The sequence below is a fragment of the Oncorhynchus mykiss genome, chromosome 1 (assembly GCF_013265735.2).
Source record: "Oncorhynchus mykiss isolate Arlee chromosome 1, USDA_OmykA_1.1, whole genome shotgun sequence".
In the NCBI taxonomy this organism is placed as follows: domain Eukaryota; kingdom Metazoa; phylum Chordata; class Actinopteri; order Salmoniformes; family Salmonidae; genus Oncorhynchus; species Oncorhynchus mykiss.
Window position 1 is genome coordinate 18,706,070 of NC_048565.1, and position 138,064 is coordinate 18,844,133.

The 138,064-nt window shown below is 43.4% G+C and overlaps 3 protein-coding genes and 1 pseudogene across 8 annotated transcripts in view; 2 read left to right on the forward strand and 2 right to left on the reverse strand.

Moving 5' to 3' along the window:
- Positions 1 to 31,585: 31,585 nt before the first annotated feature.
- Positions 31,586 to 59,888, forward strand: LOC110499138 (nicalin-1). 4 transcript variants are annotated; one of them, XM_021576190.2, is made up of 15 exons: positions 31,586 to 31,886; positions 32,530 to 32,720; positions 33,050 to 33,194; positions 34,507 to 34,601; positions 39,812 to 39,892; positions 45,503 to 45,606; positions 50,840 to 50,928; positions 51,157 to 51,296; positions 51,466 to 51,692; positions 52,333 to 52,420; positions 52,563 to 52,601; positions 52,858 to 53,018; positions 58,647 to 58,700; positions 58,830 to 58,908; positions 59,095 to 59,888. In XM_021576190.2, the coding sequence occupies exons 1-15, from the start codon at positions 31,712 to 31,714 to the stop codon at positions 59,155 to 59,157; spliced, it is 1,731 nt and encodes a 576-aa protein (XP_021431865.1). In that variant the 5' UTR covers positions 31,586 to 31,711; the 3' UTR covers positions 59,158 to 59,888. The 4 variants fall into 4 exon arrangements, with proteins under 4 accessions (XP_021431865.1, XP_021431951.1, XP_021432038.1 ...); XM_021576276.2 differs by having other exon boundaries at positions 51,466 to 51,644; positions 52,855 to 53,018; XM_021576363.2 differs by having other exon boundaries at positions 51,466 to 51,644.
- A 2,326-nt stretch (positions 59,889 to 62,214) lies between these two features.
- Positions 62,215 to 119,647, reverse strand: LOC110499356 (ceramide synthase 1). Of its 3 annotated transcripts, XR_005039242.1 has the most exons (8): positions 118,372 to 119,647; positions 88,774 to 88,933; positions 81,236 to 81,416; positions 80,424 to 80,585; positions 73,889 to 74,036; positions 73,379 to 73,563; positions 62,418 to 65,594; positions 62,215 to 62,367 (listed from the first exon to the last, which is right to left on the reverse strand). XR_005039242.1 is itself a non-coding variant. In XM_021576482.2 (7 exons), the coding sequence occupies exons 1-7, from the start codon at positions 118,621 to 118,623 to the stop codon at positions 65,552 to 65,554; spliced, it is 1,131 nt and encodes a 376-aa protein (XP_021432157.2). In that variant the 5' UTR covers positions 118,624 to 119,647; the 3' UTR covers positions 62,215 to 65,551. The 3 variants fall into 3 exon arrangements, 2 of the variants coding, with proteins under 2 accessions (XP_021432157.2, XP_036816678.1); XM_021576482.2 differs by having other exon boundaries at positions 62,215 to 65,594; XM_036960783.1 differs by lacking the exon at positions 118,372 to 119,647 and adding an exon at positions 108,445 to 108,952 and having other exon boundaries at positions 62,215 to 65,594.
- An 8,445-nt stretch (positions 119,648 to 128,092) lies between these two features.
- LOC110531991 lies at positions 128,093 to 135,420 on the reverse strand (annotated as a pseudogene).
- tnfaip8l1 (tumor necrosis factor, alpha-induced protein 8-like 1) overlaps positions 135,129 to 138,064 on the forward strand; it is an 11,757-nt gene continuing 8,821 nt past the window's right edge. The window contains exon 1 of the mRNA XM_021576627.2: positions 135,129 to 135,441. The gene's annotated coding sequence lies outside the window, so the exon portion shown is untranslated. The remainder of the gene's footprint in view (positions 135,442 to 138,064) is intronic.

A 138,064-nucleotide genomic window follows, 5' to 3' on the forward strand; every position in this document is an offset into this window, starting at 1 on the left:
GGTGTGCAAGCTCACTCTACTAGGGGTGTGGCAGATTCTTGGGCAGTGTTCAGGTGTATGATGATTGGTGATGTCTGGGGTGTAGCGAGTTGGGGTCCCACACACACCTTTGTGAGGTTTTATTGCTTGGATGTAACTCCTCCCTGTGTCTCATGTTGTTCTTATGGCTGATGTAGTGTTTGTGAAATGGCTAGCTAGTTAGCGGGGTGCACGCTAATAGCTTTTCAATCAGTGACGTCACTCGCTCTGTGACCTTGAAGTAGTTGTTTCCCTTGCTCCGCAAGGGCAGAGGCTTTGTGGAACGATAGGTAACAATGGTTCATGGGAGGCAGTTGTTGAGTTGTTCAGAGGGTTCCTGGTTTGAGCCCAGGTTGGGGCAAGGAGAGAGACGGAAGCAACACTGTTACACTGGGTCTGGGAGTGCGCGTTAGTCAGCGTGCAGATTTAACATTTATCCGTGTTACCACAGTTCCCCTGTGGGTTTGAGCCTTGGGCTGCCGTGGCAGCGTACGAGTACACCGTTTCCAGGTTACTGCAGGTTTCCTGTGGGTTTGCGCCTCGAGCTGCCGTGGTTCATCGACTCTGGTTGATGCTATGCAGAACGTGTGTATGCTTTACAAAGTCCCGACAGGTGTTCTGTTGTTTTGTAGTTCTGACATTTCAGGCTGGTATGGTAAGTATTGTTCTTGGACTAGTTGGGTCTATGGACTTCTGTGCTTATAGCCAAGTTGCAGCAGGTTCTGGTTCCCTATATGGGGATCTGACAGTTCAGGCCTAATGAGGCTTTAACAGTTCATGCTTCACAGTTAAGTAGTAGGGAAAAAGGTGTCCTCTGTAACCTCTTTTTGGAGCCGGTGGAACCTGTATGTGCTTGGGCTACGTTGAGTCTCCTAGTTTGGTACCCTCTGAGCTGGCTTTTGGCGTGATTGTATGTAACCCATAGTATGTTATACAGAGTGACCAACTGAAAGGGAATATACAGTTATGAATATATCTATTGTTCCCCTAAAGGAGGGAATGAGGAAATGATTGCGAGCCCCGGTATTATAGCCAGGAAGGCGGGGCTTCTGAGGGCAGGCTCGGCATCCATTGGTCCGTTGGGTGTGATTTCAGTTCAGTTCTTCAGGTGAATAGGATTGGTCGTTGACTCTTCATAGTGTGTTATAGCTAATTCCCTCCTTCAGGGAACAGTAGTTATAGTCATAACTGTGCGCATCTCCGTTTGCTCTCTGATGGCTCAGAGAAATAAAGAGTGCATGTGTGCGTGTCTGCGGCCTTGTCAAGGGAGGAATGCGATATTGAAATAAACATGAAGTCTGTGGAGAATGACTGCATTAGTATGCAGCAAATTCAATGTACCCTCTCCACACTGCCTGCCACCAAGACTAGCCAAAGTGATAAATCTGGTTGTGAAACATTCATACTTGAAGCAGATATATTCAATTCTTACAGGCTGCAATGCCTCTGTCTAATATTTTAGGGTTCAATGGGGTACTGGGCATCTTGCTGCATGCTGATTGGAAGACGATGATGATGTAATGGCACACAATGGGCTTCACTCCTGTTCCTGCTGAACTGAGCCAGTACTCAGAGTTAACACTGATACCAGTTCAGTAGGCACAGGAGGGCACAGCCCCAACCATAGGGTACTTAACCCTCCACGTCCATCCCTTTAGAAACACTCCAACACTCTGCATTGAGACCGAATGGAGAAGAAAAAAGATACTGCAGCCAATTTGATGGGTAGCCCTAAGCAGGACTTCAACACGCAACTGTCCTTACTAAGAAATTACCACAAGAGGTCTAAACATCTTGATGAGACGACATACAGTGCATTCGGAAAGAATTCAGAACCCTTTTGTTAGGTTACAGCGTTATTCTAAAATGTATTAAATTGGGTTTTTCCTTCATCAATACAGAACACCTCATAATGACAAAGCATGTTTGCAAATTTATTTGAAAACCCCCCAGAAATATTAGATTTACATAAGTATTCAGACCCTTTACTAAATACTTTATACAATATCGTCCTCTGTAACTTTCTCACTCATCATTATTCACAATTCATTCAGGATTATCATTAATCATGGTAGCGTCCACATCAATGTAGAAGTGTTTAGAAACATATCATATTCTTAATTATAATCAAATGTATAATATTGGGCAGAAAATAATCAGAAAAACAACCATAACTAACAGAAATTGACGTAGTCATTGTGTGCTAGGAACATGGGACCAAATACTACACTTTTCACTACTTTATTTATAAGAATCTTTAGGGGTGTCAATAATTTTGACCCCTAACTTTTTGAGAGGAAAAAATGTTACTTGTTAAGCAAAATCTCTTTCTCTGAGCAATTGTACTAGTATAGAATAATATAATTCCCCCGAAAAAGTTGAGCATACAATATAGCTCAGTATTTGAATTATTTATTTTATACAGTCATTACTGCTCATCTTTATCAAGGGTGTCAATAATTTTGGACCCCACTGTATGTTAACTCATAAAGTTAATTTCACACACTCGTAAAGTGGCCTCAGAGTTACTTGGCATGGTACTGTACCAAGTACCAAACACCCACAGTCCTCCACAGCTCAGAGTGTGAATGTTGGGCAGGCAGCCTAGACTACACATACAGCTCTGGGAAGGAGGTGAAGTGAGGCATGCCTCATAAACTAGTGCCTGTGCTGAGTGACAAAGGTGGGGTGCTGTGCTCTGATTGACTGACTGAGGTGGAGTGGAACTAGGCATGCCTAGGCTGGCCAGACATTCTCTCAGTAGCATTTCTTCCTTCCTCCGCTCTTTACGGGGATCGTGCTGCGTTCCACTGCTGCACTCCTCTGTCCCTCTCTTTCCACCCTCTTCCTTCATCTTCACATCTCAGATCTCAGCCAGTGCTCTTTGCATTCATCGCCATCGTTTGGAACACATCCCGCCACATCAACTATTTCACCTCAGACACTGAACTTAGCCACTGTGAACAACATAGAAGAGGGATCAATGCTCACCAATTAGCTAAGCTCTGTGCCTTTAGCAATTGGCTGCTCATGACAGGATGCAAATGAGGAAAATAATAGAGACTTTCACTGGCAGACAATTGGGAGAAACTTTAATTGATTTGTCTATAGCAGGGGTTCTATTTGAGAAGGTCCGATCACACACATTTCCTAGGTTGCAAAGGTCTTGATGGATATTGTGAGTTATCGGTGTCATAAGAAATCGCCACCTCGCAACCCATGCGACCCCAAACTGTTCAAATTGTACATGCTCCTCTTGTTGGCGTGAGTTTTAAACAAATGTTCTGCAATTCTACACATTTTGCCATGTATTATGTGTGTTCATATTAGCCATGGGCCTTCCGAGTCTTTTCCGTGAGCCGCATCTTTTGGCACCATTCACGTAAAAGAGCAGCATTATTTGGCTCCCTAAAGGCTCGTTGTTCAGAATGCTTGAAAATAGACCTAGAACCATGAAAAATAGCAAATCCCAAATGTTACCAAGGGTCAGCGTTCAATTTTAATATTCTCTAGATAATTTCCATATGTCCATAGTAGACAACCACTCTAGCGCCCCTTTTATAAAAAGCTCATTGTTGGGACCCGCGGTCAGTATTGACCCCGTTCTGGGTCCAAATCTGGACCGCGGTCCGCCTGTTGAGTATGGCTGCTCTAAAGCTATTGGTACTTTGTAGACTTCTATAGATGGTAAAACACTCTTTGTTCTTTAAATCTAACCACTCCTTAAGTCTATAAGCAAAGGCTGCCTAAGTAGGATCAGTTTCCTACAGTTCAAATAGAGAGTCTGCAGACAATCTCCTTAGTTCTAAAGCTATGTGTCATTGTGCATTCCTAACGGTGATGATCTTTACCCAAAATATGATACATTGTGTAAACCTGGCCTGCTTTCAAATGCATTGGATTTACTTCCTGGCCATTTGTAAAGAACAGTTTGGATTTCAGGTTGTACTCTCATCTGCAGCTTTAGAGGAATAAAAACACTTTCCACAGGGGAAAGTTGTTTTTTGTTTGGGATGTTGTTTGTAAGGAGCTAATACCAGGAGGTAATCTGTAAATCACTGTGAGAGCTAAGAACAGCTTATATCTGGAGTTGAACTTCCTGACATTCAACCTTCCTATCCACTCGCTCTAATATTTTACATTATATTGTTTCCATAGACCACATAGGGCCAAGACAGAAGACAGACATGAAAGTCCTCCTGACGGGCAAAACATACAGACCCCACCTGGAGAACTACATGTGAAAGGGTGGAAATCCCTGGCAATGTGATTTTCGTTTATGTTTGTGCACCAAATCACGGTGCCAGGAACCCTCCCCACCACAGCCAGACTGGTAGCAAGCTGTGCCGGTTGCCCGTCCCTGGCCCGTGGCTGTGCGGCCTCCAGATGTCTCCCCAACTGTGGTCCACCTGTGTCCTCAGGCTGCTCCCAGTCAGACCCTCCCTGCAGGGAGAGATGAGAGGAGAGAGAAGCCGTCACCACCTCATCACTTACCGGGGGAGAGATGACCCACTGTCTACCACGCAATACAGATTGCACTGGAATGCAAGACAATAGTCTGATCTCCGTAACGAGAGGCGGTTTTGATAAAGTAGGTGGACATGAGGAATGGCTGTGCAGACTTTGGTTGCATGCTGTTTGTGTCAGAGGGAAGCAGGCAAGCAGCAGGTGTGGAGGTTGGTTGAAATATGCAGACACAGCTGCTCAGTCAAAGCTCATTGTTTGGAGTGACTCAGGGAAAACATTGTTCTTGTTTGGAATGGCTGGAGCAGAGAGCACAGTTTATTGCTACTGGACATCAATGCTCCCAATAACACCAGAACTAGAGGAAAAATGGACAAACATACAGTATAGACCACTTTTATATTTTATTTATTTAATCTTTATTTAACTAGGCTAGTTAGTTAAGAACAAATTCTTATTTAGAATGACGGCCTACCCTGGCCAACCCTAACCCGGACGACGCTGGGCCAATTTTGCACCACCCTATGGGACTCCCAATCACGGCCGGTTGTGATACAGCCTGAAATCGAACCAGGGTCTGTAGTGACGCCTCTAGCACTGAGATGCATTGTCTTAGAGCACTGAGGCACTCGGGAGCCCCACTTCAAATAAGCATAGCCGAATTTGACACAGAGAGACCACCCCAATTAAAAGTTTTCACCCTTAGTCATGGAACAGAGCAGAGCAGAACGTTCAATAAGCTTCAAGTTCTAAAATGTTCTAGAACAGGGATCATCAACTAGTTTCAGTCGCGGGACGATTATTTCTGGAGTGGATGGTCGGGGGGCCGGAACATAATTACAAATAATTTGTAGACTGCAAATTGACCGCAGAAAGCCCAAACAGATATAATGTTTGACTAAAATATAATGTAATAATTTCAAACCTTGTTTACGTTTGTACACAATCATGTGTCTCTCTATTATGTGTGAGAATACTTGGGAACAGATTTCTTCAATTAAAATCACTTGGAGCTGATTTCCTGGTGTTTATGTTCAACAATGAAAATAATGATTTTCATTATACAGTATATATATATATAATATTTGTTTTTTTGCTAAGAAAACTTGTGGGACCAAATAAAACCACCAGCGTGCCAAATTTGTCCCGTGGGCCGCTAGTTGGGGAACCCTGTTCTAGAACGTTCAAGTTTGTGGGCGGAACTTGGCGGGAAAAGAAAACCACAAACAAACTCCTCTCTTTTAACAACTTCATTTTCATGCTGTATGAGGAATGTAATGTGTTATAACTATTATTATTGTTTTCCTCCAGAGGAAAATTCTTGGGCCAATTCCTGAGTCCCCTTGTGGGGACTACATAATGACAGGATTGTTGCGTTGTGAGGAGGTCAAGTGTGCAGTAGCGTGGGGTGGAGGCCTGGTTTGCACTACACAGGGCTCAAATATAGAGTGGCATTAAAGAATGATCATAGAGAGCTAGATTTAAATGGCTGATTTCAGCTCAAATGAGTCCCTATGCTTGTTATATTGTGTAGTGTACAGTAACTAGTGTAGTGCACTACATAAGGACCATCAGTGATCTCACTTTTCAGAGTTAGCAATAATTGATCAGATACCTCATATTATATTAATCAAATAAATTACAGTTGATTCAATGCACAACTCATATAATTATTCATATCACTGACCTTTCCCAGATTAAGTTTATTATCCCTGAGCTTTAAGCTTTGTCGACAACACCATTTCCTGTTTCTGCTCCTACATCCATACATTCTTTCCTGCATCCATACATTGTCATTCTGTAGCAGCCAAGGTATTGTGAATCCTACTTGGCATTCAGCAGGAAATTGCTACAATCCTGCACAGTGTATATAGCAGTGTACCTTTAACAACACCGTGGTGCAGGCGAGGGAAATATGTATGTCCTATCTGTCTAGCCCGGTGTTAACACTTGGCCACTCCCTCCCTTCTCTGGTATCATGAATAAATATGTTTGTCTAGTTTATAGATGTGAAAGGCAAGTTGTGCTTCATTGCATGTAGATAGAGAGAGAGCGAGAGAGGGAGGGAGAGAGAGAGAGATGGAGAGAAAGGGAGTTGTCTTTCTCTCTTTGTGACCTGTGAGTCAGTGTGTTTGTTTGATAGGTGTGCTATAGGAAATGTTTCTTTGCTGATAACATTTTCCACAAATCAATGTATCTGTGACTGTTGAAAGTGACAGAGGCACAATGACAAAACCCTGTGTCATATCAGTTCAGCTCTAGTAAGCAAACAAAGGATTAGCCAAGACCATGCAGCATAGGAAATGCATTGATGTATTTGTATTCTATTTGGAATGACAACTTGCAATGGAATAGAATACAATAGAATGTAATATAATATCATTTGGAGACATTCTACACATGTAATATGCTAATCAGCTTTTAATTGGAATATCCTTTACATAGTGTCCATTTCGCTTTAAAACTCCGGATTCCGACATTGCTCGTCTTAATTCATATTTCAATATTTCTTAATTCCGCTCTTTTACTTTTAGATTTGTGTGTATTGTTGTGTATTGTTAGATATTACTGCACTGTTGAAGCTAGGAACACAAGCGTTTTGCTACACCCGCAATAACATCTGCTAAACGTGTATGCAACCAATAAAATTTGATTTGATTTGATCTGATATGTCCCGAATAGACAACCACAAATGAGCTCGTTCAAAATGTGATGGATTGCTTTTTCTGCTTATTTTGCACAAGGTTACGATGTTTCCCAGACATAATGGAAGTAAACAACATCTCCTTATGTCCAACCACAGCGCATGTGTTTACATAGGAGACATGGCGTGTATCTGATGGTTGTGACTGCAGGTGGAAGTTTAGCATCTGACCACAGTGACGCACTGTTTAAGTCACCCAGCATCTCACACACTGGCGCTACAATGGTTTGTCTCCACGAATCTCTGCTCTCGCAAAACATAACCTGCACAGGACAGAATGAGACAGCTAGAGAGAGGACTTAGAGCTTCCTGCTTATAAACCACTTATAAATGTCTCATTAGTCTACTTCATTCTATTTTATTCTATTGTATTCTATTATTTTCCATTAAGCTAGTTCTATTCTGTTCTATTCTATTCCATGGGTGATTAGTGTGAAGATGAAATAGATATGTGCAGGCCTAAAAGTCTGATTTGTAAGACATGCATTGTTCTAAGTGCAGTATTTACATCACTTTGACCTTCACTGCTGGTTGTCTTAGTCTTAAAGTATTTTGCTTTAGTGGTGACTGGTGCGGTAATCCTGATTGAGAAGCTGAGGTTTGGGACATGAGAGTATATCACACCTTTGTTCCTGCAGGTAGTGAGACGCTTCACGGCATTAAAAAGTGTGAATTGTGTTATAGCTGTTCATTAAGTCTGGATTCCATTATTCACCCCATTGAGTCCCTCAATCAGAATTTACAACCTGGAGGGACTGGGAGTGAAGCTTCTGGTGTTCCATTAGCTATAATTCACTTTGCATTGTGTTAATGCAATCTGTTACAATGTAGGCTTATCAAGTATAGTAAGTGTGTTTGAACTATTCTAAAAAACAGATATTCTTCAAAGTTGATGAGAGAGGGAGAGAGAGAGATAATTAGTTTGTGAGTGAAGTCACAGTGGAGTGGCAACATTCCTGGGCCTGGCACATAGATACAATATCAGACTGACTACATCAATGGCGTATATGTCAGTCAGAAGGTCAAACTATACTGATCCAGAGAAAACCATATCAGCTGGTTTATCTGAAGCCATGCCAACGATAACGCAACATCAATCATAAAAAACAATACATGTGAGAAGACAGGAGTTGACGTGCACAGGGAGGCTCCCTCCCTCCCCATTCCAAGCATGCAATCTCTTCTCTCCACACTGAGGCCTGTTTTTCCATGACGGATGTCTCCAATTGTAGGCTGTTGTTGCTGCTGTTAGCCTACTGCGCCATGAAGCACAGCATCGTTTTCATAACCTGATTATTCAATGACTGGTGAACAACATATTGACCTGGCCAACGTTACTGCAGCAATTTCACACACTTGGTGTTGAAGGGATGGTGTGAGTGTTTGTGTTTACTCAGAGGCATCATGTCCATTGAATTTGATAAATGTAAGACCCCCCCCCCCAAAAAAAACATACACAGGATTAATGCAAAAGATATTGAATTTGTTCATCAAACAGTGTCTTATTAAAATTATTGGGTGCATGACGCCACCGGGTACTTTGTACTGCACAGTAGGTGTTTATGAGTGCGTGTGCAGTCTGTCTGTGTGTGCCTGTGTGTGCAGGCATGTGTTTAAACTCCAACAAGGGAAGCTGTTTACTACTTGGAGGGTCGTAAAAGTAAATTCTATGCGTCAGTCTGGCCTATCAAAGGCTCCTTCATTGAGGGAATGGCTTGGATGTGTTTGGTAATTGCCAGGGTTCAGACCACCATTCCTGTTTCACTGTGTGGTGGCAACATACACACACACACACACACACACACACACACACACACACACACACACACACACACACACACACACACATAAACAGAATGTCCCTATCATTGACACATCTGTTCATTATTCCCCATCTTCCAGGCAACGCCCAAATGCATCTCCAGCAGGAAATAGACATGTATCTGAAAATGCACCTAAAGAAATACAAATATCAGACCTTGTAAAACCTTTGTCCTGGTCTGTCTGGAACTACTAGATGAGTAAATCCAGAAATCTTGGAACATAATCAAATATTTGTACTATTTGTCTCGAAATAGAGGAATTTGAGTTTACGGAATCAAAGTATTCCATGTCCAAATAAAGAGTAGGCATTTGAAGAACCTTAGTACAAAGTAGTGCTCACAAGCTCACAAGAGGCACAAAGACATGTAAATATTCAGCACCAGGTGTGTGAAATTCTAGCTGGTAGTATATTTTTCTTTTCACTCAATTTAACAGGATAGAGGGTTGATCCTTTGTGCACAGCTGGTATGTCTCAACACTGTCTCAAATGGAAATCTGACATGGATTGTGTTTCTTCTTGAACAGTATGACAATTTAAGTTCTAAATAAAATATGTGAACAGGCCAACACTAACCTATCAACATGTGAATATCCTCAATCATTTTATGACATTAGCAGACAAATACCAAAAATCTATAAACAGATGAAAAAACGGTACAGTAAATCGTTTTTGCTTCATTCTTCCTGATAGCACCGCGGTCAATAGAACAGAGCCTGGCTGATGAGATGTCGACAATGTGAAGTTACTCTGATGCTCAGTGTACTAGGGTAACTTTAGACAGGTCTGATGCTGTTTCTGGTTGTCTGATCTATGGTTGTCTGATCTAAGTGACTGACAAGGGAGTTGCCTTAGCCTAATAAGAGAGTGAGAGAGAGTGAGCGAGTGAGAGAGTGAGAGAGAGAATCTGAAAAAGTTAACAGAACCGCCACTCACCATGCTCCCAGATCCAGCAGTGCCGCGTGGAGCCGATTGAGTTCAGCTGAGGAGTGAAGCAGTCAGTGGAGGAGTTCCTTCTGGGAAGACTGCTCTAAGGAATGTGCCATTTCAGATCCAGCAGCAGAAGCTCAGTCTGTCCTGTGCCGAGGTCTCTTTTAGGGGCGTAGAGAGGGGGCTATACCGGTCTTGTTCCCAGTTCCCACAGCCAGTGGTGGAGAGGAGAGGAGATGAGAGAGAGAGAAGGGTTGTCCTATCCTGTGTTCGGTTGCCACAGAGAAGAGAAGAGGAGAGCAGAGGAGAGGTCAGACTTGGAGCTAGTTAACACACCCCTCTGGCTGGTGACTGGCAGCTAGCTAGTTTTGTCTCCTTTCTTCAACCGAATGAATCACTCTGGAGATGCTTAGCCCCAGCTCGTCCACTTACAGCAGAATAACAGGAGAGAGAGAGAGAGAGAAAGAGAGAGAGAGAGAGAGAAAAGGAGAGTGAGAGAAAGACTTTCAACTGTTCGTCCCAAGCGATCCACTGTCTATCTGAGGGTCTGGAAGCAGTGCTGTCAGTTCTCCTCCCTCCTTTCTTCCCTCCCTCCTCTTCTTTCATCCCCCTCAGTGTTTTTCCAGGCTCCGTTGAGACTCTCTTATTGTGGCAATTGCATTAGCCTTTCGCCAGAGAGGAATAGCTCTTAGTGCCTAATGAATTCTCTCTCTCTCTCTCTCTCTCTCTCTCTCTCTCACTCTCACTCTCACTCTCTCTCTCGCAGTCTCTGTCTCTCTCTTTCTGTCTCTCCCTTTCTCACAAGTGTATGTGTCTATCAGTCTGACTTATACACGTACACACAGACATACACACATATCTCTCACTCCTGTTTTTCTGACTTTTCTTCCCTTAAAGGGGCAAGGACTCTGTTTTTCTGAGGTGCTATTAAAGAGTCCAGGTGCAGTATCGTATTACTACCAGAGAAACTCATTGACTGTGTGTGTGTGCACTGTGTCATTGACTCACTTCTAACACACTAGTGCACCAGAGGTGTGCCATGGAAACGTATGTATGATCAATGCTACATCAAAATAGCCCGACCCCTTAATGTTAATGGTGTGAAACCATTGGGTTTATAATAGGTCTATCTTCCGGCTATACCCCAAATCAATAATTCAACTCTGACTTCAAACACTTCCTGATCCATGGTTTGATTGACAGTCTGGCAATTCTGGTAAATGCCAGAAGGGCTGGTCGATATTGTGCCTTTTTTTAAATGACTTTTGCTCTATTTCTCTGTTGTCATAATCATCTACATTAAGCATGTGGGGAACAGCCAGCCCCCCTACTAAGATGGGAGAGTCTGGTTTTCTGATTGGCTGAGCTGAGGTTGGGGAAAATTCACATTCAAAGTCAAATGCGCATCATCAAAGAGAGTGAGACCCACTCTGACTCTGTCAGTCACTCAGTCAAAACAGAAACATGGAAGGGTGGAGCCCAAAAAAGTTAGAGAGACCAAAAAAAGAGTTACTGAGGCCGATACTGCTAAATGTTTGAAATTATCTGACTTATTTGCTAAAGGTTCTGGTTCTGCTGGTCCGAGTGCTGTGTCTGTGTCTGTGAGAAATGGCAGATCATCTGCTGTGGCGCAGTCGATGTAGGAACACCACTAGAGGGATATCTTCAACCACCAACTTACCATCCTGAGACAAGGCCGAGTATAGCCCACAAAGATCTCCGCCACGGCACAACCCAAGGGGGGCGCCAACCCAGACAGGAAGATCACATCAGTGACTCAACCCACTCAAGTGACGCACCGCTCCTAGGGACATCATGAAAGAGCACCAGTAAGCCAGTGACTCAGCCCCTGTAATAGGGTTAGAGGCAGAGAATCCCAGTGGAAAGTGGGGAACCGGCCAGGCAGAGACAGCAAGGGCGGTTCGTTGCTCCAGAGCCTTTCCGTTCACCTTCACACTCCCGAGCCAGACTACACTCAATCATATGACCCACTGAAGAGATGAATCTTGTGACCGTAGCGTACGTGTAGGTATGTACGGCAGGACCAAATCAGAGAGATAGGTAGGAGCAAGCCCATGTAATGCTTTGTAGGTTAGCAGTAAAACCTTGAAATCAGCCCTTGCCTTGACAGGAAGCCAGTGTAGGGAGGCTAGCACTGGAGTAAAATTATACATTTTTGGGGTTCTAGTCAGGATTCTAAGCAGCCGTATTTAGCACAAACTGAAGTTTATGTAGTGCTTTATCCGGGTAGTATATTCACTTCTGAATCTCGGTCTCAGCCCAGCAAGTGAGTTTATGAGTTGAGGTAACAAGTGACTCTGGTGTCAAATTACATGACATAGCCACCGCACTGAAAGCTGGAAAGATCCTCATATCCCCTAACTATTTAATTCGCTGAAAGGCCTGTCACTTCTTGGTAGAAAGATACACATATGCAGTGTCTAGTTTGATTCTGGCCTTCTGCCTAGAAGGCCAGCATCCTGTAATCGCCTCTTCACTGTTGACGTTGAGACTGGTGTTTTGCGAGTACTATTTAATGAAGCTGCCAGTTGAGGACTTGTGAGGCGTCTGTTTCTCAAACTAGACAGTCTAATGTACTTGTCCTCTTTCTCAGTTGTGCACCAGGGCCTCGCACTCCTCTTTCTATTCTGGTTAAGGCCAGTTTGCGCTGTTCTTTGAAGGGAGTAGTACACAGCGCTGAACGAGATCTTCAGTTAGTTGGCAATTTCTCGCATGGAATAGCCTTCAATTCTCAGAACAAGAATAGACTGATGAGTTTCAGAAGAAAGGTTTTTGTTTCTGGCCATTTTGAGCCTGTAATCAAACCCACAAATGCTGATGCGCCAGATAATCAACTAGTCTAAAGAAGACCAGTTGTATTGCTTTTTTAATCAGAACACCAGTTTTCAACATTACAAAAGGGTTTTCTAATGATCAGTTAGCCTTTTAAAATGATGAACTTGGATTAGCTAACACAATGTGCCATTGGAACACAGGAGTGACAGTTGCAGATATTTCTTTTATTTTTTTAATTTCACCTTTATTTAACCAGGTAGGCTAGTTGAGAACAAGTTCTCATTTACAACTGCGACCTGGCCAAGATAAAGCATAGCAGTGTGAACAGACAACACAGAGTTACACATGGAGTAAACAATTAACAAGTCAATAACACAGTAGAAAAAAAAGAGAGTCTATATTCATTGTGTGCAAAAGGCATGAGGAGGTAGGCGAATAGTTAACATTTTGCAGATTAACACTGGAGTGATAAATGATCAGATGGTCATGTACAGGTAAATGTAAACATGTAAAGTAGATCCCATGTAGATCATTTCACATTGAAAATCACAGTAGCAGGGGGTTCAGAAACCATCACACCTACTCCATAACAGTAATATTGGTGTGCAAAAGAGCAGAAAAAAAAATAAATAAAAACAGTATGGGGATGAGGTAGGTAAAAATTGGGTGGGCTATTTACCGATAGACTATGTACAGCTGCAGCGATCGGTTAGCTGCTCAGATAGCAGATGTTTGAAGTTGGTGAGGGAGATAAAAGTCTCCAACTTCAGAGATTTTTGCAATTCGTTCCAGTCACAGGCAGCAGAGAACTGGAACGAAAGGCGGCCAAATGAGGTGTTGGCTTTAGGGATGATCAGTGAGATACACCTGCTGGAGCGCGTGCTACGGGTGGGTGTTGCCATCGTGACCAGTGAACTGAGATAAGGTGGAGCTTTACCTAGCATGGACTTGTAGATGACCTGGAGCCAGTGGGTCTGGCGACGAATATGTAGCGAGGGCCAGCCGACTAGAGCATACAGGTCGCAGTGGTGGGTGGTATAAGGTGCTTTAGTAACAAAACGGATGGCACTGTGATAAACTGCATCCAGTTTGCTGAGTAGAGTGTTGGAAGCTATTTTGTAGATGACATCGCCGAAGTCGAGGATCGGTAGGATAGTCAGTTTTACTAGGGTAAGTTTGGCGGCGTGAGTGAAGGAGGCTTTGTTGCGGAATAGAAAGCCGACTCTAGATTTGATTTTAGATTGGAGATGTTTGATATGAGTCTGGAAGGAGAGTTTACAGTCTAGCCAGACACCTAGGTACTTATAGAAGTCCACATATTCTAGGTCGGAACCATCCAGGGTGGTGATGCTAGTAGGGCGTGCGGGTGCAGGCAGCGAAAGGTTGAAAAGCATGCATTTGGTTTTACTAGCGTTTAAGAGCAGTTGGAGGCCAGGGAAGGAGTGTTGTATGGCATTGAAGCTCGTTTGGAGGTTAGATAGCACAGTGTCCAAGGACGGGCCGGAAGTATACAGAATGGTGTCGTCTGCATAGAGGTGGATCAGGGAATCGCCCGCAGCAAGAGCAACATCATTGATATATACTGAGAAAAGAGTCGGCCCGAGAATTGAACCCTGTGGCACCCCCATAGAGACTGCCAGAGGACCGGACAGCATGCCCTCCGATTTGACACACTGATAATGAGCCTCTGTACGCCTATATAGATATTCCATAAAAAATCAGCCGTTTCTGTTTTCTCCTGCAATGACCCCACACTTATCAAAAGAAACAACTACGCAAATTGTCAAGACACAGGTTCTGCTCATGAAAGACTAGACTCCTTTAAGTTACATAATGCTTCACAAACGTGGTGGGTGGGAGAAAAGCCGTGTCAGAATAATTATACTGAGAAATTACTTCTCAGTGTCATAATGAATCAAACTACACAAATTAGACGATGTGTTCGTCCTAAGAACCACTACTTCCTAAGTTTAGTTTTCTGATACATTATGGGGTGATTTTGTTCTTTAAACAGAAGACACTGAGGCATTGATCCGTTTGAGTTAATTTCAAACAAAAGAGCATCTCACACAGAGCTGTATTGTTCCTCTTTATCCCTAAATCATTGTGTTGTTTTCCTCTCAGATAGACAGTCCACACAATACAGCTTTCAAAAGGTGGTAGTCTATTAATGAACAGAAAACCCTGGTTTTTCTATTTATGGGGTATTTGTTTATTTATCCTGAGTTGGAGCATTTTAACTTTCCAGGGTCCGGTGCCAGGGCAGGGGAGTCTGGGCAGGCAGGGCAAGCCAGGGCTGGCTTTGTCAGGGTGGGCTGTGGGCAGTGCCAACGGGGGATGCCATACACGGTGCTGCCTGTGCTGGGAAGGGATGCCTACGTACCCAGCACCAAAGGACACACAAAGGGCACATAAAGCCACCCCTACACACACATTCTACGCATATGGGCACCACTCTCAACCCGCAGGGAGTGGTTACACGGCATGTGGCATATACCCAGCTCTCTCCTGCCCACGCTCGGTTTCCCGACAAGAGCCTGCCTCTTTGTTGGGCGACCAGGGAGGGCATGGAGGAACGGCAGATCACAATGTCGAAGGATGTCTGTCTGTCCTGATATCTGCATGTGTTCAGATCTTTTATTTACTTTCCTTTTCAATCGCCACAAAAGTGGGTGTTGTTGAAATTACCATAAGTGCCCATATTGTGGTTGACATTAGAAAATAAAACTAAATATGCACAAATTGATTAAAAAAAAAGAATCCCAAATATAATGACCTCTAGAAAACCCTTTTTAGTCATCGGTTCTGAAGTGTTAGTTGGAATTATCCATGGCAGAAATCCTGTCTGATCTATGCCAACACACGCAGAGGGCTGCTCAAATGCTTTTGCCAATAAAAATAGACACATATGTTTCCTAAAGCTTTGAGAATTTTACGGTAAGCCGTTAAAGAGGGGGAGCATGGTGCATATTGCCTTGTGAGCTCGGAGCTCTGTGTGTTCTTTCAAGGGCTTTTTCTTTGAAGGCTTTGCAATAAGGTCATGTTCACCCCAGTCACAACTGACAGAGACATGGAAAAACATAAACACGTCAAGTCAATGTGTTCTTTCTGATTCAATATACCTGCACTTACCTATTCACAGATCTTACATTTAGTGAACATCTATGGAAACACATACAGTTCACCCTAATGAGATAGCCCTGCCAATAGGTGGGTGGATGTTGAGTGGCCAGAGTTATTCCTTCCCACGTAATTAATCGAATAACCAAGACCAGTGGGGATGAAGAGGGGGTAATAGATTCCTCTGAGGATCTGTTGCATCCTGGAATTGAGGAGGGCGGAGAGTGGGAGGGAAGGAGGGAGGCACATGTGGTTCCTAGCTGAATAGCCGTCTGTGCTGTGGAGGGGCTTAGGGGGAAATCCAGAGGGACTACGTAAACTCTCCAGGTCTGAACCACAGCTGCACCTCCACATCTGGCTGCCACCCCGCCGCAGCATATCAAGGCTGGGCAGCAACGTGCAGACAGGTGGCATGGTAATCCCACTTGATTGGAGCACCTCCACCATGGCCTTGGCAAAGACCCTCAGCCTCCAACCCCCAGTACCTCTAGCCCCTCACCACACCTCACACTCCCCAAATCCCCACAGCCCTGGCCACCCACAGTACCTCTTGTTCCTAACACCCACCTTTCCCACCCCAAAGAGACCCCATCCAATAACTCTGACTCCTAACCCCTGGGCCAGACCAAGGCCACCCTGACTGGATGCAACTCTGGGAGAGCGCACCTTGCCCTGAGATGGGAACCCTGGTAGGGTTAAAATTACACACTAACTTTAGGGGTGACAGGCCCCCTAAAAATATGCCTCTCTGGATCAATATTGTTATATTTGAGTATGCACCCACCCACCCACCATCCCTGGGTGTCTTCATAATTCAAACCTTCGACCCTGGCCCTGAGGGAGATGCTTCCTGCTGCTTCAGTGCAAATGAACCAGGATGTTTAGCATAGTGTGGGGCTGGCCTTGTGGTATTCATCCCCAAGGCTGCATCAGATGAGGGCCTGACTCCAGCCACTTCATCATCCCCTCCAGCTCATTCATCACCATCAGCAGGCTGTGGCACTGCGCTGGGCAGAATCACACACCAACACACAAAGTGATAGGAGAGGGTCATGCTCATGCCATGTAGAGTGCAGATGTACTGCTGTAAAATAAGGAGATCATTACAACCGTTGGCAGGTTATCAAGAAAGTAATGGGAAAATGGTGAGTGTATTTCCAGGGAGGAGTTTGCTGAACTGTTGAACAAAGAGGATGGATGATGATCGCCAATGGAAAAGCTTTTAAAAATGCATGGGCCGCAGAGTCCCAGAAATAGGCAAAGCTGCAAATCAGTCTTCAAACCATTTAACTCAAACATCAGACTTATGTTTAGCCTAATGATTCCACAGAAATATTGTGGAGTCTTGTTTTTATGGTGGAGAAATACATTTGCTTATTTATGATGAATATACAACCTAATTTAACATCAACACAATGTGCCTAATCAATTCAATCATTGCTTCTGTACGTACAGTGCATTCGGAAAGTATTCAGACCCCTTGACTTTTTCCACATTTTGTTAGCCTTATTCTAAAATGTATTAAATAAAATAAAAATGCTTTGCAATCTACACACAATATCCCATAATGACAAAGCAGAAAACATTTTTTGAATTGTTTGCAAATTTAATTATTATTTATTTTAAATACCTTATTTACATAAGTACTCAGACCCTTTTGCTACGAGACTGAAAATTGAGCTCAGGTGCATCCTGTTTCCATTGATCATCCTTGAGATGTTTCTACAACTTGATTGGAGTCCACCAGTAGTAAATTAAATTGATTGGATGTGATTTGGAAAGGCACAAAGTAAATCAAATCAAATGTATTTATATAGCCCTTCGTACACCAGCTGATATCTCAAAGTGCTGTACAGAAACCCAGCCTGAAACCCCAAACAACAAGCAATGCAGGTGTAGAAGCACGGTGGCTGACTGTACATGTCAGAGCAAAAACCAGCCATGAGGTTGAAGGAATTGTCCGTAAAGCGCCAATATAGGATTGTGCTGAGGCACAGACCTGGGGAAGGGTACAAAAAAATTCTGCAGCATTGATATCGAGGCACAAGGCGAGACCCAGATGCAGACACGGGAGCCAGATGGTTTGAGTCTTACAATGTTAAATAATCCAAAGGGGTAGGCAAGAGAATGGTCGTGGACAGGCAAAAATGGTCAAAACGAGTCAAGGAGGTACAGAGTAGCAGACAGGCTTGTGGTCAAGGCAGGCAGAATGGTCAGGCAGGCGGGTACAGAGTCCAGAAACAGGCAAGGGTCAAAACCGGGAGGACTAGAAAAAGGAGAACGGGAAAAACACGCTGGTTGACTTGACTAAACATACAAGACGAACTGGCACAGAGAGACAGGAAACACAGGGATAAATACACTGGGGAAAATAAGCGACACTTGGAGGGGGTGGAGACAAGCACAGGAACAGGTGAAACAGATCAGGGTGTGACAATTGAAAATCCCTAAGAACACAGTGGCCTCCATCATTCTTAAATGGAAGAAGTTTGGAACCACCAAGATTCTTCCTAGAGCTGGCCACCCGGCCAAACTGAGCAATCAGGGGAGAAGGGTCTTGGTCAGGGAGGTGACCAAGAACCCAATGGTCACTCTAACAGAGCCCTAGATTTCCTCTGTGAAGATAGGAGAAACTTCCAGAAAGACAACTGTCTCTGCAGCACTCCACCAATCAGGCCGTTATGGTAGAGTGACCAGACAGAAGCCACTCCTCATTAAAAGGCACATGACAGCCTGCTTGGAGTTTGCCAAAAGGGCACCTAAAACATGAGAAACAAGATTCTCTGGTCCGATTGAAACCAAGATTGAACTCTTTGGCCTGAATGCCAAGTGTCACGTCTGGAGGAAACCTGGTACCATCCCTACGGTGAAGCATGGTGGTGGCAGCATCATACTGTGGGGACTGGGAGACTAGTCAGGATTGAAGCGAAGATGAACGGAGCAAGGTACAGAGATCCTTGATGAAAACCTGCTCCAGAGCGCTCAGGACCTCAGACTAGGGCGAAGGTTCACCTTTCAACAGGACAACAACCCTAAGCACACAGCCAAGACAAAGCAGGAGTGGCTTCGGGACAAGTCTCTGAATGTTCTTGAGTGGCCCAGCCTGAGCCCGGACTTGAACCCGATCTAACATCTCTGGAGAGACCTGAAAATAGCTGTGCAGCAATGCTCTCCATCCAACATGACAGAGCTTGAGAGGATCTGCAGAGAAGAATGGGAGAAACTCCCCAAATACAGTTGTGCTAAGCTTGTAGCGTCATACCCAAGAAGACTCCACGGCTGTAATCGCTGCCAAAGGTGCTAAGTACAAAGTACTGAGTAAATGGTCTGAATACTAATGTAAATTCTAAAAACCTGTTTTTGCTTTGTCATCATGGGGTATTGTGTGTAGATTGATGAGGGGGGAAAACGATTTAATCCATTTTAGAATAAGGTTGTAACCTACCAAATGTGGAAAAAGTAAAGTGGTCTGAATACTTTCCGAATGCACTGTATCTAAATGTTGGTCAATGAGATGCAATGTTAGTCTGTCATTACACACACGCATCAGATTTACACAATAGCAAATGCTGTAGTTACGCCCTGTGAAGTTCACACCACTTTCCTCACTCGTGGCAGCTTGATTCCTTCATTTCCTGACTGCACAGCTTGCAGATTTGAGTCTGGGCTTCGGCCTGCATGTCATCAGCACTGTGAGAACACTTCCTGGTAGGCTATTGGAACCTCAAAGCTCTGAGATTTACTGGTTCAACTCAAGAGGTCTCTCAATATATGTATATATATTGAATTTTTATGTTTTCCACCAGGTCCTGGGTGGCAGCGGGCAAAAAAAATGAAAATAAAAAGGGGATCAGAAATAATGCATGTAATGTTTTTTGATCTGTCTGCTAGTTTCATAGCTGATTTATCTGCTACCCCGCCCCCCCCCCCCCCCCCCCAAAAAAAGAAGGCTATATGGATAAGCTGCCGGTCACAATGTAGTATAAAGTGAACTGGGAGGAAACCGTCCCCTCTGCTCCCGATTACTCCCTGGAAGTTTACTAGAATTTAAATTGTCTCCCTCCTGCATCTGGCTCTTGACTGTTATTTATATTCAGAACAAATAATGAATCCCTGAGGAAAATACACACAGGGGGAGAGAATTTCACAGACAATGTGGCCCAGGAGGCTGCCAGAATTGCTTCTCTTTGAATCTGAGAACAGGTATGGGTTATTTGCAGAATGGAACACTCCAAAACCACCACAGTCTCCTCCAGCCATGGTTCATCCCTCCAGTAGCCCAACCAATTACCAAACAGATGTATGGTTAAAGTCCGGCCCTCATTGATTGGAGCAGCTCAGTGTCAAATGTTTGATTTTGCCACCAGTTTGATTTGGATACACTACGAGCAATACTGCAGGTGGTAAACTGCTTGGAATCTATCAATGAATCATATTGTGGGGTTATACACAGAGTGTACAAAACATGAGGAACACCTTCTTGACACATTTAAACCTGTGCGCCTGGCACCTACTACCATACCCCGTTCAAAGGCACTATAATATGTTGTGCTGCAATTCTTGACACATTTAAACCGGCGCGCCTGGCACCTACTACCATTCCCAGATCAAAGGCACTTAAATATTTTTTCTTACTCATTCACCCTCTGAATGGCACACATACACTTAACATGTGATTTAACAGGTGACATCAATAAGGGATAATAGATTTCACCTGGATTCACCTAGTCAGTCTATGTCATGGAAAGAGCAGGTGTTCCTAATGTTTTGAACACTGCATGGTAATACAGATGGCTATGTGGATCTAGCTATATGGACAGCCTACTCGCTAACACTGCTTTAGGTACACATTTAGTAGCCAAGTACAGCCTATCCTAAATAACAATTGGAAAAAGGTCATTGAATGAAATTTAAATAACACTCACCCTCACATAATGAATCTATATTTGCACTAACAACACCATGGAACCACAAGTAGGCCTACATTTGAACTCAGAACAAAAGCCTGTACATCCATCTTCTACCCTCTGACTGACCAGCCATTAGCAATCAGCACAATCAAACAACCAAAACAAACACAGAGTTAGTGATCCGCAGGTCAGGCGAATGAAAACATGACAAGAGGAACAGACGTGGAATGCAAGGCCTCAGTCTGGGATAAATCAGGGCTTTTACAGGGGCAGAGGGGAATGTTGGATGCAATCTTCATTCAAACTAGGTGTAAACACAATATTAGGTGATTAATGAAAGTTTTATGAATGTTTTATGTGTACTATAAATGTGTTAATGTGTTAACTATAAATAAACAGTGTTTTGGGGTGTGACTCTAAAACAAAAAAATAATATAAACGTAACATCTTTGAAGGCCTTGTTAATACCCGACTGAGACAAACTTGAATGTCAAGAATGTGGAGATGAACCTGACTGCACTTGTTTCCCCAATTACAGGTCAGTCAACCACAACAGCCATATTAAACATAGGAGAGCATTAGGCAGTGTAAGAGGCCATATTACAATATGGGTCTGTGATGGATTGGTCATGCCTCTTGAGGCATTTTGATAGAGGGATATCTGGGGGAGTGGAGAAGTGTCAGAGAGTGGAAGTGGTTCCTGTGGGTTGGAGGGAAGCATTAAACAACATCCTTTCCTGTCATTATGCTAAGCAGATTGCCAGCCTGACTGGCCCTGAAGCCACTGTGCTCCATTCATGAACTATGTACCTCTCATTCAATCTATATGAAGACATAGCAGTCCAACGCAACTCTGTTTCACAATCAGAATTCTCAGAACACATTAGGAACATGCCATTTCAAAATATCTGAACTCAAGTAGTATCCTTGAATGTACTCTAACTTGAGGTAGTCAAATCAGCATAGCAGGAAATCAGTGAAACCACAGACAACAACTTACACACCCTTATCTTGTTTTAAAGATGTTTCAACACCTTTCAACAATGACTGTGCACTGTGGGAACTGTCTTCAACATGCGACACATGGACAGATTAATTAGATTGGGTAACAACACATTGTATTGCAAACATGTGAAGCTATAAAATCCCTTGTAATACAGAGAAGACCAACCTGTTCTCACGACAGATAGCGTGACGGTATTAAAACCACTGCCTAAAGCTGAGGTAGAACAACAAAACAAAGATGAACCAAGTCATTGCTCTGATGCTAAGATCTGATCCTGTGGATGGTAGAGAGAGAGGGATATATATATATATATATACAGTGGGGAGAACAAGTATTTGATACACTGCCGATTTTGCAGGTTTTCCTACTTACAAAGCATGTAGAGGTCTGTAATTTTTTTTATCATAGGTACACTTCAACTGTGAGAGACGGAATCTAAAACAAAAATCCAGAAAATCACATTGTATGATTTTTAAGTAATAGAGAGAGAGAGATGAGGAGGGGGGTTCAGCTCGCCCACCACTCTGAGGGCTGAGCAGCTCTGAAAGTGGATATGAACGGATGAGCCATGCGACTGTTGGAGCTACAATAGGAACACAAGTATTTTGCTACACCAGCAATAGCATCTGCTAAATATGTGTGACCAATACATTTGATTTGATTTGAGTCTCCCCTGACCACATTAATGCAACTCAATAGAATGGCTGGCTCCATGAGGCCTCCCCATCCATTAACTCTGCGGCTCAGCAGAGCTAGGGTAAGTGCAATCTTAACTCTAACCCCTACCCTAAACCTAACCGTGTCCATTTTAAATTTGAACTTCAACGGAGTGACATCAGAGTTGGGACGTTTAGACCTTTCCGCAGAGCTAGGGCAGGCACAGACAGGCACACTGTATTGTCTTACTACACTGACCTTTCAGACGGCTGCCTCCCAGTCCCTCTCACTCAGCTCATCCACCACAGAGACGTTTTTTCCTCTTTCCTGTCTGTTTAAATTATATGGTGTTCCATGTTTGACTACCTTAAACAGCAGAGGGAGCCCGCCCCTATCCACATCGATGGGACCGCAGTGGAGAAGGTGGAAAGCTTCAAGTTCCTCGGTGTACACATACCTACAATCGAAATGGCCCACCCACACAGACAGTCTGGTGAAGAAAGAACCAATTTGGCTTGGCCCCTAAAACCTTCACAAACTTTTACAGATGCACAATTGAGAGCATCCTGTCGGGCTGTATCACTGCCTAGTATGGCAACTGCACCGCCCGCAACCGCAGAGCTCTCCAGAGGGTGGTCTGCACAACGCATCACTGGGGGCAAACTGCCTGCCCTCCAGGACACCTACAGCACCCGATGTCACAGGAAGGCCAAAAAGATCATCAAAGACATCAACCAACCGAGCCACTGTCTGTTCACCCCGCTATCATCCAGAAGTTGAGGTCAGTACAGGTGCATCAAAGCTGGGACTGAGAGACTGAAAAACAAGGCCATCAGACTGTTAAACAGCCATCACTAGCTGGCTTCCACCCGGTTACGCAATCCTGCACCTTAGAGGCTGCTGCTCTATATACATAGACTTGGAATCACTGGCCACTTTAATAATGGAACACTAGTCAGTTTAATAATGTCAAAATAATGTTTACATACTGCTTTACTGATCTCATATGTATATACTGTATTTTATTCTACTATATTTTAGTCAATACCACTCTGACATTGCTCGATCTAATATTTGTATATTTCTTAATTCCATTGTTTTACTTTTAGATTAGTGTCTATTGTTGTGAATTGTTATATACTACTACTGCACTGTTGGAGCTAGGAACACAAGCATTTCATTACACCCACAATGACATCTGCTAAATACAGTGCCTTGCGAAAGTATTCGGCCCCCTTGAACTTTGCGACCTTTTGCCACATTTCAGGCTTCAAACATAAAGATATAAAACTGTATTTTTTTGTGAAGAATCAACAACAAGTGGGACACAATCATGAAGTGGAACGACATTTATTGGATATTTCAAACTTTTTTAACAAATCAAAAACTGAAAAATTGGGCATGCAAAATTATTCAGCCCCCTTAAGTTAATACTTTGTAGCGCCACCTTTTGCTGGGATTACAGCTGTAAGTCGCTTGGGGTATGTCTCTATCAGTTTTGCACATCGAGAGACTGACATTTTTTCCCATTCCTCCTTGCAAAACAGCTCGAGCTCAGTGAGGTTGGATGGAGAGCATTTGTGAACAGCAGTTTTCAGTTCTTTCCACAGATTCTCGATTGGATTCAGGTCTGGACTTTGACTTGGCCATTCTAACACCTGGATATGTTTATTTTTGAACCATTCCATTGTAGATTTTGCTTTATGTTTTGGATCATTGTCTTGTTGGAAGACAAATCTCCGTCCCAGTCTCAGGTCTTTTGCAGACTCCATCAGGTTGTCTTGCAGAATGGTCCTGGCTCCATCCATCTTCCCATCAATTTTAACCATCTTCCTTGTCCCTGCTGAAGAAAAGCAGGCCCAAACAATGATGCTGCCACCACCATGTTTGACAGTGGGGATGGTGTGTTCAGCTGTGTTGCTTTCACGCCAAACATAACGTTTTGCATTATTGCCAAAAAGTTCAATTTTGGTTTCATCTGACCAGAGCACCTTCTTCCACATGTTTGGTGTGTCTCCCAGGTGGCTTGTGGCAAACTTTAAACAACACTTTTTATGGATATCTTTAAGAAATGGCTTTCTTCTTGCCACTCTTCCATAAAGGCCAGATTTGTGCAATATACGACTGATTGTTGTCCTATGGACAGAGTCTCCCACCTCAGCTGTAGATCTCTGCAGTTCATCCAGAGTGATCATGGGCCTCTTGGCTGAATCTCTGATCAGTCTTCTCCTTGTATGAGCTGAAAGTTTAGAGGGACGGCCAGGTCTTGGTAGATTTGCAGTGGTCTGATACTCCTTCCATTTCAATATTATCGCTTGCACAGTGCTCCTTGGGATGTTTAAAGCTTGGGAAATCTTTTTGTATCCAAATCCGGCTTTAAACTTCTTCACAACAGTATCTCGGACCTGCCTGGTGTGTTCCTTGTTCTTCATGATGCTCTCTGCGCTTTTGACGGACCTCTGAGACTATCACAGTGCAGGTGCATTTATACGGAGACTTGATTACACACAGGTGGATTGTATTTATCATCATTAGTCATTTAGGTCAACATTGGATCATTCAGAGATCCTCACTGAACTTCTGGAGAGAGTTTGCTGCACTGAAAGTAAAGGGGCTGAATAATTTTGCACGCCCAATTTTTCAGTTTTTGATTTGTTAAAAAAGTTTGAAATATCCAATAAATGTCGTTCCACTTCATGATTGTGTCCCACTTGTTGTTGATTCTTCACAAAAAAATACAGTTGTATATCTTTATGTTTGAAGCCTGAAATGTGGCAAAAGGTCGCAAAGTTCAAGGGGGCCAAATACTTTCGCAAGGCACTGTATGTGCATGTGACCAATACAATTTGTTTTTATTTTGATTTGTTTATTAACAGGTAGTAGAAGTAATTTAATTCCCTCACTAAGAGTATTGAAGAATCAGACAAACAGTCCTGATAAGTCCAAATCAGAATGGAGATACATGGAAATATGGCATCATACTTCTCTTGAGAATCTAGGAAATCTACAAGGTTCCAGTGAGAGAGAAGCTGACAAAATAAACTTGGGAAGAAGAACACTCATATTACTATATCTCTTTGGTATTCTATGATTCAAACAACGCTTTGTTTCCTAAATGCTCCAGTGTGCAGCTCAACTTGCCACTGCTGAGGAGAGAGCATCTCCTGAGAGAACTAGGGGGATGTGGAGACAAAATGCTCAGAAATTGCTTACTTACTGCTGGCTAGCTAATCTCTCACTAATCCATCATGGTACTTACTCACACACTGACTGCATCTTTTGTTTAGTCACAAAAAAAGTGTTTTTCGGCAGGGTGAAAGCTGGAGCAGTTCAGAACATTCCCAGGGACCAGTGGAGGGAGTCGGGGACACAGAACAGCACCCACATTCATGTCCACTGCATGTGTTCAAAGCACATACACTCAAATTCCCATTGAGCAGGCATTGGGTCCACAATGTAACGTTACAGTAGAGTGAGTGCCCTTAATGTCAACTGGAAAATCTATTAACAATTTGACTACATACACTTTTATTGGATAACTGGGTCTGATGATTCCACCACAATGGCATACTTTTGTTTGTGAGCAATCAGATTTAAGAGAATATATACATGTTTTTGCACTACAATAAAATATTAAACTCTGCTAGTTATTTCAAATCTAAATTTCTTGTCTTTAATCTATTGCTTGTTTGCTTGAAAAATCCCTTTTCCAATTATCAGAAACAGGCCCTCTTATTAAGCTGAACTCCAATCAATAATTGCCAGAATAGATGTGAAATCACGACAAAGAATTGATATGCCCACACCTAATTGGTTTTTATGCTTTGTTTGCTTCTTGCCCTCGCAGAAGCCTGGGCAGAATTTCTCACACAACGGAAATAATGACTCCAAGGTCCATTAAGTGGGACGGCAGGACATCATCTCGCCATTAATCTTCCACTTAGCAGAGCAGCTCGCCAGAGAGAGAGAGAGAGAGAGAGACAGAGAGAGTGATACACAGAGAGAGAGAGAGAGAGAGAGAGAAAGACAGAGAGAGAGAGAAAGACAGAGAGAGAGAGTAGTACTGTAGACTACTTTATCACTGACCTCAACTCAGAGTCTCTCAGAGCATTCACAGTCAGCCCACTAACACTCCTATCAGACCACAGTAAAATCAGTCAGTCTACTTGAATCAGTCTACTTGAACAGAGCAATACTCAATCATGAGGCATCAAAGTCAAAGGAACTGAGTAATATTAAGAAATGCTATAGATGGAATGAATGTGTGGAAATCTACCAAAAAACAATTAGGCAACAACAAATTCAATCCCTTCTAGACAACTTCCTGGACAAAACGTTCCACTGTAATAGTGAAGGTGTAAATTTGGCAGTAGAAAATCTTAACAGTATATTTGACCACTCAGTTTCCCTATCAAATCTAAAAATGTCAAACAGAAAACTGGAGAAAATGAACAACAATGACAAATGGTTTGATGAAGAATGCAAAAACCTAAGAAAGAAATTGAAAAACCTGTCCAACCAAAAACATAGAGACCCAGGAAACCTGAGTCTACGCCTTCGCTATGGTGAATCACTAAAACAATACAGAAATACACTACAGAAAAAGAAGGAACGGCACGTCAGAAATCAGCTCAATGTAATTGAAGAATCCATAGACTCTAACCACTTCTGGGATAATTGGAAAACACTAAACAAACAACAACACAAATAATAATCTATCCAAAATGGAGATGTATGGGTAAACCACTTATCTAATATTTTTTTGCTCTATAACAAAGAACAAACAGCAAAAACATATACATGATCAAATACAAATCTTAGAATCAACTACTAAAGCCTACCAGAACCCACTGGATTCTCCAATTACCTTGAATGAACTACAGGACAAAATAAAAACCCTCCAACCCAAAAAGGCCTGTGGTGTTGACGGTATCCTCGATGAAATTATAAAATATACAGACAACAAATTCCAATTGGCTATACTAAAACTCTTTAACCTCATCCTTAGCTCTGGCATCTTCCCCAAGATTTGGAACCAAGGACTGATCACCCCAATCCACAAAATTGGAGACAAATTTGACCCCAATAACTACCGTGGGATATGCGTCAACAGCAATCTTGGGGAAATCCTCTGAATTATCATTAACAGCAGACTTGTAAATTTCCTCAGTGAAAACAATGTACTGAGCAGATGTTAAATTGGCTTTTTACCTAATTATCATATGACAGACCACATATTCACCCTGCACACCCTAATTGACAAACAAACAAATCAAAGCAAAGGCAAAGTCTTCTCATGCTTTGTTGATTTCAAAAAAGCCTTTGACTCGATTTTGCATGAGGGTCTGCTGTACAAATTGATGGAAAGTGGTGTTGGGGGAAAAACACAAGACATTATAAAATCCTTGTACTGTACACAAACAACAAGTGTGCGGTTAAAATAGGCAAAAAACACACATTTCTTCCCATAGGGACGTGGGGTAAGACAGGGATGCAGCTTAAGCCGCACCCTCTTCAACATATATATCAACGAATTGGCGAGGGCACTAGAAAAGTCTGCAGCACCCGGCCTCACCCTAATAAACTCTGAAGTCAAATGTCTACTGTTTGCTGATGATCTGGTGCTTCTAAAACCAACCAAGGAGGGCCTACAGCAGCACCTAGATCTTCTGCACAGATTCTGCCAGACCTGGGCCCTGACAGTAAATCTCAATAAGACCAAAATAATGGTGTTCCAAAAAAGGTCCAGTCACCAGGACCACAAATACAAATTCCATCTAGACACTGTTGCCCTAGAGCACACAAAAAACTATACATACCTTGGCCTAAACATCAGCGCCACAGGTTACCTCCACAAAGCTATGAACGATCTGAGAGACAAGGCAAGAAGGTCATTCTATGCCATCAAAAGGAACATTAAAGTTGACATACCAATTTATAGTTATAGAACCCATTGCCCTTTATGGTTGTGAGGTCTGGGGTCCGCTCACCAACCAAGAATTCACAGAATGGGACAAACACCAAATTGAGACTCTGCATGCAGAATTCTGCAAAAATATCCTCAGTGTACAACGTAAAACACCAAATAATGCATGCAGAGCAGAATTAGGCCAATACCCGCTAATTATCAAAATCCAGAAAAGAGCCATTAAATTCTACAACCACCTAAAAGGAAGCGATTCCCAAACCTTCCATAACAAAGCCATCACCTACAGAGAGATGAACCTGGAGAAGAATCTACTAAGCAAGCTGGACCTGGGGCTCTGTTCACAAACACAAACAGACCCCACACAGCCCCAGGACAGCAACACAATTACATCCAACCAAATCATGAAAAAATAAAAAGATGATTACTTGATACAATGGAAAGAATTCACAAAAAAACAGAACGCTATTTGGCCCTAAACAGAGAGTACACAGTGGCAGAATACCTGACCATAGTGACTGACCCAAACTTAAGGAAAGCTTTTACTATGTACAGACTCAGTGAGCATAGCCTTGCTATTGAGAAAGGCTGCTGTAGGCAGACCTGGCTCTCAAGGGCAGACAGGCTATGTGCCCACTGCCAACAAAATGAGGTGGAAACTGAGCTGCACTTCCTAACATCCTGCCAAATGTATGACCATATTAGAGACACATAAACTCAGCAAAAAAAGAAACGTCCTCTCACTGCCAACTGTGTTTATTATTTATGCAGTGCATCTCCTCCTCGTGCACTTCACAAGATTTGCCAGTTCTTGCTGTGAGATGTTACCCCACTCCTCCACCAAGGCACCTGCAAGTTCCCGGACATTTCTGGGGGGAATGGCCCTAGCCCTCACCCTCCGATCCAACAGGTCCCAGACGTGCTCAATGGGACTGAGATCTGGGCTCTACGCTGGCCATGGCAGGACACTGACATTCCTGTCTTGCAGGAAATCACGCACAGAACGAGCAGTATGGCTGGTGGCATTGTCATGCTGGAGGGTCATGTCAGGATGAGCCTGCAGGAAGGATACCACATGAGGGAGGAGGATGTCTTCCCTGTAACGCACAGCTTTGAGATTGCCTGCAATTACAACAAGCTCAGTCTGATGATGCTGTGACACACCGCCCCAGACCATGACGGATGTTCCACCTCCAAATCGATCCCGCTCCAGAGTACAGGCCTCAGTGTAACACTCATTACTTCGATGATAAACGCGAATCCGACCATCACCCCTGGTGAGCACTTTTTGCTCTTCACTTCACCGGTCCAGCGACGGTGGGTTTGTGCACATAGGCAACGTTGTTTCCGGTGATGTCTGGAGAGGACTTGCCTTACAACAGGCCTACAAGCCCTCAGTCCAGCCTCTCTCAGCTTATTGCGAACAGTCTGAGCACTGATGGAGGGATTGTGCGTTCCTGGTGTAACTCGGGCAGTTGTTGCCATCCTGTACCTGTCCCGCAGGTGTGATGTTTGGATGTACCGATCCTGTGCAGGTGTTATTACACATGGTCTGCTACTGCGAGGATGATCAGTTGTCCATTCTGTCTCCCTGTATCGCTGTCTTGGGCGTCTCACAGTACAGACATTGTAATTTATTGCCCTGGCCACCTCATGCTTCCTTGCAGCATGCCTAAGGCACGTTCACGCAGATGAGCAGGGACCCTGGGCATCTTTCTTTTACTGTTTTTCAGAGTCAGTAGAAAGGCCTCCTTAGTGTCATAAGTTTTGATAACTGTGACCTTAATTGCCTACCGTCTGTAAGCTGTTAGTGTCTTAAAGACCGTTCCACAGGTGCATGTTCATTAATTGTTTATGGTTCATTGAACAAGCATGGGAAACAGTGGTTTAACCCGTTACAATGAAGATCTGTGAAGTTATTAGGATTTCTACAAATTATCTTTGAAAGACAGGGTCCTGTAAAAGGGCCGTTTCTTTTTTTTCTGAGTTTAGTTCCCTCAGATTACACAGATCCACAAATAATTTGAAAACAAGCCCGATTTTGATAAACTCCCATATCTACTGGGTGAAATACCACAGTGTGCCATCACAGCAGCAATATTTGTGACCTGTTGCCACAAGAAATGGGCAACCAGTGAAGAACAAACACAATTGTAAATAGAACCCATAGTTCTGTTAATTTATTTTCCCTTTTGTACTTTTGTACTTTAACCATTTGCACATCGTTACAACACTGTATGTATACATAATATGTTTATTTTTCATTTTTATTGTTTATTTTTCACTTTTGTATGTTATCTACTTCACTTGCTTTGGCAATGTTAACATATGTTTCCCATGCCAATAAAACCCCTGGAATTGAATTGAATTGAGAAAGAGAGATGACATGACATGACATAATTACATCTCCTCCTCCTTCCTTGGCTTTCAGCACTGTCAGACATGAAAACCTCTTTTTGATACCTTGTTAATGGTGATGTTTGTATTAATGTATTAAGGAATGACAAGTGGTTTGTTTGATGATGGATATACACTTTTAAATCAGATTATTTGGTTTATTTTCATGTTATGCTACAAATCAGATACATATGAAGATTAGTGTGGTGGGCCATAAGACAGAAGATAATGCTACAGTGATGTATAGGATATTGAAAGAAACTTGGTATTTTATAGTCTACAGAATATATAATTAATTATTCTATCATGCTCTTGAGTGCCTTTTTTTGCTGACTTGCACATCAATGATATGCCTTCACCCCCCTGTGTAGGCTAATGTCCTCCTAGGGACATGTTGTCTAATATGATGCATGAGTTAGATGTAGGCTACAAATCAAGGGCTAATCATACAACAATAGCATTACTGCCAGTCAAAAAGATCCTAAAAAGTCAAAAATTTCTTAGCACATACTTCACCTGTCAGAAACAATCTCTGTCACTAGTAGAAGCACACGTTGACGATCCTCCCCCGTTACTCTTTCTGGGTTTAACATCGGTCTACACTGACCCCTGTCGTTGAATTCATCAACTGCACAGCCTACCCTGAAATTCATGAAGCTGTCTCTGAGAGTCCCTGTAGGACCCTCAAAGGCAGAGAATATTGTCGTTAAATAAATCAATGAATGACAGAATTATTTTATAATAAATTAAATAAATTATAGTTATGAAACATTTTACAATAATGTGTACATGCCAATCAAAATGTTAGCTCGTGTGTGCTTACTATAGGTGGCCAAGCTTTTTGCCATATTAAAAGTAAGTTGTGTCGGTTGCTGCTGCGCTTTGTGCATAGACTAGAATCGTTCTAGAAACTGCCCAGATTACAATTGTCTCTTGTTTAGACCTCAATACTAAGGACAAGATGTTTGAGGAGGCTAGTGAGGTGTTCGATAACATGTTTAAGTCATCTTTCCCCTTGACTTTCATTGTGTTTATCCCTGCGGTGCTGATTCTCGTCTCACCCCTTCCAACCGAAGCGGCACATGAATTCACCGTGTACCGCATGCAGCAGTATGACCTGCAGGGACAACCGTACGGTAAGCATTTAAAATAGCTAGCTAACTATGTATATTGTGCAAGTATTAAATTGTAATCCTGTTCTGTGGTTAGCGATCCTGATATAAGGCATATATTTCGTCAAGTAAACGCTGTCTGTCACTGCAAAATTCTAGCTAGCCAACGTTAGCGTGCTAGCCTGGGACTGTTAGCTATCTAAAAAGCTAGCTATAACGGCTGTTAGCTAGCTAAGATAGCTGTCAACCCGTGTCCTCCTTCATTCATGCGGCAGAGCTCTCTCTCATTCCTCCTATTCATATGTATATACACTGGGCTAGTTAGTGTTATGGTTGTTATTCACTGGCAATACCACGTTATCTTAGCTAATCTTAACTACCAATCGTTACCATTTCAATGATAAGTTGTCCTAAAAGGTAACGCGAGCAGCTACAAACCCTCAGAGCCCTAGGGAGTGCCACTCACCACAACCATAAACACACGACCCCCATCAGGTTATAACCATGTCTTATTTACTTCAAACCATAGAATTTGAATACGATGTGCTGTGTGATAGCTAACGTTAGTAGACTATAGCATTGCATCAATCATGTCAGCTAGTTAGTCACTGAACGGTGTTTCCATTTATCTCTCCCCGACTGATCTGATCCCACTTGTGATTCCCAGGTACCAGGAATGCCATATTGAACACAGAGGCCCGCACAGTGGAGGCGGAGGTGCTAAGCCGCCGCTGTGTCATCATGCGGCTGGTGGACTTCTCCTATGAGAGATATCAGAAAGCCCTGCGCCAGTCCGCTGGGGCTGTGGTCATAATTCTCCCCAAGAATATGTCCACCATGCCACAGGACATAGTACAGGTAATAAGAATTATAATGCCTTATGAATGGGTTTATAACTGTACAGCAAACAACACTGGAAGTCAAATCAAGAGGCAAGGCCCTGTGTTTCCTTGAAAGCCAGAGCTGTTTGTGTCCATGTAAAGTATGTTTATGTTACACTTAGAGAAAACAGCAGTCACAACACTCCCTCCTTATCAGTTGTGACCCACTCAAAGATAAACTTGAAAAACCAGACTTGCTGGAGTGAAGTAGGCGAAAGATGAAAATGTTATGCTGTTTCACGTTCACATTCTGATGGTGTAATAGTCTTGTGAATGATAGTCATTCAGTATTCCTCCACATTGTAGCAGTTCATGGAGCTGGAGCCAGAGATGCTGGCCACAGAGACCATTGTTCCAGTGTACTTTGCACTGGAGGATGATGAGCTGCTCTCCATCTACACACAGACCCTCACCACCTCCTCCTCCCAGGGGTCCTCCTCTGCAGCCGAAGGTACAGGAGATTTTTTAAAATGTAAATTGTGTAAAGCAGGGTTATTCAATTTGAAGCCCACGGGCCAAATCCGGCCCATTTGTCAACTCAGAATGTCCCTTTGATAAATTCTGAACATAAGAAAAAAAGATTTGTTTAAAAAATCCCTTCAAAAATCTGATATTTAGTGCCAAAAGGAGCCCTTGTTCAATATTCTCCAATGGGAGAATCTGTTTTCCTTTAGTCCCGCGCATTAAGTGCTGTCAATCAATATCATCCAACATACCAGTTACAGCCAATCAGAGCTGCTAAGAGGGGTACAGGGTGTTTCTGCCCACCTATTGGCTCTTTCACCGCAGATGACATCACTACACTGCCTGATACAGCAGAGCGTGCTTTGCGGTGAGTTAAAAAAATACCATGGACTCGCTTCTGGCTATCATAAACTTTATCCGATCGACATACAGCCGCAACATGGCTTGTTTCGTAGGCTGCTGAGCATTATCTACCACAATGATTTTCGTTGGCTAAGCAAGGGAAATAATGCTCTCTCTTGAGAGAGAGCAGCCTATGTGAGCATAGGGAGGAAATAGTTGCTTTTCTCCACGATTGCAACCACAAGAAAGCCAACGCATGTAGAGCGAAAACGCTTGATAAGGAGTTTGTATCAGATGTTTGTTTTTAATCAATTGAATGGACTTAATTTGGGACTACAGGGGATGGATAAAGCAGTTATGATTAATGATTTAAAAATATTTTCAAAATAAATGTATTTTCTCCGATGATTTGAGCCCAAACTAAACGCTCCATCTGCCTACACTGTGCAACTATATTCAATTCATCAGTACAGATCACTCCGACAAGTTTTTAGATAAACTGAAATCTTACAGAGGTAGTGCAGTTTGTTACCCGTTCTCTACTAATGCTGGGGGGAGCGAGAGACTTCTCTGCAAAAACTAGTCAAGTGAGATATACCATGTATAAAAGGACATGTAAAACGGACAGAAAAGTACAAATGTATGTGATGCGGGTCAACTGTTAAGTACAAATATGTTCCATTATAAAATAAATAATTTTGCTAATCTTAAACCACTTAAAATATACTTTTAGCGACATTTCATTTTAATAAAAGGGCTTCATAGGATTATAATTGCATTTGCATTGTTTTTTCTACCTGTTTTAGGAAGAGTAATCCCATGTAGAAAATGTATTTTTCACATCTGGCCCCCATAAGAATATAGTTGAATAGCCCTGGTGTAAACCATGTTAAATATAATTATTTCTAGTGAATTTCTTTTTAGCGCTTTAATGCATTTTCCTCATGTCTTTTCAGTGCTGATACACACAGCCACGGCCAATGGCTTTCAGATGGTGACGAGTGGGGCTCAGAGCAAGGCAGTGAGTGACTGGGCCATCACCAGTCTAGAGGTGAGAATCCTTATGGTTAAACCACTGTTCTGTAGCCGTTTAATGATTATGTAGCATTGTGACATTTAATCCAAGTTTCTGTTAATTGGTGATATTTTAAAATATAGACAGGTTAAATAAAAATAAAATTGTATTTGTCTCATGCTTCGTAAACAACAGGTGTAGACTAACAGTGTAATGCTTACTTACGGGTCAATACAGAATGAATTGTATACATCTCTTAAAATAGTGACACAAGGAATAAATACACAGTGAATAACAATAACGAGTAAAAAATAGCATGGCTTATATACAGGGAGTACCAGTACTGAGTCTGTGCAGGGGTAAGAGGTAATTGAGGTAGCTATGTACTTATAGGTAGGGGTAAAGTGACTAGGCTACAGTATAGATAATAGACCGTAGCAGCAGCATATGTGGTGAGTGTGAAAGTTTGTGTGGAGTCAGTATGTATGTGTGGGCGTGTTATGTGTGTGTGTGGGCGTATGTAGCGTGTGTGGGTAGAGTCCAGTGTGTGCATTTTCAGTCCAGGAGAGTTAGTGCAAAAAAGGCTAAATGCAGGTAGTCCGGGTAGCCATTTGATTAGCTATTTAGCAGTCTTATGGCTTGGGGATAGAACCTGTTCAGGGTCCTGTTGGTTCTAGACTTGGTCCACTGGTACCGCTTGCTGTGCGGTAGCAGAGAGAACAGTCTATAGCTTGGGTGGCTGGAGGCTTTGACATTTTTTGGGGCCTTCCTCTAACACTGCTTGGAATAGAGATCCTGGATGGCAGGACGCTGTACTCATCACCCTCTGTAGCGCCTTGCAGTTGCTGCACCAAGCCGTGATTTTGCTGTAGGAATTTTTGAGGATCTGAGGCCTCATGCCACATCTTTTTAGCCTCCTGAGGGGGAAGAGGCGTTGTCGTGCAATCTTCACAACTGTGTGGGTGTGTGTGAACCATGTTAATTCCTTAGTGATGTGGACACCGTGGAACTCGAAGCTCTCGACCCGCTCAATTACAGCCCCATCGATGTGAATGAGGGCGTGCTCGCCCCCTCCGTTCCCTGTAGTCCACGATCATCTCCTTTGTTTTGCTGACGTTGAGGGAGAGATTGTTGTTTTGGCACCCCACTGCCAGGTCTCTGACCACCTCCCTGTAAGGCTGCCTTGTCGTCGGTGATCAGTCCTACCGCCGTTGTGTCGTCAACAAACTTGATGATGATGTTGGAGTCGTGCGCGGCCACGCAGTCGTGGGTGATCAGGGTGTACAGGAGTGTGGAGTGCAATAGAGATTGCGTCGTCTGTGGATCTTTTGGAGCGGTATGCAAATTGTAGTGGGTCCAGGGTGCCTGGGATAATGGTTTCAGCTCAACTCAGGTTCTTGACACCATGTCTTGTTATGAGGTGTTTTGTTGCCATATTATGCTAATATGGCAACAATGACCAGACTTTCAAAGCATTTCATGGCTATAGATGTGAGTTCTACGGGGCGATAGTCATTTAGGCAGGTTACCTTGGCGTTCTTGGGTGCAATGACTATGTTGGTCTGCTTGAAACAAGTTGATGTTATAGACCGGCTTAGGGATAGGTTGAAAAATGTCAGTGAAGACACTTTCCAGCTTGTCAGCACAAGCTCTGAGTATGTGTCCTGGATAAGTGTCGATGCACTTATGAATGAAGCCGGTGACTGATGTGATGATCTCTTCAGAGTAATTGGATGAATCCCGAAACAAATTCCAGTTTGTGCTAGCGAAACAGTCCTGTAGCTTAGCATCTGCTTCATCAAACCACTTCCTGTTTGAATTTTTGTTTGTAACCAGGGGGATAAAGTTTTGGTCTAATTTGCCTTGTATGCGTTTCTGTGTGGAGTAAAGGAGATCTAGAGTTTTATAGTTTTTTCAGTTTCAGCATTAAAATCACAAACCATGAGAAACGCTGGCTCTGGATGTGCATTTTTGTTGTTAGCTCATGGCCCTATACATTTTGTTCAGTCGGTCTTAGTGCCAGCATCGGTTAGTGGTGGTAAATTGACAGCTACTAAAAATATAGATGAAAAATTGTAGAGCATACTATTTACCAAGAGTTATCATAGGTTAGCTGACAACTTCACCAAAATGTTGCACACGCTTCAAATAGGCAGAAGGCTGTGTGTTGTTGTGATTCTAGATGGCCAGATAGCTAGCAACAATGACAAACTGCCATGTGGTGAATCTTAAGTGGCACGTTTCAGCTTGTTTGATCTTGTTCTTGATACCATGTCTTGTTTTGAGGTGTTTTGACTGTCACGTCTATGCTAATATGGCAAACATTGACCAACTGTAACAATGGATTTGAGAGACAAGTGCTTATTGTGCAACGTTAATTATATTTTCAATAAACATTGGCAAATAAATAGTGTACATGTTATCAACAATCTAAGCCAACCCCATCTGTTTTGCCACATACTTGCTCAAGCATCCAGTTTTGTTGCTAAACAACCAACCTGTCTATTAGGCCACCAGTAGACCAGTACTCTAATTAGCACACTGCCTCACACTTTGGGTGTAAAGGTATTAATAAGCCGATAACTTGTTCGTTTTCTTAACCTTATGTAATTCTCGAGTCTATAGCACATTCGGAAAGTATTCAGACCCCTTGACTTTTTCCTCATGTTGTTACGTTACAGCCTTATTCTAAAATGTATAAAATGTCTTCATCTACACACACATGATGACAAAGCAAAAACAGGTTTTTAGAAACTTTTGCAAATGTATTCAAAATAAAAAACATCACATTTACATACGTATTCAGACCCTTTACTAAGTACTGTTAGGTTCTTATTTTTCAGAGTAAATAACTCACGGACACTTGAGAAGCTTAACCAAGTTTAGTTCTCCCTAAAGGGCCGACACCGCTGTATTCAGACAAAACATGTTCCTGTTCCTGGAAGCACTTTGGACACTCCTCCTTCTCCCCAATCCTTACATCTTATGGTTCCACAGGAAGAGCATAACCGGATACTAAACCCTTATTACTCCCTTCAGGGGATCTGACCTGACCTCCGACCTGATCGCACTCCTGTGACTCCCAGCACATTTCACAGCCACTCTGTCTTTCTACAGAGAACCATTAACTTCTGACATAAAACCCAGTCTCTCTCACTCCTTTATATACTGCTTCGGATCTATCATGTCTTTAGTATCTCAATGTTCAAGGTTTACCCTAAATCCAACAGTACTTTGTTGAAGCACTTTTGGCAGTGATTACAGTCTCAAGTCCTCTCAGCTCTTGGGTTGGATGGGGAGCGTCGCTGCACAGCTTTTTTCAGGTCTCTCCAGAGAGATTTGATTGGGTTCAAGTCCAGACTCTGGCTGAGCCATTCAGAGACTTGTCCCGAAGCCTCTCCTGGGTTGTCTTGGCTGTGTGCTTAGGGTCAGAAGGTGAACCTTCACCCCGGTCTGAGGTCCTGAGCACTCTGGAGCAGATTTTCATCAAAGATCTCTCTGTACTTTGCTCCGTTCATCTTTCCCTCGATCCTGACTAGTCTCCCAGTTCCTGCTACTGAAAAACCTCCCCACAGCATGATATAGCCACCACCATGCTTCACCGTAGGGATGGTGCCAGGTTTCCTCCAGACGTGACACTTGGCATTCAGGCCAAAGAGTTCAATCTTGGTTTCATCAGACCAGAGAATATTGTTTCTCATGGTTTGAGAGTCCTTTAGGTGCAGTTTGGAAAACTCCAAGCAGGCTGTCATGTGCCTTTTACTGAGGAGTGGGTTCCGTCTGGCCACTCTACCATGAAGGCCTGATTGGTGGAGTGCTGGAGAGATGGTTGTCCGTCTGGAAGGTTCTCCCATCTCCAAAGAGGAACTCTGGAGCTCTGTCAGAGTGACCATCGGTTTCTTGGTCACCTCCCTGACCAAGACCCTTCTACCCCCGATTGCTCAGTTTGGCCGGATGGCCATCTCTAGGAAGAATCTTGGTGGTTCCAAACTTCTTCCATTTAGGAATGATGGAGGCCACTGTGTTCTTGGGGACCTTCAATGCTGCAGAAATGTTTTGGTACCTTTCCCCAGATCTGTGCCTTGACACAATCCTGTCTCGGAGCACTACGGACATTTCCTTCGACCTCACGGCTTGGTTTTTGCTCTGACTTGCACTGTCAACTGTGGGATCTTATATAGACAGGTGTGTGCCTTTCCAAATCATATATCATATCAAATCAATTGAATTAACCACAGATGGACTCCAATCAAGTACTAGAAACATCTCAAGGAAGATCAATGGAAACAGGATGCACCTGAGCTCAATTTCGGGTCTCATAGCAAAGAGTCTGAATACTTATGTCAATTAGGTATTTTTGTTTTTAATACATTGCAACATTTCTAAAAAATCTGTATTCACTTTGGCAATATTGGGTATTGTGTGAAATTAGATTTTTTTTTTTACACTTATTTAATACATTTTAGAATAGGGCTGTTACGCAACAACATATGGAAAACGGAAAGGGGTCTGAATACTTTCCGAATGATATTCTAGATAGAAAGTGTTTGTGTGTGCATGTGTGTTTTGAACTAAGCTAGATGTCAAACCCAGGGGAATAATGGGCTTAGCCATGCAGTAGGGGATCAGGAGACTCCTGACTCTGAGATGGATCAAGTGTTCAGCTCTAAATTAAGACAGTCCATTCAGGAAGTAAACTAAAGTTGCAATTCAATAGAAAATTACATTTTATTTTTCATGTCTTCTCAATAAACTGAAAAGTAGAAGAAATGTATTTGAAAAGTTTTATATTTCTGAATGTTAAATTCAAATCCCTTCCTGAATACGTTAAATTCAAATTGAGCCCAGCCTTAATGCATACGGCCACTACCAGTCAATGGCCTTGTTTCACATACAGTACCAGTCAAAAGTTTGGACACCTACTCAAAGGTTTTTCTTTACTACATGATTCTATGTGTTATTTCATAGTTTTGATGTCTTATTCTACAATGTACAAATAAAGGAAAAACCCTTGAATGAGTAGGTTTGTCCAAACTTTTGACTGGCACTGTTTTGACTGGCCTCCCGTGCCTGACTTCATTGATATGTCTTAAGTTTCGACATACCCTTAGGTACATTCTTTACTTTCATACAAGATGACAGTGAATGTACTAGTGTGTTTTGAGATGTTTTAGGACTGATATATAAAATGTAAATCCTAATACAATATACTGTTGTCTAATCATTGTAGCCCCATCCTCTCCTAGGGGCGACTGGCTGGAACTGGAGGAGAGGACCTGCCCACCATCGTCCTGGTGGCTCACTATGACTCTTTTGGTGTGGCTCCGGTACGCCCAGCTCTCCCTTCATGCACCTCAATATACTCGTTATTACAGTGCCTTCATAAAGTATTCATACCCCTGGACTTATTCCAAATTTTGTTAGCCTGAATTCAAAATGGATTTATCTTATTTTCTTCTCACCTATCTATACACAATCCCCTATAATGACAAAGTGAAAATATGGTTTTAGACATTTTTGCAAATGTTTTCAAAATGAAATACAGAAATATCATATTTATATAAGTCTTCACGCCCCTTAGTCAATACTTTGTAGAATCACCTCTGATTCTTTCTGAATAAGTCCAAGGGCTTTCCACACCTTGATTGTGCAACATTTGCCCGTTTATACTTTTCAAAGTTCTTCAAGCTCTGTCAAATTGTTTGTTGATCATTGCTAGACAACCTTTTCAGGTCTTCCCATTATATTTCAAGTAGATTTAACTCAAAACTGTAACTCTGCCACTCAGGAACATTCCCTGTCTTCTTGGTACCAACTTCAGTATGGATTTGGCCTTGTGTTTTGGGTTATTGTCCTGCTGAAAGGTGTATTCATCTCCCAGTGTCTGGTGGAAAGCAGACTGAACCTGGGTTTTCTTTAGGATTTTGGAAGCAACTTTTTTCTTTAACGAGTCCAACGAGAAGGATATACTGCTTTCCCGGGAACAGGCCCAAATCTCAGTCATTTGCGTAAAGAAAAGACAGAGGAAAAGGGGGCGCAGGTCGGGCTGCCTTCTGAAAATCCTTAGACGAGTGAGTAAACTCCCACTGCCATCCGTTCTACTGGCTAACATGCAATCATTGGAAAATAAAATTGATGACCTACGATTATCTCACCAACGGGACATTAAAAACTGTAATATCTTATATTTCACTGAGTCGTGGCTGAAGGACGACACGGATAATATAGAGCTGGCGGGATTTTCCATGCACCGGCAGAACAGAGAAGCTACGTCTGGGTGTCTATTTGTCAATAACAGCTGGTGTGCAATGTCTAATATTAAAGAAGTCTCAAGGTATTGCTCGCCTGAGGTAGAGTACCTTATAATAAGCTGTAGATCATACTATCTACCAAGAGAATTCTCATCTTTATTATTCGAGGCCGTCTATTTACTACCACATACCGATGCTGGCATTAAGACCGCACTCAACCAACTCTACAAGGCCATAAGCAAACAAGATAATGCTCATCCAGAAACGGCGCTCCTAGTGGCCGAGGACTTGAATGCAGGCAAACTTAAATCAGTTTTACCAAATTTTTACCAGCATGTCACATGTGCAACCAGAGGGGAAAAAATTCTAGAGCACCTTTACTCCACACACAGAGATGCATAAAAAGCTCTCCCCCACCCTCCATTTGGCAAATCTGACCATAGTTATATCCTCCTATCTGCCTGATTCCTGCAAAAACTAAAGCAGGAAGTACCAGTGACTCGCTCAATACGGAAGTGGTCAGATGACGCAGATGCTACGCTACAGGACTGTTTTGCTAGCACAGACTGGAATATATTCCGGGATTCATCCAATGGCATTGAGGAGTATACCACCTCAGTCATCGGCTTCATCAATAAATGCATTGCCGACGTCGTCCCCACAGTGACCGTACGTACATATCCCAACCAGAAGCCATGGATTACAGGTAACATCCGCCATCGAGCTAAAGCTGCCGCTTTCAAGGAGCGGGTCACTCATTAAATTTGCTGACGACACATCAGTGGAAGGCCTAATCACCGACAACGGTGAGATGGCGTATAGGGAGGAGGTCAGAGAACTGGCAGTGTGGTGCCAGGACAACAACCTCTCCCTCAATGTGTGCAAGACAAAGGAGCTGATTGTGGACTACAGGAAAAGGCCCCGATTAACATCGGCGGGGCTGTAGTGGAGTGGATCGAGAGTTTCAAGTTCCTTGGTGTCCACATCACCAACGAACTATCATGGTCCAAAGACAGTCATGAAGAGGGCACAACAAAACCTTTTCTCCCTCAGGAGACTGAAAAGATTTGGCATGGGTCGCCAGATCCTCAAAGTTCTACAGCTGCACCATCGAGAGCATCTTGATCGGTTGCATCACCACCTGGTATGGCAATGGCTAAGCATCTGACACTACATTACTGGGGGGGGGGGCAAGCTTCCTGCTATTCAGGACCAATATAATAGGCCGTGTCAGAGGAAAGCCCATAAAATTGGCAGACTCCCCAGTCACCCAAGTCATAGACTGTTTTCTCTGCTACCGCACGGCAAGTGGCACCGTAGCGCCATGTCTAGGACCAAAAGGCTCCTTAACAGCTTCTACCCCAAGCCATAAGACTGCTGAACAATTAATCAAATGGCCACTGGACTATTTACATTGACACCCCCCCCCCCTCCCTCCCCCTCTATTTGTTTTGTACACTGTTGCTACTCGCTGTTTAATATCTGCATAGTCACTTCACCCCTACCTACATGTACAAATTACCTCAACCAACCTTTACCCCCACACACTGACTCGGTACCGGTACCCCCTATATATAGCCTCGTTATTTTGTATTTTTTTTATAATTTTTTACTTCGGTTTATTCGGTAAATTAACTCTTCTTGAACTGCACTGTTGGTTAAGGGCTTGTAAGTAAGTAAGCATTTTACGGTATGGTTGTATTCGGCGCATGTGACAAATCAAGTTTGATTTGAAGGTGAAATCCCTGAGCGGTTCACTTTCTCTTCGGCAACTGAGTTAGGAAGGACACCTGTATCTTTGTTGTGACTGGGTTTATTGATACACCATCCAAATTTTAAGAACTTCACCATGCTCAAAGGGATATTCAATGTCTGCTTTGTTTTTTTTATCCATCAACCAATAGGTTTTGCGAGGCATTGGAAAACTTCCTTGGTCGTGGTGGTTAAATCTGTGTTTGAAATTAGTTTCTGACTGGGGGACTTTAAAATTATCTGTATGTGTGGGGTACAGAGATACAGTTTTAGTCGGAAGTTTACATACACTTAGGTTGGAGTCATTAAAACTCATTTTTCAACCACTCCACAAATTTCTTGTTAACAAACTATAGTTTTGGCAAGTCGGTTAGAACATCTACTTCGCTCATGACACAAGTCATTTTTCCAACATTTGTTTACAGACTAAATTATTTCACGTATAATTCACTGTATCACAATTCCAGTGGGTCAGAAGTTTACAAATACTAAGTTGACTGTGCCTTTAAACAGCTTGGGAAATTCCATAAAATTATAGGCTAATTGACATCATTTGAGTCAATTGGAGGTGTACCTGTGGATGTATTTCAAGGCCTACCTTCAAACTCAGTGCCTCTTTCCTTGACATCAGAAGAAATCAGCCAAGACCTCTGAAAAAAGTTTGACCCCCACAAGTCTGGTTCATCCTTGGGAGCAATTTCCAAACACCTGAAGGTACCACGTTCATCTGTACAAACAATAGTACGCAAGTATTATTATTTGAATCTGTTATTTTACCAGGTAAATTGACTGAGAACACATTCTCATTTGCAGCAACGACCTGGGGAATAGTTACAGGGGAGAGGAGGGGGATGAATGAGCCAATTGTAAACTGGGGATTATTAGGTGACTGTGATGGTTTGAGGGCCAGATTGAGAATTTAGCCAGGACACCGGGGCTAAAACCCCTACTCTTACGATAAGTGCCATGGGATCTTTAATGACCTCAGAGACTCAGGACACCTGTTTAACTTCCCATCTGAAAGACAGCACCCTACACAGGGCAGTGTGTCCCAATCACTGCCCTGGGGCATTGGGATATTTTTTTAGACCAGAGGAAAGAGTGCCTCCTACACCACTTCCAGCAGCATCTAGTCTCCCATCCAGGAACTGACCAGGACCAACCCTGCTTAGCTTCAGAAGGAAGCCAGCAGTGGTATGCAGGGTGGTATGCTGCTGGCTAAGTATAAACACCATGGGACCACGCAGACGTTTGCAACTGGACATGGGGACAATGATTGTACTTTTTGGTGAAATATCCTCTGGTCTGATGAAACAAAAATAGAACTGTTTGGCTATAATGACCATGGTTATGTTTGGAGGAAAAAGAGGGAGGCTTGCAAGCCAAAGAACACCATCCCAACCGTGAAGCCCGGGGGTGGCAGCATCATGTTGTGGAGGTGCTTTACTGCAGGAGGGACTGGTACACTTCACCAAATAGGTGACATCATGAGGAAGGAATATTATGTGCATATATTGACACAACATCTCAAGACATCAGTCAGGAAGTTACAGCTTGATCGCAAATGGGTCTTCCAAATGGACAATGACCCCAAGCATACTTCCAAAGTTGTGGCAAAATGGCTTAAGGACAACAAAGTCCAGGTATTGGAGTGGCCATCACAAAGCCCTGACCTCAGTCCTATAGAACATTTGTGGGCAGAACTGAAAAAGCTTGCAAAGAGGCCTACAACCCTGACTGTTACACAAGCTTTGACAGGAGGAATGGGCCAAAATTCACAACTTATTGTGGAAGGCTACCCGAAACGTTTGACCCAAGTTAAACAATGTAAAGGCAATGATACCAAATACTAATTGAGTGTATGTAAACTTCTGACCCACTGGGAATGTGATGAAAGAAATAAAAGCTGAAATAAATCATTCTCTCTACTATTATTCTGACATTTCACATTCTTAAAATAAAGTGCTGATCCTAACTGACCTAAGACAGGGAATTTTTACTAGGTTTAAATGTCAGGAATTGTGAAAAATCTAGTTTAAATGTATTTGGCTAAGGTGTATGTAAACTTCCGACTTCAACTGTAAGTAATCCAAAAATCATGTTCAACACTGTTATTGCACACACTGAGTCCATGCAACTTATTTGACTTGCTAAGCAAATCTTTCCTCAATTTATTTAGCCTTGCCATAGCAAAGGGGTTGAATACTTATTGACTCAAGACATCTCTGCTTTTCATTTTTAATGAATTGAACATTTCTAAAAACATCATTCCACTTTGATATTATGGGGTATTGTGTGTAGGCCAGTAACAAAACATCTCCATGTAGTCCATTTCAAATTCAGGCTGTAACATAACAAAATATGGAAAATGTCAAGGGGTGCTTCTGAAGGCACTGTATTTTATTTTTTTATTGATCGATTTATATAGCGGCATTGTGGTGTTAGCATATGTTGTCCTCTTCAATAACACAAACCCCAAAGCAAATCAGGGGGAGAAAAATAGTTTCATTCAAAGAGGACAAATCATAGATGTTATGCTGAGACGTAGATGTTCATTCTCCCCTGTCCTCAGTGATTCTTTCCACAGAACAAAGGGACAGGATGTAGTTTTATTACCCAACCCTAGCAGAGTGGTTGACCAACTAGAATTTCTTGCAATAGAACTGGGCCAATAGTCAAATAACAAGTATCCTATTTCAGGCTCAATGTATAGACAAATTCCTCTTATGTCTCTGACCCATTACTCATTAATTCCCTATTACGGAAAATACTCTATTTCCATTGATCGTTAGTACTCTATTGACTTTTAGTCCTCTTGACCTTTTAGTCTTCTGCATTGTGTATTAATCTTAAAACATTCTTATAGTAGTCCACTAGAAGTGAAGATGCTAAGTAAATGTGTTCTCTGTATGATTGTGGTGTTGTCCTGTCCAGTGGCTGTCCTATGGAGCAGACTCTAACGGCAGTGGGGTGTCTATGCTGCTGGAGTTAGCCAGGCTCTTCTCCAGACTCTACACCTACAAGAGGACACACGCTGGGTGAGCAACACACATCCCCAGCCCCCCTGAGAAATCAGGCTTCTTACAAGGTTATAACCATCCACACCTTTCCTTCCGGCATCTAGGCACCCACAGCCGAGGAAAATGTGTAAAACGTACAAATGTAAGAATAAACCTCATACAATATTCAGAAGATGGAGACCTTGTGTTTAAAATGCTTTTCAGTAGTACTTGTAATAATAAAGTAGAAGAGATGTGGTTCTTAGAAGGTATTTGTCGATTTCTAGAAGAAGTGTACTCTAAACACCCAGGAGTGAGAGCAGTTTGTGCTGAGGAACCAGATCTCCAGATGGCGCTGGAAGAGATGGCTTCCGTTTTTACAGGCTCCTAACCAATTGTGCTATTGTCTGTGTGTTTTCGTGTTTTTTGTAACTTATTTTGTACATAATGTTTCTGCCATTGTCTCTTATGACTGAAAAGAGGTTCTGGATATCAGGACAGCGATTACTCACCTCGTACTGGATGAAGATTTTTTCTTTAATGAGTCAGACGTGAAGGATTTACTTCAGACACCAAACAAGGCCAAAATCCCCGTCATTCACATGAAGAAGAGACGGTGATATCGGGGACATAGGTCGGGGTGCCTTGTAAGCATCCACCGGCGAGTGAGTAATCCGCCTCTACCATCAGTCCTATTAGCCAACATGCATACATTGGATAATAAAATGGATGAGCTCCGATCAAGACTATCCTACCAACTGGACATTCAACTGTAAATCTTATGTTTCACTGAGTCGAGGCTGACAGCTCGCTGGGTTTTCGGTGCATTGGCAAGATAAAACTACTGCCTCCGGTAAGACAAGGGGTGGCGGTCTGTTTCTATTTGTAAATAACAGCTGGTGCATGAAATCTAATATTACGGAAGTCTTGATGTTTTGCTCATGATCTCATGATAAACTGTAGATCACATACACTGTATTTACCAAGAGTTTTCATCTGTATTTCTCGTAGCTGTCTATTTACCACCACAAACCCAATGCTGGCACTAAGACCTCACTCAACGAGCTGTATAAGGCAATAAGCAAATAAGAAAATGCTCATCGAGAAGCGGCGCTCCTAGTAGCCGGGGACTTTAATGCAGGGAAACTTAAATCCGTTTTACCTCATTTCTACCAGCATGTTACATGTGCAAACAGAGGGGGGGAAAAACTCTCTACCACCTTTACTCCACACACAGACGCGTACCAAGCTCGCCCTCCACTTGGCAAATCTGGCCATAACTCTATCCTCCTGATTCCGGCTTACAAGCAAAAACAAAAGCAGGAAGTACAAGTGACTCGCACAATATTGAAGTGGTCAGATGACGCAGATGCTAAGCTGCAGGACTGTTTTGCTAGCACAGACTGGAAGATGTTCCGCGATTCTTCCGATGGCATTGAGGAGTACACCACATCAGTCACTGGCTTCATCAATAAGTGCATCAATGACATCATCCCCACAGTGTGATCGTACGTACATACCCCAACCAGGAGCCATGGGTTACAGGCAACATCCACACTGAGCTAAAAAGGTAGAGCTGCCGCTTTCAAGGAGCGGGACTCTAACCCGGACGCTAATAAGAAATCACGCAATGCCCTTCGATGAACCATCAAACAGATGGTTCATCGGATGCTCCTCGGATGTGGCAGGGCTTGCAAACTATTACAGACTACAAAGGGAAGCACAGCTGCAAGCTGGCCAGTAATACGAGCCTACCAGACAGGATAAAATACTTCTATGCTCGCTTCGAGACCACCAACACTGAAGCATGCATGAGAGCATCAGCTGTTCCAGATGACTGTGATCACGCTCTGTAGCCGACGTGAGTAAGATTCACAAGGCCGAAGGGGCAGACGGATTACCGGGACGTGTACTTCGAGCATGCACTGATCAACTGGCAAGTGTCTTCACTGGCATGTTTAACCTGTCCCTGACCGGGTCTGTAATACAAACATGTTTCAAGCAGACCACCATAGTCCCTGTGCCAAAGAACACCAAGGCAACCAGCCTAAATGACTACCGATCCGTAGCACTCACGTGTGTAGCCATGAAGTGCTTTGAAAGGCTGGTAATGGCTCACATCAACACCATTATCCCAGAAACCCTAGACCCACTCCAATTTGCATACCGTCCCAACAGAACCACAGATGATGCGATCTCTATTGCACTCCACACTGCTCTTTCCCAAATGGAAAAAAGGAACACCTACATTTGAAGTCGGAAGTTTACATACACTTAGGTTGGAGTCATTAAAACTAGTTTTTCAACCACTCCACAAATTTGTGAACAAACTATAGTTTTGGCAAGTCGGCTAGGACATCTACTTTGTGCATGGCACAAGTAATTGTTCCAACAATTGTTTACAGACAGATTATTAAACTTATATCACTGTATCACAATTCCAGTGGGTCAGAAGTTTACATACATAAAGTTGACTGTGCCTTTAAATAGCTTGGGAAATTCCAGAAAATTATGTCATGGCTTTAGAAGCTTCTGATAGGCTAATTGACATAATTTGAGTCAATTGGAGGTGTACCTGTGGATGTATTTCAAGGCCTACCTTCAAACTCAGTGCCTCTTTGCTTGACATCATGCTTGACATCAGAAGAAATCGGCCAAGACCTCAGAAAAAAGTTATCCTCCACAAGTCTGGTTCATCCTTGGGAGCAATTTCCAAACGCTTGAAGGTTACCACGTTCATCTGTAAACAATAGTATGCAAGTATAAACACCATGGGACCACGCAGCTGTCATAACGCTCAGGAAGGAGACGCGTTCTGTCTCCTAGAGATGAACGTACTTTGGTGCGAAAAGTGCAAATCAATCCCAGAACAACAGCAAAGGACCATGTGAAGATGCTGGAGGAAACTGGTACAAAGTATCTATATCCACAGTAAAACAAGTCCTATATCGACATAACCTGAAAGGCCGCTCAGCAAGGAAGAAGCCACTGCTCCAAAGCCACCATAAAAAAGCCAGACTACGGTTTGCAACTGCACATGGGGAGAAAGATCGTACTTTTTGGAGAAATGTCCTCTGATCTGATGAAACAAAAATAGAACTGTTTAGACCATAATGACCGTTGTTTTGTTTGGAGAATAAAGGGGGATGCTTGCAAGCCGAAGAACACCCTCTCAACCGGGAAGCACGGGGGTGGCAGCATCATGTTGTGGGGGTGCTTTGCTGCAGGAGGGACTGGTGCACTTCACAAAATAGATGGCATCATGAGGAAGGAAAATTATGTGGATATATTGAAGCAACATCTCAAGACATCAGTCAGGAAGTTAAACCTTGGTTGCAAATGGGTCTTTACAAATGGACAATGACCCCAAGCATACTTCCAAAGTTGTGGCAAAATGGCTTAAGGACAACAAAGTCAAGGTATTGAAGGGGCCATCAGAAAGCCCTGACCTCAATCCTGTAGAAAATGTGTGGGCAGAACTGAAAAAGTGCGTGCGAGCAGAGAGGCCTACAAACCTGACTCAGTTTTACACCAGCTTTGTCAGGAGGAATGGGCCAAAATTCACAACTTATTGTGGGAAGCTTGTGGAAGGCTACCCAAAACATTTGACCCAATAAACTATTTAAAGGCAATGCTACCAAATACTAATTGAATGTATGTAAACTTCTGACCTACTGGGAATGTGATGAAAGAAAGAAATGCTGAAAGAAATCATTCTACTATTATTCTGACATTCCACATTCTTAAAATAAAGTTGTGATCCTAACTGACCTAAGACAGGGCATTTTTACTAGGATTAAATATCAGGAATTTTTAAAAACTGAGTTTAAGGACCCAGGGACTAAACACCTCTCTGCAACTGGATCCTGAGCTTCCGGGCCACCCTCCAGGTGGTAAGGGTAGGCAACAACACGTCTGCCACGCAGATCCTCAACACTGGGGACCCTGAGGGGTGTGTACTTAGTCCCCTCTTGTACTCCCTGTTCACCCACGACTGCATGGCCAAGCACGACTCCAATACCATCATTCAATTTGCCAGAAGACACAACAGTGGTAGGCCTGATGAGACAGCCTATAAGGAGGAGGTCAGAGCCCTTGCAGTGTGGTGCCAGGATAACAACCTCTCCCTCAACTTGATCAAGACAAAGGAGATGATTGTGGACTACAGGAAAAGGAGGACCGAGCACGCCCCCATTTTCATTGACTGGGCTGTAGTAAAGCAGGTTGAGAGCTTCAAGTTCCTCGGTGTGTCCACATCACCAAAAAACTATTTAAAAAATTGTCAGACTCAGTCACCCAAATCATAGACTGTTCTCTCTATCTCGCGGCAAGCGGTACCAAAGCACCAAAGTCTAGGACCAAAAGGCTTTTGGTCCTAGATTTGGCGCTTTGGTACCAGCTTCTACCCCCAAGCCTTCTACCCCCAAGCTGGACAATTAATCAAATGGCCACCTGGACTATTTACATTGTCTCCCCTCTCCCACCCCCATCTTTATGCTGCTGCTACTCTGTTCATTATCTATGCATAGTCACGTCTACCTACATGTACATATTACCTCATTTACCTCTACTAACCTGTGACCTCGCACATTGACTCTGTACCTGTACCCCCTATATATAGCCTCGCTACTGTTATTTTGTTGTTCTTTAATTATTTTCTATTTTCTTTTTTATCTATTTCTTTTTTTACTTTTCTTAATAATTATTTTTCTTAGCTGCATTATTGGTTAAGGGTGTGTAAGTAAACATTTCACTGTAAGGTCTACTACACCTGTTGAATTCGGCACGTGACAAATACATTTTGATTTGAAATTAATGTAAATCTGTGGGCGTTAAGGCACACTGCCAATTTTCCATGGTGTTAGGTGAACTCTGGTATCAACTTATTCTCCATACAGACAGAAACAAAATGCTAACCAGCAACCACTGCTAACTCTGCATAAGGGCTGTTTGCATATCACTAGTAAAAAGGAACAAAAGAGCAAGAAGCCCCACCCTACCATAGAGCGGGTAGGGGAAAAAGGTGCAGTCGTCAGGAAGCAAAAGTACAGGACAGGTAAAGCAAGGTAAAGACAAGTCAGCCACTTGTTGCAGATTTCAGAAACACTATTGCAACTGACTAGCCTTTTCTCCTCTGATATTCTATGTTTGGAATTCCCAACATGTAGCTACCAGACTGTACAAGTCTGTTGATCTAATGGAGGCCAGTGAACATCCACATTAATAAGAATGTACTCTCCTGTCATTTCTAACACACCTGCTGTCTTCTTAGATACAACCTCCTGTTTTTTGTCTCTGGAGGAGGGAAGTTCAACTACCAAGGCACCAAGAGATGGCTGGAGGACAACCTGGATCATACAGGTACACTAAGCTCAGAAGGCTATAGACTCAGTTACTGGACAGGTATTATGACTGCCACAGTGGGACACTGTAGAGTACACACTGCAAATGAATGGAAATTAAACGTGATACCGGCAACAATTCTTGTTAAATTGTGGTCCTGCATGCAAAACAATGGGCGTACATGTTCATATTGCAGTTTAAACAGTTTCTCTTTTCCTCCATCCTTTCCTCCCTCTCTCTCTGCAGACTCCAGTCTGCTTCAGGACAACGTGGCGTTTGTGCTGTGTCTGGACACCCTGGGGAACGGGGACAGTCTGCACCTCCATGTGTCCAAACCACCTAAAGAAGGCACCACCCAGTACGCCCTGCTCAAAGAGCTGGAGACTGTAAGGACCACGACGGAACACTCACCACACACAGTTTTTTTAGTATTGAAATTCATATGATACACACCACTGATACAAACTAACATATATTGACCACATATAACACATCCCTACTGTTCTCATTAGGTCAAGTTCTCCTGACCTCTAACCTCCTCTGTGTTCTTCTCAGGTGGCATCCAGCCAGTACCCAGAGGTCAAGTTCTCCATGGTGCACAAGAAGATCAACCTGGCAGACGACACGCTGGCGTGGGAGCACGAGCGCTTCGGGATCCGCCGGTTGCCTGCCTTCACCCTGTCCCACCTCAACAGCCACCGTGAGGCACAGCGCTCCAGCATCATGGACGTGCGGTCAGTGTCCCCCTCTTCTCGCCACGGAGTGGGAGAGCCCCCTGCTGGGTGGGTTTATTACTGCAGTCCGACCAAGCATCCAACCGCCTGTCACCCGCAACTGTCTTGCTACACCCCCCCCCCCCCCCCCCCCCCCATTCTGCCCTGCCGACCCCAAACCACACCACAAGCTACACCTAACACACCTTTTTCAATATAATAATCAACTGCTCAATAGGATCAATTGAATCAGGTGTGTAAGTGCTGGGCTAGAACAAAAGCCTGCACACTTTAGCCTGCACACATTGCTGCCCTCCAGGACCGTATTGCCCCACCCCTGCCTTTGGGACCGTAGATGTGGGACTTGTAGAAATCTGATTTCACAGGAAGGTGGAGCTATTGGTCTCTGAGATGCTTAACTGACACGAATACTGTGTCTTACTGTTAGCGGTACCTCCAGGAGGATGGAACATAGCTTGTAAGTGGAATAGAAAAGGTTAAGAAACACTGGGCTACTGGGTTGATTTTGGATTGGACACCTTCATCCCGCCGTAGGGCACCGTCTATCCTCCCAACCTCATCACTGCCATCTCCCCTCCTCCCAGCCCAGTGGACTGTCTGCTCCCCTTCCATTCTCCTCCGTTAGTTTTTTTTCTTTGTTGAGGTGCTCCTGATTGCTGGTTAATTTAACTGTGAATTACTGTTACAGACCGTATGTGGATCTGAGAAAGCTCAGCAGGAACACAAAGCTGATTGCAGAGTCACTGGCGAGAGTAATCTACAACCTCACAGAGAAGGTAAAGATATGTACAATATAGGACGTTTCATTATTCAAAGTTATATAATGCTTTAAGTTGAACTGTACAGCAGGTTTGACCTTTCTCTCTCTCTCTCTCGTGTGTGTGTGTGTGTGTGTGTGTGTGTGTGGTGTGTGTCCAGGGTGCTCCAGGAGACCTGCAGATCTTCACTGAACAAATGGTGAGTGGTTGAATGTGACTGTACCTGCTGTCTCCTCCCTTTCAGGCTGTCTCTGATGTGACCTTTACCAAGCGTCTTTGAAGGCTGCTCTACATACCAGGACTCTTAGGCTAGTTTGTGTGGTTAGTTTTGTCATAGCATGGACCGTTAAAGTCAGGGTCACGATGTGTGTGTCTTAACAAGACAAGTGTGCATCAAGGTGTGTACTATAAGACCACTGATGATGAGTGTGCGACTGTGTGTTTGTGTCCAGCAGGTGCAGGAGGAGCAGCTGTCGTCAGTGGTGGACTGGCTGACAGCCCAGCCGCGGGCTGCCCAGCTGGTGGACAAAGACAGCAGCGTGGTCAGCACCCTGGAGTACCACCTGGGACACTACCTGAAGGACGTCCGCAGGCACTACGTCAAGGCTGACAAGAGGTGACCAGTCACTGACCACAGTGCTACGGCTAATACAAGGTGTCGCTGGTCCTCTAGACTGGTCACCGCTAGTGGTTCTGCCGTGTATGCCTTGGGAGGAATCACAAAGCCACTAAGACCGCTCGTAGTGAATGTCATGGATATATTGGAATTGGTGGATATATGGAGACTTAAATACCCTGACCTAGTGAGATATACATGGCGGAGGCTTAATCAAGCTAGTCGCCTTGACTACTTTATTATACCATTCTCTCTGGCACCAAAAGTTTAAAAAGTGTTGATAGGGGACAGAATGCGGTCGGATCATCACATTATTGGCATATATATTACTCTTACAGAATTTCCACGTGGGCGAGGATATTGGAAGTTTAATCAAAGCCTACTAGATGATAAATTGTTTAGAACTAGGACAGAAGAATTTATAACTGACCTTTTCAGACATAACATAGGTACAGCAGATACCCTTACTGTATGGGACACTTTTAAATGTGCCTTTAGAGTCAATGCAATTCAGTACTCTATAAAACAAAAGCAATTTAGATCAAAAGAGTCCATATTAACAAAGGAAATTGAAGGACTAACAGTACAGTTAGATAGCAATAAAAACGGTACTATAGAGGCACAGAATAAGTTAGAGGAAAAACAAAAAGAAATGGAGGAACTTATTCAAGAAAGATCTAGTGTAATACATTATAAAAATAAAGTGAACTGGATGGAATATGGGGGAAAATGCACCAAATTCTTTTTCAATCTTCAATATAGAAATGCTACCAAAAAAAATGTATTAAAACTTGTTACAAATGACAGAGGCACGCATGAATCACCAAATGATATTCTGAAAGAGGAAGTAAAGTACTTTAAGAATATGTTTTCATTTCAGACTCCTCCATCTCCACTAACTGAAACTAATTATATGGATTTTTTTCCTAATAATAATGTAAAATTAACATCTGTACAGAAAGACTCACGTGAAGGCCAAATTACAGAGGAGGAACTGCTTGAGGCAATTGGGGCCTTTAAGGATGGGAAAACTCCAGGGCTGGATGGCATACCAGTGGAAGTATACAAGGACCATTATTGGCTTGTTTTAACCACTCCTATATAAATGGTAGATTATCAGACACGCAACAAGAAGGTCTGATATCATTATTACTGAAACAGGACCCAAGTGGTATATATAAAGATCCAGTCCATTTAAAAAATTGGAGACTTCTTACACTTCAGTGTTGTGATACAAAAATCCTAGCAAAATGCTTGGCACATAGAATTAAAAAAGTATTGTCAGATATTATTCATCCTAATCAGACAGGTTTTTTACATGGACGATACATTGGAGATAATATAAGACAAGTACTGGAAACAATAGAACACTATGAAATATCGGGGACACCAGGTTTGGTTTTCATAGCTGATTTTGAAAAGGCTTTTGATAAAGTACGACTGGAGTTTATATATACAGTGCCTTGCGAAAGTATTCGGCCCCCTTGAACTTTGCGACCTTTTGCCACATTTCAGGCTTCAAACATAAAGATATAAAACTGTATTTTTTTGTGAAGAATCAACAACAAGTGGGACACAATCATGAAGTGGAACAACATTTATTTGATATTTCAAACTTTTTTAACAAATCAAAAACTGAAAAATTGGGCGTGCAAAATTATTCAGCCCCTTTACTTTCAGTGCAGCAAACTCTCTCCAGGAGTTCAGTGAGGATCTCTGAATGATCCAATGTTGACCTAAATGACTAATGATGATAAATACAATCCACCTGTGTGTAATCAAGTCTCCGTATGAATGCACCTGCACTGTGATAGTCTCAGAGGTCCGTTAAAAGCGCAGAGAGCATCATGAAGAACAAGGAACACACCAGGCAGGTCCGAGATACTGTTGTGAAGAAGTTTAAAGCCGGATTTGGATACAAAAAGATTTCCCAAGCTTTAAACATCCCAAGGAGCACTGTGCAAGCGATAATATTGAAATGGAAGGAGTATCAGACCACTGCAAATCTACCAAGACCTGGCCGTCCCTCTAAACTTTCAGCTCATACAAGGACAAGACTGGTCAGAGATGCAGCCAAGAGGCCCATGATCACTCTGGATGAACTGCAGAGATCTACAGCTGAGGTGGGAGACTCTGTCCATAGGACAACAATCAGTCGTATATTGCACAAATCTGGCCTTTATGGAAGAGTGGCAAGAAGAAAGCCATTTCTTAAAGATATCCATAAAAAGTGTCGTTTAAAGTTTGCCACAAGCCACCTGGGAGACACACCAAACATGTGGAAGAAGGTGCTCTGGTCAGATGAAACCAAAATTGAACTTTTTGGCAACAATGCAAAATGTTATGTTTGGCGTAAAAGCAACACAGCTGAACACACCATCCCCACTGTCAAACATGGTGGTGGCAGCATCATGGTTTGGGCCTGCTTTTCTTCAGCAGGGACAGGGAAGATGGTTAAAATTGATGGGAAGATGGATGGAGCCAAATACAGGACCATTCTGGAAGAAAACCTGATGGAGTCTGCAAAAGACCTGAGACTGGGACGGAATTTGTCTTCCAACAAGACAATGATCCAAAACATAAAGCAAAATCTACAATGGAATGGTTCAAAAATAAACATATCCAGGTGTTAGAATGGCCAAGTCAAAGTCCAGACCTGAATCCAATCGAGAATCTGTGGAAATAACTGAAAACTGCTGTTCACAAATGCTCTCCATCCAACCACACTGAGCTCGAGCTGTTTTGCAAGGAGGAATGGGAAAAAATGTCAGTCTCTCGATGTGCAAAACTGATAGAGACATACCCCAAGCGACTTACAGCTGTAATCGCAGCAAAAGGTGGCGCTACAAAGTATTAACTTAAGGGGGCTGAATAATTTTGCACGGCCAATTTTTCCGTTTTTGATTTGTTAAAAAAGTTTGAAATATCCAATAAATGTCGTTCCACTTCATGATTGTGTACCACTTGTTGTTGATTCTTCACAAAAAAATACAGTTTTATATCTTTATGTTTGAAGCCTGAAATGTGGCAAAAGGTCGCAAAGTTCAAGGGGGCCGAATACTTTCGCAAGGCACTGTAAATGCCTAGAATATTTCAATTTTGGGGAATCTCTTATAAAATGGGTTAAGGTTATGTATAGTAACCCTAGGTGTAAAATAGTAAATAATGGCTACATCTCAGAAAGTTTTAAACGTCCACTATCGGCATATCTATTTATTATTGCCATCGAAATGTTAGCTGCAAAGATTAGATCAAACAATAATATTAAGGGATTAGAAATCCATGGCTTAAAAACTAAGGTGTCATTGTACGCTGATAAGTCATGTTTTCTTTTAAAACCACAATTTGAGTCTCTCCACGGCCTCTTAGAGGATCTAGATACTTTTGCTATCCTCTCTGGATTAAAACCAAATTATGATAAATGTACCATATTACGTATTGGATCACAAAAAAAAAATCACATTTTACATTACCATGTAGTTTACCAATTAAAAATGGTCTGACGGAGATGTGGACATACTCGGTATACAAATCCCAAAGGAAAGAAATGATCTCACTCCAATAAATTTTTATAGAAAGTTAGCAAAAATAGATAAGATCTTGCTACCATGGAAAGGAAAATACCTGTCTATTTGTGGAAAAATCACCCTGATTAACTCCTTAGTTATATCACAGTTTACCTATTTGCTTATGGTTTTGCCTACACCTAGTGACCTGCTTTTTAAATTATATGAACAAAAAATATTCAATTTTATTTGGAACGGCAAACCAGATAAAATTAAAAGGGCCTATTTATATAACGAATATGAATTCGGTGGGCAGAAATGATTAAATATTAAAGCATTAGACCTCTCACTAAAGGCATCAGTCATACAAAAGTTATACTTAAATCCAAACTGGTTCTCTAGTCAATTGGTACGAATGTCTCATCCTATATTCAGGAAGGGCCTTTTCCCCTTTATTCAGATTACACCTGCTCACTTTCGGTTGTTTGAAAAGGAACAAATCTCCAAAATATCTTAATTTTTTAAACAAGCCTTAGAAAGTTGGTTGCCATTTCAGTTTAATCCGCCTGAAAGGACGGAACAAATAGTACAACAAATATTGTGGTTAAATTCAAATATACTAATTGACAAAAAGACTGTATTTATCGAATAATTTTTTTAAAAAGGTATCATTTTAGTGAATGATATCATAAATAGGACTGGTGGAGTTATGTTGCACATGCAGCTAACACAGACATATGGAAATGTCTGCTCTACCCAAAATTACAACCAATTAATTGCAGCATTACCACAAAAATGGAAGAGGCAAGTAGAAGGGGAAAAAGGTAAGGAACTTGTATGTCGGCCCTGTATTAAAGAACATAAATGGTTAAAGAAAAGTGTGATAAATAAAAACATATACCAATTTCATTTAAGGACCAAAAAACTGACAGCTGTGCCATATAAATTGCAAAATAGTTGGGAAGAGATTTTCGATGTACCCATTCCATGGCACATGGTTTATGAATTGATACGCAAAACAACGCCGGATTTAAAACTTCAAATTTTTCAATATAAATTACTGTACAAAATTGCAACTAATAGAATGTTATATATTTGGGGGATACAATCTTCCCAGCTCTGCAGATTCCGCTGTGAGGAGGCAGAGTCATTAGATCATTTATTTTGGTATTGTCCATATGTAGCTCATTTTTGGTCACAGGTCCAGGAATGGCTGAAGAATTGCAACATTTACCTAGAACTAACACTACAGATAACAATACTGGGTGATTTGAAAAGCCATAGTCAATCAATCAATAATATAATAATTATTTTAGCAAAAAATGTTTATTTTTCATTTACAATCTGTAGAAGCTATGAGAATAGGAAGGTTCAATTATTTTGTGAAGCATCACAGCACAGTTGAAAAATACAGTATATGGCAAGTAGAAATCCGAAATGGATGATGTTGAGAGACAGATGGGAGGGGTTGAGTGGAGCTGAAGGGTGGGACTAATAACAAGATAAACAATGTAAAACATACGGGATCTGTAAAATGTATATAGGTTCGGAACTTTTGTGAAATAGCATAGTTACAAATAGAAATCATCAAACTGGATGGACATCAGAAATAGAGGAAGGACTACGAACAAACAAGAGACAACTATTGTAAAGTAGACTGTCTGTAGAGTATGTATAAGATGTATGGATTGAAGGTAGAAGCAGAAGTGTTTATTAGTTTACTCCAATTGGGGGATCGGCGGAAGGGTTTGCGGGGAATAATAATAAAGGTATATTCTTTAAAAAAAGTATGTATGTGTGTGTGTGTATATATATATATATATATATATATATATTTACCCCAAAAATATGGGGGATAGGATGCAGACAATTACATTGGAAGCAACATTCTTTCCGCAATATTAAGCTGATCCACCCTCTCATAGTGTTCAAAACTGTGACAGAACCACTCCTTTACTTGTGTTGTAGAAGACGATTTGTATGGAATAAATTGTCTGGGACGGATGGGATTTTAATGAGAGTTGTACACTTTCTATTTACTGTTGTTTATTGATCCGATGACCATATGAAAGTTAATGGTTGAAGTTTCAGTGACAGATGTCATCTGTATTCTCCCTCTCAGAGACCCAGAGTTTGTCTTCTATGATCAGCTCAAACAGACCATGAATGCTTACAGGTAGGTGATAGCTGCCCACTCTATTTCTATTTAGCCCTCACAGTGCTGTTCTTTAGTGCAATAGCTTATTGATTTTTCACTTCAAACCTCTTCAGCTTGCTTTTGTGTCACATTTTGCTTTCCTAACAGGGTGAAACCAGCCATCTTTGACCTGCTTCTGGCGGTCTGCATCGCAGCTTACCTCGGAGTGATATATCTGGCCATTCAGGTATGTATTGATCCAACATCGCCATTCTGATGGTCACTAATGTTATTTTGATGTATGGTCATTTGTTTGACCTAGCCTCCCCCCTGTAACTCCTAACCAGGTCATTGTTGTAAATCAGATGACTGCCGTCTTCTCAGCCGGCTTATTTAGGGGTTAATAATGTTTCTCGCTTTTTTCTCTCTTCAGCACTTTGGAGTTCTCTACAGTGTGGTGCGCAGAATAACAGCACCCAAGACCAAGCAGCATTAAGCCCCTCCCCTTACTATCCTCCAGACTCTTCCTCTCCTCACAGCGACAACGAGTTCTAGCCAATAACAAAACGGGGGCGGACCAAGCAGCTCTTATGATATAAAAACATTTTACCACCCAATATATTGCCTTTTTCCCTCTTTGGAAATGAAACATGTTGAATCATTTCTCTCTGCCAAGTTTAGTCATTTAGTCGGTTCCTTTAGTCTTCCTGTCCTCCTGAAAACAGATGTCAAACGTTACCACCTCGTAAACCCAGTCCCACATTAACCGCTATTTCCCCCATGATCTGAGATAATTCGATAGGTGTCAATATGGTAATAGCATCACCTGGCTCTTTGATTGGCTAAGTGCGATTTTCACCAGCTTATACCCAACCAATCCTCTCCGTTCTACACATGCATAAGTAGGGAGGGACTAGGGGTTGATGTGGGATTGGGCATTTCTAAATCCATGGCTCACTCAGTGCCCTATAGTGTGAATTTTGCCAAACGTCAGTGGGTCATCTTCTTGGGCAGCTATGGAGTAGCAGTAGTGAAACTTGGTGATATTTGTTTGGATGGTCAATGTATTTGGTCATCATGACTAGATTTTTTTTTTTTTTTTCTCTCTCTAACCCAAATTAGTTTTCTTATTGTTTAAATTACAGTGCCTTGCGAAAGTATTCGGCCCCCTTGAACTTTGCGACCTTTTGCCACATTTCAGGCTTCAAACATAAAGATATAAAACTGTATTTTTTTGTGAAGAATTAACAACAAGTGGGACACAATCATGAAGAGGAACGACATTTATTGGATATTTCAAACTTTTTTAACAAATCAAAAACTGACAAATTGGGCGTGGAAAATTATTCAGCCCCCTTAAGTTAATACTTTGTAGCGCCACCTTTTGCTGCGATTACAGCTGTAAGTCGCTTGGGGTATGTCTCTATCAGTTTTGCACATCGAGAGACTGACATTTTTTCCCATTCCTCCTTGCAAAACAGCTCGAGCTCAGTGTGGTTGGATGGAGAGCATTTGTGAACAGCAGTTTTCAGTTCTTTCCACAGATTCTTGATTGGATTCAGGTCTGGACTTTGACTTGGCCATTCTAACACCTGGATATGTTTATTTTTGAACCATTCCATTGTAGATTTTGCTTTATGTTTTGGATCATTGTCTTGTTGGAAGACAAATCTCCGTCCCAGTCTCAGGTCTTTTGCAGACTCCATCAGGTTTTCTTGCAGAATGGTCCTGTATTTGGCTCCATCTATTTTAACCATCTTCAATGTCCCTGCTGAAGAAAAGCAGGCCCAAACCATGATGCTGCCACCACCATGTTTGACAGTGGGGATGGTGTGTTCAGCTGTGTTGCTTTTACGCCAAACATAACATTTTGCATTGTCGCCAAAAAGTTCAATTTTGGTTTCATCTGACCAGATCACCTTCTTCCACATGTTTGGTGTGTCTCCCAGGTGGCTTGTGGCAAACTTTAAACAACACTTTTTATGGATATCTTTAAGAAATGGCTTTCTTCTTGCCACTCTTCCATAAAGGCCAGATTTGTGCAATATACGACTGATTGTTGTCCTATGGACAGAGTCTCCCACCTCAGCTGTAGATCTCTGCAGTTCATCCAGAGTGATCATGGGCCTCTTGGCTGCATCTCTGATCAGTCTTCTCTTTGTATGAGCTGAAAGTTTAGAGGGACGGCCAGGTCTTGGTAAATTTGCAGTGGTCTGATACTCCTTCCATTTCAATATTATCGCTTGCACAGTGCTCCTTGGGATGTTTAAAGCTTGGGAAATCTTTTTGTATCCAAATCCGGCTTTAAACTTCTTCACAACAGTATCTCGGACCTGCCTGGTGTGTTCCTTGTTCTTCATGATGCTCTCTGCGCTTTTGACGGACCTCTGAGACTATCACAGTGCAGGTGCATTTATACGGAGACTTGATTACACACAGGTGGATTGTATTTATCATCATTAGTCATTTAGGTCAACATTGGATCATTCAGAGATCCTCACTGAACTTCTGGAGAGAGTTTGCTGCACTGAAAGTAAAGGGGCTGAATAATTTTGCACGCCCAATTTTTCAGTTTTTGATTTGTTAAAAAAGTTTGAAATATCCAATAACTGTCGTTCCACTTCATGATTGTGTCCCACTTGTTGTTGATTCTTCACAAAAAAATACAGTTTTATATCTTTATGTTTGGAGCCTGAAATGTGGCAAAAGGTCGCAAAGTTCAAGGGGGCCGAATACTTTCGCAAGGCACTGTAAATGTTGAATAGTGTGTCGATAACATGATTCATGGCCTTGACTGAACTAATGAAATAAATGTATGAATAAGAATGATAGTGTCCCCTATACTTCCTATTGCCATAAGAGTAAGTCCGGTTATAGAATGGAAATGTATCATTTTGGGGTTTCACCCCTTTGTGACACATTTGTTTACTAGTGTTACTATGTGACAGTTTAGATTTTAAAATGTGAAAAAAATTAGGCCCACCCCTCACACAAATGTTAATGAGACGTATGCAGTGTTCGTCTACCAACACGATTCTGCCTCCATCTATCTGGACGTGTCTATTGCAAAATGGTTAGCTCCACATCGATGTGCAAATCCCCCCTTGCTCTGCTTATCAACAACTAAAGTGTTAAGAAAGGCAAGACGTGTTGTTAGATCGAATTGGACCTTCGAAGGGAATCTGGTAATGTGTTGATCTGTGTCGTCTATATCCCTGACAGTCTTTGATCTTGAGATGAGGAGACGGTGCTTGAGTGCTGTATTTGGTATATTTACATACTGCATGCCATGTCACTCCTGCAGTCAGTGAAGGCAAATGGACTGGTGAGATTCACCTATCTACACAACGGAAAAAGCTGTGTGGGACATATCTTAGAATTTGTATTTATTGAAGCAGACTATGCTTAACTGTGCACTGAATTGAACTCTCCCATTTCTGAGACTCTTTGTCCAACACCTTTGTTTTATCTTTCTTAACTGTGTTTTACCTGATCGACAAAAACTTGATTCTTGCAACAATGACATCAAAAATAAATACATTTGTTGAAATAAGTCAGTTTCTTTTTCAAATGAACACATTTTATTTTATGGGAAAACATGATACAATAACACTGGTTGAATGGAATTATTAACATTGTTTTATTACAAGTCAGTACCTGTCATACCAAAGTGGTCAAATTGAAACTTGGGGCTGATGGTAGAGACCTTGCAGTGTGTCAGTGGTCAGATTGAAACTTGGGGCTGATGGTAGAGACCTTGCAGTGTGTCAGTGGTCAAATTGAAACTTGGGGCTGATGGTAGAGACCTTGCAGTGTGTCAGTGGTCAAATTGAAACTTGGGGCTGATGGTAGAGACCTTGCAGTGTGTCAGTGGTCAAATTGAAACTTGGGGCTGATGGTAGAGACCTTGCAGTGTGTCAGTGGTCAAATTGAAACTTGGGGCTGATGGTAGAGACCTTGCAGTGTGTCAGTGGTCAAATTGAAACTTGGGGCTGATGGTAGAGACCTTGCAGTGTGTCAGTGGTCAAAGAAATATCTACCTAAAACCAATTAACTATTTCACTTCATACCTCATTTGATTCTTAACGTCCAGAAATTTGTAAAAAATCCCAAATCTACCTGCATTCCTATTTTATGATGATCAAAAAAACAGCAATAAATGACAGTGCAATTTGTAAGAAACACCTGCGAGGCATACCCTCTTCATATCCATTATAACAGCTCTTTCTAGCCACCCAGGTCCAGGCCAGGCCTCTCATCAGAACACTTCTTGTGATAAAGATCAACATTTTTGGCACATTCTTAAAGTATTAATGCAACGCATAGAATCATTATTCTTCCACATTTTCATTCTGAACTGATGGGCTTCTATATATTTAATGCTTATTACAAAAAACTGCCAGATCTGCCTCAAAATAAAACTTACAAAAGTGATTACTACTCTATAACCTTAGTCTTTCTGACACAAATGTATTTTCTTTGGGGGGGAAAGGGGAGTATACTGTTTCTTGAAAAGAGGGAATTTGCTGTGAGTAGTTTCACCTCACAAAGCCAATCTGGTTGTTGGTGGTTGTCTGTGGTGGAGAGGACAGACAGACCAGGAGAGAGCTGGACAGAGATGGAGGGAAAGTGTGCACACCTTTGTGGACAGTACCATGGTAGATGGCTGGGCACAAGCCATTAACCAACGCATACACAGGAAAAGGGACACGACTGGATTACAGTGTTTTCAGAAACAGCAATTAAACAAAAAAAAAATCTATAATGATAATTGCATGTAATATCAAAATCTAGGTAATCCCAGGCACTGGCACTAGTGGTAGCTAGGGCTGGGGACTGGAAGACACATCCACAACTACGGACACTTCTACCTGCCGACATCTGTGGCCTGTTCCAGCACAAGCATACTGTTCATCAAAACAAAAAGAGGTTGAATTTGATCGAAAAGGACAGCACCCCTTATGTCACAGGCACAGCAAAGAGAAAAACTGGAGAGTTGCGGAACACATGCACACACAACCAGTGGCACATTCAAATGTAAGGACAGAACCATTTGGAGTGTGTGACGGTCGGCTCTAATTACTTAACTTTTTTAAGGTCAGTTCAGCACATTGATAAAGGTTAAGATTACATAGTTTGTAGTTTTCTTAATTTGTGGTTTTTGCTTATGACTTCATGGCATATTCCAAAACCATTGCAATGTCATGCATTCCTGAATACCATATCTGCATATGTTTTTCACATTTGATTTGTATCTTCTTTTACACAAGTAAAGGCCATTTGCTTAAATTTTTCTGTGAACCTGACAACCACCACCATATTGATTATTATTCTAATCCATATCTTTACCAAAATCATAAGGATGATATTGAACCCAGTCAACCAAGTTCAGCTACATCAGCTGTCATTAACCAGCTATCAGCTTGTATGCCTTCATTTCAGTGTGACAACAGAAGCTAAAAACAGAAAATGTGACAATGCATTTTCCATACAGGAATGCAAGCAATATTTCTAATGCCTATCAAATGACAGCAAAAAAAATAAAAAATAAAATTGGTTCACAAGTCATTCACATTTAAAAGACATCAATACTACACCGAAGTGGCTCTTCAAATATTGCAGGTCAGGCTGAGGAAATGTATATGTGGTCACTATCGACCTGTGCAATGATAAGAAAATGAATACATGTTTGGAAAACAAAACCAGACCCTTACATGCAACCTCTCACCCACAATGGTGACATGATGCAATAGTTCCCTTTAGTATTTTAGCCTTCACTCCTGAAATAATAGGGGGTATAAACTTTAAAAAGCTTTTAGAGGAAGGATCTTTAAAAACGCAGATGCAGTTCTCTCCATGTCACACACTGATCTGTTTCACCTGTCCTTGTGCTTGTCGCCACCGCCCTACAGGTGTCACCCATCTTTCACACTTATCCCCTGGGTATTTACACTTGTGTTTTCTGTCTGTCTTTGCCAGTTTGTCTTATTTGAGCAAGCCTACCAGTGGTTTGGGGCTCAGCTCCTGCTGTTTCCAGTCTCTCTTTTCTCGCTCACCTGGTTTTGACCCCTGACTGTCCTGTCTCCGAGCCTAACTGCCTGACCACTCTGAATGCCTCCTGTCCTATACCTTTGCCCCTACTCTGGATTACAGACCTTCTGTCTGAGCCTGCCTGCCGTCCTGTACCTTGGCCCCACTACTCTGGATTATCAACCCCTGCCTGCCTTGACCTGTCGTTTGCCTGCCCGTTACACTAAACATTGTTACTTCTACACAGTCTGCACTTGGGTCGTACCTGACACCTGATACTATACTAGAGAGGACCTTTGACATGGTGACTGTGTGAGTGCTTTAGGGCCCTAATCTATCCGTATTGCAGAAGTTCATCATTACATTGTGATTAAATTTAAAGGCAACGTTTCCACGTTAGCAGAGTGCATTCACGGTAAACTCTGCATGTAGGCTCAATTAAAAATGACCTTTACATTTTTATATCGCAATCTGTAATGCTTCAGTGACAGACTGAATAGAGCCCTGTCCTCCAACGTATGCATGTTATTTTTTTTTATAGGTCTAGACGTTTAAAAATCAATAGCTCAACCTTGTCTTATGTTTGTTAGAGCTGACACAACTTCTAAATGCCCCTGTAGAATACACGAGAGGACATTCACATAACTCACACCTTTCTTTTTCTTCAAATTTAATGTTAATAAGACAAAGGTCACCTGAAATAGCATTCACCGTGATATAATAAAACAATGACAAAACAGAATGAAAAATTATCACTTTTCTAATTTGATATTTTTTTACCTTTTTGCGATTCACTTAGACCTAAATGTAGGTTACTTGCATTCAGAGTTAAGTGCCAGGAGATAGAGCTAGAGAGGCCATTATAGATGCTTCTCCTTGGTGATCCCGTTCTGCAAGTGCTTCCTGTGAGAAGGAGGAGAGAAGAAAAATGACCAATTGTCAGCCAGAGAAAAGGTAATCAGCTATGCACACATGGTAATATCAAAAATATATCACTGGTGTTCAAGGGCACCAGATAAGGGCAGGGTCAGGCCGTACCGCGTAAGCACACCTCAATAAGTGCAGCTCGTAGTTCCTCTCTATCTTTGCTACACAAGACAAGGCCAACACACAGGAGATCTGCTGGTCTGAGGTCGTACTGAGTGGACTGACAGCGCACAGGTTACTGGGGTTACAGGAGGGGACAGTGAACAAAGCCGTGTGTGTCACGCTAAAGCAGAGGCACTTCCTCCAGGGGAGAGCTCACTGGAGGTTTAACAGGGTATGTGGATGGCAGTACGACCAGATAGCAATACAACCAGATAGCAATATAATGACATAAGGATGGCACCAGCACCGGCTCAAAGGAAAACTACGCAGAATTCCAAGAAGATTGAGGAGGACAGCTACACCCAAGGATGGACTGGAACAACGCTATTCATCAATGTATGGTGGTCTTTCATTTTAAAAGTGGATGTTTTTCCTGATTGTAGTCCGCCATATTTATCACACCTACTGTATCTGGTTATTTGAGATCTGCAAACACTGAAGTGCGTAGGGGTTGTTTGGAAAGCGCTCGTTATTGGCATGAGGTTTACGGTGTGATGAATGGTTGTCTAAAGGTCGGCCTGGTTCAAAAACAACCCCTACTTCCTTTACCTAGCCTCTAGCCCTTCCTGCCCCTAGCCTAGACTCTAGCCCAGGGCTCTCCAACCCTGTTATTGGAGAGTTACCCTCCTGTAGGTTTTCACTACAACCACAGATGTAACTAACCTTAGAAACAGGTGCCCTAGCCTCAAGCCCGTCCTTGCCCTAGCCTCAAGCCCGTCCTTGCCCTAGCCTCAAGCCCATCCTTGCCCTAGCCTCAAGCCCATTCTTGCCCTAGCCTCAAGCCCATCCTTGCCCTAGCCTCAAGCCTGTCCTTGCCTAGCCTCACGCCCGTCCTTGGCCTAGCCTCAAGCCCGTCCATGCCCTAGCCTCAAGCCCGTCCTTGCCCTAGCCTCAAGCCCGTCCTTGCCCTAGCCTCAAGCCTGTCCTTGCCCTAGCCTCAAGCCTGTCCTTGACCTAGCCTCAAGCCCGTTCTTCCCCTAGCCTCAAGTCCGTCAGTCCATCCCCTAGACTCAAGCCCTTATATCCCCTAGCCTGTAGCCATTACTTCCCTAGCCTGTAGACCTTACATCCCCTAGACACAAGCCTTCCCCGAGCTTCAAGCTCACCCTTCCCCTCCCTAGCCTCAAGGCCGTCCTTCCCCTCCCTAGCCTCAAGGCCTTCCTTCCCCTCCCTAGCCTCAAGCCCGCCCTTCCCCTCCCTAGCCTCAAGCCCGTCCTTCCCCTCCCTAGCCTTAAGCCTGTCCTTCACCTCCCTAGCCTCAAGCCCGTCCTTCCCCTCCCTAGCCACAAGCCCTTCCTTCCCCTCCCTAGCCACAAGTCCGTCCTTCCCCTCCCTAGCATCAAGCACGTCCTTCCCCTCCCTAGCCTCAAGCCTGTCCTTCCCCTAGACTGTAGCCCATCCTTCTCCTAGCTTCAAGCTGTCTGTCCACTTGCCTGTAGCCCATCCTTCCCCTAGTCTCAGGCCTGCCATCTCTTAGCCTGTAGCCCTTCCTTTCCCTAGCCTAGCCTCTAGCCATGTAGTCAACCAAAACCAAACACTTATTCTTACCTTCTAGCCAATTATACTGTATGTAGGTCTCTGTCTCTGTGTGCCTGCCTCTACAGCAGTGGTCACCAACCTTTTCTGAGTCAAGTCAAATTGCAACCCGAGATCTACTGCTCAGATAAAAAACAATATATATATATATATATATATATTTTTTTTTACGTAAACCTATGCAACATTAACCTATTAAAAACAGTATACTGTAACAATGACGTTTGTGCAATAAGCTATAGGCCTAATACATGGTCAACGCATATTGGCTTTGCTTAAATATCCCTGCCAATGCATTGTTGTTAGAGACATATTTTAAAATTATATTTCAAAATTTGAGGTAGGCTATTTTATTAAACATTTTTATTTCACCTTTATTTAACCAGGTAGGCCAGTTGAGAACAAGTTCTCAATTACAACTGCGACCTGGTCAAGATAAAGCAAAGCAGTGCCACACAAACAACAACACAGTTACACATGGAACAAACAAACGTACAGTCAATAACACAATAGAAAAAATCTGTATACAGTGTGTGTAAATGAGGTAAGATTAGGGAGATAAGGCAATAAATAGGCAATAGTGGCGAAGTAATTACAATTTGGGCTATTTACAGATGGGCTATGTACAGGTGCAATGATCTGTGAGCTGCTCTGACAGCTGATGCTTAACGTTAGTGAGGGAGATATGAGTCTCCAGCTTCAGTGATGTTTGCAATTCGTTCCAGTCATTGGCAGCAGAGAACTGAAAGGAAAGGCGGCCAAAGTAGGAATTAGCTTTGGGGGTGACCAGTGAAAGATACCTGCTGGAGCGCGTGCTATGGGCCAGTGACCAGTGACCTGAGATAAGGTGGCGCTTTACCTAGCAAAGACTTATAGATGACCTGGAGCCAGTGGGTTTGGTGACAAATATGAAGCGAGGGTCAGACAATGAGAGCATAGAGGACACAGTGGTGGGTAGTATATGGGGCTTTGGTGACAAAACTGATGGCACTGTGATAGACTGCATCCAATTTGCTGAGGAGAGTGTTAGAGGCTATTTTGTAAATGACATCGCCGAAGCCGAGGATCGATAGGATAGTCAGTTTACGAGGGTATGTTTCGCAGCATGAGTGAAGGATGCTTTGTTGTGAAATAGGAAGCTGATTCTAGATTTAATTTTGGATTGGAGATGCTTAATGTGAGTCTGGAAGGAGAGTTTACAGTCTAACCAGACATCTAGGTATTTGTAGTTGTCTCCATATTCTAAGTCAGAACCGTCCAGAGTAGTGATGCTGGATGGGCGGGCAGGTGCATGCATTTAGTTTTACTTGCATTTAAAAGCAGTTGGAGGCCAAAGAAGGAGAGTTGTATGGCATTGAAATTTGTCTGGAGATTAGTTAACACAGGGTCTAAAGAAGGGCCAGAAGTATACAGAATGGTGCCGTCTGCGTAGAGGTGGATCAGAGAATCACCAGCAGCAAGAGTGACATCATTGATGTATAGAGAGAAGAGAGTCGGCCCGAGAATTTAACCCTGTGGTGCTCCCAAAGAGACTGCCAGAGGTCCGGACAACAGGCCCTCCGATTTGACATACTGAACTCTGTCTGAGGGGTAGTTGGTGAGCCAGGCGAGGCAGTCATTTGAGAAACCAAGGCTGTTGCATCTGCCGATAAGAATGTGGTGATTGACAGAGTTGAAAGCATTGGCCAGGTCAATGAATACGGCTGCACAGTATTGTCTATTATCGATGCCAGTTATGATATTGTTTAGGACCTTGAGCGTGGCTGAGGTGCACCCATGACCAGCTCGGAAACCAGATTGCATAGCGGAGAAGGTACAGTGGGATTCGAAATGGTTGGTGATCTGTTTGTTAACTTGGCTTTCAAAGACCTTAGAAAGGCAGGGTAGGATAGATATAGGTCTGTAACAGTTTGGAGTGTCTCCCCCTTTGAAGAGGGGGATGACCGCGGCAGCTTTCCAGTCTTTGGGTATCTCAGATGATGCGAAAGATAGGTTGAACAGGCTAGTAATAGGGGTTGCAACAATTGCGGCGGATCATTTTAGAAAGAGAGGGTCCAGATTGTCTAGCCCAGCTGATTTGTAGGGGTCCAGATTTTGCAACTCTTTCAGAACATCAGCTGTCTGGATTTGGGTGAAGGAGAAGTGGGGGAGGCTTGGGCAAGATGCTGTGGGGGGTGCAGGGCTGTTGACCGGGGTTGGGGTAGCCAGGTGGAAAGCATGGCCAGCTGTAGAAAAATGCTTATTGAAATTCTCAATTATTGTGGATTTATCGGTAGTGACAGTGTTTCCTAGCCTCAGTGCAGTGGGCAGCTTTACAGTGTCCCAGAACTTTTTGGACTTTGTGCTACAGGATGCAAATTTCTGTTTGAAAAAGCTAGCCTTTGCTTTCCTAACTGCTTGTGTATAGTGGTTCCTAATTTCCCTGAAAAGTTGCATATCGCGGGGGCTATTCGATGCTAATGCGGTACGCCACAGGATCATTTTTGTACTGGTCAAGGGCAGTCAGGTCTGGAGTGAACCAAGGGCTAAACCTAGGCATTGAGTGACGATGAGAGAGGTTTTGTCTCTAGAGATACCATTTAAACCAGGCGAGGTCACCGCATGTGTGGGAAGTGGAACAGAAGGGCTAGCTAAGAAAGAGTCTGTTGTAGCCCCCTCGGACGGTTATGTCGGCAGACCAGTCATGATGGATCGGCAGGGCTCCGTGTAGGCAGTAAAAGGGTCCAGGCCAATTTGCAAAATAGGTATTGTAGCCCAAGAAATTGGCTGATGGATCTCTTCAGCTAACAGTCCGATGTGCTCTAGAAATCTAGCGGGCCGTGACTAGCAGGCTAGCAGATGGGCCTTCAGGGGAAGTCGCAACAGAAGGGCCTATTGAAACCCCTTCAGGCGGATTACGTCAGTAGACCAGTCATGATGGATCAGTGGGGCTCTGTGTCGGCAGTAAAAGGGGTCCAGGCCAATTGGCAAAATAGGTATTGTAGCCCAAGGAGTGGTTGATGGACCTCTTCAGCTAGCTGGGAGATGGGCCTAGCACAAGGCTAGTTACAGGCTAACTGGTGTTTGCTTCGGGACAGAGACATTAGCCAGGAGTAGCCACTCGGATAGCAGCTAGCTAGCTGCTGTGATCCAGGTGTAAAGGTTCAGAGCTTGCGGTAGGAATCCGGAGATATGGAGATTTGGTGGAGAAAAAGCAGTCCGGTATGCTCTGGGTTGAATCGCGTTGTGCAGACTGGCAGGAGTTGGACTGGGCTAAGGTTAGCTGATGCCGCTAGCAGTGGCTAACTGACTACTAGCTAGTAGCTAGTTAGCTGGCTAGCTTCTTTGGGGGTTCCGGTTCAGGTTAATGGACAGTCCAGCAGGAGTCGGCTGTGTAGCCGAGTGATCATAGGGTCCGAAGAGCAGCACTAGATGAAACAGGGAACTGTTCAGTAGTCGATTACTACGTTGTGTGAGCGGGAGACACGGCATTCAGAGAGCTAGCAGGCCGGGGATAGCAGATGGATCATCACCAAACATCCATGACGCAGAGGCCGGTTGAGAGCACATCGGCCGAGTTACGTCAGCAGACCAGTAGACCAGTCGTGATGGATCAGCGGGGCTCCATGTTGACAAAGGGTCCAGTCCAATTGGCAAGGGAAATGTTGTAGTTGGTGTACTTTGTTTGCTAGCCGGGAGATGGGCCTAGCTCGGGGCTAACTGGTGCATGCTTCTGGACAAAGGTGTTAGCCACAATAGCTCCTCGGTAGCAACTAGCTAGCTGCAAAGATCCTGTGTAATGGTCCAGAGCTTGCGGCAGGAATCCAGAGATGTAGTGGAAAAAAGCAGTCCGATATGCTCAGGGCTGGTATCGCGCTGTGCAGACTGGCAGGTATTATCCGGGCTCTCCAGGCTAAAGCGGCAGGAGTCCGAGCTAAAGGTAAAAAACGCTAGCAGAGGCTAACAATGACTAAATAACTAGTAGCTAATTAGCTGGCTAGCATCTGATGGAGGTTCCAGTTATAAGGTCTAAAAAAAATTGCTGATCCGTACCACATTGGGTGAGGCGGGTTGCAGTAATGTATATTTATTTTGAAAATGGAAAAAAAGAGATTGAGATGTATACAACAACAAAAAACTAAAAAAACTAAAAAAACAATATTTACATGGGAAGAAAACAAACGCGTCTTACTGCTGCGCCATTATGGACACACTATATGATCACATCGGTAATAGATCCGTTGTTGTATTACTTGTGAGGCAAAGCTGAGTGAGCATACATTTAAATTATTTATTTTACTAGGCTGATGGTGCTTGCATCTGATGGTCAGTCTCAGCATCTCTCCCCTCTCCCTTTCCTTTCCTTCACTGACACTGACCAAAAAAGGACACCTTCTTCCAGCTGATGGCAGCTGATGGCACCGCATTATTTCTGAGTCACGCAGAAATTCATGTTGCTACTCCTATGAACAGAGAAAGGGAAATATTCCTCAATATTAAAAAAGACCCAAGTCGCTAATAATAACAATGCAAAGCCTATCCTTCCCCTATTCTAGCCTCTAGCTCTTCTTTGTTGTAGAATTCAGATATGAAGGGACAGGGTCGACGGAAGATAATAACTTGGACACAACTTGGGTCGAGTGGACAGGGACATAAGTTCAATGAATTGAGACCCATCCAGCTAAGATACCCCAGGATGAGAATCAGAGTTTACTGAGTCATCTGAGGCCAAGGGGTCATTCTCTCTCTTCAAGTTTTCCTGACAAAAACCTTCTCTCTGGATGTTTTGGAAAGCATTTGTCACCTGGAGATGCAGTGTCTGTATAGTGTATGGTGGTGGCATTACTTCAGTACAGTGAAACATTCAAGGTAATATTCGTGGCATATAGTTTATGAACTGGTACAAAAAACGACACTTGATTTACATTATTATATAATTATTTTGCCACCAACAGAATGCTATATATATATATATATATATATATTGGGCATGCAACAATCTCAGCTCTGTAGATTTTGCTGCGAAGAGACAGAATCAACAGATCAATTATTCTGGTATTGCCCCCATGTAGCTTAATGATGGTTACAGGTTCAGGAATGGTTAAAAAAAATCACAACATGCACTTAAAATGAACCTTACAAATAGCAGTGTTGGGTGATTTGGAAAGCCATAGTCAGACAATAAATAATATAATAATACTCGTAGGAAAGGTTATCATCTTTAGCTCACAATCTGTGGTTAATATATACGATTAGAAAGGTTAACATTTTTTGTCAAACATCACAGCACAATTGGAAAATATATGGCACATGGCACAACCGAACGAGGGTGGTCTATGGTGATAGGTGGGATGGGCTGAGAGTGGCAGAAGGTTGGGATTAAAGAGCTGAGGTCTATGGTGGTAGGTGGGATGGGCTAAGAGCGGCTGAGGGTTGGGATTAAAGAGCTGAGGTCTATGGTGATAGGTGGGATGGGCTGAGAGTGGCTGAGGGGCAGAATTAAAGAGCTGAGGTCTATGGTGATAGGTGGGATGGGCTGAGAGTGGCTGAGGGTTGGGCATAAAGAACTGAGGTCTATGGTGATAGGTGGGATGGGCTGAGAGTGGCTGAGGGGCAGAATTAAAGAGCTGAGGTCTATGGTGATAGGTGGGATGGGCTGAGAGTGGCTGAGGGTTGGGATTAAAGAACTGAGGTCTATGGTGATAGGTGTGATGGGCTGAGAATGGTTTGGGATTAAAGAGCTGATTAAAGAGCTGAGGGTTGGGATTAAAGAGCTGATGTTTGGTAATGTATTATTGTTATAAGACTGCTTTATATAAAAGTACCATGTATGTAAAATGTGTATGTAAAATGTATACATAAAATGTATTTATATTTAGTAAAAAAGCTGAAAAAAACTACATTTTTTTCCCCCTCAGAAGAGTGGGTGTTAATAATAAAAAATATAAAAAATGTTTAAAGTTATATTTGTGAATTTATATTTGAGTAATTTAGCAGACCTAATACATACATATGATTTGGTGATTCATATACACATGTTGAATCAGCATGATAAAGTAGTGTGTTTGTGACTGTTTCCTCACCCTTCAGTAGAGTTGTTGAGTTGAGTTTCAGCAGAATTGTTGAGATGTCCTGCATCTTTACTCTGCTGCTGGGCCTTAAGCAGGGTTGCGGCCCTCTGGGCTCCCTCCTCACCCTCGTACTCCCTCAGGTCTTTTACATCCTTCATCTGCCCCGTCAGGACTTTCGCCACAAATGCCACTATATACTGTAGGGAGAGAGAGGGGGGATCAGGGGTTAGAGGGGAGAGAGGTTTGATGTCACATATTCAGTCCAGTTTATTTGGAATGTATCAACCCCTGACAGAGGCATTAGACATATTAGGCTAATACGAATGGAAAAGACCAGGTAATAGTCATAAAACTGTCAAGACATGTTATTTACTTATTGGGAACACATATCTGTGAGGGGTTGCCCTCTCTGAATTAGATTAGTCTTGTTTAACCTAGAGTCTGACAAATGAGGTAGCTACAGTACGTTTGCACACCACTGTGAGATTTGTGACCTGCTTTAGACGGAGGTCCAACACTCACCAAAAACCAGTAGATATTCATGCAGAGGAGTGTCAAGAGGAGTGAGTTGAAGAAGAAGTAGAAGGGTATGTTTGGGACGGACTGGAGGCTGGACACACAGGTGGCGTACAGAACCTTCAGAGGGAACCAGTAGAGACGAAACCAAAACCTGCATAGAGGAACAGTGTTATTCAGACGCTTTAGGGTAGAAAGTGTGTGTGTGTGTGTGTGTGTGTGTGTGTGTGTGTGTGTGTGTGTGTGTGTGTGTGTGTGTGTGTGTGTGTGTACCCAGGCATGCAGGCGTGTGTGCTTGTTAGTTTTGGGGAAGCTACTCTGAACATATAGTTACCAAGCAAGGACTCTAGAGTGCAACCATTTTACTAGCATATGCGCCTAAATATTTTGCTATGGGACCTGGATTTCTTTATTTAGGAGTAGCGGTGAACCTAGAAACAATTACCCAGATGATAATTATTGCAATGATTACTTCACTGTACAACAGCCCCTGAGTGTCATGGAGAATACACTGAGCGCAGATTCATGATTTCATGCTTGTACCATTACTACAAAGAAAACGTCTTGTTACTGCAAATATTTTTCATTGTGCTCCTCGTCAAAAAACGTCAGCGTAGAGCCCTGCAATCTACCAATTAATTCACACTGGAAGAAGTTACGTTACGCTAAAGTTACCCTTAAGAAAAATATAGTTTATTATTATAAACTATTTTGAAAAAGGAATTCTGTGAAGGACATTTTATTTTGTACATCTTGTCTTTGGTGTCAACAATCCTTGGTTCTTGCCTGTGCCTGGTAAAGATATGAGGGGGGGGGGGGGGGGGGGGGTGTCATGACCTCCTCCTTTAGACTATTTGGCAGAACACCCAGAATATGTTCTTTAAGTTAAGATAGGAGACGGTGCCAGACACATCCCGGAACCAACCCTATGAACTATGATTATGTAACCAGTATTTAAGGGAACTAAATGGGACTGCCCCATTAGAGCTCCTGACAGACATTCGCTATGGTGCATCAAGTTTGTTGGAATATTTCCAGTTAACTGTTAATAAACAACGATTCATTTAAGATTGACTTCGACTGTCCCTGTATAAGAATTTCCACGACAACTTGGCATCACGAAAAAGATGATTGATTCTGCCTGTGGAGCTTTCCAGTGGGGGTCTGCAAGGAAAACCGTGGCGCATTTTATGAAGCATGAGGGAAATTCCCGTCTGACCAAAAGACGACGAGACCCGCCCAGACCAGACCCTTACTGTGAGCTCCCCAGGAGGAGACACATATTCTGTGAACAATTGAGGGACGGCAACTGATTTCAGTAAGTACATTTAAATGAATCTGTATAAAAACTCAAATCAATGAAAAATGAATGCAAGTAACGGATAAAAAGGTTCCCATAGCCTTATAGAGAGAAGGCTATTTAGTAGTCTTATGAGAAGACTAGAGTGAGGCCGTAACGGTACCATGGAAAGCCCCGCTGACCGCTGTCTTTTATTTTATTTGATTTATTTCACCTTTATTTAACCAGGTAGGCCAGTTGAGAACAAGTTCTCATTTACAACTGCAACCTGGCCAAAATAAAGTAAAGCAGTGCGAAACAACACAGAGTTACACATAAACAAATGTACACAATTGAAAAAATAGAAAAATCTATGTACAGTGTGTGCAAATGTAGAAGAGTAGGGAGGTAAGGCAATAAATAGGCCATAGAGGCGAAATAATTACAATTCAGCATTAACACTGGAGTGATAGATAAGCAGATGATGATGTGCAAGTAGAGATACTGGGGTGCAAAAGAGCAAGAGGGTAAGTAATAATATGGGGATGAGGTAGTTGGGTGTGCTATTTACAGATTGGCTGTGTACAGGTACAGGTACAGTGATCGGTAAGCTGCTCTGACAGCTGATGCTTAAAGTTAGAGAGATATAAGACTCCAGCTTCAGTGATTTTTGCAATTCGTTCCAGTCATTGGCAGCAGAGAACTGGAAGGAAAGGCAGCCAAAGGAAGTGATGGCTTTGGGGATGACCAGTGAACTATACCTGCTGGAGTGCATGCTACGGGTGGGTGTTGCTATGGTGACCAGTGAGCTGAGATAAGGCATTGCTTTACCTAGCAAAGACTTATACAGTGCCTTGCGAAAGTATTCGGCTCCCTTGAACTTTGCGACCTTTTGCCACATTTCAGGCTTCAAACATAAAGATATAAAACTGTATTTTTTTGTGAAGAATCAACAACAAGTGGGACACAATCATGAAGTGGAACGACATTTATTGGATATTTCAAACTTTTTTAACAAATCAAAAACAGAAAAATTGGGCGTGCAAAATTATTCAGCCCCCTTAAGTTAATACTTTGTAGCGCCACCTTTTGCTGCGATTACAGCTGTAAGTCGCTTGGGGTATGTCTCTATCAGTTTTGCACATCGAGAGACTGAAATTTTTTCCCATTCCTCCTTGCAAAACAGCTCGAGCTCAGTGAGGTTGGATGGAGAGCATTTGTGAACAGCAGTTTTCAGTTCTTTCCACAGATTCTCGATTGGATTTAGGTCTGGACTTTGACTTGGCCATTCTAACACCTGGATATGTTTATTTTTGAACCATTCCATTGTAGATTTTGCTTTATGTTTTGGATCATTGTCTTGTTGGAAGACAAATCTCCGTCCCAGTCTCAGGTCTTTTGCAGACTCCATCAGGTTTTCTTCCAGAATGGTCCTGTATTTGGCTCCATCCATATTCCCATCAATTTTAACCATCTTCCCTGTCCCTGCTGAAGAAAAGAAGGCCCAAACCATGATGCTGCCACCACCATGTTTGACAGTGGGGATGGTGTGTTCAGTTGTGTTACTTTTACGCCAAACATAACGTTTTGCATTGTTGCCAAAAAGTTCAATTTTGGTTTCATCTGACCAGAGCACCTTCTTCCACATGTTTGGTGTGTCTCCCAGGTGGCTTGTGGCAAACTTTAAACGACACTTTTTATGGATATCTTTAAGAAATGGCTTTCTTCTTGCCACTCTTCCATAAAGGCCAGATTTGTGCAATATACAACTGATTGTTGTCCTATGGACAGAGTCTCCCACCTCAGCTGTAGATCTCTGCAGTTCATCCAGAGTGATCATGGGCCTCTTGGCTGCATCTCTGATTAGTCTTCTCCTTGTATGAGCTGAAAGTTTAGAGGGACGGCCAGGTCTTGGTAGATTTGCAGTGGTCTGATACTCCTTCCATTTCAATATTATCGCTTGCACAGTGCTCCTTGGGATGTTTAAAGCTTGGGAAATCTTTTTGTATCCAAATCCGGCTTTAAACTTCTTCACAACAGTATCTCGGACCTGCCTGGTGTGTTCCTTGTTCTTCATGATGCTCTCTGCGCTTTTAACGGACCTCTGAGACTATCACAGTGCAGGTGCATTCATACGGAGACTTGATTACACACAGGTGGATTGTATTTATCATCATTAGTCATTTAGGTCAACATTGGATCATTCAGAGATCCTCACTGAACTCCTGGAGAGAGTTTGCTGCACTGAAAGTAAAGGGGCTGAATAATTTTGCACGCCCAATTTTTCAGTTTTTGATTTGTTAAAAAAGTTTGAAATATCAAATAAATGTTGTTCCACTTCATGATTGTGTCCCACTTGTTGTTGATTCTTCACAAAAAAATACAGTTTTATATCTTTATGTTTGAAGCCTGAAATGTGGCAAAAGGTCGCAAAGTTCAAGGGGGCCGAATACTTTCGCAAGGCACTGTAGATGACCTGGAGCCAGTCGGTTTCCTTCTGGTGTACTGGTAGGAAAATGGGCAAGACATAATGGACTGTAAAAGACAGTGGCGGCTCAGGAGAGAGACATTATCAAGGACCATCCACTTTGAACGTGCCATTTGGAGGACGAACTGAAACACCATCTGAAGAAGCACATAAAGAAATGCCAGAAGGATGAGTGCCGGGAGGGAGGGGGTGGTCAACCGTGCCCGTAATTGATTTAGGCATATCCAAAATTGTTTATTTGGGGTATCAGGTTGATTGTGGAGGTCTGCACACTGCAAAATGTATATTAATTTAGGCTAAGAATCCATTGAGATACCAATCTGTCATTAGCACAAATGGGGGCCGGAATGAGAAAAGTTCATGCTAGAAATATAAGATGAAGATACTCTATGTCAATGTAAATGTACTGTCTGCCAGTATCGGTGTGTGCTAAATTGAGGGTCTAAAATTAAAGTGATAGAACCAACGTGAAAGCTGTTCATTGACTACAGCTCAGCATTCAACACCATAGAGCCCAAACAGCTCATCACTAAGCTAAGGACCCTGTGACTAAACACCTCCCTCTGCAACTGGATCCTGGACTTCCTGACGGGCCGCCCCCAGGTGGTAAGGGTAGACAACAACACATCTGCCACGCTGATCCTCAACACTGGGGCCCCTCAGGGATGCGTGCTTAGTCCCCTCCTGTACACCCTGTTCACCCACGACTGCATGGCCAAGCACGACTCCAACAGCATCATTAAGTTTGCTGACGACACAACAGCGGTAGGCCTGATCAGCGACAACGATGAGACAGCCTATAGGGAGGAGGTCAGAGACCTGGCAGACCTCTCTCTCTCTCTCTCTCTCTCTCTCTCTCTCTCTCTCTCTGTGAGCAAGACAAAGGAACTGATCGTGGACTATAGGAAAAGGAGGTCCAAACAGGCCCTCATTAACATCGACGGGACTGAAGTGTAGTGTGTAGAGAGTTTCAAGTTCCTTGGTGTCCACATCATCAACAAACTATCATGGTCCAAACACACCAAGACAGTTGTGAAGAGGGCACGAAAACACCTTTACCCCCTCAGTAGACTGAAAAGATTTGGAATGGGTCCCCAGATCCTCAAAAGGTTCTACAGCTGCACCATCGAGAGCATCCTAAACGGTTGCTTTACTGCCTGGTATGGCAACTGCTCGGCATCTGACCGTAAGGCGCTACAGAGGGTAGTGTACATCACTGGGGCCAAGCTTCCTGACATCCAGGACCTATATACTAGGAGCTGTCAGAGGAAGGCCCCAAAAATTGTCAAAGAGTCCAGTCACCCAAGTCATAGACTGTTCTCTCTGCTACCGCACGGCAAGTGGTACCGGTGAAACTGTTGTGAAACTGTTATAACATGTGCTCTCTCTCTTCCTGTGAAAGTCAATATGCATGTGCCCAAGACCAAATTTGGGAGATCTCTGGAGATGTAGAGAAAATTGGAAATGCTAAAAGAATTGTGTAAATTGTCTCTGTGTAACAAAGAAGCTTTTGGCCGTTCAAGGGGGCACCTATGCAATCATTGGTGTTGAATGTTGTACTTTTGTCCCAGATCACTCTTCTAAAATGACTGATCTCGCCAAATACACTACCGCTGTAATTATTAAGAATAATTCCCCACAACCAGAGTGGACGTCTGCAACTTGGTTGGAATCCCTCTTTGGAAGTTGCATATCCCAAATTGCCAAAATGGCTGCAGCATGTGTTTTTTTTCTTAGTTTGTCTAAATTGTGCATGTGTGTGTATTTTTGATTAACCCACTCCGGTTAATAGAAGTATAACCTTTATTATGATGATCTACTAATACCAATTGGATTGTACAACCCAGAATAAAGGGCTTGAAGTTATGAAGTGTCTGATTTTATGTGTTGATTTCCTTTACCTCAATAGAAATATGATATAGAAATTAAACACTGCTTACCTTAAAATGTAATGATTTATTATCACACAAGTGATTAAAGGGTGGAATGTGAAGAACATTTTACTTTGTGCATCTTGTCTTTGATGTCAAATAATCCTTGGTTTCTGCCTGTGCCTGGTAAAGATATGAGGGGGGGGGTGTCATGACCTCCTCCTTTAGACTATTTGGCAGAACACCCAGAATATGTTCTTTAAGTTAAGGTAGGAGACGGTGCCAGACACATCCCGGAACCAACGCCTATGTAACCTGTCTGTAACCAGTATATAGGGGAACTAAACGGGACTGCCCCGTTAGAGCTCCTGCCAGACGTTCACTATGGTGCATCAAGTTTGTTGGAATCTCTCCAGATAAACAATGATTAATTTAAGATTGACTTTGACTGTCCCTGTGTAAGAATTTTCATGACAGTTCACTACATCCAAACTACTTTGTGATAATTTATCATATCTAAATCTGTAATGTCCTAGACTACAAATTGCAAGGTCAGATCACTCTGGAGTAAGATGTTAACAGAATGTGTAGTTTAGCATATTAAACACAAAAACTATGTTTCAAGTTTAAATTAGAAAGGAGTTGTGCTGAAAAAGAAAGGAAATTCTTTCCTACTTCACCCATATTTTATTTTCTATTTGCAAAGAAAGTTATGTGTAGTTCCAGTGGTTAGCTACACCACTAAATGGCAAAACAAGTAATTAACTACTGAAACACTACTTAGATTTGAATTTAGTTCAACTACCACCAAGCTACTGAAACATTAAATCACTAGTTGAACTACATGTTGTACACTACTCCCCAACACTGGTGCTTGTCTGTGTGTGTCTTATCTCTCCTCACCAGGTGATGCTGAAGCTGACAGAGCCCATGTTGGACAGGATGTCGTTGATGAGGTAGTAGCCCCCTCCACGGGTCTTGAAGTATACATTGAGCTTGGTGAACTCCAGCTGGATGTCATTGATGTCGTGGAGGAACAACACCAGCAACCCAATGTTGTGGAATCTGAGAGGAGAGAGCAGTGGGGAGCACAGTGTCAGTACACAAACAATATTAGCCGAGGACATAGCTGTGCTGTTATCTGGATGGTGCAATGTGAAAGCCAAGGGGTTAGTCTTAGTCAATGACACGGATTGACTTTGAAACAAATATTGTTTAAAGCAAGAGAACAGTCATCAAATAACACCGTTTTTTTTCAACATCAAATAACCTAGAGCCTTTTTACACTATGACAAATCAGCATTCTGCATTCTTAGAAAAAAAGGGTTTAAAAACAGTTTTTCACCAGTCCCCATAGGAGAACACTTTTTGGTTCCATTTAAAAACCCTTTTTGGTTCTAGGTAGAACCATTTTCCTCTGTGGAAATGGTTCTACATGGAACCCAAAACTGTTCCTATTGTAACCAAAAGTGTTCTACCTGGAACCAACAAGGGTTCTTCAAAGGGTTCTCCTATGGGACCCAATATTGTTTTCTAAGAGTGTGATTCGACAACTCGACAAAAGCATCTACAACTATCGTTTACAACTATTGCTAAGAGGATATGTTGCCAATATTTCATCAATGTCCCTGAAAGGCAATAGATTACAAAGCATCACATTGCGATAGTGTTTTCCAAACCTGGGGCGACCAGACAGGCAGGGAGTGGTCAGCTACCTGAAAGCGTAGGAGAAGGTGATGAGGGCCAGGGTGATGACGTGGTGCACCACCATGACGGTAGAATCCTTCCTCCAGGCATCCATGTAGACCGTGGCATAGATGGAGTGTCCGTAGAAGCTGCCCTGGATCAGGTAGGCGATGGCGATGTCCGTGGGCACTGTCATGCCACGCTTCCATTCTGGGAGAGGGAGAAGACAGAGAGAGAGGCTAAGGATTAGAGGAGCGGCCTGGGGGATATTCCACAGGAGAAAGGCAAACAGATGCTGGCATGCACACACGCACATGCACGTACACACAAACATGCCTACTGGAACATACACACATGCAAACACATATGCACCCTGGCATAGACACAACAAACATGCTCGCTGACACACATACGCACGCACATACAGTACATACTCATTCAAGGGTTTTTCTTTATTTTTACTATTTTTTACATTGTAGAATATTAGTTAAGACATCAAAACTATTAAATAACACATTTCGAATCATGTAGTAACCAAAAAAGTGTTAAACAAATCAAAATATATTTAAAATTTGAGATTCTTCAAAGTAGCCACCTTTGCCTTGACGACAGCTTTTCACACTCTTGGCATTCTCTCAACCAGCTTCATGAGGTAGTCACCTGGAATGCATTTCAACTAAGGTGTGCCTTGTTAAAAGTTAATTTGTAGAATCTCTTTCCTTCTTAATGCATTTGGGCCAATCAGTTGTGTTGTGACAAGGTAGGGGTGGTATACAGAATATGGCCCTATTTAGCAAGAACAGCTCAAATAAGCAAAGAGAAATGACAGTCCATCATTACTTTAAGACATCAGTCAATCCTTTGAATGTTTCTTCTGGTCCAGTCGCAAAAGCAATCAAGTGCTATGATGAAACTAGCTTACATGAGGACCGCCACAGACCAAGAGTTTAATTGAAGTTCAGTTTATGTACATTGAGAACATAATTCTCGTAACACAGGGCCACGTTGAAAGTCACTGAGCTCTTCAGTAAGATCATTCTACTGTCAAAGTTTCTCTATGGAGATTGCATGGCTGTGTGTTCAATTTTATACACCTGTCAACAACAGGTGTGGCTGAAATAGCCAAATCCACAAATTTTAAGAGGCGTCCACATACTTTTGTATATACAGTATAGTGTCACTTTTCAAAGTGCCATGCTTAGATTCATGAGGATGTCTTATATTTAATTATTTGCAAACAGAAAACGTTTAGTTGCAAACAATACACTGGTTTGCCATTGGAGAAATATGGTAAGAATGCCTATTTCTCTGTCCATTCTTCCCTGAAACTTATATTTTCATTACTTTCTTTTGAAACTTTTTCAGAGCAACATTTTCTCTTTATTGCTAGCTGTTTTTCAAAATCAATGCACAAAGAAATATTAAAAAACTATTTAATAGACATTGGTGATTTTATCAGTAAAATCAGATTAGGATATGTTATTGAAATTGAACTGATTATATAGCCAGGTGTGTAAAATTGTGTTTCACTTGTAGTGTTGGCCTATAAATTAGTATTACAGCGCAAGACCCCTTGACTTTTTCCACATATTGTTACACTACAGCCTTATTCTAAAATGGGTTAAATTATATCAACACACAATACCCCATAATGACAAAGCAAAAACAGGTTTTTAGACATTTAAAAAACTGAAATATCACATTTATATAAGTATTCAGTACTTTGTTGAAGCACCTTTGGCAGCGATTACAGCCTTGAGTCTTCTTGGGTATGACACTACAAGCCTGGCACACCTGTATTTGGGGAGTTTCTCCCATTCTTCTCTGCAGATCCTTCCAAGCTCTATCAGGTTGGATGGGGAGTGTCGCTGCACAGCTATTTTCACATCTCTCCAGAGATGTTCGATCGGGTTCAAGTCCGGGCTCTGGCTGGGCCACTCAAAGACATTCAGAGACTTTTCCAGAAGCCACTTCTGCATTGTCTTGGCTGCGTGCTGAGGGTTGTTGTCCTGTTCAAAGTTTAACCTTTGCCTCAGTCTGAGGTCCTGAGCGCTCTGGAGCAGGTTTTCATCAAAGATCTTTCTGTACTTTGCTCCCTTCATCTTTCCCTCGGTCCTGAGCATGCACAGACCAGCTGGCTGGAGTGCTTACGGACATATTCAATCTCTCTCAATCCCAGCCTGTAGTCCCCACTTGCTTCAAGATGTCCACCATTGTTCCTGTACCCAAGAAAGCCAAAGGTAACTGAACTAAATGATTATCGCCCCATAGCACTCACGTCTGTCATCATGAAGTGCTTTGAGAGGCTAGTTAAGGATCATAGCACCTGCACCTTCCCTGACACCCTAGACCTACTTAAATTTGTATACCACCCCAATAGATCCACAGACGATGCAATCACCATCGCACTAACCTATCCCATCTGGACAAGAGGAACACCTATGTAAGAATGCTGTTCATTGCCTATAGCTCAGCCTTCAACACCATAGTACCCTCCAAGCTCATCATTAAGCTTGGGGCCCTACGTCTGAACCTGCGCCCTCTGTAACTGGGTCCTGGACTTCCTGACAGGCGGTCCCCAGGTGGTGTAGGCAGGAAACAAAACCTCCACTTCACTGATCCTCAACACTAGGGCCCCACAAGGGTGTGTTCTCGGCCCTCTCCTGTACTCCCTGTTCACCCATGACTGCATGGTCATGCACGCCTCCAGCACTATCATCAAGTTTGCAGATGACACTACAGTGGTAGGCTTGATTACAAATAACAACGATACAGCCTACAAGGAGGAGGTGAGGGCCCTCGGGGTATGATGTCAGGAAAATAACCTCTCACTCAATGTTAGCAAAACAAATTAGATGATTGTGGACTTCAGGAAACAACAAAGGGAGCACCCCCTTATCCACATTGATGGGACAGCAGTGGAGAAGGTGGAAAGTTTTAAGTTCCGCGGCGTACACATCACGGACGAAGTAAAATGGACCACCCATACAGACAGCTTGGTGAAGAAAGAGGCTGAAAAAATGTGGCATGTCACCAAAAACTCTCACTGACTTTTACAGGTGCACAATTGAGAGCATCCTGTCGGGCTGTATCACCGCCTGGTACGGCAACTACACCGCCCACAACCGCAGGGCTCTCCAGAGGTAAGAGCTGATATCAAGGTTTTACTGCTAACCTACAAAGCATTACAATGGCTTGCTCCTACCTATCTTTCCGATTTGGTCATGCCGTACATGCCTACACGTATGCTACGGTCACAAGACACAAGCCTCCTAATTGTCCCTAGAAATTCTAAGCAAAACAGCTGGAGGCAGGGCTTTCTCCTATAGAGTTCCATTTATATGGAATGGTCTGCCTACCCATGTGAGAGACGCAGACTCAGTCTCAACCTTTAAAAACTTGTTATGGCTGCAATCCCACTAACGGGATAAGTGTAATCAACAACCGCTGAATAGCATTCAATAAATATTACTACAAATATTTATATTCATGAAATCACAAGTGCAATATAGGAAAACACAGCTTAGCCTTTTGTTAATCCACCTGTCGTGTCAGATTTTGAAATTATGCTTTACAGTAAAAGCAATCCAAGCGTTTGTGTAAATTTATCGATCGCACGACAAAACATTAAGTACACTTAGCATCAGGAAGCTTGGTCACGAAAATCAGAAAAGCAATCAAATTAATCGTTTACCTTTGATGATCTTCGGATGTTTTCACTCACGAGAGTCCCAGTTACACAACAAATGTCCCTTTTGTTCCATAAAGATTATTTTTATATCCAAAATACCTCCGTTTGTTTGTCGAGTTATGTTCAGAAATCCACAGGAAAGAGCGGACACGACAACACAGACGAAAATTCCAAATAGTTTCCATAATGTCCACAGAAACATGTCAAATGTTTTTTATAATCAATCCTCAGGTTGTTTTTAAAATATATAATCGATAATATATCAACCGCAAATGTCTTTCACAGTAGGAGAGGGAAAAGCAATACCTTTCCAAACTCTGTTGCGCGAGCTAAACTCATGTGACCACTTGACGCGGTGTTATCGTTCTGGCTCATTTTTCAAAATAAAAGCCTGAAACTATGTCTGAAGACTGTTGACACCTTGAGGAAGCAATATGAAAAGGAATCTGGTTCATATCCCTTTAAATCCAGCAATGGGAGGCTATGGAACATGAATTTTTCAAAATAGAAGCCACTTCCTGCTTTGATTTTCCTCAGGGTTTTGCCTGCAATATCAGTTCTGTTATACTCACAGACAATATTTTGACAGTTTTTGGAATCTTTAGAGTGTTTTCTATCCAATATTAATAATAATATGCATATATTAGCAACTGAGACTGAGGAGCTGGCCGTTTACAATGGGCACCTTTTCATCCAAGCTACTCAATACTGCCCCTGCAGCCATATGAAGTTAAGTCTTTACTGAAGACTCATCTCCTCAGTGGGTCATATGATTGAGAGTAGTCTGGCCCAGGAGTGTGAAGGTGAACGGAAAGGCTCTGGAGCAACGAACCGCCCTTGCTGTCTCTGCCTGGCCAGTTCCCCTCTCTCCACTGGGATTCTCTGCCTCCCTGCCTCAACTCAGCTCAACTCAATCATCAAGTTTGCAGACGACACAACAGCAGTAGGCCTGATACCAACAATGACGAGACAGCCTACAGGGAGGAGGTGAGGGCCCTGGCGGAGTGGTGCCAGGAAAATAACCTCTCCCTCAACCTCAACAAAACGAAGTAGCTGATAATGGACTTCAGGAGACAGCAGAGGGATCACGCCCTTATCCACATTGACGGGACAGCAGTGGAGAAGGTGAAAAGCTTCAAGTTCTTTGGAGTACACATGAGGAAAAATCTGAAATGGTCCATCTACACAGATAGTGTGGTGACGAAGGCGCATCGCCGCCTCTTGAACCTCAGGAGGCTGAAGAAATTTGTCTTGGCCCCTACGATCCTCACAAACTTTACAAATGCACAACTGAGAGCATCCTGTCAGGTTGTATCACTGCCTGGTACAGCAACTGCACCGCCCGCAACCGCAGGGCTCTCCAGAGAGTGGTGCGGTCTGCCCAACGCATCACCAGGGGCACACTGCCTGCCCTTCAGGACACCTACAACACCCGATGTCACAGGAAGGCCAAAAAGATCATCAAGAACATCAACCACCCCAGCCACAGCCTGTTCACACCGCTGTCATCCAGAAGGCAAGGTCAGTACAGGTGCATCAAAGCTGGGACCGAGAGCCTGAAAAACAGCTTCTATCTCAAGGCCATCAGACTGTTAAATAGCTATCACTGGTCGGCTACTACCTGGTTACCCAATTCTGCACCTTAGAGGCTGCTGCCCAATGTACATATTCATGGTATCACTGGTCACTTTAATAATGGAACACAAGTCACTTTAGTAGTTTTTACATACTGCTTTACTCATTTCATATTCATATCGGGGTGGCAGGTAGCCTAGTGGTTAGAGCATTGGGCCAGTAACCGAAAGGTTGCTAGATTTAATCCCCAAGCTGACAAGGTAAAAATCTGTCGTTCTGCCCCTGAACAATTTACTGACTTTATGGTCCCCATGGGGAAATTTTGTTGCAGTGTCATGTACAAGTTTAAAGTGGCGTTTAAATACAAAACAAAATGGACAATACAACTTTAATAACAGTTACATACCAATAAAACATAATACAAAATAAAAAAGACTAGCCTGCTGGCCTTAATGAGTCGATAGGAACATTAGCCCAAGCTATTTAGGAGCGATATCACAAAGGCACAAATAGGCACAAATGATTGTCTAGTTGTGTTTTTCCTGCTGAGTGGTGCTCTATATCTGCGCCCAGAGGGACTAGTACAAAGTCTGGGTACAGGGGGTGGCTTGGGTCTAAAATGATTTAGTGAGCCTTGTGGAGGGCCCTGACCTTAAAGATCACATCCAGGCCTGTCTGTTTGACTCCAAGTACCTTGCTTACTGTGGTGATAATCCTTCTCAGCATATTTCTCTAGCTGACAGTGGCATTGCCAAACCAACAAACAATACAAAACGTTTAAATACTCTCAATGAAAGATGTGTAAAACAGAGTCAGTATAGTACAGTCTACATTAAAAGATCCCATCTTTTTGAGAAAGTACAGTCTCTGTTGGCTCTTTTTGTAGATCAGGTCTGTACATTTACTCCACTGAGGCTTATTGTCCAAGAGGCCACCCAGGTATTTGTATTCCTCTACAATCTCTATATTTTGACCTATGATAGTTGTTGCAGAGGTAGGTGTTGTACACTTCCTGAAGTCTATGCAAGGCAGTTAACCCACTGTTCCTAGGCCGTCATTGTAAGTAAGAATTTGTTCTTAACTGATTTGCCTAGTTAAATAAATATTCAATTAAAAACTATTTAAAAAATAATATGTATATACTGTATTCTACTGTATTTTAGTCAATGCCACTCCGACATTGCTGGTCCTAATATTTATACATTTCTTAATTTCATTCTTTAATATTATATTTGTGTGTATTGTTGTGAATTGTTAGATACTACTGCACTGTTGGAGCTAGGAACACAAGTATTTCGCTACACCAGCAATAACATCTGCTAAATATGTATGGGTTTCCACGGTGGCATAGCCGCACACAAGCCTAAGATCACCATGCGCAATGCCAAGCTTTGGCTGGAGTGGTGTAAAGCTTGCCTCCATTGGATTCTGGAGCAGTGGAAGCGCGTTCTCTGGAGTGATGAATCATGCTTCGCCATCTGATAATCTGAAGGAAAAATCAGGGTCTGGTAGATGCCAGGAGAACGCTACCTGTCCCAATGCATAGTGCCAACTGTAAAGTTTGGTGGAGGAGGAAAAATGGTCTGGGGCTGTTTTGCATTGGTTTGGGCTAGGCCCCTTGGTTCCAGTGAAGGGAAATCTTAACGCTACAGCATACAATAACATTCTAGACGATTCTGTGCTTCCAACTTTATGGCAACAGTTTGGGGAAGGCCCTTTCCTGTTTCAGCATGACAATACCCCTGTGCACAAATCTAGGTCCATACAGAAATGGTTTGTCGAGATCGGTGGGGAAGAACTTGACTGGCCTGCACAGAGCCCTGACCTCAACCCCATCGAACACCTTTGGGATGAATTGGAACACAGACTGCGAGCCAGGCCTAATTGCCCAACATCAGTGCCCGACCTCACTAACGCTCTTGTAGCTGAATGGAAGAAAGTATCGGCAGCAATTTTCCAACATCTAGTGGGAAGTTTTCCCAGAAGAGTGGAGGCTGTTATAGCAGCAAAGGGGGATAAAATCCATATTAATGCCCATGATTTTGGAATTAAATAATTGACGAGCAGGTGTCCACCTACTTTTGGCCATGTAGTGTAGCACTCTAAGGTCTGTCGTTGAATAACATAACAAGAGAAAAACTGCCCATTTACTACCAAATTTTGAAAATTGCACCTTGTGCATTATTCAATTACAACTCTCAACAGCAGTTGAATGCCCGACTGAGTTCCACTGCTGACTATTTTAGGTCTATGTATCACTTGACAATAATTGTGCAGCTTTTAAAAATTTGTATGGCTTACCATAGAATACGGAGGGCGGGTCGTGGAAGAAGGTGTAGTTGGTGAAGAAGAGCAGGTAGGTGCTGTACGACCAGGACATGGTGTAGAAGACCAGCTTCCACGAGCTCTCTGGCATCTTGGCAGAATCTTTGGGCTGGAGACTACACCATTGTGCAAACGGCTGCAACACAAATCACAGGATACTGTTAATTGTTCAAAACTCAGCTGGGGAAACTCTGCTTTCAGATTGTTTCGAAACTCAATGGAATGTTAAGTATGCAGTGATCAAGATGGCGTAGCTGTCAGACATCTTTATCTTTGTCTTGTCTCGTCCCATGTATATATATTTTTATATATTTTTCTTTGCATTCTTTAATATTTTTCTAAACCTCAACTTCAAAATACTCTCCTGCAACCTGCCTCACCCAATGTGGTGTGGATCTGTTTTTTTCTGAAGTACTATTTCTATTTATCTCAGAACTGGAATACCTCAACTGAAGCTATCTAGCTATCTAGCTACCAGCTATCAGTCAGCTAACCACTGCTAGCGGTCATCAGCTAACCTTTAGAAAGCTCTCGCCAGTTCGTACAATGCGTTTCAAACCAGAGCATACAGGACCTATTTTTCTCTCCATATCCACAGATTCCTACTGCAAACGCTGAACATTTTCATCTGGATCATCACAGCTAGCTAACCACAAACCGGGTTGACTACTCCTGGCTAAAGTTTCCTTCCCGGAGCTAGCACCAACTAGCCTGGAGCTTGCCCATGCTAGACCCATCTCCCGGCTAGGGCTCCTGGGCTACTCCTGAAGCCCACTCCACGGCTACAATATCCGAACCCCTTCTACTGCCGGTACGGGGCACGGAACCACGACGATCTTTCACGACTGGAATACTGACATAATCTGACGGGGATCCCAACAGGCCCCTCTGGCGCAACGTCCCCTGAAGGCCCATTTTGCTAACAGCGGCCTGCTAGCTATCTAGAGCCCCTGAACAGGCAGTTAACCCACTGTTCCTAGGCCGTCATTGAAAATAAGAATTTGTTCTTAACTGACTTGCCTAGTTAAATAAAGGTTAAAAAAAAAAAATTAAGCAATTGTACTGTTAGCTGATCCATCAGCCAGTTTCTTGAGCCACTATACCCATTTTGCCAATTTGACTTGGACACCTCTGCTACTTGGAACCCTACTAATTCCACGACTGGTCTATCGACATCACGGCACGAGGAGGCAAAAACAGACTTTCCCCCATCGCAACGTCCATCTAAGGCTTTATGCTAGCTTGCTAGCCCCGGCCTGCTAACTGTCTGAATCGCAGTGTCCCCAGCCAGCCCAACCACCCACTGGACCCATACGATCACTTGGCTATGCATGCCTCTCCCTAATATCAATATGCCTTGTCCATTACTGTCTTGGTTAGTGATTACTGTCTTATTTCACTGTAGAGTCTCTAGCCCTGCTCAATATGCCTTAACCAACCATGTTGTTCCACCTCCCACATATGCGATGACATCACCTGGTTTAAACGTCTCTAGAGACTATATCTCTCTCATCATTACTCAATGCCTAGGTTTACCTACAATGTACTCTATTCCTACCATACCTTTGTCTGTACATTATGCCTTGAATCTATGCTATCGTGCCCAGAAACCTGCTCCCTTTACTCTCTGTTCCGAACGTGCTAGACGGCCAGTTCTTATAGCCTTTAGCCGTACCCTTATCCTACCTCTCCTCTGTTCCTCTGGTGATGTAGAGGTTAATCCAGGACCTGCAGTGCCTAGCTCCACTCCTACTCCCCAGGTGCTCTCATTTTTTTTACTTCTGTAACCGTAAAAGCCTTGGTTTCATGCATGTTAACATTAGAAGCTTACTCCCTAAGTTTGCTTTATTCACTGCTTTAGCACATTCTGCCAACCCGGATGTCTTAGCCGTGTCTGAATCCTGGCTTAGGAAAACCACCAAAAAAGGGGGCGGTGTTGCAATCTACTGCAGAGATAGCCTGCAGAGTTCTATCTTACGATCCAGTTCTGTACCAAGACAATTCGAGCTTCTACTTCTAAAAATTCACCTTTCCAGAAACAAGTCTCTCACCGTTGCCGCTTGCTATAGACCACCCTCTGCCCACAGCTGTGCCCGGGACACCAAATGTGAATTGATTGCCCCCCATCTATCTGCCTAGAAGGCCAGCATCCCGGAGTCGCCTCTTCACTGTTGACATTGAGACTGGTGTTTTGCGGGTACTATTTAATGAAGCTGCCAGTTGAGGACTTGTGAGGCATCTATTTCTCAAACTAGACACTCTAATGTACTTGTCCTCTTGCTCAGTTGTGCATTCGGGCCTCCCACTCCTCTTTCTATTCTGGTTAGAGCCAGTTTGCTCTGTTCTGTGAAGGGAATAGTACGTGATATCTATGTGATATCTAGAAAAATATGTGATATCTAGAACCCAAAAGGGTTCTTCAGCTGTCCCATAGGAGAACCCTTTGAAGAACCCTTTTTGATTCCAGGTATAACCATTTTGGGTTCCATGTAAAACCCTTTCCACAGAGGGTTCTACCTGCAACCAAAAAAGGGTTCTCCTATGGGTACAGCCGAAGAACCATTTTGGAACCCTTTTTTCTAAGAGTGTATGTAACGGGTAACCTCTTCCACAGGCCCTGGTTGATAAATGGTCTTCTCGGTCCAATAAAGGCCAGGTCAATGAGGACCAAGAAACAAAGCTTCTGCTGTGCCTGGCAAAATAAACTACTAAACCTATATGGCCAACAGATATGTCTTCTGGATTCAACCTACAAGACCTGCTGGCACTCTGTGCCACTGTTTTTCTGTGTCCGAATAAATGTTTGTTATGCAGTTGCCGGGGCCTTTGTCACACAGAAAGAGATGACATCAGTCGCAAGAGAGGCCATCAGTGTGTTCAAGGACTGGAATCCGGACTGGGATCCAAGGTACACAGAGCTGAACGTGAAGTGCTCGTCATCTTAAAGAAAATACAATTAATCTACCAAAACTGCGACACCGACCCCGTGGGATGGCGGAGCATGTCACCAACCAAATAGAGAAGGCCAGCACAATCAGGGCGGAGGACTTCACCAAAGTAGGTGAGGGGTTGTTCAAAGTGAGGAGCCAGACTGACCCCACAGGCTGGTACTCTGTAAACTTCGGGAATGATTGCATAGTGCCCTGTTGCACATGCAGGGACTGGGAGAGGCCCAAGCTTCCTTGTACGCATTTCTGTGCTGTTTTTAGTTTAGTTGAAGGGTGGGGTTGGGATCAGCTGGAGAACATCTACAAGGACAATCCCCTAGTGAATCTCCATTATGCCACTTTTAGCCAACAACTGCACAACTCCACATCTGAGCAGCATGGTGATGCGGATGAAGAAGCTTTCCGTCCATACGGAGGTCCATCTGGAAGAGGACAGAATAGGACCTCTAGGAAGGTGTTGTGGAGGCAATGTGCAGACTATCTTAAAGAGATCACAGACCTCACTTATCATCTCCAAGATGAAGAGTTCATGACTAACCTGTCTTCATCTCTGCAGAAAAAGGCACATGTTCCACAGGATAAAGGCCTCACACTGGCTTTTTCTCCAAGGAAGAGAAAAGCTGAGAAGGCCATGGACACCCTACCAACCAAGAGAGCAGGCAGGGTAACTGAGAGCCAAACTGAGTGTGGAGTGAGATACCTTGTTGGCAGGAAGTCTAGGGTGGAAGGGAGGACATTGTGCGGGACGTTCCACCAATTGAGTACCTTTTCAGCAGTCACTTTTATTTCAGTTAATTTTAACATTCTGTCAAAAAGAGTTCAACTTGTTAACATGTTATCTCATCTCAAAAATAAGTTAAATAAATAAATTACTATTGTAAGTGCCAAATAAAGTAACAGGGTTGAATTTTATCTTAAATCAGACAGAAATTTAGCCAATTTCAGAATGAGACATTTCTGTTGCATTTCTATGAAACTGTGTACATTTTACTCGTGGATTTTCTAAACACAATGCAGCTTTTGGAGTAAACCTATTTTGGCTTAAGACAAGTAACTAAGGGCAAAAATCATTATAACCTTTGAAGCTGAGTTTGAATAAGGCATCCAATTTCCACTTTGCATTTAGAACGTTTGGTTTTATTACAGCTAATAAATAACCAAATAATTGACAGATCACTTGATAAAATAAATGCATGTCTCTCGTCTTCCCCTGCATGCTAGTGGGCATGCGTGTCATTACACTCCCTCTTCTGATTGGTCGTTTCCCACAAACTGCAAGCTGGCATACGTGTCACCACACTCCCTCATCTGGCTGGTCGACAATGTGGGCCTTATGACTTTGTAGCTGTGATAACTAGTGATAAACCAGACCCTCCACAAGGCCAGAGGAGCCTCTGGGCTCACAGACGATCCGTCGGCTGGCATGCAAGATGAGAAACCAAACCCTGACTCCTTATCTTTCCTCATGACAGAGGAGCTGTACCTCTCATTGCGACCGGCCGGCCCACACCAAACACGCCTCAGATAGGATATCCACTGCATGCCTCAGACCTCCTCCATGTCCTTCCCCTCTGACCCCCCTGCCTACAACGTTTATTTATAGAAGCCAGCTGTCAGCGCCATGTCCCCCCCACCATACAATAAAGGGATGTATAGATCTGACAACATATGAGTTGTAATGCCCATGTAATACATAAGTCAAGCTCTGCATGGCAGACATATTTGGCGAGGACAGTATCTCTCCCATAAACAAATACCCATCAATCCTGGTTGTCCTTTCATATCACCCCACACTTCAGTAATTTCCTAACGGGACTCTAAAATAATGGTTTCCTCTGGCCTTTCAGCTGATGCTGCCGAACAAGTGATCTCTCTTCAGGCACTCGTTCCTCTGCCCTGACCTCACGGCTAAACTGGCATTCAGTGGCTCTTTCTTCTGCTCCATTTCTCACAGGTCCACAAAGAAAAGAGAGACTTTTTTAACATATCAAAAACTGAAAAATTGGGCGTGCATAATTATTCAGCCCCTTTACTTTCAGTGCAGCAAACTCTCTCCAGAAGTTCAGCGAGGATCTCTGAATGATCCAATGTTGACCTAAATGACTAATGATGATAAATACAATCCACCTGTGTGTGATCAAGTCTCCGTATAAATGCACCTGCACTGTGATTGTCTCAGAGGTCCGTTAAAAGCGCATAGAGCATCATGAAGAACAAGGAACACACCAGGCAGGTCCGAGATACTGTTGTGAAGAAGTTTAAAGCCGGATTTGTATACAAAAAGATTTCCCAAGCTTTAAACATCCCAAGGAGCACTGTGCAAGCGATAATATTGAAATGGAAGGAGTATCAGACCACTGCAAATCTACCAAGACCTGGCCGTCCCTCTAAACTTTCAGCTCATACAAGGAGAAGACTGATCAGAGATGCAGCCAAGAGGCCCATGATCACTCTGGATGAACTGCAGAGATCTACAGCTGAGGTGGGAGACTCTGTCCATAGGACAACAATCAGTTGTATATTGCACAAATCTGGCCTTTATGGAAGAGTGGCAAGAAGAAGGCCATTTCTTAAAGATATCCATAAAAAGTGTTGTTTAAAGTTTGCCACAAGCCACCTGGGAGATACACCAAACATGTGGAAGAAGGTGCTCTGGTCAGATGAAACCAAAATTGAACTTTTTGGCAACAATGCAAAATGTTATGTTTGGCGTAAAAGCAACACAGCTGAACACACCATCCCCACTGTCAAACATGGTGGTGGCAGCATCATGATTTGGGCCTGCTTTTCTTCAGCAGGGACAGGGAAGATGGTTAAAATTGATGGGAAGATGGATGGAGCCAAATACAGGACCATTCTGGAAGAACCTGATGGAGTCTGCAAAAGACCTGAGACTGGGACGGAGATTTGTCTTCCAACAAGACAATGATCCAAAACATAAAGCAAAATCTACAATCTATCCAGGTGTTAGAATGGCCAAGTCAAAGTCCAGACCTGAATCCAATCAAGAATCTGTGGAAAGAACTGAAAACTGCTGTTCACAAATGCTCTCCATCCAACCTCACTGAGCTCGAGCTGTTTTGCAAAAAAATGTCAGTCTCTCGATGTGCAAAACTGATAGAGACATACCCCAAGCGACTTACAGCTGTAATCGCAGCAAAAGGTGGCGCTACAAAGTATTAACTTAAGGGGGCTGAATAATTTTGCACGCCCAATTTTTCAGTTTTTGATTTGTTAAAAAAGTTTGAAATATCCAATAAATGTCGTTCCACTTCATGATTGTGTCCCACTTGTTGTTGATTCTTCACAAAAAAATACAGTTTTATATCTTTATGTTTGAAGCCTGAAATGTGGCAAAAGGTCGCAAAGTTCAAGGGGGCCGAATACTTTCGCAAGGCATGCTTTGATCACGACAGCTTGCTATCTAGGGTTACACCCAGCAGTTTAGTATCCTAAACTTGCACAATAGCCACATTATTCAATAATAAATATAAACAAAGTTTAGTGTTGAGCGATTGATTTGTCCCAAAAATTATGCTTTCAGTTTTTAGATATTTAGTTACCCATTCTGAAACTGACTGGAGCTCTATGTTAAATGTCTCGTTTATTTTGACATTGCAGCCGACGTGTATACTGTTGAGTCAGAAAACAATAATGGCCCTAGCTGCCTGCCATGTGGTACACCACACTCAACTGAATTTGCATGAGGCTTCCATTAACTAAAACCCTCTATGTTCTATTAGATATGTAACTCTCAATCCATAATAAGGCAGAGGATGCAAATCCACGACGTCTATGTTTTTTCAGCAATAGGTTATGATCAATTACATCAAAAGATGCACTGAAGTCTAACAGAACAGCTCCCACAATCTTCTTACTATCAATGTCTTTCAGCCAATCATCAGTCATTTGTGTCAGTGCCGAGCATGTTGAGTGCCCTTCCCTATTAGCATGCTGAAAGTCTGTTGTTAACTTGTACTCTGTCAAATTTGATCAAACACAATTTTTTCCAAAAGCTTGCTAAGCACATGTAACAGGCTGATTGGTTGGCTGTTTAACCCATTTAATGGTGCTATTCTTGGGTAGCGGAATGGCCTTTTCCTCCTTCCATGTCTGAGGGCACACACTGTCTTCTAGGCTTAAATTGAAAATGTGGAAAACAGAAGTCACAATGTATTCCGCTACCAACCTCAGTAATTTACTATCCAGGTTGTCTGTGGGAGAGAGAGTTGAGAGACGCAGAGAGAGTCATCTTTCATGATGAAAAAAGTGGTTACCATGCCAACTGTTTGCTGATGGCGGCTCATGCTGCCAGAATCTCACAGAGCGGCCGCAGCCCACTCCTTTCCTCGCTTCCCATCCCTCCACCAACTGCACGCCACGGCTCGCTCTTTCACTGTCACTTTCTCACCATCTCTCTATTTCACCCCTCTGTCTCGCTTAAAATCGAGGGAGGAAAGGGAGTGAATGAATGAAAAAGTGCCACAGTGAAGTGTTATATAACAGGGCATGAACAGAGCCAGTGAGTCAGGGTGCTGATGTAGGGGTCTATTTAATAAGGCTTCCCTTCTTTCCCTCTCTACCTCCTCCCTCTTTCTCTCCCCTCCTCCCTCTCTCTCTCTCTCCCCTCCTCTCCATCTATTTCTCTCTCTCCTCCCTCTTTGTGGGGCTGGGAGGGGAGGGACAGCTGTCAGCGGTGGACACAGCTTGCACCCCAGACGGGGACAGAAGGAACCAGAGCTCCTCCAGTCGTATCCCCAAGCCCCTAAAACCCCCCCTTCAACCTCCACTAAGACCCCCACCCCTTCATCCCTCCCCTACACCTTCACCCCCTTCACCCCTACTCCTTAACCACTCCCCTAAGACCCCCTACTCCTTAACCCATCCCCTAGGACCCCCAAAGTCAATACTTTGTAGAGCCACCTTTTGCGACAATTACAGCTGCAAGTCTCTTGGGGTATGTCTCTATAAGCTTGGCACTGGGATCTTTGCCCATTCTTCAATGCAAAACTGCTCCAGCTCCTTCAAGTTGGATGGGTTCTGCTGGTGTACAGCAATCATACCACAGATTCTCAATTGGATTGACATCTGGGCTTTGACTAGGCAATTCCAAGACATTTAAATGTTTCCCTTTAAACCACTCAAGTGTTGCTTTAGCAGTATGCTTAGGGTCATTGTCCTGCTGGAAGGTGAACCTCCATCCCAGTCTCAAATCTCTGGAAGACTGAAAGAGGTTTCCCTCAAGGTTTCCCTCCCTGTATTTAGCGCCATCCATCATTCCTTCAATTCTGACCAGTTTTCCAGTCCACATAGCATTGTCCTTGATGGCCAAAAAGCTCAATTTTTTTTTTTTTTCTTTAAGCAATGGCTTTTTTCTGGACACTCTTCCGTAAAGCCCAGCTCTGTGGAGTGTACAGCTTAAAGTGGTCCTATGGACAGATACTCCAATCTCCGCTGTGGAGCTCTGCAGCTCCTTCAGGGTTTTCTTTGGTCTCTTTGTTGCCTCTCTGATTAATGCCCTCCTTGCGTGGTTTTGGTGGGCAGCCTTCTCTTGGCAGGTTTGCTGTGGTGCCATTTTAATAATGGATTTAATGGTGCTCCATGGGATGTTCAAAGTTTCTGATATTTTTTTATAACTCAACCCTGTTCTATACTTCTCCACAACTTTGTCCCTGACCTGTTTGGAGAGCTCCTTGGTCTTCATGGTGCTGCTTGCTTGGTGGTGCCCCTTGCTTAGTGGTGTTGCAGACTCTGAGGCCTTTCAGAACAGGTGTATATATACTGAGATCATGTGACACTTAGATTGCACACAGGTGGACTTTATTTAACTAATTATGTGACTTCTGAAGGTAATTGGTTGCACCAGATCTTATTTAAGGGATTCATTGCAAAGGGGGTGAATACATATGCATGCACCACTTTTCAGTTATTTTTAATTTTTTTATTTTTTGAAACAAGTTATTTTTTTAATTTCACTTCACCAATTTGGAATATTTTGTGTATGTCCATTACATTAAATCCAAATAAAAATCCATTTAAATTACAGGTTGTAATGCAAAAAAAAATAAAAACACCAAGGGGATGAATACTTTTGCAAGGCATTGTACCACACCATCTCCATCCCACCACAAAGCTCCCACCCTTCCATCATTTTGTCATCTCACACTTCGCGACCCCTCTGCCTAACAACTGCAAAGCACCCTGAGAAATGTAGTGTTTTAAGCATAATCTGTGTTTTATGATTTGATGAATGAAAGGTATTCTGCATCTGGCCTGTGATCCTGAATCCATCTCAGTACAGAGGAACCAGAGTCGACCAGATCAGACGGGCCAACACAGCAGGAAATACCATGACGAGGAGAAAGAGACATCTCACACACACTCACGCATGCAACAACACACATCATATTAGAACATGACATGCCTATTACGTGACATTTTTGCCTGCATATCATATTACAGAGGACACACTCTTAGAGTGTTTTCACACATATTCCTCTTTAAAATAACCGATCTCAGTCCTCTTTAAAGTGAACTCTTGGGTAAAAAAAACAGCTAAATAACTCAGTTATCTTTGTATTCACACTGCCCTTGCCTTTGAATGAGGACTCAACTCTTTTTCCAGTTCACTTCACCTATTTTGTGTTCTGAGTCCTATTTGCATTCACATTGTTATGTTTAGAAAGGAACCAAGATCTTTTTCCTACATTCACCCAATTCACTCTGGGTTTTTACAAAGTGCAGGACAAGCCCTTCCATCAGAACATTATAGCTAAATATACCTACTTACATTTTGGAAGCTTATAGATTGGATTTAGTTAAAATATGATACATAATAACTGTAATCAGTAGATAATATTAACATGCAAATATTATTGGTAACAGAATAAATAGCAGAATTATAACTGCAGATTAAATTGTACACCCAATGTAGGCAACTGCCCATGATTCTCATCAAATATGCTGTCTTCTCACACTATTCAAACCCCACAATTGAATAAACAGTTTGTGAAGCTTTCAGCCTATAGATCACATATTGCAAACAAATAATCTTGAACTAAAAACTCACATATTTTGTCATTTCTGTGCATCCTTGACAATCGCTAAACATTATCCAGAGACAGCATGTTTTTTTCAGCGAACCTGCGCATCATCATCTCTCTTTTGTGGCACCAATGTGAGGGTTTATGGCAGGGGAAACAGTGTTGCAGTAGTCTATGTGAGGGTTTATGGCAGGGGAAACAGTAATGCAGCAGTCAAAGAGAGGGTTTATGGCAGGGGAAACAGTGTTGCAGTAGTCTATGTGAGGGTTTATGGCAGGGGAAACAGTGTTGCAGTAGTCTATGTGAGGGTTTATGGCAGGGGAAACAGTGTTGCAGTAGTCTATGTGAGGGTTTATGGCAGGGGAAACAGTGTTGCAGTAGTCTATGTGAGGGTTTATGGCAGGGGAAACAGTAATGCAGTAGTCAAAGAGAGGGTTTATGGCAGGGGAAACAGTGTTGCAGTAGTCTATGTGAGGGTTTATGGCAGGGGAAACAGTGTTGCAGTAGTCTATGTGAGGGTTTATGGCAGGGGAAACAGTGTTGCAGTAGTCTATGTGAGGGTTTATGGCAGGGGAAACAGTGTTGCAGTAGTCGATGTGAGGGTTTATGGCAGGGGAAACAGTGTTGCAGTAGTCTATGTGAGGGTTTATGGCAGGGGAAACAGTAATGCAGTAGTCAAAGAGAGGGTTTATGGCAGGGGAAACAGTATTGCAGTAGTCTATGTGAGGGTTTATGGCAGGGGAAACAGTAATGCAGTAGTCAAAGAGAGGGTTTATGGCAGGGGAAACCGTGTGGCAGTAGTCTATGTGAGGGTTTATGGCAGGGGAAACAGTGTTGCAGTAGTCTATGTGAGGGTTTATGGCAGGGGAAACAGTGTTGCAGTAGTCTATGTGAGGGTTTATGGCAGGGGAAACAGTGTTGCAGTAGTCTATGTGAGGGTTTATGGCAGGGGAAACAGTAATGCAGTAGTCAAAGAGAGGGTTTATGGCAGGGGAAACAGTGTTGCAGTAGTCTATGTGAGGGTTTATGGCAGGGGAAACAGTGTTGCAGTAGTCTATGTGAGGGTTTATGGCAGGGGAAACAGTGTTGCAGTAGTCTATGTGAGGGTTTATGGCAGGGGAAACAGTGTTGCAGTAGTCGATGTGAGGGTTTATGGCAGGGGAAACAGTGTTGCAGTAGTCTATGTGAGGGTTTATGGCAGGGGAAACAGTGTTGCAGTAGTCTATGTGAGGGTTTATGGCAGGGGAAACAGTAATGAAGTAGTCTATGTGAGGGTTTATTGCAGGGGAAACAGGGTTGCAGTAGTCTATGTGAGGGTTTATGGCAGGGGAAAGGGTTTATTCCTGAACGGGAACAAGTGTGAAAACAACCTAAACACATAGGCTACCCTATACACATGAGAGGAAAAACATGATACACCAACACCATGCTGGAAAAGAGAAATAGGCCTACTCACACTCCATAGACAACGCACCATAAACACATAACACACGTGACAAAACACAAACAAACCATACCCACATGAGAACACACACACACTAGCCTACACTCCTGGAGCTGCTCTCTCTGTTGCTCTGTGGTGTGTGTGTGTTAGGGTTGCGTGTGACAAGTGCTGAGTAGGCAACCCCAGCTCTCCACCTGGTCTCGGAGGGGATATTAACCCCCCCAACTAATTGGAGGATCACACACACTCCTAATGATTGAAGACACAAATGCATCTCACACTAATGCTTTGCTCCTCTGGAGAGAAGTCGGACCACTCAGTGTCATCCTGACGGCATTTTAACAGACCACTTCACCTTTGCACCAATTCAATTCATCACTGTTGTTTTTTCTAATGTCTTCTTTTCATGGGAAATGTTTCTCCCACTGAATGTTTTCAGTGGAAGGGCATTCAAGAGGTAAATTTGGTTTCTTAAACTGAAATTAGTCTGAATATAGAGATAACAGCTAGCCCTAAATCTGACAACTACTGGGCCTATATTTGTCCTTGTTTGTGGAGGATAGTGTATGTACTATATATTGTCAACTGACCACCCTTAACTCTCAGACTCTGACTTATTCAGTCACATAACAGCTTTATTCATGACCATTTCTAATGTTGACAAAATTGACTTTTGTTTACAGCCAGCTTGTGATCTGTGGTCGAATGACCTACCATTAAACAAAACAGTAACACTGAGGCGCTAGCTAGGTTATCTTATAGCTGTTGATGTCTTCTGCTGCTGCTGCTGTAGGTCTCAGAGTCTCTTGTCGTACCCACCAGCTCATTCAGTCCTGTAATAGGTGAACGTTGTACAGCCCCGAGCAGGAAGTGCTGGTGTCATGAGCCCAGTTCAAAGTTTTAACCGTCGGGGAGTGATAGAGAGAACGCGGTTTGTCATCTCCTGCTACTTAACAGCAAGACAAAAAGAAACCACACACTTAGAAAAAAGGACTCCAAAAGGTTATTTGGCTGTCTGGTTATTAGCATCTGCTAAAGGTGGCAGGTAGCCTAGTGGTTACAGCGTTGGGCCAGTAACCAAAAGGTTTCTGGATCGAATCCCTGAGCTGACAAGGTAAAAATCTGTTGTTTTTCCCCTGAGAAAGCCAGTTAACCCAAATGTATTATGATCATCAGACAAATTACTGTCATCACTGAAGGACGACGTGACAGCATAATTTACTTTTAAGATTTCTGACCGGCCTTGTTTTTTTTGCTTATGTGCCATTATTGCCGGCTAGACCATCCTTAGAGTAAGATGGCAAAGACGTTTTCTGATTGATCCATCTGTATTTGTTCAGGCTTGGGATTGGATTGCAGATAGAACCTTATAGCGCCAAGTTCAAATGGGTTTATGCAGACAGAACATTCATGGTCAATTTCCTTCACTTAAAATGTACTTTTTCTAAATCTAACTTCACAAACATATGACGACCAACTATCGAAAGATCAATTATATGTGACTAAAGAATTTTATAACAAAATGTCAGAATATTATAGTCCCAAGGTCTCGATGTCACAGTTGTAGTAAGTACATTTTCACACAATAAAGTAGTCAGTGCTAGCAGGAAAATACTGATATTTTTTATTTATTTTTCACAAGCTGTTCTGTTCTCCCGGTGTGTATGTAGGCATATGGGCGTTATCCATAATTCAACAGGCAGAAATTTGCAACACTAAGAGGGGTTGTACATAAAGCCAGGAGCGTGTGGTTTATGAAGTCACTGTGATAACCATGTTGCTGCCTGCCGGGCGGTCATGTAGTAGGATCTAAAGGAGAGGCTCGCTGATTAGTGTTGATTCTATTAGCAACGCTTAGACCACATGACACTGGGGGTGGAGGGGGGGGGGGTTCAGCTCAAACAAACCTGGTAGCGTCTGCTCAGCTGCCCTTATGTTTGTGCTAACAGAGTAATACCTAGGCTGTCGTTGTAAAACAGACATAGCTGTTATAGCTGCCAGATGTGTAGCTCATGTAGGGCTAACTAGCCTGTTGCTATGCTAACCGACAGGTTTTGGCTGAGGCTGGTCTGACAGCGGAGCGAGAGATGGAGGAGGAGACAGACAACAACACTGGATGGCAATTACAGAAACATTTGCTATTTTCCTATGATTCTAAATGTGTTGATGTACACCAGCCCTTCAACTGCCTAACGAGAGTCTTCCATGTAGGCCTAAAAACTGTTAGAAAAACACTGAAAAGTATTCAACTATGGTCCTACCTTTGAAAACCATGGAAAGTGGGGAACTCCTTGTCAACAGGCTTGATATATATTCTTCATTTTATTTTATTTAACCTTTATTTAACAAGCTCTAAACCCTCAAGAGGTAGTAATCCCACCTGTCGGAAGAGGGGCATTCTTCTTACCAAACCACATGACCTTTGTTTTGGAGGTGTTTAGGGCAGAGAAAGCTTGTTGGACACTAAGAACGCTTTGATGTAGAGCGTTTAACACAAAATCCGGGGAGGGGCCAGCTGAGTATAAGAGTGTATCATCTGCATATACAGTGGGGAGAACAAGTATTTGATACACTGCCGATTTTGCAGGTTTCCCTACTTACAAAGCATGTAGAGGTCTGTAATTTTTTATCATAGGTACACTTCAACTGTGAGAGACGGAATCTAAAACAAAAATCCAGAAAATCACATTTAATGATTTTTAAGTAATTAATTTGCATTTTATTGCATGACATAAGTATTTGATCACCTACCAACCAGTAAGAATTCCGGCTCTCACAGACCTGTTAGTTTTTCTTTAAGAAGCCCTCCTGTTCTCCACCTGTATTAACTGCACCTGTTTGAACTCGTTACCTGTATAAAAGACACCTGTCCACACACTCAATCAAACAGACTCCAACCTCTCCACAATGGCCAAGCCCAGAGAGCTGTGTAAGGACATCAGGGATAAAATTGTAGACCTGCACAAGGCTGGGATGGGCTACAGGACAATAGGCAAGCAGCTTGGTGAGAAGGCAACAACTGTTGGCGCAATTATTAGAAATTGGAAGAAGTTCAAGATGACGGTCAATCACCCTCGGTCTGGGGCTCCATGCAAGATCTCACCTTGTGGGGCATCAATGATCATGAGGAAGGTGAGGGATCAGCCCAGAACTACATGGCAGGACCTGGTCAATGACCTGAAGAGAGCTGGGACCACAGTCTCAAAGAAAACCATTAGTAACACACTACGCCGTCATGGATTAAAATCCTGCAGCGCACGCAAGGTCCCCCTGTTCAAGCCAGCACATGTCTAGGCCCCTCTGAAGTTTGCCAATGACCATCTGGATGATCTAGAGGAGGAATGGGAGAAGGTCATGTGGTCTGATGAGACAAAAAAATAGAGCTTTTTGGTCTAAACTCCACTCGCCGTGTTTGGAGGAAGAAGAAGGATGAGTACAACCCCAAGAACACCATCCCAACCGTGAAGCATGGAGGTGGAAACATCATTCTTTGGGGATGCTTTTCTGCAAAGGGGACAGGACGACTGCACCGTATTGAGGTGAGGATGGATGGGGCCATGTATCGTGAGATCTTGGCCAACAACCTCCTTCCCTCAGTAAGAGCATTGAAGATGGGTCGTGGCTGGGTCTTCCAGCATGACAACGACCCGAAACACACAGCCAGGGCAACTAAGGAGTGGCTCCGTAAGAAGCATCTCAAGGTCCTGGAGTGGCCTAGCCAGTCTCCAGACCTGAACCCAATAGAAAATCTTTGGAGGGAGCTGAAAGTCCGTATTGCCCAGCAACAGCCCCGAAACCTGAAGGATCTGGAGAAGGTCTGTATGGAGGAGTGGGCCAAAATCCCTGCTGCAGTGTGTGCAAACCTGGTCAAGAACTACAGGAAACATATGATCTCTGTAATTGCAAACAAAGGTTTCTGTACCAAATATTAAGTTCTGCTTTTCTGTATCAAATACTTATGTCATGCAATAAAATGCTAATTAAAATGCAAATTAATTACTTAAAAACCATACAATGTGGTTTTCTGGATTTTTGTATAGATTCCGTACCTATGATAAAAATTACAGACCTCTACATGCTCTGTAAGTAGGAAAACCTGCAAAATCGGCAGTGTATCAAATACTTGTTCTCCCCACTGTACATCGGAGAGAGAGCTTCCTACTGCCTGAGATATGTTGTTGATGTAAATTGAGAAGAGTGTGGGGCCTAGGATTGAGCCTTGGAGTACTACCTTGGTGATAGGCAGTGGCTGAGACAGCAGATGTTCTGACTTTATACACTGCACTCTTTGAGAGAGGTAATTAGCAAACCAGGCCAAAGACCCCTCAGAGACACCAATACCCCTTAGAATGGAATGGTCTACTGTATCAAAAGTTTTGGCCAAGTCAAACAAAATAGCAGCACAACATTGCTTAGAATCAAGGGCAATGGTGACATCATTGAGGACCTTTAAGGTTGCAGTGACACATCCGTAACCTGAGCGGAAACCAGATTGCATACCAGAGAGAATACTACAGGCATCAAGAAAGCCAGTCAGTTGATTATTGACAGGTTTTTCCAACACTTTTAATAAACAGGGCAAAATAGAAATAGGCCTATAACAGTTAGGATTAGCATGACCTCCCCCTTTAAATAAAGGACAAACCATTGCTGCCTTCCAAGCAATGGGAACATTGGGGCTAGTTGCATTAGAAGGGGTGGGAGATGAGGAAATATTAGATGGGCAAGGAAGCATGGCTGAATCAAATAGGAATCCTGACTTAATGAAGTGGTGATTAAAACGCTTAGCCATGTGTTTCTTGCCTACTACTAATGAAGGTTCACTCCCACCACGACTCTTTCAGACTCTGGCCTTTGCAGAGTTACAGTGTCCTGAGGAGACAATGAGCTCACATTTCCTTTGCCCTCCCAATCGTATTGTCATAGAGTAGCTTTGTTGTTGGGGTTACAGAGCTCTGCCAAGTTGAACAGCCGCAATGTGTTTTTGTCTACGTACCAAGTGGTTGCCATGAGAAGAGAAGAGAGGGAAAAAACGCTATTGTGGTCATGGATGTGCATTCCCGCTTGCCAGGGGAAAGACAGGATGCAAACACAAGTGATTTATAGGATTTGGTTAGTGAATCATTTATAAAGGACTGCCTCTCTGCTTTGGTAATGATTTGAGTGTTGTCTAAAGCGGTTTTGGAGCTGCTTCTTCATACGCTATTTGGTTGAAGCCAGTTATATATCAACACTTAATAAAGCTTTATATGAGGACATGTAAGGATCATCTCTTAAATTCTGGGCTGTTGGGACTTTGAATTAAGACAAAATTAGTTGTACTATACTAATACAGCTCACTACTACAGTTACCTGTTAACAGGGATCTAAAGTGCAACCAATTTGGTTGCATATGCGACAAAACATTTTGCTGTGCGACCAGAGTTTTATTTTGGAAGCACTGTGCGACTAGGAAAAACATCTCCCAGATAATAATTCATGTAAAGATAAGGCTTCGCTGTACCATTGTTTCCGAGTACCCTGGAGAAAACAAGAGTGCAGATTCAATGGGGCGGCAGGGTAGCCTAGTGGTTAGAGCATTGGGCTAGTAACCGAAAGGTAGCAAGTTTGATTCCCCCAGCTGACAAGGTACAAATCTGTTGTTCTGCCCCTGAACAAGGCAGTGTTCATAGGCCGTCATTGAAAATAAGAATTTGTTCTTAACTAACTTGCCTAGTTAAATAAAGGTAAAAAAAATATTTAAAAAATAGCATCATGGGTGCATGACTATACAGCAAAAACGGCTTGCACAAACAGGTCAAACGATCTTGGCTAGCTAACTATACCAATATATCCAAATATTTGGTGGCACAGAAAGAAAAGGGAATAGCTTCTTCTTCTTCTTCAAACTTGCTTTGCCGGACCACCACCTACCACCTACTGTACTAAAGTGTGAGGCTGGTCACGGCCTTCCTATTCTTTGTAACATAAAAAGGAAGGGGAAAAAAGGAAATAAAATTGCCTTACTAACTAACCCTTACCACCTTCACACTACTTTGTCCTATCTGATCCTAAACCAGGTCGACAGCCTGGGAGGACTGGGCGCTATCGTTCAATACCTTGTAACACTTCTGCAGTAAAATCTGTTACACCCAAGTACTTCTCTGCAGCTGCCACAACATCTGTTTTCAGTGATTTACGTTCCATGTCTGCGGTATAGTTGATAACCATGGCTATGAACGCTAAGAAACCAACCTTACTGAAGCACGTTATTCCTATCACTCTCTATTGCTCTCAGCCTACTCACAGGGATCCTCTTAGCATCCCTCGCCCTGGACCTTCCTCTACTACTCTCTTCACTGCCTCAGCATACCTGCACTGCTCTGATCCTGGCAACCTCAACCTGCCTTCCTCTCACCGGACACTTCTGATCTCCAGCGCCATAGGTACCCCTACAGTAAACACACACAACTTTTTCCACCAATACTACACATTTCTTTGTCTCATGCCCTCCTGCATACTGCTCACATCTCGGAATCTCCCTCCTGCACACTGTTGCAACATGACCATAAGCTTGGCACCTAAAACACCATAATGGGTTCGGGACAAAAGCTCTCACGGGATAACTGACATATCCTAACTTGAACTTTGTTGGGTAAAAACTCAAAATTCAACAGGACAGACAGTGTCTTCTGTTTCACCAGGTCTTCACTGGGTCTGCATTGCACCAAACAGTGGGCGTCACAGACATCGGGAATAATCCATTTCAGTTGACCCTCCTCAACAGTTAAAGTCACCCCAGTTATCAGTCCTTCAGCAGCACCCTGCTTCAGAGAGCAAATGAAGTCACAGCTCTTGTCCATCTCCTTGTGGATGGAAGAAATGCTAAAAATAACCACAAGTCCACATAGAGTTACTTTCACAGACTCAACAGTCCCCAACCTCATCTCCACCAACCTGAAACCATATATGGATCTGCAAATCAAGGATACATTCTCCAAAAATCTCACTCCCACTGGGCCAGAATCATCTTTGTCATCATCGGGATGAGGCACGATGTAGAAACCTAATGTCTTTACAGTGTTACATATTAGTTTATAGGGCACAACATACGCTTCAAAAGTAGCTGCACCTTAAGATTAGGATCATGGAGTAGGGTAATCTGATTCTAGACCTGCGGTTGAGGGCACCTTCTTCCTCAAGTGGTTTTTACACAGCCTAATGCTGATAAGCCCTCAAACCAGGTTAATGCTTCACCTACACATATCAGCTGTGAGTGGCAGTGGGAGGGAAGGGAATGAGGAATTCATAATAGGGTTATAAACTGCTGCTGAGTGCATTTCACTTTGGTCTGGCGCATTTGGCTGGTCCCTGAGATGCTGTGACTGTTGAGAAGCAGGCCGGACATGTATCAGGGCCCTATTGACCCCGATAATAGGAGCTGGGTGTGCTGAGCCAGCATGGAAAAGGCACTTACATCTTTTGTCTTGCCCATTCACCCTCTGAATTGCACACATACACAATCAATGTCTCAATTGTCTCAAGGCTTAAAAATCATTCTTAACCGGTATTCACTGATTGAAGTGGATTTAACAAATGACATCAATAAGGGATCATAGCTTTCACCCGGATTCACCTTGTCAGTCTATCATGGAAAGAGCAGGTGTTCCTAATGTTTGTATACTCAGTGTAAATAATATTGGTCTATCTGCAAAAACCTGTAACATGTATTTGTATGCAGATGACACTGTTATGTACAATTGCCCCTACGGCTGAACAGGCTAAGTTAGAGCAGCAATCTGATTTTGTCACCTTGCAAAAAGTCCTTGTTGATTAAAAATTGGAACTTCACGAGGGAAAAACTAAATGTATGCAGTTTTTTTAATTCTCGTATAAATATTTCAGATGGACTATACATTTTGTCACGCCCTGACCATTATGTCTCTATTTTGGTTTGGTCAGGGCGTGAGTTGGGGTTGGCATTCTATGTTTTGTGTTTCTATAATTTTCTATTTCTATGTTTTGGCCGGGTATGGTTCTCAATCAGGGACAGCTGTCTATCGTTGTCTCTGATTGGGAACCATACTTAGGTACCCTTTTTCCCACCTGCGTTTGTGGATAGTTATTTTCTGTTTAGTGTTTTCTGCACCTGACAGGACTGTTTCAGTTTTGTTTATTCTCTTTGTTCTTTTGTTATAGTGTTCAGTTTAAATAAAAAGTCATGAACACTTACCACGCTGCGCTTTGGTCCGATTCCTCCTCTTCAGACGACGACACCCAATTTATTTATGCATTGGATGGTTATTTCATCTAGCAGGTTCCTGCTTATAAATATCTAGGCTTTTGGATTGACAATAATTTGACGTTTAAAAAACATATGTATGAGCTACTGTAGTTAAGAAGCTGAGATTTAAAGTAGGCTTCTTTTATGGAAATAGATGCCTCTCCCTAAACAGCAGGAAGCAGATAGTACAGTCAACTTCCCTGACAGTTCTTGACTTTGGTGACACTGTTTATGGGAATGCAACATTCACTACCCTTAAAACTGTGGATGCTGTCTACCATAGCACCCAGTTTAAATACGCACCACTGCATCCTCTATCAAAATGTTGGCTGGTCCTCATTAAAGTGTCACGATCGTTATAATGAATGTCGGACCAAGGCGCAGCTTACGTAGAGTTCCACATGTTTCATTGAAACTCACAAAAACAATAAAGAGCTAAATGAAACGTGAAGTCATGGAGTGCTCTCTGGCCACTACACACAACAAGATCCCACAAAACACAGTGGGGGAAATGGCTGCCTAAATATGATCCCCAATCAGAGACAACGATAAACAGCTGTCTCTGATTGGGAACCATACCAGGCAAACATAGACATACAATAACCTAGATAACCCACCCTAGTCACACCCTGACCAAACCAACATAGAGAATAAAAGGCTCTCTATGGTCAGGGCGTGACATAAAGTCCCGTAGATCACTTCATTACTCCCTTTTTGTTTACAAAGCTCTACCACACAAGCTTCCGATCTAACTAATAAAATATTATAATATGAGACACCCAACCTGTTCACAGGCATGGTTGACTCTTGAGGTTCCAGAAAAGTATATACAGATCTAGGTAAATCTGCCTTCAGTTTAAGTGCCCCTCCTTTTTGGAATAGCCTACAAAACTCATCTTGACTCTCTGGTGCCTCTAGGGCAGTTTAGGACTTAATGTTGAATGAATTTAATGAGAATTTCAACTGTTTGGATTTGAATTGTCTTTGTAGTGTTTGAAACTGTAGTGTTGATTCTGTAATTTGTAGTTCATAAAAATGTTATGTATCATTTTGAATTTGTTTTATTGTTTTCCTGATGGCACCATTGTAAATGAGACCCTGGTCTCAAATGGGTTTCCCTGACTAAATTAAACAAAAACGATGATCTGACGGCCCTACAGGCCCCAGGTTCATTCACACGTCACCTATTGCCCATTCCTGGTCGTATAAGCAAGTCGTATGGCAATGAAATGTCAGATACACTTACACTTGGTAGTACTGTCAACCATAAACAGCATCCCCATGCTTTACACGTGGCAAACACTGATCGAGAGAGCCTTTTTCGGCCCTACAGTATATTGTCTAAGCCCAAGTCTTCTTAGGTGACACCTCTAACCTCGGTGCACTGCAGTGACCGAGTTAAGACGGAGTAATAATATCAGTAACTAAAAAGGCTGAAGCAGCTCTGAGCCTTCTGCACATCAGAGCTCAACAATGTGCGTATCTATCCTCTAAATAGAAAGTCCTTAAAAATAGTTTTTGACAGTAAAGTCAGAGGCCATCTTATGTGAAGACATGAGCCACAATGTCAGACTCAATATCAGATTTTCAAGGATAGAAGTATGTGTTCTAGTTATAGCTCACTAGTGCCAAGAGTTTTTCCTGTGTGGTCAGGGGGTTTGTAGGGGTAGAGAGTAGAGGTCAACTGATTATGGTTTTTCAACGCTGATACCATACCGATTATTGGAGGACCAAATCGGTCGATTTTTTAAAATGTATTTGTAATAATGACAATTACAACAATACTGAATGAACACTTATTAAAACGTAATATAATACATCAATAAAAATCTATTTAGCCTCAAATAAATAATGAAACAAGTTCAATTTGGTTTAAATAATGCAAAAACAAAGTGTTGGAGAAGAAAGTAAAAGTGCAATATGTGCCATGTAAAAAAGCTAACGTTTGAGTTCCTTGCTCAGAACATGAGAACATATGAAAGTTGGAGGTTCCTTTTAACATGAGACTTCAATATTCCAAGTTAAGAGGTTTTAGGTTGTAGCTAATATAATATAGTACAGTATAGCTTCCGTCCCTTCCGTCCCTCTCCTTGCTCCTACCCGAGCTCAAACCAGGAATACATCGACAACAGCCACACTCGAAGCAGCGTTACCCATGCAGAGCAAGGGGAACAACTACCACCGCTCAGACAGACTGATCTATCAAATCATAGACTTAATTATAACATAATAACACACAGAAATACGAGCCTTTGGTCATTACCACCAGTTCCGGCACCACGCACCAGGCCTACAGTGCGCCTCCAGGGTCCAGTACGCCCTGTTCCTGCTCCTCGCACTCGCCCTGAGGTGCGTGTCCCCAGCCCGGTACCACCAGTGCCAGCACCATGCACCAGGCCTCCAGGGTCCAGTACGCCCTGTTCCTGCTTCTCGTACTCTCCCTGAGGTGCGTGTCCCCAGCCCGGTACCACCAGTGCCGGCACCACGCACCAGGCCTACAGTGCGCCTCGCCAGTCCAGAGCGTCCGGCGACAGTACCCAGTCCAGAGCGTCCGGCGACAGTACCCAGTCCAGAGCGTCCGGCGACAGTACCCAGTCCAGAGCGTCCGGCGACAGTACCTCAAACGACGGGCTACAGTCCCCCATCCCGGGGCCTATGGCGAGGATCCGCAGTCCAGAGCATCCGACGGTGATCAACAGGTCAGTACTATAAGAGCGGACTCAGTGTAAAGAAGGGGGGCGGTGTCCAGAACCAGAGCCGCCACCGAGGTTAGCTGCCCACCCAGACCCTCCCATATAGGTTTAGGTTTGCGGACTCCCGGTACTGTCACGCTCTGACCTTAGTTATCTTTGTTTTCTTTATTATTTTGGTTCGGTCAGGGTGTGACGAGGGTGGTATGTGTTTTTGTCTTGTCTAGGGTTTTTGTATATCTATGGGGTTTTGGTATTGTCTAGGTAAATGTAGGTCTATGGTGGCCTGAAATGGTTCCCAATCAGAGACAGCTGTTTATCGTTCTCTCTGATTGGGGATCCTATTTAGGTTGCCATTTTTCCATTTTGGTTTTGTGGGTTATTGTCTATGTGTAGTTGCAGGTCAGAACTCGTGTCTTATAGCTTTAGTGTTTTTCGTGTAATAAAAGAAGAATGTATTCTTATCACGCTGCGCCTTGGTCTCCTCGTTATGACGAACGTGACACATTCGGTATTTGATCTAAAGGGTGGCATCCCTAAGTCTAAATATTCCTGTTACATTGCACAACCTTCAATGTTATGTCATAATTATGTAAAATTCTGGCAAATTAGTTCGCAATGAGACAGGCTGCCCAAACTGTTGCATATATGCTGACTCTGCGTGCAATGAACGCAAGAGAAGTGGCACAATTCACCTGGTTAATATTGCCTGCTAACCTGGATTTCTTTTAGCTAATTATGCAGGTTTAAAAATATATATTTCTGTGTATTGATTTTAAGAAAGGCATTGGTGTTTATGGTTAGGTACAGTTGTGCAACAATTGTGCTTTATTCGCAAATGCGCTTTTGTTGAATCACCCCCCTGCGTTGCATCGATTATACACAGGACACGCTAGATAAACTAGTATTATCATCAACTATGTGTAGTTAACTAGTGATTATGATTGATTGTTTTTTACAAGATAAGTTTAATGCTAGCTGGCAACTTACCTTGGTTTCTACTGCATTCGCATAACAGGCAAGCTCCTCGTGGAGTGCAATGAGAGGCAGGTGGTTAGAGCGTTGGACTAGTTAACTGTAAGGTTGCAAGATTGAATCCCCCGAGCTGACAAGGTAAAAAATCTGTCGTTCTGCCCCTGAACAAGGCAGTTAATCAACCGTTCCTAGGCCGTCATTGAAAATAAAAATGTGTTATTGACTGACTTGCCTAGTTAAATAAAGGTGTAAAAAAATAAAAAAATGTTAATTAGCTAAATCTTTGTCCAAAAATACCGATTTCCGATTGTTATGAAAACTTGAAATCGCCCATTCCGATTAATAATTCGACCTCTAGGAGAGAGACTACTGTAACTGCATGAGATTCAGTCAGTCAGTCAGTAGGTTCATTGTGGGTCTTATCGCTGTAACACCATCTCTCTCTCTCTTCTCCCCTTCCATCTCAGATGCTCCTTTATAAGCCCATGCAGCCACAGAGACAGAGGTCGTGGGTATTGTTTCCTGACAGCTTCAAATATTTAAGGAGTAGTGGAGCAGGAGCACCCAGGACCTTTAATCATATGCCTTGTGTTTTGTTTATGGCGTACCTTAATTCTACAAGAGGCTGTAGTTGTTCTGATATATTGAAGTCCACAGTGACCCATTTCTCTCAGATGAAAGCTAGCTAAGGCGGCAGGTTAACCTCAATGCATCACTGGATGCTCATTTTCATTAACATGGTTTACCTGACACTGAACCCACTTCTCGTTCATTGTTTGGTGCATTTTACGCAGTACAGACAAAAACACGTAATTGGAGAAATACCCCCATAGCATTGCATCAATTTGTAATAGTTTAGTGACTAATGAGTGGGAATCATTTTAACTTTCAATCCTCAAGCCATTTCTCGTCCATAGTAATGATGACTAAGAGGAAAAACAGCCCATTCCCTGTATTCTCTGACCACAAATGTGCCAACAAAACCTGTATGTGTGCAACTATGGGGTAAAACAGATGCGTTTGGCTTATATTGTTGACAATATGTAACTATATTTAGTCTCCAAATGTTTATTGAAAACATAAATTAATTTGCACAATAAGCACTTGTCTCTCAAATAAATCTTTACAGTTGTTGGTTAGCTAGCTAGCGATTTTTTTTGCCATATTAGCATTGTCATGAAATCAGTCAAAACACCTAAAATCAAGACCTTGCATCAAGAACAAGATTAAACTAGCTGAAAGGAGCCACTTCCGATTCCCAACATGGCAGATTCTTGTCATTGTTGCTAGCTATCTGCATATTCAAAATCACATTTTTTTCTTTACCTTTATTTATCCAGGCAAGCCAGTTATGAACAAATTCTTATTTACAATGACGCAACAACACACAGCAACAACGGACAGCTTCTGGCCACATCGATACGCGTGCATCATTTTCATGACCTTGTCAGACAATCCGTCTACACTGAGTATACAAAAAATGAGGAACACCTTCCTAATATTGAGTTGCACGCCTTTTCCCTTCAGAACAGCCTCGATTTATCGGGGCATGGACTCTACAAAATTTAGAAAAAGTTCCACAGGAATGCTGGCCATTGTTGACTTCAATGCTTCCCACAGTTGTGTCAAGTGGGCTAGATGTCCTTAGGGTGGTGGACCATTCTAGACCACACAAAGGAAACTGTTGAGCGTGAAAAACTCAGCAGCGTTGCAGTTATTGACACACTCAAACTGGTGAGCCTGGCACCTACTACCATACCCCGTTCAAAGGCACGTAAATATTTAGTCTTGCACATTCACCCTCTGAAAGGCACACATACACAATCCATGTCTTAATTGTCTCCAGACCTAAATGTCCTTCTTTAACCTGTCTTCTCCTCTTCATCTACACTGATTGAAGTGGATTTAACAGGTGATATCAATAAGGGACCATAGCTTTCACCTCGATTCACCTGGGCAGTCTATGTCATGGAAAGAGTTGGCCGGAACAGAGCAAATGGAATGGCATCAAACACCTTAATACCATTCCACCTATTCTGCTCCAGTCATTACCACAAGCCCATTCTAATACACACAGTGTATTAGCACCACATACCCCAACTCCTCCCCTACCCAGCCAAATGTCAGAATAATGAGCTGTGAGCCACATCTATCTGTGAGGACTAGATGTTAGGACCCTCCCAGTCAACCCCAACAAAGCGGGAGCGTCAGAGTCTGTGTATCTCTCAGCAGAGCCTTGAGAGATTACCCTTCCTGTCATGGAGCCCAAAACTGGGAGGATTATTAATGTGCTCATTCATTGATAGGCCAATATATGCAAACGGTAATGTAATAAATTGATTGACTGACCGAATGTGTGTAAGAGAAAAATAAAAGAGATGCTACTACTACTCTAAAAGAAATGACAAAAGAACCTAGAATTGTTGAATATTGCTTTACCCGGTTGGCAGGTAGCCTAGCGGTTAAGAGCATTGGCCCAGTAACCGAAAGGTCACTGGTTTGAATCCTCAAGCTGACTAGATAAAAATCTGTCAGTGAGCAAGGCACTTAATCCTAGTCGCTCTGGATAAGAGCATCTGCTAAATGACTAACATGTACACCATTTGACGATACAGTGTAATAACAAAGAAACAACCAAATTACCTAGAATCTAGAAATATTGTTTTATTGAGGATAGCCAATCTTTCAAGATAGTTTGAGCACAATCGAATCAAATTAAATGTTATTGGTCGCATACACATACACAATTGGTCAAAAGTTTTAGAACACCTACAAATCCAAGGGTTTTTCTTTATTTCTACTATTTCCACATTGTAAAATAATAGTGAAGACATCAAAACTATGAAATAGCACATATGGAATCATAAAGTAACCAAAAAAGTGTTAAACAAATCAAATTATATTTTATATTTGAGATTCTTCAAATAGCCACCCTTTGCCTTGATGACAGCTTTGCACAGTCTTGGCATTCTCTCAACCAGCTTCACCTGGAATGCTTTTCCAACAGTCTTGAAGGAGTTCCCACATATGCTGAGCTGCTTTTCCTTTACTCTGCAGTCCGACTCATCCCAAACCATCTCAATTTAGTTGAGGTTGGGGGATTGTGGAGGCCAGGTCATCTGATGCAGCACTCCATCACTTTCCTTCTTGGTAAAATATCCCTTACACAACCTGGAGGTGTGTTGGGTCATTTTCCTGTTGAAAAACAAATGAAAGTCCCACTAAGCCCAAACCAGATAGGATGGCGTATCGCTGCAGAATGCTGTGTTGGCCATGCTAGTTAAGTGTGCCTTGAATTCTAAATAAATCACTGACAGTGTCACCAGCAAAGCACCCCCACACCATAACACCTCCTCCTCCATGCTTTACAGTGGGAAATACACCTGCGGAGATCATCCGTTCATGCACACCGCGTCTCACAAAGACACGGCGGTAGGAACTAAAAATCTCCAATTTGGACTCCACACCAAAGGACAAATTTCCACTGGTCTAACTTCCGTTGCTCATGTTTCTTGGCCCAAGCAAGTCTCTTCTTATTATTGGTGTCCTTTAATCAAATCAAATTACATCCAAATGTATTTGTCATATGCGTCGAATACAACAGGTGTAGTAGACCTTACAGTGAAATGCTTACTTATAGGCCCTTAACCAACAATGCTGTTTTAAGAAAATACCCCCCCCCCCCCCAAAAAAAATGATGAGATAAGAATAACAAATAATTAAAGAGCAGCAGCAAATAACAATAGTGCGGCTATATACAGGGGGTACCGGTTTAGAGTCAATGTGCGGGGGTACCAGTGTCGAGGTAATATTTACATGTAGGTAGAGTTATTAAAGTGACTATGCATAGATAATAACAGAGAGTAGCAGCAGCGTAGAAGAGGGGGGGGCAATGCAAATAGTATGGGTAGCCATTTGATTAGCTGTTCAGGAGTCTTATTGCTTAGGGGTAGAAGCTGTTTAGAAGCCTCTTGGACCTAGACTTGGCACTCCGGTACCACTTTCCGTGCGGTGGCAGAGAGAACAGTCTATTACTAGGGTGGCTGGAGTCTTTGACAATATTCAGGGCCTTCCTGTTAGGTTGTTGGTAATGTGGACGCCAAGGAACTTGAAGCTCTCAACCTGCTCCACTACAGCCCCTTCGATGAGAATGGGGCGTGCATGGTCCTCCTTTTCCTGTAGTCCACAATCATCTCCTTTGTCTTGATCACGTTGAGGGAGAGGTTGTTGTTCTTGCAACACGCGGTCAGGTCTCTGACCTCCTGACCTCCTCCCTATAGGCTGTCTCATCGTTGTCGGTGATCAGGCCTCCCACTGTTGTGTCATCGGCAAACTTAATGATGGTGTTGGAGTCGTGCCTGGCTGTGCAGTCATGAGTGAACAGGGAGTACAGGAGGGGACTGAGCACACACCCCTAAGGGCCCCCCGTGTTGAGGATCAGCGTGGCGGATGTGTTGTTACCTACCCTTACCACCTGGGGAAGGCCTGTCCCACTTTTTCTCCCCAATTTCATAGTATCCAATTATTAGTAGTTACTATCTTGTCTCATCGCTACAACTCCCATATGGGCTCGGGAGAGACAAAGGTCAAAAGTCATGCGTCCTCCGAAACACAACCCAACCAAGCCGCACTGCTTCTTAACACAGCGCACATCCCAACCCGGAAGCCAGCTGCACCAATGTGTCGGAGGAAACACCGTGCACCTGGCGACCTTGGTTAGCGTGCACTGTGCCCAGCCCGCCACAGGAGTCGCTGGTGCGCGATGAGACAAGGATATCCCTACCGGCCAAACCCTCCCTAACCCGGACGACGCTAGGCCAATTGTGCCCCACAGACTGGGAGGTCCGTGGGGCGACGAGCCTGGACGCAAACCCAGAGTCTCTGGTGGCACAGCTAGCGCTGCGATGCAGTGCCCTAGACCGCTGCGCCACCTGGGAGGCCTTTTTGCAGCAATTTGACCATGAATGTGGAGGCCAGATGACCCGGCCTCCACAATCCCCCAACCTCAACCAAATTGAGATGGCTTGGGATGAGTTGGACCACAGAGTGAAGGAAAGGCAGCCAACAAGTGCTCAGCATATGTGGGAACTCCTTCAAGACTGTTGGAAAAGCATTCCAGGTGAAGCTGGTTGAGAGAATGCCAAGAGTGTGCAAAGCTGTCATCAAGGCAAAGGGTGGCTATTTGAAGAATCTCAAATCTCAAATATATTTTTATTTGTTTAAGACTTTTTTGGTTACTACATGATTCCATATGTGTTATTTCACTATTATTCCACAATGTGGAAAATAGTAAAAATAAAGAAAAAACGTTGAATGAGTAGGTGTGTAGATAGCAGATGTTATTGCGGGTGTAGCGAAATGATTGTGTTTTCCAAGTTCCAACTGTGCAGTAATATCTAACAATTCACAACAATACACACAAATCTCAAAGTAAAAGTATGGAATTAAGAAACAGCCCGCATGTGTTAGTGCTGTGACAGCAGTTTGTGAGACAATATTGTAGTAGACTAGATCTCACATGCATTGATTTCCTCATCAGTCTACTGTCTTAAATCAATCCCCAGTCATGAGGAAGGTCTGTGGTTTCCGTGTATGGGTCCTTAATCCCCTCTGCAAAGCTTGCTTTCTCCATCTCTGCTCTGGTCTTTGTAACCTGGCAGTTGTTATTCTATAGCAGCCTCGTTAGCTGGGGCAAAGGGTTGTTAAACCTGGTATCTGATCTTCATCTTGGCCACATGACACACACAGAGACTCTATCTGAACGTAGTATATAGGCCTTATGCATAGCCTTCCTCAGAATGAAGGTCTTCCTAATATGCTTCAATTTGATGGGCATCATGATGAACTTGTCAAGAGGACAAGTCCCAGTAACAATTGGTGAATTCAGCAAGAGAATAATTTATGTTTTTAAACCAAAGCGGACCAGTGTTTCATATCCTGTGGTGAGCTTCACAAGTCAAATGTGATTAATCATAATTGAAATCAAATTATTCTTATTCCACTAATACTGCAAGGTACATGAAACATGGGACATTAACAACACCCTTATAGTGAGCCATGAAGGCTGCACTCTGAAAGAAGGCCCCTATATGAACGAGAATACAGCTCATGGTCCTTGAAGAAGGAATGTGTGTATTTGTGGGGAAACGTGTATGTGTGGATGTATAGTATTCAAAAATGAGTGGAAGGCTGAGAATGCTTCTGTATCTACCTGGAACAGACATTCTGTTAGTCCCCGTCGTATCTGCGTCCACATAACCGCGCAGATGAAGAAAAGGCCGATTTCGGTCCAGGTAATATAAGCGTTATCCAGGAGCGTGCTTTTGGAGAGCTCTAGACCGCAAGTGCTACAGCCTCTCAAGGCACTGGGCATCACTGTTGATGCTCTCGTTATGAGATCCGCATAGCCAGGCATGGGTTCCACCTCCCCGACACTCATGTCGTCCCCGGTATGACTGTCCATTGTGGCGGCACTGAAAAAGTCGATTTAGAAAACTGACCCTGATTTAGGAACACAGAGCGGCAAGCTCCTACACTTCCAAACTAGCTAGCCAGCAGCTATCCCAAAAACGCGGAAAACTGTAATCAGCTTAATCTCTCAAGTAGCCTGCCTAATTCTTTGTTTTCTAATTTAAGATGTGGGCCCATTTCGCATAGGTGACAATTTATGTCAGATTGGAATATAGGCCCACAAAAACCAAGGGTAATAGCCGGGTCGATTTATTTAATAGCCAACGTAATTAGCTATCTATATTGTAATATTACATATATTCTATGATCCAGTAAACATTGTTCAGAATGTTGGGCATTATTCTACGCATACTACCTCATCATTTTAGCTAGCTTGTCAGCCGTCTACGGTTAGCTAAATTAAATGCACACTACTGGATATACCAGCATTTACAACACCTACCAAACTAGCTAGCTGAATCTTTCTGAGATTAGATGTAGCTGTAAAATCACCTTTAAATTACAATAAAAAAATCCAGTAAATGTTATCTGGCTGCCTAATGTGCCATAATGATCGGTACGGTCGAAGTATCACATGTGATTCTAGTGAACCTAACGTTATATTCTGTATAATCTCATCTCCGTTATTCGTTTTATATAACATCTCACCGTCATTTCATCAACTAGAATAACCTAGTCCTACCAGACACCAAACCAGTGGGATTGAAACCTTTCTAATACTGTTTTTTTAATTAACGCCGAAAAAAATCTAGAATATATATCCTCAATGTTCGGCTTCCTGTGCTGTGCCACTGCTGGTGATCAACGTCGTGTCCTGGCTGTGTCTGCGCTCTCTGCCTCTTGACAAGTGACAGAGAAATGCGCGCTGTTTTAATGGGAATCAATGTAGAACATAATTCCATATGGCACTCACTTGAAACCTATCCGGTTATAATAATACAAGTATAGTAAACGTTTTTACCGGCGCGACTAGCGGGTGTTCACCCGCTTTAATTTAAAATTCGAGTTTAATGTAGAAACAGCAGCGTTGCCGTGACGTAATTATGTCCCGCTATGTCATCCAACTGCTGGGATTGAAACCGGAGATAATTTAAAGCGACAATTCAACATGTACAAAAAAGTACAGGATGCCGACTTTTCCAGAAAACACGTTGATACTGTAGAGGAATTTCTACATTAATTGAATGGCCCACTCATTTACAAAATAGATAATTTCACATGCAAAATAAAAAATTAATCTGTGAATTGGACGAGACATAAGGGTCTACAGGGTCTACATAAGATGGTCTACCTCCAGCAAGTATCGTCGGGCCACATTTCAAGAATTTCATAGAAAGTTTCACACTGACACACACTGGGTGTAAACAGGGTCATAAAACATGTATTGTCAATTCAGAGGAATGTTTATAGAAAACAGTTACACAGGAGGCAATTTATCAATTTAGAGAAATGGAAATGTTACAAACAGAGACATCATCAAAAGGGACATTTCATGTACTACCACTACTTCGGAGTATAAATCAAATCTGTGTCCACTACATAAAGGTAATATTATTATGATAAAGCTCTGCAAAATAAACGTTTTTTTTGTATATATATAAAAATGTCTAAATGTGCATGTCAATTTTAATCCATACAATTTAGAGTCCAGTATTCATAATGTTTTGTGGTCCAAACAAATTCCTTCATTGTGTCAAACAGTCGCAGTGGGAGCATGCTGCATCACCAACAGATTGATGTTAAAAACATGCTCCTGAACTTCAGCAACTACTTTTTATTTTATTTTTATACCTTCTGATTTGGGCTGAATGTGTCAATGAGTACGGTTACATGCACACAATCATGTGATTATTGAGAAGTCAGATTAATATAATATTCCAATAAAACGTTTACATGCTTTGCAAGATTAACAATTTCCCTAATAACCCTGTTTACATGAACACTTCTGAAATCAGGCTACCTGATGGGACTGATAAATGTAGAAAATGACCAATCAAAATAAACATTCTAACACAGCGAACATGTTCTTTTTGGGAAGCCTATTTGATTGAGTTTGTATGCGAAAACTACTTTAAGACAAACATTGTTGTTTCGAACTCACTTCACTCGCGCTAAAAGGGGAGGCTCGCTCAGATGGTGCTGGCATATTCGCAAATCAAATACACAGCTGGAATGCCAATTAAGGTGTTCACATGTCCTAATAATTTGAAAGACTGCTCATGCTCAGAAAACCAGAAAACCATTGAATTATTAGTGTGCATGTAAACAGTCACTGTGTAGTTCATACATACATAATCTAAGAGCAGAATTACTGTTTTACCTCAATTACCCAGGAAATCCCTAGTTTGAAGGCAATTATTTTTCTGGAAGTTGCTACATTTTCCCAAACGTGGGCCAGCCCCCTAGCAGCTAACAAGATGCACTCACAGCTGAGTGAGAACAATGACGTGGGCACATAGTGTAATCGGAAAGTATTCAGACCCCTTCCCTTTTTCCACAATACAGCCGTATTCTAAAATGGATTAAACTTTATTTTTTTATACACAATACCCCATAATGACAAAGCGAAAACAGTTTTTTAGAAATGTTTGCAATTGTATATATATAAAAATAATAATATACAGAAATACCTTATTTACATAAGCTATGAGACTCGTAATTGAGCTCAGGTGCATCCTGTTTCTACTGATCATCCTTGAGATGTTTCTACAACTTGATTGGAGTCCACCCGTAGTAAAATCAATTGATTGGAAATTATTTGGAAAAGCACACACCGGTCCATATTTATTTTTTTAATTTTTTTATTTCACCTTTATTTAACCAGGTAGGCAAGTTGAGAACAAGTTCTCATTTACAATTTACATATAAGGTTGACAGTGCATGACAGAGCAAAAATCAAGCCATGGGGTCGAAGGAATTGTCCATAGAGCTCAGAGACAGGAGTTGGCCAAAAGGCACCTAAGGACTCAGTGTAACGGTTTTCCTGTTGTGAAGGAGAAGCGAACTGCGGCGTGGTGGTTACTCATGTTTTTTTATTTTTTTATTTTACCCCTTTTTCTCCCCAATTTCGTAGTATCCAATTGTGTAGTAGCTACCATCTTGTCTCATCGCTACAACTCCCGTACGGGCTCGGGAGAGACGAAGGTTGAAAGTCATGCGTCCTCCGATACACAACCAACCAAGCCGCTGCTTCTTTAACACAGCGCACATCCAACCCAGAAGCCAGCCGCACCAATGCGCCGGAGGAAACACCGTGCACCTGGCCACCTTGGCTAGCGTACACTGCGCCCAGCCCGCCACAGGAGTCGCTGGTGCACGATGAGACAAATCAAATCAAATCAAATTTTATTTGTCACATACACATGGTTAGCAGATGTTAATGCGAGTGTAGCGAAATGCTTGTGCTTCTAGTTCCGACAATGCAGTAATAACAAGTAATCTAACTAACAATTCCAAAACTACTGTCTTGTACACAGTGTAAGGGGATAAAGAATATGTACATAAGGATATATGAATGAGTGATGGTACAGAGCAGCATAGGCAAGATACAGTAGATGGTATCGGGTACAGTATGTACAAATGAGATGAGTATGTAAACAAAGTGGCATAGTATAGTATAAAGTGGCTAGTGATACATGTATTACATAAGGATACCGTCGATGATATAGAGTACAGTATGCATATGAGATGAATAATGTAGGGTAAGTAACATTTATATAAGGTAGCATTGTTTAAAGTGGCTAGTGATATATTTACATCATTTCCCATCAATTCCCATTATTAAAGTGGCTGGAGTTGAGTCAGTGTCAGTGTGTTGGCAGCAGCCACTCAGTGTTAGTGGTGGCTGTTTAACAGTCTGATGGCCTTGAGATAGAAGCTGTTTTTCAGTCTCTCGGTCCCAGCTTTGATGCACCTGTACTGACCTCGCCTTCTGGATGATAGCGGGGTGAACAGGCAGTGGCTCGGGTGGTTGATGTCCTTGATGATCTTTATGGCCTTCCTGTGACATCGGGTGGTGTAGGTGTCCTGGAGGGCAGGTAGTTTGCCCCCGGTGATGCGTTGTGCAGACCTCACTACCCTCTGGAGAGCCTTACGGTTGAGGGCGGTGCAGTTGCCATACCAGGCGGTGATACAGCAAGGACACCCCTACCGACCAAGCCCTCCCTAACCCGGGCGACGCTAGGCCAATTGTGCGTCGCCCCACGGACCTCCCGGTCGCGGCCGGTTACGACAGAGCCTGGGCGCGAACCCAGGACTCTGATGGCACAGCTGGCGCTGCAGTACAGCGCCCTTAACCACTGCACCACCCGGGAGGCCCCCAGGTTACTCATGTTTAATGAAAAAACGATAAACACGAACACTACAAAACAATAAACGTGGAAAACCAAAAAACAGTCCTATCTGGTGCAAACACAGAGACAGGAACAATCACCCACAAACACACAGTGAAACTCAGGCTACCTAAGTATGATTCTCAATCAGAGACAACTACTGACACCTGCTTCTGATTGAGAACCATACTAAGCCGAAACATAGAAATACCCAAAACCTAGAAAAACAAACATAGACTGCCCACCCAACTCACACCCTGACCATACTAAATAAATACAAAACACAGGAAATAAAGGTCAGAACGTGACAGTACCCCCCCCCCCAAAGGTGCGGACTCCGGTCGCAAAACCTTGACCTATAGGGGAGGGTCTGGGTGGGCGTCTGTCCGCGGTGGCGGCTCTGGTGCTGGACGTGGCCCCCACTTCACCATTGTCTTAGTCCCCCACCTTGTCCGCTTCCGTGGCCTCCTAGCCACGGCGACCCTACTTAATGACCCCACTGGACTGAGGGGCAGCTCGGGACAGAGGGGCAGCTCGGGACAGAGGGGCAGCTCGGGACAGAGGGGCAGCTGCTCGGGACAGAGGGGCAGCTGCTCGGGACAGAGGGGCAGCTGCTCGGGACAGAGGGGCAGCTGCTCGGGACAGAGGGGCAGCTGCTCGGGACAGAGGGGCAGCTGCTCGGGACAGAGGGGCAGCTCGGGACAGAGGGGCAGCTGCTCGGGACAGAGGGGCAGCTGCTCGGGACAGAGGGGCAGCTGCTCGGGACAGAGGGGCAACTGCTCGGGACAGAGGGGCAACTGCTCGGGACAGAGGGGCAGCTGCTCGGGGCTGAGGGGCTCTGGCGCCTCTGGGCTGAGGGGCTCTGGCGCCTCTGGGCTGAGGGGCTCTGGCGCCTCTGGGCTGAGGGGCTCTGGCGCCTCTGGGCTGAGGGGCTCTGGCGCCTCTGGGCTGAGGGGCGGCACTGGCGGCCCCTGGCTGACTGGCGGCCCCTGGCTGACTGGCGGCACTGGCGGCCCCTGGCTGACTGGCGGCACTGGCGGCCCCTGGCTGACTGGCGGCACTGGCGGCCCCTGGCTGACTGGCGGCACTGGCGGCCCCTGGCTGACTGGCGGCACTGGAGGCCCCTGGCTGACTGGCGGCACTGGCGGCTCCTGGCAGGCTGGCGGCACTGGCGGCGCTGGGCAGACTGGCGGCACTGGCGGCGCTGGGCAGACGGGTGGCACCTGCTTCTGATTGAGAACCATACTAAGCCGAAACATAGAAATACCCAAAACCTAGAAAAACAAACATAGACTGCCCACCCAACTCACACCCTGACCATACTAAATAAATACAAAACACAGGAAATAAAGGTCAGAACGTGACAGTACCCCCCCCCCCAAAGGTGCGGACTCCGGTCGCAAAACCTTGACCTATAGGGGAGGGTCTGGGTGGGCGTCTGTCCGCGGTGGCGGCTCTGGTGCTGGACGTGGCCCCCACTTCACCATTGTCTTAGTCCCCCACCTTGTCCGCTTCCGTGGCCTCCTAGCCACGGCGACCCTACTTAATGACCCCACTGGACTGAGGGGCAGCTCGGGACAGAGGGGCAGCTCGGGACAGAGGGGCAGCTCGGGACAGAGGGGCAGCTGCTCGGGACAGAGGGGCAGCTGCTCGGGACAGAGGGGCAGCTGCTCGGGACAGAGGGGCAGCTGCTCGGGACAGAGGGGCAGCTGCTCGGGACAGAGGGGCAGCTGCTCGGGACAGAGGGGCAGCTCGGGACAGAGGGGCAGCTGCTCGGGACAGAGGGGCAGCTGCTCGGGACAGAGGGGCAGCTGCTCGGGACAGAGGGGCAGCTGCTCGGGACAGAGGGGCAACTGCTCGGGACAGAGGGGAAACTGCTCGGGACAGAGGGGCAGCTGCTCGGGGCTGAGGGGCTCTGGCGCCTCTGGGCTGAGGGGCTCTGGCGCCTCTGGGCTGAGGGGCTCTGGCGCCTCTGGGCTGAGGGGCTCTGGCGCCTCTGGGCTGAGGGGCTCTGGCGCCTCTGGGCTGAGGGGCGGCACTGGCGGCCCCTGGCTGACTGGCGGCCCCTGGCTGACTGGCGGCACTGGCGGCCCCTGGCTGACTGGCGGCACTGGCGGCCCCTGGCTGACTGGCGGCACTGGCGGCCCCTGGCTGACTGGCGGCACTGGCGGCCCCTGGCTGACTGGCGGCACTGGAGGCCCCTGGCTGACTGGCGGCACTGGCGGCTCCTGGCAGGCTGGCGGCACTGGCGGCGCTGGGCAGACTGGCGGCACTGGCGGCGCTGGGCAGACGGGTGGCTCAGGCAGTGCTGGGCAGACGGGTGGCTCAGGCAGCGCTGGGCAGACGGGTGGCTCAGGCAGCGCTGGGCAGACGGGTGGCTCAGGCAACGCTGGGCAGACGGGTGGCTCAGGCGGCGCTGGGCAGACGGGTGGCTCAGGCGGCGCTGGGCAGACGGGAAGCTCCGGCAACGCTGGAGAGGAAGGCGCTGGACTAAGGAGCTCTGGCAGCGCCGAACAGGCGGGAGACTCCGGCAGCACTGGAGAGGAGGAAGGCTTCGGCAGCGCTGGACAGGAGGAACGCACTGTAGGCCTGATGCGTGGTGCTGGCACTGGTGGTACTGGGCCGAGGACACGCACAGGAAGCCTGGTGCGGGGAGCTGCCACCGGAGGGCTGGTGTGTGGAGGTGGCACAGGATGGACCGGACCGTGAAGGCGTATTGGAGATCTTGAGAGCAGGGATGGCACCAACCGCCCTGGCTGGATCTTCCGTCTAGCCCGGCAGATGTGAGGAGCTGAGATGTAGCGTATCGGGCTAAGCACGCTTACTGGGGACATCGTGCGTTCCAACGCATAGCACGGTGCCGGACCAGTACCATGCCCGCCACGGTTAGCACTGCTAGGCGCACTGTAGTGCTGAGATGGCACAGGACGTGGAAGGCTAGGGAGATGCACAGGAGGCCTGGTGCGTGAGGCTGGCAGAGTCTTCACCAGACCCCTAGCCCGCACCTCAGGATGAGTATGGAGAGCTGACCCCTGTGCCATTAAATCCCTGACACGCTCCGTCGGGCGAATGTCGTGCCTCATGCACCAAACCAGCAACTCCCTCATTCGTCTCTCCTCCAATTTCCCCATTAACTCCTTCACAGTCTCTGCTTCGCTCACCTCCAACACCAGCTCTGGTTCTGAGCTCCTCCTTGGCTCCTCACGATAAACGGGGGGAGTTGGCTCAGGTCTGACTCCTGACTCTGCAACACTCCCCCTGTGCCTCCCCCCAAGAAATGTTTGGGGCTGACTCTCGGGCCTCCGTCCGCACCGCCGTGCTTGCTTCACCAACCTCATTCTCCTGTAACCTTCCGCACACTGCTCCATCGAATCCCAGGCGGGCTCCGGCACTCTCCCTGGGTCGACCGCCCACCTGTCTATCTCCTCCCAAGTTGTGTAGTCCCGAAATCCTGACCTCGCTGTTGCTGTTCCTGCTGCTGCTGCCTCTGTTCCTTCTCCTGCTGCTGCTTTTGCTGTTGCCCGTTACCACGCTGCTTGGTCCTGTTGTGGTGGGTGATTCTGTAACGGTTTTCCTGTTGTGAAGGAGAAGCGGACCAAAATGCGGAGTGGTGGTTACTCATGTTTAATGGAAAAACGATAAACACGAACACTACAAAACAATAAACGTGGAAAACCAAAAAACAGTCCTATCTGGTGCAAACACAGAGACAGGAACAATCACCCACAAACACACAGTGAAACCCAGGCTACCTAAGTATGATTCTCAATCAGAGACAACTACTGACACCTGCCTCTGATTGAGAACCATACTAGGCCGAAACATAGAAATACCCAAAACCTAGAAAAACAAACATAGACTGCCCACCCAACTCACGCCCTGACCATACTAAATAAATACAAAACACAGGAAATAAAGGTCAGAACGTGACACTCAGAGCATGAGAAACAAGATTCTCTGGTCTGATGAAACCAAGATTGAACTCTTTGGCCTGAATACCAAGCATCACATCTGAAGGAAACTTGGCACCATCTCTACGGTGAAGCATGGTGGTGGCAGCATCATGCTGTGGTGATGTTTTTCAAGGGCAGGGACTGGGAGACTAGTCAGGATCGAGGGAAAGATGAACGGAGCAAAGTACAGAGAGATCCTTGATGAAACTCTGCTCCAGAGCACTCACGACCTCAGACTGGGGAAAAGGTTCACCTTCCAACAGGACAACGACCCTAAGCACACAGCCAAAACAACACAGGAAGTCTCTGAATGTCTGTGAGTGGCCCACCCAGAGCCCGGACTTGAACCCGATTTAAACATCTCTGGAGATACCTGAAAATAGCTGCGCAGCGACGCTCCCCATCCAACCTGACAATGCTTGAGGGGATCTGCAGAGAAGAATGGGAGAAACTCCCCAAATACAGGTGTGCCAAGCTCGTAGCGTCATACCCAAGACTCAAGGCTGTAATCGCTGCCAAAAGTGCTTCAACAAACCACTGAGTAAAGGGTCTGAATCGTTATTTAAATGTGATTGTTTTTAATTTTTAATGCATTTGCAAAAAGAGGAAAGAGTATAGATTGATGAAAAAAACGACATTTTAGAATAAGGCTGTAATGCAACAAAATGTGGAAAAAGTCAAGGGCTCTGAATACGATGCAATTTTCGGGGACCACTTCTGACTCGTGATTGCTAATTTCAGAACTACTGGCTAAAAAGTGTAGAACAGTACTAGAGAATCCCCTTAAATTATTTTTGGCATTAACTTCTTTATCATAAATCATTAGAACAAGGTCTACTCTTTATACACCAGTTGTAGATATCCTTGATTGGGTAATTATCAGTAATTAGATTGAACCCATTGAAGACAGCATTCTGTAGACAATAACAATTATATTGATCATTTACTCACTATCACCTCAATCTGGTACAGATAATATATTTTTTAAGCTTCATCGCTACAATAGTGTTCATGAGTTTTACTTGCTGTTTAAAAAGAGCACAATATATCAGCAAACCTTTCAGCCAAACAAATCAAAAACAAAGCTAAATTGAGACAAACATTTCTCTGTATCTGTGACAAAACCTGAGGCACCCTGAGGAATCCCTATAAACCGATATAGGTCCAAAGTCTCACCTCACCTCAGTCTCACCGCTTTGCCCAAGTGCTGGGTCAGCAGAATCAGGTTGATCAGAGTCACAGGGTGGCTGCTGTCCTGTTACGGGGGAAATCAGAGTTTGGAAAACACCCAGTTTCTCACAGCAGTGTCGCACTGTATGACCTTACTCACTACCCTGCTTCAATCACACGTTCTGAAATGTGTATACGACCACTTTAGTACTAGTGTATTCACATTAATCACTGGTCATAGTCTAAACAAGAGCATAACATGTGGGAGATCTTTTTGTGTAATTATTTAACCAAGGATCAGTCTTCCATGACACCCCAACAAGGTACTGGTTATGCTCTGGCCAATTATTTTTTTCTCATCTCAGATTAACTGCAGACCATGGGGACAAGAATACAGCATTGGGCACCACCTACTGTTCAATTGAAAAAGGTGCAAGTATTTCCCTTAAAATGGCACTAAACTTGTATTGCTCTGTGGTTGGATGAGACAACAGACATCAATTGGTTAAAGTAATTGAAATAGTACTATTCAATAGTCACTGTAACGTCTGTTACGTTCCCCAGTTTATGTGTTGTAGTTTGTGTTTGTGCATGTGTTTATTTCAGGAAATGGCTTCCTGAAAACCCTCAAGCAGCTGATTGGTCGACTCCAGGGCTAATTGGAGAGCTGACCCCGCCCCCTCGTCAAGACACAGCTGTCTCCAGTTACACATTCATTCTGAAGCTATATAAAAGCCAGTGTTCTGTTCAGGAGAGAGATTTTTGGAGGTAGGGATTGCTGAGAGAGATTTTTGGAGGTAGGGATTGCTGAGAGAGATTTTTGGAGGTAGGGATTGCTGAGAGAGATTTTGCTAGAGAGATTTTGCTAGAGAGATTTTGCTGAGGTCATTGCAGAGTGATTGTTTGTGATAAGGAGTTTTTGCTAGAGGTTGATTTTGCTGGGAGTTCATTGCTGAGAGTGGGTATGTTCTGTGAGTTTGTTGCTCAGAGCTCACAGCTCATGAGGGGCGAACTTCATCAACATTAGATATGATGGTTATTTGATGTCTGTTTCTTAGTTTGTTTGTAAAATTGTTTAATATTCTGTTTCATTTGTTCCCAGGGGAGAAGGGGAAGGCACATTGGGAGTGCTTAGGCAAAAGGCCCGCGGGCATACATATACCCGTAGTATATTCATTGTCTAGGCACACTAGGTAAGACCTGGGCGGACCACTCCCTGTATTTTGGTTAGGGCACCAGGGGGTGCTAAATTAGGTAAGTAGTGGGTAGGCAGGTAAGATAGGAGAGGGGGGGCTTTGAGATTTACTTTCTTTGCTTTGGTTCCGTCCAGCCCCTTTTCCCCATATTACTGTGTAAAGGAATAAAGTCCTTGTAAACGGTACCACATTCTGTCTGTTGTCATCCTTGCTCGCACCTACGGTCCATACCTCTTTCACTTCAGAGAGTTTAGTTGTAGCAGGGTGTTGCGTTCCCTCTTCATAGAGGCGTGCGTAACAACGTCCTATAATGTTATGCTATTAGTTAGTCTTTATTTAAAAACAACCCTTTACACATCTCTACAGATTCCTCTGTAGAATAAGATATTAGAGTGCATTTGAGGCAAGTAATGACCTTGTCTAGTGCCTCCTGGAGAACCCCTTCTGCCTCCTCCCACTTGTTGTGGGCCATATGACAGGCTGGCTGGCCATGAAGCAGAGTTGGTGAGTACTTATCCGACATCTCCTGGAAGATGTAGTAAGGATCCTGCAGCTTCTCTCCTCCCTTTAAAAAAGGAAAAAAGCAAGAGTGCAGTTCTCTTCTGTTCAGAAACTGAAATTGAGTTTTATTCTTAATGACTGCACAAAAAGCTGAATTCAATCGTAAAGTGATGACTACATTTAGAGTGAGAGTGGTTCTGTCAATAAAATACTATTTATTTCAGGTGGAGGGCTAATGGGGCCCGCTGCACTGAAGTATTCTAGCATGTAGGGGGGCTTCACCTAAAATTACCTTCTTGGTTTACCAGCCACTGTGGCAAGTAGACTGAAATCTACCTGCCACTGATTTTTTAAAATTTTATACCAGCCAAAAAACGTTTTCCACCATACAAAAACAAAACACAGATGACCATTCTTTGTAATCTTGCTAAAACAAAAGCATTGATTAGTAAGAAGTAATGTGATTTATTGCTAAATTACAGGGGGGGAAGATTACTGTGGTAACGGGGCCACTCGAGTCGTGTCAGGTGCGTCTGTGTGAGATTTAAAATCGCACTAGTAGTAGACGGCATCTCTTCGCTATCAGTTGACGCAGCAGACTCAAACTAACATTAAAAAAAACAACCAAGCTTGTGAACAAAACAATGTAAATATACATGAAACACAAGGACAAAGTCTCACTTTGTACACTTTCAAGTAAATTAGACAAACTTATGCCTGTGTGCAGCACCTCCAAAAATGAATCTATCAGCACAGTGCACAAAGCCAGGCAGTGTTGCTGTGCGAGGTGGGATTTTGTATTTCTTTATGCGATTAGCAGCTATAAAACAAAATGGCATAACTATCTTAAACAGCTACTGCAGCATTTGTTGGCTATTAATCACAACTCGCACATGTGCTCACTTTTTAGTTGCATATGCGAATGGGATGACCACCCTGCAAATTGACCACCCGCCTACATAGCTTGTGAAATAGACATTCTTGCCTGCCAATACCCAAATATACCAGCATTTGGCAGGTGTTAATTTTATGCCCTGGTCTTCACTATGGGCTGACACTCACAACAGCGATGTTGACCCAAGCCGTGGATAGTTGGGTCAGTGTGGCCTCCTGCATTTTCTTCAGCTCTTTCCTTTACATGGCAGGTGTTAAAATAAGTAAACAATGCCATATATGATCAACTTACATTTGCTGAATCCTTTTAGCTCAATTTACTTAAAAGTATTTAAAAGGAATTTGAATCAGATGCCGTGTTGAGCGGACATACCTTGCCAAATCAACACGTTCTAAACTCAGCAGCACCTGAATGGTCATGGCCATGCTGAAAAGAAAAGAGGGACATAAACGTACTGAATCACCCATAACAGGGGCTACAAACATTAATAGTATCCTGTGATTGTCTTTACCATTCCAGACTTTCGCTCTGGTGCAGGGACCACAGGGCAGCGTCAGAGTTCATCTCATGGTAGTAAATGGACGCAGTCATGACCAGGAAGGTTGTGTTGGCCACATCTACACTCTTGGCCATCTTCTTGTCAAGTTCAGCCACAACGGCATCCCTACACAAAAACAATATTGTAATGCCAGCTAAGGAGTCAACAAAGAGCATTTCATCTTGAGTTGTGTATCGACAGTTTACAATAACAATTCTGAACACTAATGGGTTCAGACCTTTTGGCCTCGTTGGAGCAAGCACCTTGACAGCCTGGAGCTCTGGCGAGGAACTGGCCTTGATGTCACCCATCACCACAGCATACTTCCTCTGAAACGAGACAGAATGAGGCGTGTTCGCTAATTGCACATGCTGATAGGTGGTGGAACAAAAATGTACACTCCTATAAACTGACTGTCCCGGCTATGTTATCTGTGCAATGTAGGCTCTGTTGAGAAGCCTTTTTGTCCTAGTACCGCTTGCCATGCGGTAGTAGAGAGAACAGTCTATGACTGGGGCAGCTAGGGTCTTTGACAATTTTTAGGGCCTTCCTCTGACACTGCCTGGTGTAGAGGTCCTGGATGGCAGGCAGCTTAGCCCCAGTGATGTACTGGGCCGTACGCACTACCCTCTGTAGTGCCGTGCGGTCAGAGGCTGAGCAATTGCCGTACCAGGCAGTGATGCAACCAGTATGCTCAAGTATGCTCTCGATGTTGCAGCTGGAAAACCTTTTGAGGATCTCAGGACCCATGCCAAATCTTTTTAGTTTCCTCAGGGGGAATAGGCTTTGTCGTGCCCTCTTCATGACTGTCTTGGTGGGTTTGGACCATTCTAGTTTGTTGGTGATGTGGACACCAAGGAACTTGAAGCTCTCAACCTGCTACACTACAGCCCCGTCGATGAGAATGGGGGCGTGCTCGGTCCTCCTTTCCTGTAATCCACAATCATCTCCTTAATCTTGGTTACGTTCAGGAATAGGTTATTATTCTGGCACCACCTGGCCAGGTCTCTGACCTCTTCCCTATAGGCTGTCTCGTCGTTGTCGGTAATCAGGCCTACCAATGTTGTGTCGTCTGCAAACTTAATGATGGTGTTGGAGTCGTGCCTGGCCATGCAGTCGTGGGTGAACAGGGAGTACAGGAGGGGACTGAGCACGCACCTCTGGGGGGCTCCAGTGTTGAGGATCACGGTGGCATTTGTGTTGCTACCTACCCTCACCACCCGGGGGCGGCCCGTCAGGAAGTCCAGGATCCAGTTGCAGAGGGAGTTGTTAAGTCCCAGGATCCTTAGCTAAGTGATGAGCTTTGAGGGTACTATGGTGTTGAACACTGAGCTGTAGTCAATTAATAGCATTCTCACATAAGTGTTCCTTTTGTCCAGGTGGGAAAGGGCAGTGTGGAGTGCAATAGCGATTGCATCATCTGTGGATCTGTTTGGGCCTTATGCAAATTAGAGTGGGTCTAGGGTTTCTGGGATAACTGGTGTTGATGTGAGCCATTACCAGCCTTTCAAAGCACTTCATGGCTACGGACGTGAGTGCTACGGGTCTGTAGTCATTTAGGCAGGTTGTCTTTGTGCTCTTGGGCACAGGGACTATGGTGGTCTACTTGAAACATGTTGGTATTATAGACTCAATCAGGGACATGTTGAAAATGTCAGTGAAGACACCTGTCAGTTGGTCAGCACATGCCCGGAGCACACGTCCTGGTAATCCGTCTGGCCCCGCAGCCTTGTGTATGTTGACCTCTTTAAAGGTCTTACTCACGTTGTCTACGGAGAGCGTGATCACACAGTCGTCCGGAACAGCAGATGCTCTCATGCATGCCTCAGTAATTACCATAGCTATACATGCCACAAAGTCCACCTATTTAACCTTTCAAATGTCAGCATTCTGCTGGTGGAAGGCAACCCCTGCATCGTAGGCCTATCCACTACCATGGACTCTTCTGGGGCACCATTCGAACCCTCAACCCTTTTCCCTGCTGCTGCATGTGAAATGCTCTGTTCAACCCTGCCTTTGGCCATCTCATTATCTTTCACCCCTGTGGGGCATTCGGAAGACGTGGTAGGCCGTCATTGTAAATAAGAATTTGTTCTTAACTGACTTGCCTAGTTAAAATAAAAATAGCAACAGGTCATATTTATCACTTTTATAACACATAATATGATCCTTTCCACATCTTGGACATATTGGCTTCTCCCTTCTGCAAACACTTGCTACATGACCAAAAGCTTTACAATGATCGCAGTGCATTGGTCTTGGGATAAATGTTCTGAATCTGTAGTTAATTTACCCTAACTGCACTTGAGTAGGGAGAGACATATCAAAATAACAGATACACTTCACTTTTTCACCATTCACAACACGATTCATCCGACGTGCTTCAATCACTCCAGGAATATATTTTTATTTCTTCAAAATCGACTTTCCACGAGACGCCAGATAAATTTAAAAAACCTTAAGGGGGTGCCCTGTTTTGAAGAGACACACACGAAACTTCATACTTATCAAATCGGTTAAGACAACAACGCACTTTACTTCTGATCTGCAGAAGCACAAAAAAAATCTAAACAAACCCGCCTCTTGGTATCCTCACAGCCTTCCCTTTACCCAGCACTCTCTCCACCAGTTTGGATAACTGAAATGGTTTCTTAAAGACTGGTTCTCTGCTCAGCTGCTCCTCATTAACAAACCGTACTCCTATTAGATACGAAGGGTCATTCTCACTCGTCCATTCGATCCCCTATGGGCTATGTTGTTGAAATGTTGTCTTGTTACCATGTTTGATTACATTTGTTTATTTATATTAAAATCCAGTTAATACACAACATTACATCATTTATGCTCATGTGTGTCCATTTGTTTCTGTTTACACGAAAATATTTGTTTTGTCTTTTGCCAACTAATCACAGAGAATATGAAAAGTAAATCGTTATTCGGTCACCTTTCTATGGGTGTTAAAATGATTTATATAGTTTACTTATTAGAAAAATGATTGTGTATATTCAAGCTAAATAGAGTGTGTATCTCGATAGTTATTGTATGGCTCAGAGATTAGCTAATGTATCACTGCTTGCTACAGAATCTCTCATTGGTTACAAAATTGCAATATCCAAATGCTCCACTGAACAGAGCTTCTTAACAAGCTTTCTCTCTAAATGGCCTGCTAGTTTGCAGGTTGCGGGTGAAGGTAAACTACCTTGTGATAAGGATGACAGTAGGCTAAGCATAAAATGCAATAATATTGACGACTGGATTGCAGAGTACTATGAACTAACTAGGCTATGTAAATGTGGTGCTATTCTATAATATTATGTATTTTAATTTACAATATATGTTTAAAATAGCCCTATCAAATCTGGCTTGAGTTAGGCCTATTTATATCCATTTACATCCAGACCATAAGAGAAAAATAGCTTGTTGATTGTTTAAAACACATGGCATTCACAATGAACACCATAACCCTCCGGAATTCCTGCTAAACCCATTCATTCATAGACCGGGGAAAACGGTGCTGTCCGGTCCAGAAAACATCCGCTGTAAAACACCTAGATGTCTGGTTTACTATATCTCGCTCTCTCTGTTGTGTGTCCTATGTAAATCAGTTTTAATCAATAACGTTGCCGAAATCATCTACTGAGGCAATATTTTCCATTAATTAGGTCAAATAATTAATCTTCATGATTTATGATTAAATAATTGTGCCGTCTACTAGGCTTTTTGTTTATGACAAACAACTCATTGGGAAATTTCCAACCTTGGATTTGGGAGCTAGATGAGGTTAATTACTGGAAACAGAATGGGGGCAGGGAATGTTGAAGTTATAGCAGGAATTTCCCACAGTATGATTGGTTTGATACATTTTTACTGGGCACTTCCATTGGTCCAGAGTAACATCAATCTCGAATTTTCGAAATCCCTCAAATTTGAATCTTTTTGTGAGGAGGAGTCGGGTTACAAACTCCTGTAACCGAGCTCAGCAGGGAGAGAAGAAACAGTCTTTCAATTATTTATACACACCAGTACCTGATACAAAATACAGTTACATGGAAGACAAAGAATCGCAAGTAAAGACGAAGAACCGACTCATGGTGATGTACATGGATTTGCTATGGGTTGCCATAATGAAGACTCGAGATTTTGCCTAGATTAAATTGTCAAATTGTAGCAGCGTAATCCACGGTCCCTTTACTCACCCTCCGCATCCGGTTTGATTTGAACGAAAGGTAAGTTCAACATAGATGGATGGTATTTTAGCCTATGCTTGACCAGTCTTTGAGAAACATTTAACAAATAATAGGTTACATAGTCCTTTGAAACTATACAATGGATGATGGGAGGTGGCAGAATTGGCTAAAGGAAGGCTGAAGCCCAATTTGCCCACAACATTTACATTACACTACATTACACTGCCTATTCTAGTTATAACTAATGTCATTCGACCTTAAATGCAATAATAGGTCCACGATATTGTTTGCCAACACAAGATTTATAATTATATTTTTATTTCCTTATGTTTGGTCAGTATTTTGGTTTGATGTATTCGTTTTGAATGGCAACTGTCATTTTTTATGTGAATGATTTAATCCTTAGAAATCGAAATACATTTTTTAAATGGTTTACAAATCAATAGTTTTTTAATGGAATACCCCACAAAAGTTGAAGCCTAGTGTTAATCATGTTCCTTTCTTGCGTTTCAAACGCCACTGTCGCGTTTCAAACGCCACTGTCGCGTTGCAAGCCTTCTTTCCTCCAAGTTATTTAATCTCTGTATGAAGTGTATATCAAGCGATTTGTTGAAGATGTGCCTGCTTGAGGCCTTACTCCGCATTTTACCCCATATAACATACAAAATGTAGCAACAAAAAATGATGTTTTATATGTGACTGTTATTTTTGAGATAATCGAGATGAAAGCTTTTCTACTAGTATGTGTATGAATACCCTCTGTGTATTCTGGCAGGTAGTACAATTTATTATACAGCACTAACTGTTTGTCACTAGTAAAAGGAGAATCAGAACGTTTTCAATTTGCATGAATTGCGGTCTTGAATGAGTTGCCTCTTGCAGCTTTAACCAGCTGTGTCTGTGAAGAAATTATTTATCCAAATGTATTGGTCGCATACACATATTTGGCAGAGGTTATTGCGGGTGTAGTGAAATGCTTGTAATATTGATTTATTTTGATTGATTTTGTTTTTCTAAACAATTGTTGCTACCCCGCTGTGTATGTGCGCCTGAAACCCTAGACCCACTCCAATTTGCCTACTACCCCAAAAGGTCCACAGACGAGGCAATCACACTGAACACTGCCCTAACTCATCTGGACAAGAGGAATACCTATGTAAGAATGCTGTTCATTGACTACAGCTCAGCATTTAACACCATAGTACCCTCCAAACTCGTCATTAAGCTTGAGACCCTGGGTCTCGACCCCACCCTGTGAAACTGGGTCATGGACTTTCTGACGGGCCACCCCCAGGTGGTGTGGGTAGGAAACAACATCTCCACCCCGCTGATCCTCAACACTGGGGCCCATTCTCAGCCCTCTCCTGTACTCCCTGTTCACCCATGACTGCGTGGCCATGCATGCCTCCAACTCAATCATCAAGTTTGCAGACGACACTACAGTGGTAGGCTTGATTACCAACAACGACGAGATGGCCTACAGGGAGGAGGTGAGGGCCCTCTGAGTGTGACGTCAGGAAAATAACCTCTCACTCAATGTCAGCAAAACAAATCGAGACCATCCTGTCGGGCTGTATTAGCACCTGGTACGGAAACTGCTCAGCCCACAACAGGAAGGCTCTCCAGAGGGTAGTGAGGTCTGCACAACGCATCACCGGGGGCAAACTACCTGTCTTCCAGGACGCTACATCACTCAGTGTCACAGGAAGGCCAAAAAGATAATCACGGACAACAACCATCTGAGCCACTGCCTGTTCACCCCGCTATCATCCAGAAGGCGAGGTCCGTACAGGTGCATCAAAGCTGGGACCAAGAGACTGGAAAAACAGCTTCTCAAGGCTATCAGACTGTTAAACAGCCATCACTAACATTGAGTGGCTGCTGCCAACATACTGACTCAAATCTCTAGCCACTTTAATAATTGGATGTAATAAATGTATCACTAGTCACTTTAAACAATGCAACTTTATATAATGATTACATACCATACATTACTCATCTCATATACTGCACTCTACAATCTACTGCATCTTGCCTATGCCGCACGGCCATCGCTCATCCATATATTTATATGTACATATTCTTATTCATCCCTTTACACTTGTGTGTGTGTATAAGGTAGTTATTGTGAAATTGTTAGTGCAGTAATATCTATCGGAACTAGAAGCACAAGAATTTCGTTACACATGGTTAGCAGATGGTAATGCGAGTGTATGTGACCAATAGGATTTTATTTGATTTGGCTATGGCTGACAAACAGGTGGGTCAGTTACAGCTACAGTTTGTTTGCTCGGCTAACTGAGAACTGAGGTCCACTTTGGCCAGGAAGCCAGCTCCAAAATCCCAAACATTAATTAATGTCAAACCTGTTTGTCATGATTTCTGACACTCAAGCACTGCTGGAAATGTATGATTATCCCTGTGGAGATGAAAGGTAACTCATTGACAAGAGCAGTACAGAGGTGTTTGACCTGATTTACAAGACTGCAAAGTTCAGTTGGCCAGCAGCCTCAGTTGTTACCTAGGAAATATGAAACACTCTGTGCATGGAAGGGCAGTGAAACCTTTCTAGAAAGAAGACTGTGACAGACTAGAGACAATTGACAGAGTATGCCTTTGGGACATTTGTGTGTGTGTGTGTGTGTGTGTGTGTGAATTGTAG

Coding starts and splice junctions, on each gene's coding strand:
- LOC110499138 (XM_021576109.2), top strand. CDS start 31,712: ATGTTTGAGGAGGCTAGTGAGGTGTTCGATAACATGTTTAAGTCATCT. Junction 52,602..52,854: donor AGATCTTCACTGAACAAATG/GTGAGTGGTTGA, acceptor GTTTGTGTCCAG/CAGGTGCAGGAGGAGCAGCT. Junction 58,701..58,829: donor CAGACCATGAATGCTTACAG/GTAGGTGATAGC, acceptor CTTTCCTAACAG/GGTGAAACCAGCCATCTTTG.
- LOC110499356 (XM_021576482.2), bottom strand. CDS start 118,623: ATGGACAGTCATACCGGGGACGACATGAGTGTCGGGGAGGTGGAACCC. Junction 88,934..118,371: donor TAACAGAATGTCTGTTCCAG/GTAGATACAGAA, acceptor TTTGTGTTGCAG/CCGTTTGCACAATGGTGTAG. Junction 80,586..81,235: donor ACCTTCTCCTACGCTTTCAG/GTAGCTGACCAC, acceptor CTCTCCTCTCAG/ATTCCACAACATTGGGTTGC.